The sequence below is a fragment of the Bos grunniens genome, chromosome 2 (assembly GCF_055505025.1).
Source record: "Bos grunniens cultivar Pamir isolate PY7600 chromosome 2, Bosgru_T2T1.0, whole genome shotgun sequence".
Taxonomy (NCBI): Eukaryota; Metazoa; Chordata; class Mammalia; order Artiodactyla; family Bovidae; genus Bos; species Bos grunniens.
Window position 1 is genome coordinate 106440239 of NC_141166.1, and position 121896 is coordinate 106562134.

Below are 121896 nucleotides of genomic sequence, written 5' to 3' on the forward strand. Positions count from 1 at the left end.
AAATTTAACTGTAAAGTAGAAGCAAGACTTTTTACCCTATAAAACTGGCCCTGGAGGCAAACTATGAGGAGTGCCATATTAGTATGGACAGAATATTGGCGGGAATGCTGCATCAAATTGGAGTGCCCGCAGGGTGGATAACCAGGCAGCTGCTGCTAAGTCGCTTCAGTCGTGTCTGACTCTGTGCGACCCCACAGACGGCAGCCCACCAGGCTCCCCCGTCCCTGGGATTCTCCAGGCAAGAACACTGGAGTGGGTTGCCAGTAGGCATCCCCAATTTGCCTGCCTTCTTCTTGACTGGACCTTATTATCCATCGCACATCAAACAGACTTCTGGGTGCGGCCCAGGTGTTCAGTAATGATTGAATGCTGTGTTTGATAAGCTAAGTTCATAACACCTGCTATCAGTGTTTAAACCCTTATCAATGCCAGGTACTTTACATATGTTTTCTTATTTCATTCTGTCAACAATTGTCTTTTCAGTCCCCTTTTAAGTGTTAGGAAATTGGGACTTAAGCAATGAAAGAAACTTTCCCCAAATCACACTGATAAGTGGCAAAACATGCAAAGTCAGGTTGTCTGACCTCAAAGCCTCAAATGCTCTACTGCCTGCCTTTTCTCAGCCATAATTGGAGGCAAGTGAGAATGGGACATTTGCTTTATACATGATTTAACTCTCAGTTATGAAGACTTCACAAAACAATATGGATCTGAATCATAATGTTCTGCTGAATAGCATCAGTAGCCTAGAAAATAAGGTTATGCATGTCCTCAGTTGCTAAGTCATGTCCAACTCTTTGTAAACCCATGGACTGTAGCCCACCTGGCTCCTCTGGCCATGGAATTTCCCAGGCAAGAATACTGCAGTGGGTTGCCATTTCCTTCTTCACGGGATCGTCCCAATCCAGGGATCGAACCCTCATTTCCTGCATTGGCAGGAGGATTCTTTACCACTGAGCCACCTGGGAAGTCCACAAAATATTAGGGAATCACAAATGGTTCAAAAATTGTATGTCAGTGTTGTTACAATGTGGAAATGCATGGATTTCTAGCTGTTATTTTCGCTGTGTATTTTCAGAGTGTCTGAAAAGTCAGCATATCTTATATAGCACTCGTCTCAACGTGGCTCAGCTGTTCACGTTGGCTTTCCTGGCATGTGTCATTGTTCTCCCTTCTCCTATATGCCCTAAGGTAGGACACTTCTGCCACCCACTGAAGTTTACTTCTAAAAAGCTAATAGCTTAGGGAATAGCAGAGGGGTTAGTTATTTTTTCAAGTTAGTGTGGAGAAAAGGGAATAGAGGAGGCTCTTCCCAGATGTCTGATTTCTAGTCAACATGCTGCTTGAGTCCCTGGTTGAACACACTTCAGCCATCCTGTGCCTAAAGGCGGAAAACACTCCCGCCTCACGTCGCTATGGTAACTGATGCTCAGCAGGCAGTTGCAGTTTCATTTAACATAACTGGCTTTTAGAACTTGAGGGGTAAGTATGCTTTCATGTAAGAGAAAGGGGACGACGAGCGATTTAATTAATGTGCTTCAATTTAACATAGGGATACAGGTCACTTTCTCTGTTTGACTGTAGCATGTATAGCTCTGTTTTATATGTGTCAGATCTAAAACATCAAAAGGTGGAATATCTCTCTCATCATGTGTGAAGTGCACAAAGTGAGCCGAAAAGGAGACAGGGGTTGTGTTGGAGCCTTTGCAAAAGGTTTTTCACTTTATAAAAACCATCTCGGCTTGAGAGTGTATAGGAGAATTGCTTCCTCTTCTCACATCCACAAAGGAGGCCTGAGAGATGGGTTGCTAGGCAACCCCACATGGAAGACTGGGGCGCTTTGAAATTAACATAGCTGACCTCCCCATCATCTCTGCAGCTCTGCTATTCGAAACTATTTTGTGAGGCTGTAGGACTCAAGAAAATAGATATAAAATGTAAATACAAAAATAAAGAATAGGGGAAATAAATCTGACTTTTTGAAGAAATGACCACAATCCACTCAATGAAAAAAAGAAAAAAGGCAGCAGTTTGAAAAAGCAGGTTGAGGGGGAAATGGTGTTAGTTGCTATAAACCAGAAACTAGTATTTTGTTTAACAGTCTCAGAAGAAAATTTTCCTGTTTTTAGAGATGTCTATAGCTGTCATGTAAACCATCACAGCAAAGGGTCTGAAAATACCTAAGGGCAAACAAAAAATAAATCTATTTATAGTCATATATATCTACTACATATTTTATTGAGAAACAAAAACACTTCACCTCTCAATCCTCAGCACATGATGTTTTGCTTAAGCTCCAGTCTCATACTCTTTTTCCTGCCAAGGCTTCATTAATATGACACTGGTTGGTGTGGGAAGGTACAGTATTTATTTTGCAAGTAGATGAATATTTGGAAGGAATCTGCAAAGCTGGTCTGTGGAGCAGAACACACTCTCCTGTCATCAATAAATTATTCAGTTTGATTTTTAAAATACTTCATACCACTGGGAAATGCTTATGGTAACATTTTAAAATATGTTGTCAAATTCTGAATTCTTTTCAGTATATTTGTTTTTTGTGAGTCTTAGGGTGAAGCAATTCTGAAATTATTTCCTCGATTGAAGAAATGAACAAATACGATGAAGTTGTTGGGACTCAGGGTCTCACTGTGGAAGAAAGGACATGCAAATGAAAATTTGGGGAACACAGAAAGAATCCTATGGTGATAAATTGGATTTGGAAGAGTTGGTATAATTTTGTGACTTCTAAAATGTTTCAGTATGTGTGTTTTACACCTGTATATGCATGTATATATGTATGCACATATATACGTGCATATGTGCATACATATGCATATATGTGTGCACGTGTGCATACATATGCACATATATGTATGCACATGTATACATGCATATGTTTTCTATTTGCTGAAAGGGTTTAGAAGCACTTCATCCAAAGTGGCAGTGAACACACTTTGCACTAAGATCTTGATTTCTAATACATTGCCCCACTCAAGGGAACCAGGGCTGCTTAGAGAAGTGGCTGATTGCAGGCTGGGACAGGGTAATTAGAAGTTGAAGCTGGGATATTTTGTTGTTAGAAAGTAGGAAAGTTCTTTAAAAAAAAAAAAAAAAGACAAATGATGTGGCTTCTGCTGGCCAAATCTGAAACCATTTGAGCACCAAAATAATTAAAGGCATTAATGAATTATGAACCATTGAAAAAATGGGAACTCATGAACACATATGATAGTAAATACTAGATGAATTAAATAAGTAAAAAATAATAAGGAACGGGCTCTTGCTTATAGTAAATTCTAAGGGCTGACTGGAATATTTAGAGAAGGTAGTGATATTAGAATGTCTTTATTTGTAATCATCGTGGTGAATATCAGATCAAGCAGGAATCATACTAATCTAGTGGAAATTTTTGAAGGAGCAGAATATTTGTATGATCTGAAAATGTCTCCTCAAAAATTGGTTATTAGTTGCAAGGGAAAAAACAACTATATAGTAGAAAAATGTGACTTGTGGAATCAAAATTAATGTCCCCAGTGAGGGCAGATGGACATGTATGTTTCCAGATGTGACACCTTGAGGACATCACTTCACTTATACAATATTATGGCCAGAAATGCTCAATTCAGATTCAATCTCAGGGAAATATCAGACACACCCAAAACACAGGAACACTCAGACTTAAAAGGGGGGCGGTCAGAGAACTGTATTTTCAAAAATGGCTGTTTTATAAAAGGCAGAAAGTGGCTGTGGAAATGCTCTAGATTAAACAAGACTAAAGACATGACATGTAATACCCAATCCCAGAATGTAACTTGAGGGAAAAGATGCTGTAAGGGATTATTACTGGATCAGCTGGCAGTAAAGAGTGGCAGATTAAAAGTTTTGTATTTATCTTGAACTAACTGATGTTCATAACTGTACTGTGATTATATTGGAGAATATTCCTATTCTCAGGAAATATGCAGTGATGTACCTAGGAGTACAGAGGCATGTATGATGTAGGCAACTTACTCTCAAAATGTTCAGGAAAAAAAATCAATGCATAGACATGTATATGTGCGTGTGCAAACATATGTATAAAATTTGTATACACACAGATGACACAAATGATGAAGCAAATGAGGTAAAATATTAACAATATTTTAGTATCTGGATAAATGGCATGTGGGTGCTCTTTGTACTTTTCTTATTCATGGAACTTCTTTAAGTTTGAAATGATTTCCAAATGAAAAGTCTTAAAAAAAATCAAATTTTCTTTCTTTGGAAAAAATCTGATTTTTACTGGAACTAAAATAATGAATATTTACATTTTAAGAAATCTATGGCAACAGCAGTAACAAGGCAAAAAGATATTACACGTCTTAAGTGACAGTAGAGTCCCTTGTTTAGCACAGAGAAGTGACATCAGGACCTAGACACATCTCATTGGTCCCATTTCTTCCCCTAGCATCTATGTGGTCAGTGTTCCATCACTTTAACTTTGCTCTTGGGTACTCTCAATATTCTGGACTTTTCCCAATCCCTGTATCCCCCTCCAACTATCCTTTACAGCATGTGACTTAAGTTAATGTGAAAAATTTGCCAACAGTTTTTCAAGGAAGTATATGTCAGGGAGTTTTCATTCATTGACTAGAGTAACTTCAAGTATTTAAACTGCTTAAAAAGAACATTTATGTAACTGCTTAGCATTTTAGCACATTTTTTTTCCTCCAGTGTTATGCTTAATGTATTTTTCAAAAAGGTTTAATCTCTCTCTGTGAAACAGGACCTATTACCCATTATGAGTGAGGATACTACTGCGTACTTCACAGCCCTGTTCTTAGTGTTTCAAGTGTCTCTTTTTTTTGGAGCGGGGTGGGAAGCTTCTTACATCATTTACCAATTAAAAATAAAACTAGCCTGGCTTTGGAGCAAACAAATAGTAATTACTTTCTCAAAATATACTTGTTTCTTTAAAAACAGAGTTTCTTTTACATTGCCAAAAGAATTTTGTTTGAAGATAAAAATAACATACACACTATTTGAAAACAGCCTGGTTTAAAGATTGCCATAGACTCTAAGGTTATACCACTCGGAAGGAAGACATTTAGAACCTGCTCATTACTCAGCTTTCCTCATTTATGGGATCAAATTGCTTTTATGGGCAGCATGCCAGATTCATTTATGTGCACTGCAAGGCAGATTGTAGAGTCAAGCATTTCTCTGGAAAACATCTGGTTCTTAAGAGTATTAAAAGGTGGGTAACACTTTTTTTGCTCATAACTATGATTTACGATGTTACAGTAACCCCCCCTTTAATCTGGCAGGCAAACTCCCAGCAACCACAAACAGGAACCTGGAAGTAAGTGAAAAATACTTCAGAGCCCAAGGGAAACAGAGGCCCCCAAATTCCATGCATAGGAAGGAATGGTTCTGCCTCTAGGTCGAAGTCCATTTTAATTATTATAAAACTGATGGAGCCAATTAGCATAAGGGCTCCTGGACCACCTTTATATATAATAACTCTTACTACAGTGATTTTGTTCCTTTACTGTGTTTACAAAAATCACACATCCCTCTAAACTCTAATTCTTCTAAACTACCCCCTGGACCCCTTTTCCTACTCAGGCTTCCTCCTCTTTTCTTATACTTTCAGTATCTACTTTCTCCCATAAATATTCCAAGATACTCTAGTATAATAGATCCTGTCTTAAAAAACAGAAAATAAAAATCTTTCATAAACTTCTGTAGCCATCACTCTATTGCTCCCTTACCCTCAGCCCTACAGCCGAACATTTTGCTCTCCTGTCTCTAGTTTCTCCCCTTCCACTCATACTTTGTTCAAATTAGGAAGGGGCCCTCTTCCTGCAAGGGGTGTGGCTGGAGGTGTGTGACCTAGAGTGTTAGCTTCTGCTCTGCTCCCTGGTCAGTTGGGTCACCCTACCCAGGTCTTATACCACACAACCATTGTGGCCATGTGATTTCGCTTATTTCCTCTGGCTTCATACTAACTACGTTTGGTAGGATCATCATTAAAACTGTTACTAGAATCACGGGAAGTGCAGAAAGTGGGTTTTCCTGTCTTTTTTTTTTTTTTTTTTTTACTATTTCGTTTTGGCTGTGCTGGGTCTTCGTTGCTGCCTGTTTTCTCTAGTTGTGGCGAGTGGGGACTACTCTGTAGTTGCGGTGTGCAGGCTTCTCATTGCAGTGGGTTCTCTTGTTGCAGAGCGTGGGTTCTAGGCACACAGACTTCAGTAATTGCGGCACGTGGTCTCAGTTGCAGTTCCTGGGCTCTAGAGCACAGACTCAATAGCCATAGGGCACAGGCTTTGTTGCTCCAAGGCATGTGGAATCTTCCTGGATCAGGAATCGAACCTGTGTTTCCTGCATTGGCAGGCAGATTCTTTACCACTGAGCCACCAGGGAAGCCCTCTCATTTATTTTACCCTGTGGTTGCAAGAGTACGCTCTTCACTCATTTCTATGGGGTACTCTCATCTCCCTTAGTAACTCCTGGGCTCTCCTGTTATCAGCGCTGCTATCAGCACTCTCCTATTTCCATTTTCTGGCAGAGTATTTCTCTAACTGCTACTTCTTGAATCTTCTTTGACAACTGAAATAAACCAGATTAGGTTTTGTTCAAACCATTAGTAGTAAAGTGTGGGTGTTAAGAGTTGAAACAATGTCAGTGTCAGCTTTTGTTTAGTTTTTTTCTATTCATCTTTGAGAAAGCGATCCTTTTTTTAAAAGGAAAAAACATCCTTTTTGGGCGGGGGGATGGGGGGTGGGGGCAGGGTATGTGTTCATTGCAGTTAACTTCAAAAATGGCACATTTCTCATCACTATTCCATCACACAGACATAACTACCATTAAAAACTGCATTAGTTGCAGTAGTTGTGTGTTGTCTATGTGTATATATATCTATGTGTACATCTGTTTGAGCTTCCCTGGTAGCTCAGCTGGTAAAGAATCTGCCTGCAAGGCAGGAGACCCTGGTTTGATTCCTGGGTCGGGAAGATCCCCTGGAGAAAGGAACGGCCACCCACTCCGGTATTCTGCAGAATACTGGAGAATTCCAGTCCATGGAGTTGCAAAGACTTGGACATGACTGACTTTCACTTCACTATACATCTACTTATTATTATTATGCAAATTAATTTTATATGAAGTTATGTTTCCTGAATTTTCACTTATTATTTGTAGGACACCCAGCAGTTAAAAATCTTTGAAAAAAATTTTAAAACATGAATAGTAAAAAAAAAAAAAAAATCTTTGAAAACGGCTTTTGATGACCACATTATCAGGTAAACTAGTATATATTCAAACACTTCAATTATGGTGAATGTTTTGACAATAATCATAAAACCTAAACTTATTGCTTTCATCAGTTTTTAAACCAAAAAACCTTGAGAAAATTTCTGTCTCTTATGATGTATTTCTCTAAGTGAGATTTCCTGGTCAAAGGATGAAGCCTTAATTCATAGCACCAAATTGCCCTTCAGAAAGGGTGCATGACACTTCTACCAACAGAGGATCAATGTGCTGTTCTCCTTGCACTGTTGCCAATCTTTCACTAAAAACAAACAAAAAAAAATAGCATTTTCTACTTTATCAGCACTAGCACAGGTTACACGATCCTGTTAAAAGGCTCTTCACTTATCACCAGGCCCAAACTAGGAGGTTTCCTCGCAGTTTTAACTGGTCTTTTGGTTTCCATAGTGATTCTATTATCTACCCTAGTGCAAAGTTGAACCTAGCTTCCTCAGCTGTCCATGCATAAAACCCTTCTTTCCAGAACTGCTCTAGGTTCTTGACTTCTGGAAAAGAAAGCTATTTCCTTTTGGGATCCAGTTCTTCATACTAGCTGACCTGAGGTCAAAGGACATTGAACTTAAAACCGCTTCCTTATCCTTATCCTGAGGGTGGTGGCATTCAAATCCCAGATTCACAGAAAATTCTTTCATTCGTGTTGTGTCCCTCCTTCTCCATCTCACATGTGGACCCTAAACTCTCATTGAACATGCTATGGGAACTGATTCCTTCAAGTAGCAATTCAGTTCGAGTTCCAGCTTTCCTGGATGTGTGATGTCGGGCATGTGCACAAGAAAAACATCAGAGATTAGCAAGTACTAAATAGAGGGTTTAAATACCGTGACAGAGTACAGACTGACATGATGGCTACCTTATAGAGTGTCACTGGACACGGACAGGGCCTCTGAGCAGGTGATTAATAAACTGATAACTAAGTGAGAGAGTAAGCCTAGAGAGGGAGGCTTGGAGACACTGAGTTGGGGATTAGGGAGAGGAGAGCAGGGAGAGAATTCCAGTAGAGGAGGGAAGGGTAAGTCTGTTCAAAAATTAGATGAAGAGAGATTTATGCATGTAGAGTGCAACACAATTTCCAGTTGGGGTTGGAAGAGTGAGAGACAAAGAGGCAAGAAGGGAAGGGAGACCATGCATGAGAATCCTGACTCCTGTGTGCCTGTGCTTCTGAGGGGCCTGACTGGCCCTGTCAGTCTCTCCGCTGTCCTTGCTCTCTTTTCTCCTGTGAAGGTTCTTCTCAGTTGCAACTACTACTTGACCCTGTTTAGTTTACAATAATAGAGCTGCTATTTATTAAGAGCCTAAGTGAGTAAGATTCATTATAGGTTTTATGTAAGTTCTCTCATTTAATTCTTAACAACAACCCGAGGAAGGTTATTATCCTGATACGCTTTTTTATGGATGAGAAAACCGAGGCTCAGAGAGCCTATGTGACTGGAGAAAGGTAGTAAGTAGCAGAGTCAAACTTTAAACCTAGGACGGTCTGGCTTCAGGTCCACATTCCTCGCCACAGCACTACACTGCTCCTCACTCAGGCTTCTCTTTAGTAGTGTCCACATCTGTAAGAACGTTCATTCCATTCAGGTCTTGTTCCTTATTACCTCGCCATCTCTGTGATAGAACACTCAGTTTCATCTGCTAGCCAGATGCAGATAAGAGAATGTTTCTTACAGACACAGTCTGTCTTAGTTATGGAAAGCATCTCAATTTAGGAAAGGCTGGTGTGAAATCCAGGTTCTGACAATTTTTCTGTGAGCTTGGGCAAATTTTAGATTGAGCTTCATCTCATTATCTGAAAAATATTATTTCTCTAGAGAGTTTATTGAGAAATAAAAGACATACTTTAAAGAAAGTTCCTAGGATAGTATCTAACAAATGGCAGAATAAGTGGCTGCTTAAGAAACAAACACAAACTCCTCATTTTATAGATAGGAAAACAGATTTGGAAACGTCTTGCTGGGAGAACAGATGTTCTACTTTCTCCATCCAATTTCCATGTTTCTAGCATTCTACAATGCAGGCTCATTGGAACTGCTACGGGTATTCTGTTGTATTATGTCCTTAACAATGTCCATTCAGTTTGAAAGTTTTTCCCCCTAAATTACAGAGAAAGATAATGTGTCACAGGGCCAGATTTGTAAAAGAGAGATAATAATATCTGTATCATAGGACTGTGAGGACAAAATGTAATAAGACATGGAAGTGTTTTAACAGACATGAAATATTTCATAAATGCTCTAATTATGAAACATTTCCATGAAACAGCATAACTAAAAATGATTAGAAATCTTATAACACATAATTGGAATTAAAAGGACTCTGGAAATTGGAGAAGTGATTTGAAATAAGAATGTAACTCAAAAGAAATAAACATGAAGTACTTTAGGAAAAGGAAGTGACTTTTAAAAACTATTTATTGAAAATGCAGTTAAAATGGAAGACTGTGTTTATTTTATTTTTAAAACCAAGATGTAGATGTAGATGAAAAAAGATGTAGATACACTAGGAATGATGCTAAGAATTGAGTTTATGAAGATCAGGTTTATGGTGTGCTGCTGTGCTCAGCGGAGAAGGCAATGGCACCCCACTCCAGTACTCTTGCCTGGAAAATCCCGTGGACAGAGTCTGGTGGGCTGCAGTCCATGGGGTCGCAACTGAGAGACTTCACTTTCACTTTTCACTTTCATGCATTGGAGAAGGAAATGGCAACCCACTCCAGTGTTCTTGCCTGGAGAACCCCAGGGACAGCAGAGCCTGGTGGGCTGCCGTCTATGGGGTCGCAAAGAGTCGGACACGACTGAAGCAACTTAGCAGCAGCAGCAGCTGTGCGCAGATGCTCAGTTGTGTGACCCTATTGGACTGTAGCCCACCAGGCTCCTCTGTCCATGGGCTTCTCTAGGCTAGAATACTGGAGTGGGTTGCCATTCCCTCGTCCAGGGTGTCTTCCCGACCCAGAGATCGAACCCGCATCTCTTGAGTCTCCTGCACTGGCAGGCAGGTTCTTTACCACTAGTGCCATCTGGGAAGGCTAAGTTCAATTCAGTGTAAAGAGTAAGTAACTCTCTCAGGTTGGGGGCAGGAATGCTAGGGATAGCGGGGTATGTGGTTGCTTTTTACATGGTGTGCTTTGTGAGTCCCTGCTGACCGAAAATATTCTCTATCAGGTGTCACAGTGTCTAAAGTTACACCAAAAGACCTTGTCTTTGGGCTAAGGTTAAATATTGTTATAAAGGTCTACCTATTTAATTTCCGGTACTGGTTATTTCTTAAAAGAATCTCATTGGCATTAAAAGCAGGAAGAATCAATTCAACAAAGAAGGGAAACTCACAAACGCTCTTTATACTTTTCCAAAATATTCTTCTAAGAAAGTCAGTTTCTGTAATACTATGTGTTAACATGGGTAGTTTACCCTGAATTTGCAAAACTCACCATGTGTTTTGAGTTCATAAATTTCATAAAACGTTTATTAAAAATGTTTTCTTTTTTATAAATATTTACATGGAAACTTACTCAAACCTTTGAAATAACAGAGAATTTCACAAAAATGTTTAACAGAGACCAATAGTATTTTAAACATATTTCCTGAAACAATATCCCTTAGAAAAGATACAGGGTACTTACCTATCTAGATTTTAACAAAATATTCTTTATAGAAATGGGTTATAATCTTTATCACAGAAACACCAAATCTGCACCTAATCAACAGAGTCAATTAAATAAACCAGCTCATTCACTTTCTCCATCAGAAGACATCCATTTAACACAGTGTTTCTCTTTATATGCAACAGCAGCCTCTGCTGGAGAAAGTATGCTTTCTAATACAAAGTATTAGCTTAACCTATTTTGTACTGGAAGAACTCAGATTCTTTCCATTTCTTGCTTTGAAAAGTTAAAATAATTTTCAAGGTCTTAAAGATGTGCGAGCTTTATCAAGTATATCCTTTCTGATTTTGGGGTAAGTTGGATGTGCTTCAAGAACCTGCCAAAACAAACAAAATAAAACAAAAACTTAACTTATAATTCATTATCAAGAACTGGGGAGCCACAAAACTTACTAGCAATGGCATTACAGTTAAGATTACATTATAATAATATTGCAAATACAACAACACTTTTTAAAGGTGGTATCTGAGATATGACATGGTGACATTTCTATTAACAGTAATTAGATGAAAATGGTAAAAATGTACCACTACATGTGGAAAATAAAACAAATATAATTATTTCCTTATTAGATCAGTTATATAAAACAATTATGATCAATGATTTAAGATAACTTTTAAAATTTAGCTATTTATGCATGATATTTAACAAATCCTTAGAGATATTTTTACCCAGGAGTACACATTTGTGTACTGGAATGATTTTGAAACATACAAATTTCCAGGTCTACTGAGTTGAAGAGTAGGGTGGTAGTCATAAAGAAAGAAAAATCAAAACTCCACAAATTAATATATAACCTTAACCTTAATGTGAAATGTTGCCTTACATAGAGACTCAGTAATCAACAGCAATCACTGGAGCCAAGTATTCACTATAATGATGCTGACACAGTTATCTGGGATAAGGTACACTACATAATTCTCTGCTAAGGTGCTTTTCTTGGAGCTCCCAACGATATTTAGTACAATGCCTTGTATGAATATCAATGGGACAATGTATTTATAAAGAAATTGCAAATTCTAAAACTGCAACTCAAAAGTTTGTCATTTAGCAAGGGATCATTTAGTCAGAAACCAGTCGCTCAATCATGTTTGCTGCTTTGCAACCCCATAGACTATAGCCTGCTAGGTTCCTCTGTCCATAGAGTTGTCCAAGCAATAAAATTGGAGTCGGTAATCATTCCCTTCTCCAGCAGTCTTCCCAGCTCAGGGATCGAACTCTGTTCTCCTGCATTGCAGGCATAGTCTTTACTGTCTGAGCCATCAGGGAAGTCGAGAAACCAATTACAGAAGTGTAACTGAATGGCTTCTAAATGACAAAAATACCTCTTTAATTTATAAATCTGAATCCTCTAATAACCAGACTTGGACACAAACATAAGAACTTCTATTCAGAACAATGACCTGGAGAATCTATAAAAATCTTCGGATATTTTCTGACTTAAGGATTAAGTTTGTTTAACATGCTTCTTGTCTAGCCTCCTCCTTTAAATTGGCAAACCTTATTTGAGGCCTAATTAAAAACATGTTTTTGATTTAAGTAAACTTTATTTTCTAAACTTTGAAAACCGGTAATTTCTTCCAGATGTATCCAACGAGGCATTGAACCAAAACAGTACATCCTCTATCTCTATTCATGTACAACTTGATATTAAACAAAAGTAGGAAATAGCACATCTGAAAAATTTTAAGAAATATAAATTTAAGTGTTACCTGGTGACATATGTCAATTGCATCCACATATCTTTTTGCTTTTAAGTAATTAAATGCCAGTTTGTATCCTGTAAAGACAAAACCCCCAGCAATGATATAGTATTATTTATTTATAGAGCACACTATTAGTATTACCTTTCTTGGCTTCCTCCTTTGTTTATGCTAATATTAGAGAACTCTTAGTGCAGGGTGATGACTGTACCATGATAGAAACGATAAGATAACGGAAGGTGGAGTGATACAAAGGAGAACAGGTACCAAAGAAAATGGAGTTGGAACAAGGGGCCACAGCTGGGCTAGAAGATGGCCGGCCATCCCACAAATATGGTTTTGCAACTTACAGAAAAGTCCCATTTGTTCAGATTACAGTAAAAACTGATCACAGAGCAGTAAGTGATAACACGGCTATTCCTTTACACAGTACTGATGTACTTAACACATCAGGCAAACTGGTTCCTGAGGTTTACATTCTGTTAGGAAAGAGCGTATGTTATTTAAGTAATTACGGAAGTACATGGATGATTTCAAAACTGAGATAAATGCTATGAAATAATGGCACAGGCCAACAGCACTGTAATAAGAGATCTGGGGTGGGTGTCAGGCAATGTGTGAAACCTGAAGGAAGAGGCATAATGTAGGCCAAGGGGGTGGGAAGAAAGAATTCCGTTCGGCAAAGAGAACTGCACATGGAGAGGCCAGTGGTAGAGGGAGACACAGCAGCCAAATGGGCCTGGAGTGCAGGGGGAGCAGAGGGCAGTGCAGCAGCGGGGTGACTCAGAAGGCAGAGGGTTAGTCATTAGACGGCCACGTCAGCCACATGTGATAGTGAAATGGCACACTGCAAGGAGTATTTATTTAAAATCTTTATTTATTTTTGGCTGTATTGGGTCTTACGGTGCACGCGCTTTCTCCAGTAACTGCAGTGGGTGGGCTTTCTCTAGGTGTGATGAGCAGGGGCTGCTCTTTAGTTGTGGTGTGTGGGCTTCTCACTGCAGTGGTTTCTCTTGCTGTGGAGTAAGGTTCTAGGTGCGTGGGCTCAGAAGTTGTGGCGCACGGGCTTAGCTGCCCCACAGCATGTGGAATGTTCCCAGACCAGGGGTTGAACCTGTGTCCTCTGCATTGGCAGGCAGATTCTTAAACAGTTGGACCACCAGGGAAGTCCAAATACTGACATTTTGGAAGAAAGTTTTAATACATTCTTAAATAACTGTTGTTCTATAATAAGAATGCCAATTTCATCTTAGTTTCTTTAGTAGTAAGCAAATAAGGAGATGAAAAAGTAGATTCAATAAATAAGATATAACAGAATGTAAATAATATGTAACTAATAATATATTTTGCTTTACCACTTAAAAATATGAAAAGGACATTTGAATGCTGCTCTTGGACTTTAATCAAAGGACCCCTGAAGAAAATTTTTAGAATTTCAAAACAATGTTTTAGAAGAATTATTGGCTTAATGCAATCATGGTAGCAAGAAGGAAGGAACAGAAATTATCTAAAATTCATAGTATTCAATTCACACACACAAACACACACACAATGAGAAATGTCCAAGATGAAAACAGTATCAGAGAGGTAAACTTGATATCATTAGAAAGGAATTATAAAACAGAATAATAAATAGTTTGTGACATTTAAAAAGGAAAACAACTTAAAGATGTCATGCCAAATATGGAAACTAGAGCCAAAAAAACCTGGACATAACTTTCAGTTTCCGGCTTCCTGACTAGCTTTGAGCCCTTAGGCAAGTCACCGGTAGCTGTCAATTTCAAGTTTCTGCATCCAAAAATGGGGAAGATAACCCTGCTAACTCTTAATGTAAATTTAAAGATCAAATTAAATACTTGTGAAATGCTTTAAAAAATTTCAGAGTACCACACAAATACTAATGTTTTGTTTTTTTAACTGTGTAAACACTAAATTAGAAGCACAAAGTTGTCATAATGAAACAAACTTGATCGTTTCCTTCAAAAAAAACTTTAGAGAGGAAATGAAGAGCTACACATGGCAAAGAACATGTGTACCAGTTTCATTACACCTGTCAGGCTTCTAAGAATTCAACTCTTTGTGTAATCAGGGGAAAAAAAAAAAATGGGGGGAGAGAGCCTGAGCTCGTGAAAGCAAGAAAACAAAAACACAGTGTAAACAGCCTAGTGACTGTCACATAACCTGAGAACGACTGTGAAGAGAGAAACACGACTGTGTTCTCCTCGCAGTGGATCTCGGCTCCTTGGTGTCTTTTACAGTGACAGTGCTCAGGCTTGAATTCTATGCAAAGAACACAACTATGATTTTTAGGGTTTCCTGACAAATGAAAAAAAATGCATCACGAACTTGGCCAGAAAGGCTGGGAGTATTGGATGCAATGATAATCTTAAAAAAGAAACTGTAAGAATTAATTGACAGCCTCAGAGAAATGTCTTTACAGAGAAATGATTTTAAAGAGAGGTCAGAGGAGCTGATAAAATCACCTATAAAGTTCAAAGAGAACACAATGAAAGAACGAGTGACCTAGACTCTATTTGCTGGTCTTTGAAGGAACAGAATATTTAAATAACTACACTTCTAATTGCATTCCTTCTGGGGAATAAAGCATCGGAATTACATATATTTTAAAGATTTTAAGGAATTTTCATATTACAAGCTGACTTTATTTGTAACATGAACAAAACCTGAGAAGGAAAAATACTGTCTACAAATTAGTTTCTGTGCTCTGAACAAGTCTAGTAAAGTAACAGACCCGAGAAAAAGTAGGGGAAGTCCTGAACTGACAGCAGTAAGTTTAAAGATGACCTATCTGACTGTAGATTAAATCTGAGTCATTACCGTGACACAGATGCTAAAAAGACAGATGTCATCTTGAGTTGAATTATCAACTACTCAATGCCTCATTAAAAAAAAGCTTCATTATACATACAATTCGTTCGTACATCACACTTAACAGTTTTTTCATTTCTAGTAAAACAGATCAGGAGGGACATAGCCAAATATGGCCTTTTCCAAACTTATTTGGCCATGAAATCTAATCTCTTCACAGTCAACTCTCTTTTTTTTTTTTCCAACTCTCTTTTTTAAAGAAGTAACTATCAGTATCTCACCCAGTATTCCAAAGCAAGTTTGGGAAATGCTATTTGAGAGTTTCCAGGAGACAGCAAGGAGGGCGAAAGACTTGAAAGCAAGTCTTAGGAAGAATGAAAAAGCACCTGAGAACAGTCTGGAGAGAAACTGAGGAGAGACATGACAGAGTTTGCAATTGAGGGCCCTTATGTATAAGCGGGGAAGAGCTCTGCGGGTTGCTCCAGAGAACAGACAGGGCAGTGTCAATGAAGCTGATCTCAGCTCCACACAAAGAGAAGCCTGGGGGTGAGCTCCCTCACAACGTGGCTGTCAGTGGTCACTAAGTATATTCCAGGTGCCGCCCATCTGTTAGGGACCTTGGCGACTAGCCTTCCTCAAACCAAAAGTCTACCACTGGGACAGGATGATGTTTCCAGATGCTCAGGGGAAAAAAAAAGTTCTGTCGTCAACTTATCGTGGGAAACACGTTCTCTACGTGATATCCACCACAATGCATATTAGGGCTTAGAATCTTTGAGAAATTCTGCAGTAAAGCAACCAGCAGAACTTGATTTAATGCAATGTTTTTCTCACTTCTTTCACAATGAACACTTTCTCCCACAGTATTACATTTTTCAATTACAGGGTGAAGGGAGACAAAGGGGCAGAATTAGATTAGATGTCCTCTAAAGCCACTGAGGTCGAGTTTGAATCTCAGCAAACTATACCTAATAAGTTAGTAGCTAATAATCTATTAGGAATGTAAAATTTATTTCTCAGGAATGACAAAGGATGTTGGCTGTTAATGTATATCTTGTCCTTAACAAGAAAATCAAATTTATTTAAATGAAGGTTTACACATAAAATCCACGTTTCCGGTGAAAACCTAGTGTTCAAATGTTAAACTCACCTACTGCTGGGTTTGTCTGGTTGCCATGTTTCCATGCTATCTCATAGTTTAAGGCAGCATCCATGTATGCTTGCTCTTTTTCCATAATGTAGCCCATATATTCATAAGCTTTGCAGCATGACTAAAAATAAATACAAGACGTATCAATAGATTAAGCTTGACATCACTAAGATTTTATGGAGTGCTTATGACTATAGAGGTCAATCATATTAACTTATTTAAATGGCCCATAAAACAATGGTTTTCAATCTTGGCTATGCAATCACATCATTTATGGGACTTAAAAAGATTCTGATGCCAAGCCCCTATCCCAAACCTACAGAATCAGGATTTTTGGGTGAGAGGCAAGGACATGTTTTATACATATACTTAACACTTTTTATTACAAATAATTTTAACAGATATAGAAAAACAGTATCGTGGACCCCATGAATCTGTTTCTTTAACAATTAACGCCTAATACTGTCTCACTTCTATCCCATATTTGTCCCTCTGTATTGTCAGATAAAAAGTCCTCAGATACTATAACATTGCATTCATAAATATTTTAGTATACTCTTTAAGGACTTTCTTTAATCATAATCACAAATTATCATGCCTAAAATATAACAACTCTTTGACATTACCAAATATATAGTCACTATTCAAATTTCAAATAGCCTTAACATAATTTTTTTGTTTGCTTGTCAGGATGAGGAACTAAATAAGGCCCACACACTGTGATTTGAAATGTCCCTAAGCTTCCTTTTGATCTAGAGGTTTCCTCTCTCTCTCTTTCCTTGCAATTAAATGTAGGAAAAATATGAATGTTTATCCTAGAGTTTCTCACAGCCCAGATTTAGCTGAGTGCATCCTTGTGGTAGTTATATAATACATTCCTATGTCATTGATATTTCCTGGAAATTGTATTAGATCTAGAGGTTTGGATCTGATTTTGATTTGAGGGAAAGAGATGAAGCTACTTACTTCATAGATCGCTGCTCTGCCAAGCCACACTGCTCCTCAGGAAAAAGCAAAAATGCACAATGCTGTGTACATGTTTTTAGGTACATGTATAATTGCTATTTTTTCCCAGAATGTTAATTTAAAAAAATTTGAAAAACAGAAAAGTAGGTGTATTAAAACTCATGTTGTTTGTTATTTTTATATGTTATTTTTCTATTTAGTGGAATTTTACTTTCCTTTAATTCAAGAAGATACACCACTAATATTTTCATGAAAACTATTAACCATTAAAAAATATAAACATGTGATCAGGGTACATACACATTTACCCTTTTGCTTAAGGCTTCAATACAGCTCAGCACAGCACTGTAAGATCCTGTTTCACATTTTGATACTTTTTTTTTTTTTTTCTCTAATTTTATTTTATTTTTAAACTTTACATAATTGTATTAGTTTTGCCAAATATCAAAATGAATCCGCCACAGGTATACATGTGTTCCCCATCCCGAACCCTCCTCCCTCCTCCCTCTTCCCTCCCCATACCATCCCTCTGGGCCGTCCCAGTGCACCAGCCCCAAGCATCCAGCATCATGCATCGAACCTGGACTGGCAACTCGTTTCCTACATGATATTTTACATGTTTCATTGCCATTCTCCCAAATCTTCCCACCCTCTCCCTCTCCCACAGAGTCCATAAGACTGTTCTATACATCAGTGTCTCTTTTGCTGTCTCGTACACCGGGTTATTGTTACCATCTTTCTAAATTCCATATATATGCGTTAGTATACTGTATTTATGTTTTTCCTTCTGGCTTACTTCACTCTGTATAATAGGCTCCAGTTTCATCCACCTCATTAGAACTGACTCAAATGTATTCTTTTTAATGGCTGAGTAATACTCCATTGTGTATATGTACCACAGCTTTCTTATCCATTCATCTGCTGAGGGACATCTAGGTTGCTTCCATGTCTTGGCTATTATAAACAGTGCTGCGATGAACATTGGGGTACACGTGTCTCTTTCCCTTCTGGTTTCCTCATTGTGTATGCCCAGCAGTGGGGTTGCTGGATCATAAGGCAGTTCTATTTCCAGTTTTTTAAGGAATCTCCACACTGTTCTCCATAGTGGCTGTACTAGTTTGCATTCCCACCAACAGTGTAAGAGGGTTCCCTTTTCTCCACACCCTCTCCAGCATTTATTATTTGTAGACTTTTGGATCGCAGCCATTCTGACTGGTGTGAAATGGTACCTCATGGTGGTTTTGATTTGCATTTCTCTGACAATGAGTGATGTTGAGCATCTTTTCATGTGTTTGTTAGCCATCTGTATGTCTTTTTTGGAGAAATGTCTATTTAGTTCTTTGGCCCATTTTTTGATTGGGTCGTTTATTTTTCTGGAGTTGAGCTGTAGGAGTTGCTTGTATATTTTTGAGATTAGTTGTTTGTCGGTTGCTTCATTTGCTATTATTTTCTCCCATTCTGAAGGCTGTCTTTTCACCTTGCTAATAGTTTCCTTTGATGTGCAGAAGCTTTTAAGTTTAATTAGGTCCCATTTGTTTATTTTTGCTTTTATTTCCAATATTCTGGGGGGTGGGTCATAGAGGATCCTGCTGTGATGTATGTCGGAGAGTGTTTTGCCTATGTTCTCCTCTAGGAGTTTTATAGTTTCTGGTCTTACGTTTAGATCTTTAATCCATTTTGAGTTTATTTTTGTGTATGGTGTTAGAAAGTGGTCCAGTTTCATTCTTTTACAAGTGGTTGACCAGATTTCCCAGCACCACTTGTTAAAGAGATTGTCTTTAATCCATTGTATATTCTTGCCTCCTTTGTCGAAGATAAGGTGTCCATATGTGCGTGGATTTATCTCTGGGCTTTCTATTTTATTCCATTGATCAATATTTCTGTCTTTGTGCCAGTACCATACTGTCTTGATAACTGTGGCTTTGTAGTAGAGCCTGAAGTCAGGTAGGTTGATTCCTCCAGTTCCATTCTTCTTTCTCAAGATCCTGTTTCACATTTTGATACTTTTTTTTTTACTTAAAAAAAATTGAATTAAATATCATTCATCTTGATTACTGTGATGTACAGAGTGTTTATGTCCCCCTAAATTTATATGCTGAAATCCTAACATCCAATGTGATGGTATTAGGAAGTGAGGCTTTGGGAAGGGTCATTTGGGTGGAGCCCTCCTGAATGGAATTAGTGCCCTTATAAAAGGGAGCCCAGAGAGCTCTCCTACTCTCTTTTCTGCCCTGTGAGGACACAATGAGAACTCAGCAGTCTGCAACAGGCAAGTGGGCCATCACCAGAACCCAATCATGCTGGCACCCTGGTTGTAGACTCCAGCATCTATTAACAAAACTGTGAGAAGAAACTTGTGTTGTTTATAAGCCACCCAGTCTCTGATACTTTGTTAGAGCAGGATCACTTAAGATAATTACATTAAGTGTCCCTTTAAAGTTTGGACCCAGAGTTGAGTGTTTCACTTGTCTCACCCCCAGTCTGACTGTCAGATAGTGTGTTCTTCATTCAGGAGGCACATAATGTCTTGTGATGTTATACCCATTCATTAATTCATAATGGTTGGAAAATAGTGACATTCTATCATTCTTTCCTCATTTCTTCATTATCTGGACAACATCTATAATGAGAAACATCTCCTTTTCCATCATTTCATTTCCCAGCAGTATTATTCACACAGAAAAGGCAGGAGAGATACTTAATTCTTTCCCTTTACTTGCCAGCTTTAGAAATAACATTTTATTAGCATATTTCAATGGTGACCAATTAGGTTTTTTCCCTTTTCTTTTTTATATCTTTGTAAACTCATGGATTTAAACATATTTGGTGTGTTATTCAATGCAGTCATTATTGATGCCTGAAGTGTGTCAACTTTGGCTTGTGGGAGTGTCCTCAAGTTGGCTCTTGAGTCCCTGACATGACTCCAATAATCTCTGATAGTTTCCTTGCCATCTGGTATGACAGGATGGTCTAGTTGCATCTTGTACATTTCCTGCCCCAGATCTGGATGATCTCCATTTTTAAATTACATAATTCAAAGTTTCTAAGCTCCAGTTCCTGAATCTCATGCTTCCCATATGAACATGCCTAAATAACCATCATGTTTAACCTCTAAACCAGCCATCATGTTCAATCATGCAATGTACTGCTGTCTGAGTTCTGGCAAATTGAAATTCTATCTATCAAAATCTTAATTCCCATGAAATCTTACTTACAGAGGTCAGTTATTTGGCACTTTAGATTTTTTAAAGTCTATTAATAAGTATCGTGTTTTCTTAAGGCCAATGTAAATTAAATCACCTGTACAAACCATAAGTTGATAAATGTCTTAAATCTTTCAGTTTTCAAGTCCCTAAAAAAGTAACTTAATAATATTAGGTGATCATGACTTCTCTTTAAAAAACAAATGATCCATTTTGAATTCTAATTGGCTCAAAGAGAATAAAACATAGATTTACTGTGATTAAGATTTTGAAGTAACTGATAAGAATCCATAAAGATAAATACCCTTAAGTCTCTAAGTTGAGCACAATTATTTCTCAGTAAATAGGAAGATTCTTAACTTTACAAAGGTCATAAAAAGACATCCTTTTGGGGGCTATTAAACACCAAAATGCACTGTTAGTAAAGAGCCTTAAATTCTAAGGACGTGAAGATTTTCAATTTTATACCTCATGATAAGGACATTTTATTAAATCAAATTAAATGCTGAAAAGACTCCCTCCCATAAAATATATTATGCAGAGTGTATTCTAATAATGTGAAAACAACATGCAGCTGCAGTAAATTCATCAGGAGTATTTAATAGGAGGGACAGGCGTCTGCAATTAATGTTCTTCTGCAATTTTCATTAGTTCTGGGATGAGATGGATAATCACAGGCAAATGCTTGACATTCCAAAACACTTTTGATAAGTAGGGCAAACCACAGCTGAAACTTGAAACTGCATACATCTTTATTTTATTTTCAAGGGCAAATAGCTTTTTTTATTATTAATGTTTATATCCTGATTGTGGTAGAAATAAACATTTAATTTCCAAAAACAGAGAAATCCCTAGAAATGGACCAATACACTCTGAAGCCTATTATAGAATGTTTATACAACCAAGGCTAACAATCATTCTTTCCTCCTCAGTCTCCCACCCCATGGGCTTCCCTGGTAGCTCAACTGGTAAAAAATTTGCCTGCAATGCAGGAGACTGGTTCGATTTCTGGGTCGGGAAGATCCCCTGGAGAAGGGACAGGCTACCCACTCTAGTATTCTTGGGCTTCCCTGGTGGCTCAGACAGTAAAGAATCTGCCTACAATGCAGGAGACCTGGGTTCGATCCCTGGGTTGGGAAGATCCCCTGGAGAAGGGCATGGTAACCCACTCCAGTATTCTTGTGTGGAGATCCCCATGGACAGAGGAGCCTGGCAGGCTATAGTCCATAGGGTCACAAAGAGTTGAACACAGCTGGCGTGCTACGATTCATGGGGTAGCAGCAAAGAGTCGGACACGACTGAGCGACTGGACTGAAGTGAACTGAAGCACAGTACAGCACCTACCCTGTTATGCCGCAGGCACCGTTTTATCAGTTCCTCAGCCATGTCGTATTTTGCTGACTGAATATAAATATCAGCAAGCAGCAGCCAACTCCTCTCAAAGTCCTCAGCATCAACAGGATTCCAGTTCATTTTTGCAATCCGCTTCAGCTGATTTCGGGCCCGGGGAGTTTGTTTCAAGATCATATGAGCTGTTGCCATTCCCAAAAGTGCTGGAACATGATCCTTCTGTAAGAAAAAAGACATTTAGACCCCCGGATACACAAACATAAAATGTCTCATGTTTCAAAGGGAAACACATGGAAAGTAGCAAGTGCCACATAATATACGGACTGGCCTGTGGATTCTGTCTCTGGCTTCACTTAAATCCTGTGATATGGTCAGTATTTAGCACATCAACTAACCTCAAGCTGCCAGGAAGAACCATCTGGTCAAGGGAATTCAGCAAGAAGGCAAGTGCCATAACCACACAATTCCAGGCAATAAGGACAACTTGATCTTTAATGGGATTGACTGTTTTGGTTTTGAAATAGAAAAAAAATAAAATTCTATCTGAATGTAGTCCTAATTGCACATGTATCATTCTGGTTCCTTAGTTATTTCACCTGTAAATCAGATAACCAACAGAATGACATACCTGCAAATGATATTCCTTATCTAGACTGACTTCTGTTCCTCCTTTCCCTATCCCTTTTCATTTTATTCAAAAGCCTTTTCTTCCAATAAAGTGTGACCAGTGAAATGTTATTAAGGCATGCAATGAATTAATCACTTGGAAATTATATGAAATAAACTCATGCCTTAAAAGATGCCTTTAGATTTGGACTCTGCAGATCCTTAATAGTGACTATAAGAGAGATGTTATCTTTTTAAAGACAGAGTTCAAAGTTAGAAAATGTCACTCTGTGAAATCAACAAGCTAATAAAAACTGGTATAAAATGGAGAGGGGCTTCCCTAGTGGCTCAGTTGGTAAAGAATCTGCCTGCAGTGCAGAAGACCCGGGTTCAGTCCCTGGGTTGGGAAGATCACCTGGAGAAGGAAATGGCAATCCACTCCAGTGCTCTTGCCTGGAGAATTCCAGCACTTGCCATCTATTCAGAAAATTAACATACCAAAGCAATAATGAGTATGTATCTGATAAAGCTAAAGTGCTTCTTAAATTTCAGCAGAGGGATTATGATGATTTTTTTTTGTATGTGTGTGCACAAATTCGCCAGTTCTTTTTTTTTCCCTTTAACTTAAAAAAAAATTCATTATTATTATTTTTTAACACCACAAACATTTTGTATTGGGTATAGCCGACTAACAATGTTGTGATAGTTTTAGGTGAACAGTGAAGGGACTTAGCCATACATATACATATATCCATAGCTCAGCTGCTAAAGAATCCACCTGTAATGCAGGAGACACTGGTTTAATTCCTGGGTTAGGAAGATCTCCTGGAGAAGGGATAGGCTACCCACTCCAGTATTCTTGGGCTTTCCTGGTAGCTCTGATGGTAAAGAATCTGCCTCCAATGTGGGAGACCTGGGTTTGATCCCTGGGTTTGGAACATCCCCTGGAGGAAGGCATGGCAACCTACTCTAATTTTCTGGCCTGGAAAATCCCCATGGACAGAGAAGCCTGGCAGGCTTCAGTCCATGGGGTTGCAAAGAGTCAGACACGACTGAGCAATTAAGTACATTCTTCCCCAAACCCCTTTCCCATCCAGGCTGGCACATAACATTGAGCAGAGTTCCATGAGCTATACAATAGGCTTTTGTTGGTTATCCATTTTAAATATAGCAGAGTGTACATGACCTTCCCAAAGTCCTTAACTATCATTTCCCCCTCCTGCAACCATGAGTTCATTTCTAATCTGTGAGTCTCTGTTTGGTAAGATCATGTATCATTACTTTTTAGATTCCAGATATAATGGACGTCATATGATTCTTCTTTTCTGTCTGATTTACTGTACTCAGTACAACACTCTCTAGGTCCATCCATGTTGTTGTAAATGGCCTTATTTCATTCTTTTTAACTGCTGAGTAATATTCCATTGCATATACGTACCACATCTTTATCCGTTCTTCTCTCAATGGATATTTAGGTTGTTTCCATGTCCTGGCTATTGTAAACAGTGCTGCAAAAAACACTGGGGTGCGTGTATCTTTTTGGGCCATGTTTTTCTCTAGATATATGCTCAGGAATAGGATTGCAGGGTCACATAGTAGCTGTTTTTAGTTTTTTAAGGAACCTCCATAATGTTCTCCATAGTGGGTGTACCAATTTACATTCCCACCAACAGTGCAGGAGGGTTCCCTTCTCTCCACACGCTCTCCAGCATTTGCGAATTTTTTGATGACAGCCATTCTGACCAGTGTGAGGTGATATCTCACTGTAGTTTTGATTTGCATTTCTCTAATAACTAACAATGTTGAACATCTTTTCATGTGCCTATTGGCCAACTGTATATACTCTTTAGAGAAATGTCTATTCAAGTCTTTGGCCCATTCTTTGGGTTGTTTGCTTTGATGCTATTAAGTGTCATAAGCTGTTTATAAATTTGAGACTAATCCCTCATCAGTCACATCATTTGCAAATATTTTCTCCCAATCTGTGGGCTGTCTTCATTTTCTTTAGTGTTTCCTTTGTTACGCAAAAGCTTTCAAGTAGGTCCCACTTATTTTTTCTTTTACTTCCATTATTCTGGGGGATGGACTGAAAAAGAAAATTGCTGTGATTTATGTCAGAGAGTATTCTGCCTATGTTTTCCTCTAATAGATTTAAAATGTCCAGTCCAACATTTAGGTCTTTAATCCATTTTGACTTATTTTTGTGTATGGAGTTAAGGAATAATCTAAGTTCATTTGTTTTTACATGTGGCTGTCCAGTTTTCCTAGCACCGTTTGTGGAAAAGACGATCTTTCCGACATTGTGTAGTTTTGCCTCCTTTGTTACAGATTAATTAACTACAGGTGCACAGGCTTATTTCTGTTTTTTGGTATGCTGTTCCATTGATCTATACTTCTATTTTTGTGCCAGTACCATACTGTTTTGATGACTGTAGCTTTGTATTATAGTCTGAAGTCAGGATGCCTGATTCCTCTAGCTTTATTCTTTCTCAAGATTGCTTTGAATATTTGGGGTCTTTTGTGTCTGCATACAAATTTTGCGACTTTTTTGTTCTATTTCTGTGAAAAATAGCATTGGTAATTTGATAGGGTTTGCACTGACTCTGTTGATTCCCTTGGGTAGCATAGTCATTTTGACAATATTGCTAGTGGAGGTGATAGAATTCCAGTTAAGCTATTCCAAATCCTGAAAGATGATGCTGTGAAAGTGCTGCACTCAATATGCCAGCACATTTGGAAAACTCAGCAGTGGCCACAGGACTGGAAAACGTCAGTTTTCATTCCAATCCCAAAGAAAGGCAATGCCAAAGAATGCTCAAACTACCACACAATTGCACTCATCTCACACGCTAGTAAAGTAATGCTCAAAATTCTCCAAGCCAGGCTTCAGCAATATGTGAACCGTGAACTTCCTGATATTCAAGCTGGTTTTAGAAAAGGCAGAGGAACCAGAGATCAAATTGCCAACATCCACTGGATCATGGAAAAAGCAAAAGAGTCCCAGAAAAACATCTATTTCTGCTTATTGACTATTCCAAAGCCTTTGACTGTGTGGATCAAAATAAACTGTGGCAAATTCTGAAAGAGATGGGAATACCAGACCACCTGATCTGCCTCTTGAGAAATCTGTATGCAGGTCAAGAAGCAACAGTTAAACCTGGACGTGGAACAACAGACTGGTTCCAAATAGGAAAAGGAGTACATCAAGGCTGTATATTGTCACCCTGCTTATTTAACTTATATGCAGAGTACATCATGAGAAATGCTGGGCTGGAGGAAGCACAGCTGGGATCAAGATTGCCAGGAGAAATATCAATAACCTCAGATATGCAGATGACACCACCCTTATGGCAGAAAGTGAAGAAGAACTGAAAGGCCTCTTGATGAAAGTGAAAGTGGAGAGTGAAAAAGTTGGCTTATAGCTCAACATTCAGAAAATGAAGATCATGACACCTGGTCCCATCACTTCATGGGGAAGAGATGGGCAAACAGTGTCAGACTTTATGTTTCTGGGCTCCAAAATCACTGCAGATGGTGACTGCAGCCATGAAATTAAAAGACGCTTACTCCTTGGAAGGAAAGTTATGACCAACCTAAATAGCATATTCAAAACCAGAGACATTACTTTGTCAACAAAGGTTCGTCTAGTCAAGGCTATGGTTTTTCCTGTGTTCATGTATGGATGTGAGAGTTGGACTGTGAAGAAGGCTGAGCACTGAAGAATTGAAGCTTTTGAACTGTGGTGTTGGAGAAGACTCCTGAGAGTCCCTTGGACTGCAAGGAGATCCAACCAGTCCATTCTGAAGGAGATTAGCCCTGGGATTTCTTTGGAAGGAATGATGCTAAAGCTGAAACTCCAGTACTTTGGCCACCTGATGTGAAGAGCTGACTCATTGGAAAAGACTCTGATGCTGGGAGGGACTGGGTGCAAGAGGAGAAGGGGACGACAGAGGATGAGATGGCTGGATGGCATCACTGACTTGATGGACGTGAGTCTCAGTGAACTCCGGGAATCGGTGATGGACAGGAAGGCCTGGCGTGCTGCGATTCATGGGTCGCAAAGAGTCGGACAAGACTGACCAACTGATCTGATTCTTCTAATCCATGAACATGGTATATCTTTCCATCTGTTTATGTCTTTTTTGATTTATTTCATCAGCATCTTCTAGTTTTTAGAGTACAGGTCTTTTGTCTCCTTCATCATCAGTTCAGTCGCTTAGTCATATTCAACTCTGTGACCCCATGAACCGCAGCACGGCAGGCCACCCTGTCTATCACCAACTGCTGGAGTCTACCCAAACCCATGTCCATTGAGTTGGTGATGCCATCCAACCATCTCATCCTTTGTCTCCTTAGGTAGGCTTATTTCTAGATATTTTATTCTTTTTGATCTAATGGTAAATGGAATTGCTTCTTGAATTTCTCTTTCTGCTCTTTCATTGTTAGTGTGTAGAAATGCAACAGATTTCTGTGTATTAATTTTGTAACCTCCAACTTTACCAAATTCATTGATGAGTTCTAGTTGTTTTCTAGTAGCATCTTTAGGGTCTTCTATGTATAGTATCATGTCATCTGCAAATAGTGACAGTTTAACTTCTTCTTTTCCAATCTGGATTACCTTTACTTCTTTTTCTTCTCTGATTGCTGTGGTTAGAACTTCCAAAACTATGTTGAATAAAAATGGTGATGCAGCTCAATACCAGAAAAATGAATCAACCCAAATCAAAAAGTGGGCCAAAGAACTAAACAGACATTTCTCCAAACAAGACATACAGATGGCTAATAAACACATGAAAAGATGCTCAACATTACTCATTATTAGAGAAATGCAAATCAAAACCACAATGAGGCATCATCTCATGCCAGTCAGAATGACTGCCATCAAAAAGTCTACAAACAATAAATAATGGAGAGGGTGTGGAGAAAAGGGAACCCTCTTACACTGTTGGTGGGAATGCAAGCTGGTATGGACTTCCTTGATAGCTCAGTTGGTAAAGAATCTGCCTGCAATGCAGGAGACTTGGGTTCGATTACTGGGTCAGGAAGATCCACTGGAGAAGGGATAGGCTACCCACTCCAGTATTCTTGGGCTTCCCTTGTGGCTCAGCTGGTAAAGAATCTGCCTGCAGTGTGGGAGACTTGGGTTTGCTCCCTGGGTTGGGAAGATCCTCTGAAGAAGGGAAAGGTTACCCCTCCATTATTCTGGCCTGGAGAATTCCATGCACTGTCCATGGGGTCACAGAGTTGGACATGACTGAGCGACTTTCACTTTCACTTCACTTTTCACAGCCACTATGGAGAACAGTGTAGAGATTCCTTAAAAAAACTGGAAATAGAACTGCCATACGACCCAGCAATCCCACTGCTGGGCGTACACATGAGGAAACCAGAATTGAAAGAGACACACGTACCCCAATATTCACTGCAGCACTGTTTACAATAGCTAAGACATGGAAGCAACCTAGATGTCCATTGGCAGATGAATGGATAAGCAAGTTGTGGTACATATACACAATGGAGTATTACTCAGCTATAAAAAGAGTGCATTTGAGTCAGTTCCAGTGAGGTGGATGAAACTGGACCCATTATACAGAGTGAAGTAGGTCAAAAAGAGAAACATCAATACAGTATATTAACACATACATATGGAATTTAGAAAGATGGTAATGATGATTCTATATGCAAGACAGCAAAAGAGAGATGTAAAGAACAGACTTTTGGACTATGTGGGAGAAGGCGAGGGTGGGATGATTTGCGAGAACAGCACTAAGACATGTATATTACTGTATGTAAAATAGATGACCAGTGCAAGTTAGATGCATGAAGGAGGGTACTCAAAGTCAGTGCTCTGGGACAACCCAGAGGGATGGGGTGGGGAGGGGGGTGGTAGGGGGGGTTCAGGATCGGGGGGACACATGTGCACCCGTGGCTGATTCATGTTGATGTATGGCAAAAAAACATCACAATATTGTAAATTAATTATCCTCCAATTAAAATAAGCTAATTAATTTTTTAAAAAGTGGTGAGAGGGGACATCCATGTCTTGTCCTGATCTTGGAATGCTTTCAGCTTTTCATCACTGAGTATGATGCTGGCTGTAGGTTTGTCATATATGGCCTTCTTAATGTTGATGTATGTACCCTCTACGCCCACTTTATGGAGAGTATTTTTTATCATAAATGGGTGCTGAACTTTGTCAAAAGCCTTTTCTGCATCTATTGAGATGATCATATGGTTTTTATTCTTCAATTTGATGATATAGTGTACCACACTGATTGATTTGCAGATATTGAAAAATCCTTGCATCCCTGGGATGAATCCTACTTATCATGGTGTATGATCTTTTAATGTATTGTTGGATATGGACTGCTAGTATTTTGTTGAGAATTTCTACATCTATGTCCATCAGTGATACTGGCTTGTAATTTTCTTTTATTGTGGTATCTTTGGTTTTGCTAACAGGGTGATGGTGGCTTCATAAAATGAGTTGGGAAGTTTTCCTCTGAGACTTTTTGGAACAGTTCAGAAGCATAGGTGTCAACTCTTCTCTAAATTCACCTGTGAAGCTGTCAGGTCCTGGATTTTTGTTTGTTGGGAGGTTTTTAAGCACAGTGTCAATTTCAGGGCTGGTGATTGGTTTGTTCACATTTTCTATTTCTTCCTGGTTCAGTCTAGGGAGACTACCTTTCTAAGAATTTGTCCATTTCTTCCCGGTTATCCATTTTGTTGGCATACAGTTATTCACAGTAGTCTCTTATGATTCTTGGTATTTCTGTGGAGTCAACTGTAACTTCTCCTTTTTCATTTCTAATTTTACTGATTTGAGTCCTCTTCCTGTTTTTCTTGATGAGTCTGGCTAAAGGTTTATCAATCTTGTTTATCTTTCCAAAGAACCAGCTTTTAGTTTAATTGTATTTTGAAATTGTTGTTTTTCTATTTCATTTATTTCTGCTCTCATCTTTATGATTTCCCTCCTTTTATTAACTTTAGGTTTTGTGTTTCTTCTTTCTCTAGTTGTTTTAGGCGAAAGGTTAGGTTGTTTACTTGAGATTTTTCTTGTTTGAGGTTAAGACTGTATTGGTATAAACTTCCCTCTTACAACTGCTTTGCTGCATCCCTTAAGTTTTGGACCACTGTCCTTTCATTTTCACTTGTCTCGTTTTTTTTTTTTTTTTTCATTTCCTCTGATTTCTCCAGTGATCCAGTGGTTGTTTAGTAGCATATTGTTTATCCACCACCTCTTTGTGTTTCTTAAGAGTTTTTTTTTAATTGTAGTTTATTTCTAATCTCATAGCATTGTGATCAGAAAAGATGTTTGTTATGATTTTGATTTTCTTAAATTTACCAAGGCTCGCGTTATAGCCCAATATGTGCTCAATCCTGGAGAATGTTCTGCATACACTTGAGAAAAATGTGTAGTCTGCTGCTTTTGGATAGAATGCTCTATAAATATCAGTTAAGTCCAACTTGTGAAAAGTATCATTTTAAGGCCTGTGTTTCCTTATCGATATTCTTTTTGGATGATCTGTCCATTGGTAAAAGTGGGGTATTAAAGTCCCCCACTATTATTGTGTTACTGTCAATTTCTCCCTGTGTTAGTATTCAGCTTACATATTGAGGTGCTCCTATGCTGGGTGTCAATTGAGTAACTGGCTGATAACCTTATGGGTTTTTCTTTGGATGTTATTTGTCTTTTTTCACTTGTTGCTTTTAATAATTTATCTTTGTCTTTAATTTTTATCAGTTTGATTATCATGTGCCTTGGTGTGTTTGTTCCTTCTTGGGTATATTCTGTCTTGGACTCTCTATTCTTCCTGGACATGGTTGACTCTAAAACACTGGAATTTCAGTTTTAGCATCAGTCCTTCCAATGAATATTCAGGGTTGATTTCCTTTAGGATTGACTGGTTTGATCTCCATGCTCTTCAAGGAACTCTCAGAGAGTCTTCATAAGTCGCACAGTTTGAAAGCATCAATTCTTTGGTGCTCAGCCTTCTTTATGGTCTAATTCTCACATCTGTACATGACCACTGGAAAAACCATAGCTTTGATTATACAGACCTTTGTCAGCAAAGTGATGTCTCTGCTTTTTAATACACTGTTTAGGTTTGTCGTAGCTTTTCTTCCAGAGCAAGCATCTTAATTTCATGACTGCAGTCACGGTTCACAGCGATTTTGGAGCCCAAGAAAATAAACTCTGTCACCGTTTCCATTGTTTCCCCTTCTATTTGCCATAAAGTGATGGGACCAGATGTCATGATGTTAGTTTTCTGCATGTTGAGTTTTAAGCTAGGTTTTTTTTTAAGCCACTGTCCTCTTTCACCTTCATCAAGAGGCTCTTTAGTTCCTCTTCACTTTCTGCCATGAGGGTGGTGTCATCTGCATATCTGAGATTGTTTCTCCAGGCAATCTTGATTCTAGCTTGTGCTTCATCCACCCCAGTATTTCACATGATGTACTCTACATATAAGTTGAATAAACAGGGTGACAATATACAGCCTTGGTGCACTCCTTTCTCAATTTTGAACCAGTCCGTTGTTCCACGTCTGGTTCCATGTGCTGCTTGTGTCTTGTATACAGGATTCTCAGGAGGCAGGTAAAGTAGTGTGGTATTTCTATCTCTTTAAGAATTTTCCACAGTCTGTTGTGATCTGCACAGTCAAAGGCTTTAACATAGTCAAATGAAGCATTTGACTTCATGAAGCAAATGAAGTCAAATGAGAATTTCTGGAATTCTCTTTTTCTATGATCCAGCGGATGCTGGCAATTTGATCTCTGGTTCCTCTGCCTTTTCTAAATCCAGCTTGTATATCTGGAAGTTCTCAGTTCATGTACTGTTGAAGCCTAGCTTGAAGGTTTTTGAGCATTACCTTGCTAGCGTGTGAAATGAGTGCAACTGTGGTAGTTTGAATATTCTTTGGGATTGAAATGAAAACAGACCTTTTCCAGTACCACGGCCACTGCTGAGTTTTCCAAATAGATGGTATATTGATGCAGCACTTTAACAGCATTGTCTTTCAGGATTTTAAACAGCTCTGCTGGAATTCCTTCACCTTCACTAACTTTGTTCACAGTAATGCTTCCTAAGGCCCACTTAGCTTCACACTCTAGGGATGTCTGGCTCTAGGTGAGTAACCACACAATCGTGGTTATCTTAATGACCTTAATTTGGTCATTAAGACCTTTTTCTGTACAATTCTTCTGTGTATTCCTGCCAGCTCTTCTTAATGTCTTCTGCTTCTGTTAGGTCCTTACCATTTCTATTCTTTATTGTGCCCATCTTTGCATGAAATGTTCCCTTGGTATGACTAATCTTTTTGAAGAGGTCTCTAGTCTTTCCCATTCTATTGTTTTCCTCTATTTCTCTGCATTGTTCACTTAAGAACACTCTTTTATCTCTCCCTGCTATTCTTTGGAACTCTGCATTCAGATGGGTGCATATTTTCCTGTCTCCTTTGCCTTTTTTACCTCTTCTTTTCTCAGCTATTTATAAGGCCTCCTCAGGCAACCATTTTGCCTTGTTGCATTTCTTTTTCTTGGGGATGGTTTTGGTTACCACCTCCTGTACAATGTTATGAACCTCCATAGTTCTTCAGACACTCTGTTAAAGTTCCAATGTGTAATTTGTTCTAATTAAGGAGTGACAGAAAGGGTTTTATGTGAATGCCAAATATAACCAATTTGGTAAGGATTTTGAAGACATGTGGGATATTATTAATTACTGAACTGTACCCTTATCCCAGGTGGGCTAGGTAGGAAAGTATAATAAATAAAGACTTAATATGTATTTGTCTGTCAAATCCTAGGATAGCTCACAAAGAGAGGGGTCCTGAAAAAATGCCCAGATCTATTCACATACTAAAAATATCCAACACTATACATTTAAAGTGAGCTCCCTGATTTAAAATTTACATACCTTGAGTTTAATTAGAATTAATCAATTCCTCACAGCTTGATCACTCCTGAGTGAACTGAAGAATGGTTTTTAATACTGCACACCTGCATTCCAACCCCTGCACTGGACCCATGATACCTTTTCTGGTGGAGACATCCTAAGATGTTCTCTCTCAGGATATCTGTACCACCTTCTCTCTCTCTGTCACTCGAAAGTGCAACAACTTTATAGCACAAAAGGCGCTATAGCTCTGTTATAAATGATGTACCTTTATAGTTCAAGATGAGGGAAAGAAAGGAAGTGGACCATTTCAGCTTGGGTTTAATGCATCTTCCACTCTTTCCCCTCATGTCTTCCTGACACATCCCTGTTTTTCAATCAATCTGAATGCCACACAGGGCTGCGGATATACCCTATGCTTCACGGCCTCCCTGCCTTTGTTCACATTTTCCCCTTAACTTAGAATATACTTCTTCCATCTCTGCCTGTGAAAATGCAGTTTATCCTGGTTTTTCTTATATCATAACTTCCTCCACAGAAAAGGTCTCTCAGCTCTCCTTATACTGTCCCCTACAGCACTTTTATTTGCAACTTTAGAACAGAATGTAACAGATTTTGCTTTACATTACAGTCAGTACGCTTGTCTCTTCTTTGGTAGGTTATGAGAAACTTGAAGACAGGAACTATATGTGGCTTCTCTTTGTGAGTCTATGCTTAGCACCCACTGGATACTCAATGAATATTCATTATATTTAATATATAGAGCCTATGAGTTAAAAGGGAAAAATGCCAAGATAAAATTCACTTATGAAACTTCAATTCATACATCAGTCTTTGGACAGTGTGCTCAGCAAGCAGATCTGAGGACAGAATATTACTAATCACACATTTAGAATGACAAAACATGGGGCAGTCTCACCAAAACAAAAAAACTGGCACAGTCTTTCTAGGAAACACCTGTGATGTCACTTAGTGCTTTCAGGGTTCTCTCTTAAGCCTCACAGTTCAAAACCACCTTACACGGCAGAACGTTACTTCACAACATTCGGTAGCTATGACACCTTACTTGAAATGGTGCTTCATCATGTTCTTACAGATTGTCTTAGATATAGGACAGTCCTATTTCTGGATCAGCTGCTGTCATCCATCTGCTCCCGCACAGTCAATTCTACTGAGCACAACCCCTGAGAACACTCTTTGAATGCCAGCAGAAGCTCGGCGTGAGGGTGGAACTGTGTAGCTGCTGCCTTGCTGTTTTGTTCCCAGGAGGACTGAGGGTGGTGGTCAAGTGCCACCAAGGATACCTGCACCCAAGTACCAACAGGAGCTGTAGGTGTTCCAAAGCCCTCCAGGGTCCTGAGAGGCAGGGGAAGGGGTCAGCAAAGGGTTTTGGTTTATTGTTGTTTTGGTTTATTGTTGTCACTGTGATCTTTGAACCAGAAGAAAATATAGCAAAATTCTGTATATCCTCTGAGAGGCCCCAAATTACTAGTCTTTCATGGTGGAAGAACATAACTAGTGTATACTTAGAACTAGCTATGACCAACTGTCGATGGAGCTGTTGTTTAGTCACTAAGTCATGTACGACTCTTTGTGACCCCATGGACTATAGCCCACTAGGCTCCTCTGTCCATGAGGTTTCCCAGGCAAGAATATGGGAGTGGGTTGCCATTTCCTTCTCCAGGGCGTCTTCCTGAACCAGGGATCAAACCCATGTCTTCTGCATTGGCAAGTGGATTATTTACCACTGAGACACCAGGGAACCCCATTGATGGAATGGGTACCTAGGATTCTTTCCTTAATAACAAGTAACTGGAGAGTAGAGCACTGTATGAGAGAAGGGAAAATAGATGGCCCAGAGGGTAGCAAGGGTGGTGGATTTGAATGGGGTGAAAAGAGAGTCTTTGATCTAACAATAAAATTCATTATTGTTAAATATTATTATTACTGCTGCAGGGGGTGATAACAGTCTTGCTAAAGAATAGTAGTATTATTTGCATGACTGAATTACAAGTTGTCAGTACTGATCTCATTTAGTCCTTAGAGCTGGAAAAATTTCAGGTTCACATAAGTGAAAAGGAGATATCAAGGCACTCAGGTATTTATTTTCACTTAGTAGGTTAACCTAGGCTATACCTATAACATAGATGATAAAACCATTCCCTTGGGAATTAATTTTGGCCCTCCTGCAGAATTTGCCTTCTCTAGAACTCACCATTGTAATAGAAATAAATATAACAACACATTTGAATACAGAGTATAACAACACATTTGAATACAGAGTTCCAAAGAATAGCAAGGAGAGATAAGAAAGCCTTTCTTCAGTGATCAATGCAAAGAAATAGTGGAAAACAATAAAATGGGAAAGACTAGAGATCTCTTCAAGAAAATTAGAGATTCCAAGGGAACTTTTCATACAAAGATGAGCACAATAAAGGACAGAAATGGTATGGACCTAACAGAAGCAGAAGATATTAAGAAGAGATGGCAAGAATACACAGAAGAACTATATAAAAAAGATCTTCATGACCCAGATACTCACGATGGTGTGATCACTCACCTAGAGCCAGACATCCTCAATGTGAAGTCAAGTGGGCCTTAGAAACATCACTACGAACAAAGTGAGTGGAGGTGATGGAATTCCAGTAGAGCTATTTCAAACCCTAAAAGATGATGCTGTGAAAGTGCTGCACTCAATATGCTAGCAAATTTGGAAAACTCAGCAGTGGCCACAGGACTGGAGAAGGTCAGTTTTCATTCCAATCCCAAAGAAAGGCAATGCCAAAAAATGCTCAAACTACCACACAATTGCACGCATCTCACACACTAGTAAAGTAATGCTCAAAATTCTCCAAACCAGGCTTTAATAGTATATGAACCATGAACTTCCAGATGTTCAAGCTGGTTTTAGAAAAGGCAGAGGAACCAGAGATCAAATTGCCAACATTGGCTGGATCATCAAAAAAGCAAGAGAGTTGTACTTTTCTAAGAATTTGTCCATTTCTTCCACGTTGGCCATTTTATTGGCATATAATTGTTGATAGTAGTCTCTTATGATCCTTTGTATTTGTGTGTTGTCTGTTGTGATCTCTCCATTTTCATTTCTAATTTTATTGATTTGATTTTTCTCCCTTTGTCTCTTGATGAGTCTGGCTAATGGTTTGTCAATTTTATTTATCCTTTCAAAGAACCAGCTTTTGGCTTTGTTGATTTTTGCTGTGGTCTCTTTTGTTTCTTTTGCATTTATTTCTGCCCTAATTTTTAAGATTTCTTTCCTTCTACTAACCCTGGGGTTCTTCATTTCTTCCTTTTCTAGTTGCTTTAGGTGTAGAGTTAGGTTATTTATTTGACTTTTTTCTTGTTTCTTGAGGTGTGCCTGTATTGCTATGAACTTTCCCCTTAGGACTGCTTTTACCGTGTCCCATTTGGGTTGTTGTGTTTTCATTTTCATTCGTTTCTATGCAAATTTTGATTTCTTTTTTGATTTCTTCTGTGATTTGTTGGTTATTCAGCAGCGTGTTGTTCAGCCTACATATGTTGGAATTTTTAACCAGGAAGAAATAGAAAATCTTAACAGACCCATCACAAGCACGGAAATTGAAACTGTAATAAAAAATCTTCCAGCAAACAAAAGCCCAGGTCCAGACGGCTTCACAGCTGAATTCTACCAAAAATTTAGAGAAGAGCTAACACCTATCCTGCTCAAACTCTTCCAGAAAATTGCAGAGGAAGGTAAACTTCCAAACTCATTCCATGAGGCCACCATCACCCTAATACCAAAACCCGACAAAGATCCCACAAAAAAAGAAAACTACAGGCCAATATCACTGATGAACATAGATGCAAAAATCCTTAACAAAATTCTAGCAATCAGAATCCAACAACACATTAAAAAGATCATACACCATGACCAAGTGGGCTTTATCCCAGGGATGCAAGGATTCTTCAATATCCGCAAATCAATCAATGTAATACACCACATTAACAAATTGAAAAATAAAAACCATATGATTATCTCAATAGATGCAGAGAAAGCCTTTGACAAAATTCAACATCCATTTATGATAAAAACTCTCCAGAAAGCAGGAATAGAAGGAACATACCTCAACATAATAAAAGCTATATATGACAAACCCACAGCAAACATTATCCTCAATGGTGAAAAATTGAAAGCATTTCCTCTAAAGTCAGGAACAAGACAAGGGTGCCCACTTTCACCATTACTATTCAACAGAGTTTTGGCCACAGCAATCAGAGCAGAAAAAGAAATAAAAGGAATCCAAATTGGAAAAGAAGAAGTAAAACTCTCACTATTTGCAGATGACATGATCCTCTACATAGAAAACCCTAAAGACTCCACCAGAAAATTACCACAACTAATCAATGACTATAGTAAAGTTGCAGGATATAAAATCAACACACAGAAATCCCTTGCATTCCTATACACTAATAATGAGAAAACAGAAAGAGAAATTAAGGAAACAATTCCATTCACCATTGCAATGGAAAGAATAAAATACTTAGGAATATATCTACCTAAAGAAACTAAAGACCTATATATAGAAAACTATAAAACACTGGTGAAAGAAATCAAAGAGGACACTAATAGATGGAGAAATATACCATGTTCATGGATTGGAAGAATCAATATAGTGAAAATGAGTATACTACCCAAAGCAATTTATAGATTCAATGCAATCCCTATCAAGCTACCAACAGTATTCTTCACAGAGCTAGAACAAATAATTTCACAATTTGTATGGAAATACAAAAAACCTCGAATAGCCAAAGCGATCTTGAGAAAGAAGAATGGAACTGGAGGAATCAACCTACCTGACTTCAGGCTCTACTACAAAGCCACAGTTATCAAGACAGTATGGTACTGGCACAAAGACAGAAATATAGATCAATGGAACAAAATAGAAAGCCCAGAGATAAATCCATGCACATATGGACACCTTATCTTTGACAAAGGAGGCAAGAATATACAATGGATTAAAGACAATCTCTTTAACAAGTGGTGCTGGGAAATCTGGTCAACCACTTGTAAAAGAATGAAACTAGAACACTTTCTAACACCATACACAAAAATAAACTCAAAATGGATTAAAGATCTAAACAGAAGACCAGAAACTATATAACTCCTAGAGGAGAACATAGGCAAAACACTCTCTGACATACATCACAGCAGGATCCTCTATGACCCACCTCCCAGAATATCGGAAATAAAAGCAAAAATAAACAAATGGGACCTAATTAACCTTAAAAGCTTCTGCACATCAAAGGAAACTATCATCAAGGTGAAAAGACAGCCTTCAGAATGGGAGAAAATAATAGCAAATGAAGCAACTGACAAACAACTAATCTCAAAAATATACAAGCAACTCCTACAGCTCAACTCCAGAAAAATAAATGACCCAATCAAAAAATGGGCCAAAGAACTAAATAGACATTTCTCCAAAGAAGACATACAGATGGCTAACAAACACATGAAAAGATGCTCAACATCACTCATTATCAGAAAAATGCAAATCAAAACCATTATGAGGTACCATTTCACACCAGTCAGAATGGCTGCGATCCAAAAGTCTACAAATAATAAATGTTGGAGAGGGTGTGGAGGAAAGGGAACCCTCTTACACTGTTGGTGGGAATGCAAACTAGTACAGCCACTATGGAGAACAGTGTGGAGATTCCTTAAAAAACTGGAAATAGAACTGCCTTATGATCCAGCAATCCCATTGCTGGGCATACACACTGAGGAAACCAGAAGGGAAAGAGACACGTGTACCCCAATGTTCATCGCAGCACTGTTTATAATAGCCAGGACATGGAAGCAACCTAGATGTCCATCAGCAGATGAATGGATAAGAAAGCTGTGGTACATATACACAATGGAGTATTACTCAGCCATTAAAAAGAATACATTTGAATCAGTTCTAATGAGGTGGATGAAACTGGAGCCTATTATACAGAGTGAAGTAAGCCAGAAGGAAAAACACCAATACAGTATACTAACGCATATATATGGAATTTAGAAAGATGGTAACAATAACCCTGTGTACGAGACAGCAAAAGAGACACTGATGTATGGAACAGTCTTATGGACTCTGTGGGAGAGGGAGAGGGTGGGAAGATTTGGGAGAATGGCATTGAAACATGTAAAATATCATGTATGAAACGAGATGCCAGTCCAGGTTCAATGCACGATACTGGATGCTTGAGGCTAGTGCACTGGGACGACCCAGAGGGATGGTATGGGGAGGGAGGAGGGAGGAGGGTTCAGGATGGGGAGCACATGTATACCTGTGATAGGTTCATTTTGATATTTGGCAAAACTAATACAATTATGTAAAGTTTAAAAATAAAATAAAATTTAAAAAAAAAATAAAAAAAATCAGATAGGAAGAAACATCTTTAATCTGAGAAAAATATCCCCAAAACTTACAGAAAAATTATATTTAATGGTAAAATGATAAAAACTTTTCTTTTGAGTTAGAAAATAAACCTAATATGCTTCACTGAAAAAAAAAAAAAACAAAAAAGCAAGAGAGTTCCAGAAAAACATCTGCTTCATTGACTATGCCAAAGCTTTTGAGTATGTGGATCACAACAAACTGTGGAAAATTCTGAAAGAGATGGGAATACCAGACCACCTGACCTGCCTCCTGAGAAATCTGTATGCAGGTCAAGAAGCAACAGTTAGAACTGGACATGGAACAACAGACTGGTTCCATTCAGGAAAGGAGTACATCAAGGCTGTATATTGTTCACCCTGCTTATTTAACTTCTATGCAGAGTACATCATGAGAAATGCTGGACTGGATGAAGCACAAGCTGGAATCAAGATTGCCAGGAGAAATATCAATAACCTCAGATATGCAGATGACACCACCCTTATGGCAGAAAGTGAAGAACTAAAGAGTCTCTTGATTAAAGTGAAAGAACAGAGTGAAAAAGTTGGTTTAAAACTCAACAGTAAGAAAACTAAGATCATGGCATCCAGTCCCATCACTTCATGGCAAATAGACGGAGAAACAGTGGCTGACTTTACTTTTGGGGGCTCCAAAATCACTTCAGATGGTGACTGCAGCCATGAAATTAAAAGATTCTTGCTCCTTGGAAGAAAAGTTATGACCAACCTAGACAGCATATTACAAAGCAAAGACATTATTTTGTCAACAAAGGTCCGTCTAGTTAAAGCTATGGCTTTTCCAGTAGTCATGTATGGATGTGAGAGTTGGACTAGAAAGAAAGCTGAGCACTGAAGAAATGATGCTTTTGAACTGTGGTGTTGGAGAAGACTCTTGAGAATCCCTTGGATAGCAAGGAGATCCAACCAGTCCATCCTAAAGGAAATCAGTCCTGAATATTCATTGGAAGGACTGATGTTAAAGCTGAAACTCCAATACCCTGGCCACTTGATGTGAAGAACTGACTCATTTGAAAAGACCTGGATGCTGGAAAGACTGAAGGTGGGAGGAAAAGGGGATGACAGAGGATGAGATGGTTGGATGGCATCACTAACTCAATGGACATGAGTTTGAGTGAACTCTGGGAGTTGGTGATGGACAGGGAGGCTTGGCGTGCTGCAGTCCATGGGGTCACAAACAGTTGGACACGACTGAGCGACTGAACTGAACTGATAACAACACGTAAGCATGTAACAATGCCTCTTGTGAAAACAAAGGTGCCTGATGGAAAATCATACCAAACTGTATACCTAATTTTTAATAATTGTAAATAATGAAGTCAATCTTCAGAAAATAAACAACTAATAAAAACACATATTTCTACACTACCAAGGAAAGGTACTGGTGGAGTACATGGTAAAGAATCTGCCTGCAAGGTGGAAGACCTGGGTTTGATCCCTGGGTTGGGAAGGCTCCCCTGGAGGAGGGCATGGCAACCCACTGCAGTATTCTTGACTGGAGAATCCCCACGGACAGAGGAGCCTGGCAGGCTACAGTTCATGGGGTTGCAAAGAGCTGGACACAACTATGCGACTAAACACAGCAAGGAAAGGTAACATGTGAAGTTGAAAAAGAACATCTACTAACCTCAGATGCTGCTATTTCGGTGAAGGTATTCAATGCCTGCTCCACATTAGATTTCTGTTTGGTGGCCATCAGGCAATAGTTTTCCATTATGCGAAGCTGTACTTGACCCTGAACAGTCTGAGGTTTTAGTTCTTTAAGGAGCTTTTCTGCTGTTCTCACTGCTAACTGCACAGACTCTTGCTTCTCAGTTGAATTACTGTATGCAATTAAAAATAAATCTGTTAATATCTACTACTCATGAAACAAAATTCATTGAGATTAGAATGAGCTTGAGGGTACACTGGTTTCTACTTTTCTCACCAATTTAAAACTAATCCTATTGAAGAACATCACTTATTCTTTTCTAATATAAATTAAAGCACAGTTAGTTTAAAAAAAACAAAACTAACATAGCTTCAATCGAACATCATTAGACATTTATTCACTTTAAATTGAAAACAAAAACTGGATACTATCTACCTGTGGTAAGTGTATTCATTTCACTAATACAAAACTGAATTCAGGATAAGTAGAATCATAAAATTATCAAATAGCATATTTTCTCAGAAAATGGAAAAAAAAAAGACTATAAAATACTGTAAATCAACTGTACTTCAATTTAAAAAAATTAAAAAGGAGGGAGCAGAAAGTTATTATGTTAAAGTTCTTACTATGTGCCAAGCACTGTATTACTTCATTCAATCAATGTTGAATCCATTTTATATATGAGAAAACCAAGGCTCCAACAGAGAAAGTATTAATTTTCCAAAGGTCACATATCTATATTAAACCTAGGATTTGAATCTAAGTTTGCAGACATATAAAGTGTACTTAATTTTCCTCTCCCTGTTGCCTATTAGACTTTTAAGAAAAGAAATTCTGTATTTGTCAAAAGGTTGTACATTTTAAGTGCAATAACAATTTGTGCAATAGCAATTTTCTTATATACTGACCCACACCTGAATATAATGTATTAGTAAATCAATTAACAAAAGGAAATTAAATTCTCAAAGCCTAATAATCACTGGGCTTCCCTGGTGGCTCAGAGGTTAAAGCGTCTGCCTGCAATGCGGGAGACCAGGGTTCGATCCCTGGGTCGGGAAGATCCCCTGGAGAAGGAAGTGGCAACCCACTCCAGTATTCTTGCCTGGAGAATCCCATGGAGGGAGGAGTCTGGTAGGCTATACAGTCCACAAGGTCGCAAAGAGTCAGACACAACTGAGCTACTTCACTTTCACTTTCAATAATCACTGAAGCCACTGATCTTCTCAGGCTTTTCTTTTACCTTCTCTAAAAGATTTTACACTGTTGGTAACCTTCTCCCAAGCTCCTCTTCTTTGTTTTTTGTTAAGATTACAGTTTTCCTTCTCTCTCCACCAAAGTCATTGTCCTTTCCTTACCTCTCTTCCTCCTCCAATCTCCTTGAATGTTAGCACACCCCAAATTTAGGTCTTAGACTTCCGTTACTGCATTCTACTTGAAAACAGGTCATTCATGGGGTCCTGACTACCCACTCAGCACTGGTCCCCCAAATCTGTAACTCCAGCTGCGACTTCCCTTTTGAGTTCTATATTCTGAGTTTGGTGTTTTCAACCCATGGCTGAAGATTTCCATGTGGACAGCCTTTAGTTGCATAACAACAGCAGGATACTTTAACCTTTCTAAAACAAACAAAAAATAAAAATGCCTCTCCCTTACTGTAAATCCTTCAGTGGGCCTCTATAATCCAAGCCTTCAAAGTTGTCACTGACACATCTCAGCAACTGGGTCCTGTTTTCTCCCACTCCTCTATGCAGCTTCCCCTGACTGCTATGATTTCTATGAATTCCTCCAACACTTAACATCAATTTAACCCATTTCTGTTTTGTTGGAGAGTGAATGGTTTCAGATACTGTCTTGCCTACCAGGTCAATCGCATGTTCCTGGAGGCAGAAACCGTCTCTTCTATTCCCTTTACATCCTTACGCTGCCCTCCTGCCTTCCACAAACGCCCACTGACAGAAACACAACCCCTGGCCAGGGCTGCACCACAAGGCTCGCAGCAAGTGGCTGAGGCCAGGTAGGACTCAACCTAAAGCTTGCCTCCACTGTATTCTAACTCCATCACACTAGACAGGTTAACTCTGAGCTTTTTCACAATGCTGTAATAGGGAATAAATATTAATAAGACAGTGTGTTAATAAAGTATAGAGCACAGGGTTTGGCAGATAGCTATCATGTTAGGAAGTTACTGTTATGTGGGCAATTTTTTCCTAAGTAATCAAACTCTACAATTCATCCCATTTTTTACAGAGTAATTGGGGGGCTGTCTTTAATAACATCTATTCTGATTTAGGAAACCTATAAGCATTTCATACTTGTTTCAGAGAAGAGTTATTCCAGCTGATTTATTCACTAAACTTTCATTAGTGCTCTCCTGGAATTTAGTTCTCCTTATAAAACACCCTTGCTTATTTGCCCCTAACAAGTGTTTTTTGTTTTTTTTTTAAAGTGTATCTTGTCAACTACTACTCACCCCAGATCTGCATCCAGATTTTCAAATACTTCGCCTCCAACAGTTTCATTATCTGGATTCAAACAGATTTCTATCATATTATAAAGGGCATTTTGGCCCCAGTCACTGTCTTTCCGAGCTTTATTAAAATGTCGAAGGGCATCATTTGGTTCTCCAGTATACCTTGTTACATGTTAAAAAAAAAAAAAAAAAAAGCATTACTTATTTCAATCACTACAAACTTTAAATCATTTATAATTTATTTAAATAAAACTATCACTTTAAAATGCAGAAATTTTGTAATTGAATGAGAAAAACATTATATAGAGTTTATTTGCTAACAAATTTACCAAAGATATAATCCTTTACAGTACTGAAATCCTGGCTCCAGTTTTGCTCTGGAGTTACGTTTCTCAGCCATTAAGAAAAATCGTGGAACATCTTCAAGTTTTCCACATCTTCTTAAGAAATCAATTAAACGAGATAGCGTCATATAATTATCTAGAAACAAAGAACATTTCGGTTATGGAAAACATTTTACAGCTTTTGTTTTGATGGTTGAAATCTTACTTTATTAAAGTATAGTTTGCTTCAAATGAAGTGCAATTTAAATATAAATAAAAGAAGTACCTTAGGGGTTATAAGTCCCTAAAGAGACTGTATGGACAGTGGATGATTTCTCAAACAATAAAGCTGGGGTTGGTCTGGTCACAGTGAGAGAATGTTCATTATAGGCAAATCTATAAAATGCATATTCGTTGTGACTTACTTTTCAGTCATTATTCCTGGGACCAAAACCTTCTAGAAAGAAACAGCCTCTGCACAATCTAAACTCTTAGAAGTACAATTCAGGAGGATCAATTTGATTGCACAGGACAAGTCTGTCTCTGAGATCTGCTTTCTGACTTCTGCTTCCGAGGTGGTACTAGTGGTAAAGAACCTGCCTGCCAATGCAGGAGAAGTAAGAGATGTGGGTTCGATCCTTGGGTCAGGAAGGTACCCTGTCGAAGGGCATGGCAACCTACTTCAGTATTCTTGCTTGGAGAATCCCATGGACAGTGGAGCCTGGTAGGTTATAGTCCATAGGGTTGCACAGAGTCGGAAATGAACGAAGCGACTTAACAGGCAGGCAGCTAGGAAGCAGGTGAGAATATCTTGCTGCTGCTGCTAAGTCGCTTCAGTCGTGTCCGACTCTGTGCGACCCCACAGACGGCAGCCCACCAGGCTCCCCCGTCCCTGAGATTCTCCAGGCAAGAACACTGGAGTGGGTTGCCATTTCCTTCTCCAATGCATGAAAGTGAGAAGTGAAAGTGAAGTCGCTCAGCCGTGTCCGACTCTTAGCGACCCCATGGACTGCAGCCCACCAGGCTCCTCCATCCATGGGATTTTCCAGGCAAGAGTACTGGAGAACATCTTAATGATAACGTTTAGGGTGGGCAATTAGGAATTTTACTCCAGACGTGCCTTAATGTGTATACGTACCTGAAACACTAGATACCCACTTGCCATATTATAACCTTATATTAATCCCAGTATTTTAATCCTATTTTATCTTCTTCTAAGGAAAAAGAGTTAGGTATTTAGTCTTGGGTATAATTTTCTGGCAGGCTCTGCCAGAAATTAAATCTATTCAGGCCTTTCTAATCACTAAAATACTAAATTTTGAGAATCATTTTAATACCTGTTTTTTAAGATTATAAAAACAATGCATGGACACTTGAGAAAATTTGGAAAACTATAGAAAAGTATAAAGGAGAAAAATAATCCCTCATATTCCCACCAACTAGAGATTACCACATTTTGGTACATTTCCTATCTTTATGAGTGGAAATCAATTTATAAATATTTAAATGCAAACAAATATGTTGCTTACATATATAAAAGTTAGAGTCATGTTTGGGATTCTGATTCTGACTCAACATTGTATAGTAAACATTTCCTGTCATAAAATGATCTTCAAAAACATTTTAGTCACTGTACTCTTGTCTATCACACTGATGGCTCACACTTTATTTCTGTATAGTTATATTTTTTAGATATTGGATCTTATAAGTATCTGTTAGCACAGGACGCATGGTAGGGATTTATAAAATTCCTTATTTATATAAGCTTTTCTGATCACTTTGCTGGGGCTTCCCTGATAGCTCAGTTGGTAAAGAATCTACCTGCAATGCAAGAGACCTGTTTTGATTCCTGGGTTGGGGAGATCCGCTGAAGAAGGGATAGGCTACCCACTCCAGTATTCTTGGGCTTCCCTTGTGGTCCAGCTGGTAAAGAATCTGCCCACAATGTGGGAGACTTGGGTTCGATCCCTGGGTTGGGAAGATACCCTGGAGAAGGGAAAGGCTACTCACTCCAGTATTCTAGCCTAGAGAATTCCATGGACTATACCAATGGAGTCACTGAATTCCTAGAATTAAAGCACACACATACAAAGAAAAACTTAAAAGCAATTTATCCTGATTCTATTTTGTAAGGAAAGAGAACATGCCATATAATCCAGCTCTTCCACTTCTGGGTATATACCCACAAGAACTGAAAGCAGGGACCTAATGAAATATTTGTACACCAGTGTTCACAGCAGCCAAAAGGTGGAAACCACCCAAATATCCATCAGTGGATGCATGGATAAACAAAACATGGTATATATATGTAAAGGCATATTATTTCAACTTAAAAAGGAAGGAAATTCTGATGTGCCACACACAACATAGATAACCCTTGAAAACGTTGAATTAAGTGAAATAAGCCAACAAAAAAAGAACAAGTACTGTATGATTCCATTTATAAAAGGTATCTAGAGGAATCAAATTCATAGAGGCAAAAAGTAGATGGTGATTGTCAGGGCCTGCAGGAAATGGGGAGTTAGGGTATAGAATTTCAGTTTGAAATGAAGAAAAAGTTCTCAAGATGGATCATGGTGATGGTTACACAAAAATGTCAATGTACTTAATGCCACTGAACCACATGCTGAAGAATGGCTAACATGGCAAATTTTATGTTATGTATGTTTTAACAAATACAAAAAAAATCATGAAAAAACAGGAACCTCTGTGGGCTTTGCATCTACTCTTTTACATGATGTCAAAACAATCCAGGTTACAATATAACCATTTGTCTTTTTAAAAGTTTTATTGCCATATAGTTGACTTACAATGGTATGTGAATTTCTGCTGTACAGAAAGTGATTCAGTTATACAAATATACACTTTTATTAATATTCTTTTCCATTATGGTTAATCACAGGATACTGAATATACAATTTTGTGCTATACAGTAGGCCCTTGTTGTTTATCCATTCCATTAGCTTACATGTGTTAACTGGACTCTCTTCCCCATGGCAACCACAGCTCTTTGCTACGTCCATGAGTCTGTTTTGTAGATAGGTTCATTTGTCATATTTTAGATTTCACATGTAAGTGATATCATATGCTATCTGTCTTTCTCTTTCTGACTTACTTCACCTATTATGATAATCCCTAATCCATGTTGCTGCGAATGGCATGATTTCATTCTGTTTTTCATGGCTGAGTAATACTCCATTGTATATATGTACTACTACTTCTTTATCCATTCCTCTGTTGATGGATATTTAGGTTGTTTCCACGTCTTGGCTCTTGTGAATAGTGCTGCTGTGAACATAACGGTGCGTGTTTCTTTTTTAGATCAGAGTTTTGTCTGGATATATACACAGGAGCGGGACTGCTGAATCAAACAGTATTTCTATTTTTAGTTTTCTCAGGAACTTCCATTATTGTTTTCCATAGTGGCTGTACCTACTTACATTCCCACCAACAACAGTGTGGGAGGGCCGCTTTTTCTCCATATCTTCTCTGGCATTTGTTACTTGTAGAGTTTTTAGTAATAGCTATTCTGACTGGTGTATGGTGGTATTTCATTGCAGTTTGATTTGCAATTCCCTAATTAACTATGTTGAGTATCTTTTCATGTGCCTATATATTTCTTCGGAGAAATGTCAAATTAGGTCTTCTGCCCATTTTAAAGTTTTATTTTTTTTTTTTAGCTGTTGAGTTGTATGAGCTGTTTGTACAATTTGGAAACTAAGCTCTTGTCGGCTGCATCATTTGTAAATATTTTCTCCCATTCTTTGAATCTTTACATTTTGTTTATGGTTTCCTTTGCTGTGCAGAAGCTTTCCTCTTTAAAGAACTAGCTATTGGTTTTATTGATATTTTCTATTGGTTTAAATCTCTATTACCTATTTGATCTTTATTATTTCCTTCCTTCTGCTGACTTTAGGTTTTATTACTTCTTTTTCTAATTGTTTTAAGTGGCAAATTAGGTTATTCAAGATTTTTCTTGTTACTTTGAGCAAAGTCTGCATTGCTATAAACTTCCCTCTAAGAACTGCTTTTGCTGCATCCCATAGATTTTTGTATGGCTGTGTTTTCATTGTCATTTGCCTCAAGGTATTTTGTAATTTCCTCTTTGTTTTACTGTTTATTCATTAGTTTTTTTAGTGGTATGTTCTTTAGTTTCCATGGAATAATTTTTTCTCATTTCTTTTTCTGTCACTGATGTCTAGTTTCACGCCACTGTGGTCAGAAAAGATGCTTAGGATTATTTCTATACTTTTAAAATTCACTGAGGCCCATTTGTGCCCTAGTATGTGGTCAATCCTAGAGAATGTTCCAGGGGCATGTAAAGAATGTGTACTCTGGTGTTTTTTTGGGGGGATGGGGGATTTAATGACCTGAAAATATCAATTAAGTCTTAACTGTATTATTGTATCACTTGGGATCTCTGTTGCCTTATTCATTTCCTGTCTAGAAGATCTGTCCATTGATTCAAATGAGGTGTAAAAGTCTCCTATTGTTGTATTCTTGTCGATTTCTCCTTTTATGTCTGTTAGTATTGTTTTAGACATTTGGGTGCTCCTATATTAAGTGTATATATGTGGCTGCTGCTGCTGTTCAGTCGCTAAGTTGTGTGTGACTCTCTGCTATCCCACGGACTGCAGCATGCCAGGCTCTTCTGTCCTCCATGATCTCCCAGTTTGCTCACTCATGTCCATTGAGTTGGTGATGCTATTTAACCATCTCATCCTCTGCCAACCCCTTCTCCTTTGCCTTCAATCTTTCCCAGCATCAGGGTCTTTTCCAACGAGTGAGCTCTTCACATCAAGTGGCCAAAGGATTGGAGCTTCAGGATCCGTCCTTCCAATGAATATTCAGAGTTGACTTCCTTTAGTATTGACTGGTTTGATCTCCTTGCTGTCCAAGGGACTCTCAAAGAGTCCTTTCCAGCACCACAGTTCAAAAGGATCAATTCTTTGGTGCTCAGCCTTCTTTATGGTCCACCCCTCACATTCGTACATGACTACCGGAAAAACGATAGCTTTGACTATACGGCCCTTTGTCGGCAAAGTGATGTCTCTTCCTTTTAATACACTGTCTGGGTTTGTCATGGCTTTTCTTCCAAGGAGAAAGTGTCTTTTAATTTCATGGCTGTAGTCCCTGTCTTCAGTGATTTTGGAGTCCAAGAAAAGAGAATCTGTCACTGCTTCCACCTTTTCTGCTTCTATTTGTCATAAAGTGATGGGACTGGATGCCATGGTCTTTTTTTTTTGAATGCCGAGTTTTAAGCCATGTTTTTTTCACTCTCCTCTTTCACCTTCATCAAGAAGCTCTTTAGTTCCTCTTCACTTTCTGCCATTAGGGTAGCACCACATGCATATCTGAGGTTGATATTCTCCCAGCATTCCTGACTCCAGCTTGTGATTCATCTAGCCCACCATTTCACATATGTACTGTGCATAGAAGTTAAATAAGCAGAGTGACAATGTACAGCCTTGAAATACTCCTTTCCACCAATTTTGAACCAGTTTGTTGTTCCATGTCCAGTTCTGTTGCTTCCTGACCCACAAAGAGGTTTCTCTGGAGGCAGGTAAGGTGCTCTGGTATTCCCCTCTCTTTAAGAATTTTCCACAGTTTGTTGTGATTCACACAGTCAAAGGCTTTAGCATAGTCAATGAGTCAGATGTTTTTCTGGAAATCTTGCTTTCTCCATGATCCAATGAATGTTGGCAATTTGATCTCTGGTTCCTCTGCCCTTTCTAAATCCAGCTTGTACATCCGGAAGTTCTCGGTTCACATACTGCTAAAGCCTAGCTTGAAGGATTTTGAGCAAAATCTTGCTAGCATGTGAAATGACTGCAATTGCACGATAGTTTGAACATTCTTTGGCATTACCCTTCTTTGGGAATGGAATGAAAACTGACATTTTCCAGTCCTATGACCACTGCTGAATTTTCCAAATTTGCTGATCCATTGAGTGTAGCACTTTAACAGCTTCATCTTTGGGGATTTGAAATAGCTTAGCTGGAATTCCATCACCTCCACTAGCTTTGGTCATAGTAATGCTTCCTAAGGCCCACTTGGCTTCACACTCTAGGATATCTGGCTCTAGGTGTGAGTGACCACACCATTATGGTTATTTGGTTCATTAAGACCTTCCTTGTATAGTTCTGTGTATTCTTGCCATCTCTTCTTAATTGCTTCTATTTCTGTCAGGTCCTTACTGCTTCTGTCCTTTTTCATTCTCATGCATGAAATATTCCCTTGATATTTCCAATTTTCTTGAAGAGATCTCTAGTCTTTCCCATTCTATTGTTTTCCACGATTTCTTTGCAATGTTTACTTAAGAAAGCCTTCTTGTCTCTCCCTGCTATTCTCTGAACTCTGAATTCAGTTGGATATATCTTTCTCTTTCTTCCTTGCCTTTTGCTTCTCTTCTTTCCTCAGCGATTTGTAAAGCCTCCTCAGACAACCATTTTGCCTTGTTGCACTTCTTTTTCTTTGGGATGGTTTTGGTCACTGCCTCCTCCTCAGTGTTATGAACCTCTGTCCATAGTTCTTCAGGTATTCTGTCTACCAGATCTACTCCCTTGAATCTATTTGTAACTTTCACTGTGTAATCATAAAGAATTTGATTTAGGTCATACCTGCATGGTCTAATGGTGTTCCCTACTGTCTTCAATTTGAACCTAAATTTCACAATAAGGAGCTGATGATCTGAGCCACAGTCAACTCCAGGTCTTATTTTTGCTGACTGTATAGAACTTCTCCATCTTTGGCTACAAAGAATATAATCAATCTGATTTCAGTATTGACCATGTGGTGATGTCCACGTGTAGAGGCATATTTTGGTTTGTTGGAAAATGGCATTTGCTATGACCAGTGTGTTCTCTTGACAAAACTGTTAGCCTTTGCCCTGCTCCGTTTTGTACTCCAAGCCCAAACTTGCCAGTTGTCCAGTTATCTCTTGACTTTCTACTTTTGCATTCCAATCCGTTATGCATATATGTAGACAAGTGTAAAATCTTGTATTGATTCTTTTGTCATTATATAGTGTCCTCCCCTAACTTTCTTTATGGCGTAGGAACTCTGCTCAATATTCCCTAATAACCTAAATGGGAAAATAATTTGAAAAAAGAGTAAATACATGTATAACTGAATCAGTGAATTTCTCCTTTTAAAGTCTGTTTTGTCTGATATGAGCAAAACTACCCCCAATTTCTCATTTCCAGGAAAAATGTTTTCTATCCCTTCACTTTCAATCTTTGTGTGTCCTTTGACCTAAGTGGGTCTCTTGCAGGCAGCATATTGTAGACTCTTGGGGTTTTTTTCTTCCTCCTTAATCCAATTTGCTACTCTGTCTCTTTTGATTGGAACATTTAGTCCATTGACATTTAAGGTAATTATTGATGGATAACTAACTACTGCCATTTTAACTACTTTCCCATTGATTTTATATTTCTGCTTTATCCCTTTTTCTGTTTGTTTTCTTTTGTGGCTTGATGATTTTCTCTTGTATTATACTTATGTTCTCTTCTTCCTGGTTTCTGTGAATCTACTGTTATGTTTTTGATTTGTGGTTATCCTGTTTTTCAAGTATGTTAATCACATCCTATATCTACTTGCCTTAGAGACTGGTAGTCATATAGGCTCAAACACATTTGAAGATATGAAAAAAAAAGATCTACTTTTTCTTACTCTCCTCATATGTATTTTATAATTTTGATGTCCTCTTTTACATCTTTTACTGTTCATTGTGGTTATCATTAGTTGCACTGAAAAAAAAATTTTTTTTTAAGCCGTGTCCTGGCTTATTAGGATGATTTGCTTTGTAATTGTGATTTTCTCTTTCCTATATATTCTTCTTTCTTATTCAGAGAAGAAATTTTTGATATTTCCTCTAGGATTTAGTAATACTGTTTCTTTTAGTTTCTGCTGTCTAAGAAATTCTTTTTTATAGATGAAAATAAAGCTATTCTTTTTTAAAAAATGTTTATTTTATACTGGAGTATAGTTAGGTATACAGTGAAGTGACTCAGTTATACATATGCATGTATTCATTCTTTTTCAAATTCTTCTCCTGGTTAGGCTATTAGAGAATATTGAGCAGAGTTCCCTGTACTACACTGTCGGTCCTTCTCAGTTATCTATTTTAAGTATAGCAGTATATGTATATATCAATCCTAAACTCCCAACTTATCCCTTCTCCTTGACCTTTCCCCTTTGGTAACCATAAGTTTGATTTCTGTGAGTCTGTTTCTTTTGTAAATAAGTTCATTTGTATTTTTTAGATTCAGCACATAAGTGATATGATATTTGTCTTTGACTTACTTCACTTAGTATGATAGTCTCCAGGCCCATCCATGTTCCCGCAAATGGCAGTACTTTTTCAAGTATTATTTCATTATTTTTAATGGCTGTGTCATATTGCATTGTACATATGTACTACATCTTCTTTATCCATTCATCTATCAATGAAGATTTAGGTTGTTTCCATGTTTTCCCTGTTGTAGACAGTGTTACAATGAACATTGGGTGACTTTGTCTGGATATATGCCCAGGAGTGGGATTATTGGCTCACATATGTGGTAGCTCTATTTTTAGCTTTTAAGAACCCTCCATACTGTTCTCCATGGTGGCTGTACCAAGGCACAGTGCCATCAGCAGGGCAGTAGGGTTTCCTTTCTTCCCCATTCTCCCCAGTGTTTACTGTTTGTAGACTTTTTGATGATGCCCATTATGAGTGGTGTGAGGTGATATCTTAATGTAATTTTGGTTTGCATTTCTCTAATAATTAGCAGTACTGAGCATCTTTTCATGAGTCTCTTGGTCATCTGTGTGTCTTCTTTGTAGAAATGTCAACCTAGGTCTTCTGCCTATTTTTTGATTGGGTGATTTATTTTTTTGATAGTGCGCTACATGAGGTGTTTATAGATTTTGGAGATTAATCTCATCAGTCTCATCATTTGCAAATATTTTCTCCCATTCTGTGGGTTATCTTTTTGTTATGGTTTCCTTTGCTGTGCAAAAAGCCTTAGAGTTTATGTAGAGTTTACCCATTTTTATTTGTTTTTATTTCCATGACTCTAGGAGATGGATCCAAAAAGATACGGCTGCAATTTATGTCAAAAATTTATGTTTTTCTCTAAGACTTTTATAGTATCAGGTAGTCTTACATTTAGGTCTTTAATACATTTTAAGTTTATTTTTCAGCCAGTCTATACATTCTGGTTGGAGCATTTAATATATTCACGTTTAAGGTAATTATCAATATGTATATTCTTGGTGCCATTTTGTTAACTGCTTTGAATTTGTTTTTGTAGGTGTTTTTCCTTCCCTCCCCTTTTCTCTTGTGATCTGATGACTAACTTCAGTGTTTGGATTTCTTTTTCTGTATCTATTAGAGATTTTCAATTTGCAGTTACCATGAGGCTCTGATATAACAGTCTGTATATAAACAAGATTGCTTTTAAGTTGCTGATTTTTTCATTTCAAGTGCATTTTCAATATCCTGCATTTGTACTCTCCTCACAACTACTGGTTTTGATATCATATTAGTGTGTGAATGATTTCCTACCTCTGTGCTTCTTGTAGGACCTGGGTGTCTGTTTCTTTCTTTAGGTTTTGCTAAGTTTTTAGCCATAATTTCTTTACATGTGGTGTTGAGCTCTTTCTCTCTTTCATCCCCTTCTGGAACCCCTATTATGCATAGATGGGCATGGTAAATTATCCAAAGGTCTCGTATATTGCTTTCATTTTTTTTTCATTGACCTTCTGTCCTGATTGGGTGTTTTTCATTATTCTATCTTCCAGGTTACATATTCATTCTTCTGCATTATTTACTCTGTTATTCATTGTCATTAGTTCAGTTTTTGTCTTGGTAAATGAGTTTTCTAATTTTCCTTGGTTCTTTTTCTTTCTTTTTACATTTTTCTAGTTCCTTTCTACAGTACTCTGCATTTCTGTTGACAGCCTTTCTTAATTCCTTCAGTATTTTCATTATCTTCTTTTTGAGATTGGTGTCTATTAACTGAAGAGGTCTGTTTCATTGCCTGTTCTTTCAGGGGAGTTCTTTTAATCTTTTAACTGGGAGTGGTTTCTCTGCTTCATTTTACTTCTATTTCTCTTACTCTGAGTTTAGGAGAAATAGTTATGTACTGTGGTCTTGGAGGCCTATTTATATGTGGGAGCATCCCTATGTAGCTCATGTGGGATGAATATTTTTGGCGTGAGGGCTGTTTATTGTATGGATGTTTGTTGCCTCTTTCCTTAGTGTGGGCTAGTCATTATCCCCTTGAAGAGGGTATCCAGATGCAGTTGCTGGTGCCCAGTCATGGGGTTCTCAGCAGTGGTGGCAGCTCATACATGCCCCTAGAACATGCAATGGGAACAGAGGCAGCTTGTGACTGCACAGGGAGTCCAGAAGGACAGAATCATTGGCTGGAGACCTGTCCTGAAGCACAGACGAGGGCAGTGGTGGTAGCTCACAGCCACCTCTGAAGCCCTAGGGGCAGTGGTGGCTTACAACTGCTCCTGGAGCTCATGCAGGCTGCATCTTGACATCTGAGAGCTCACAAAGGAGAAAAGGCTGTAATGGCGAGTTCCATCCCTTCCCTTGCACACCACCCACAGAGTGATACCCAGCCTCTGAAGCAGACCAGGCTGCTTCTGCCTACATCCTCAGGTGCAGACTCTAGCATCTTGAGGTTTCTGCATAGCCCATCCCACTTTACTCCCTGGATCTGATCTCTGAAGCCTGAGCTTCTTTACCAAGCCCCCACCCACATTGGTGGACATGTGTTTCAGGGGGTGAGTGCAGAGTGGTGGCACTGACTGTGCAGGTCTCTCCTCATTCTACCAGAGGCAAAAACAGTTGCTGCATTCTCCAAGGCTCCAAAGCTCCCCCTCTTTTCCAGCTGATCTCCCCGTGAGGGGACTTTCCAGGGTGCAAGAACCTTTCCTCTTTCACAGCTCCCTCCCAGGAAGGCAGGTTCCAATTCCTTTCTTACTTTTTTGCTTTTCTTTTTTCTTTTGTTCTACCAGGTTATGTGGAGATTTTCTTGTCCTTTCAGAGGTCTGAGGTCTTCTGTCAGCATTCAGTAGATATTCTATGACAGTCATTCCACATGTAGATATATTTTTGATGTATTTGTGGAGGAGGTAAACTCATGTCCTAATACTCTGCCATCTTGACCACACCCTCCACCCACATTTGCCTTTCTTAACCCATAATGTTTGGTTTCAAAATTTTATTGCCTTTGCCTTTGGTATCATCAAAAAGAGGATATGATATGAATACAATTTCATAAAGAAGATTCGGATATTTGTATTGTCCTTAGACTATGAAACTCAGCTTCCCTGGTGGCTTAGATGGTAAAGCATCTGCCTGCAATGCAGGAGACCCGGGTTTGATTGCTGGGTAAGGAAAATCCCCTGGAGAAGGAAATGGCAACCCACTCCAGTACTCTTGCTTGGAAAATACTATGGATGGAGGAGCCTGGTAGGCTACAGTCCATGGAGTCACAAAGAGTTGGACACGACTGAGCAATTTCACTTTCTATCTTTCTTTGACTGCAAATTCAAGCAAATTACTCAAATTCTCTGAGTCTGGGATCACTCACTTTCTTAAAATAGGATTATAATATTGACCTTGAGAGTGCCATGGAAACCAAGTAAAATAAAAGCATTAAAGAGCTTAAAACTACAAACATCAATAGTAATATATAAATAATGCCAAATATTGTAATAAAAACTAGGACTATCCTATAAAAAAGCCATAGAATCTAAAAGCTATATTGGATTAAACAAGAAGTAAATTTAGGTTGAAATTTCTGGCCCCCAATTTTTTGTATGACTTTGCTAATGTGTGTGATGTATGATATTGCTGATATAATCTAAAGTCAACCTTAGGAGGCCAGTTTCTTGAATAATTATCACCTTAAAATATTATTGAAGTGCATTTATTATTAGTTGAAGTTATAATTACCACTGATAGGTTAGATTGCATTAACTTGTCTTTTGGTTAACCATAAAATTCGACAGAGGACAAATTTGTACACTTTAGAAATCTGTCAAAAGATGAAATGTATTATATTCTGAAAAGTTAGTTCAAGTAATGATGAATAGTGAGGACTTACTAAAAAAAAAACACACACACACACAGTGTGATGCAATGAGGAATGAAGTGCTATGGAATTTCATTGCGTTTCTTAATATTGCCTGGGGGAGGAAGAAAAGGTTTCACATTGGACAGACCTTCCAGCAGCCTGAAGGGCAGGAGGGGGATCTTGTTATTCAAAGGGCAGACAGCATATGCAAAGACAGGACTGATAATGGAATGGAGAGTGCTGTATACTGAATTAGAGGAAGTGGGATATGAAATACAGATGGAAAGGTAACCCTGGCATATATTATTATCAAAATAATGCTCTATTTTAGACTTTTAGACTTTTTTTAAAGCAGAAGAATAGTTTTAGAATGAATATGATAGTCCTGTAATAGCCTGGAAGAGCAAGAGCCTAGAGACTAGAAGATTAGCTGGGAAACTGCATTAGCCCATGTGAGAGGTACGTGTGAAGTCACTTCAGTCGTGTCCAACTCTTTGAGACCCCATGGACTGTAGCCCACCAGGCACCTCTGTCCATGGAATTTCTCAGGCAAGAATGCTGGACTGGGTTGCCATTTATACTCCAGGGGATCTTCTCAACCCAGAGATTGAACTTGTCTCCTGCTTGGCAAGTGGATTCTTTACCACTAGCGCCAGGTTAATAAAGTCCTTAATTAGAGCAGGGGGCTAGGAGAAGACAGGATGTGATAGTTCACCGTTGAGCAGAAAGAACTAATGGGACTTGCTAACCAATTAGTGTGAGGGAGGGGGAAAGCTCAGGATGATCTGGAAGTTTTGAGAGAGAAAAGGTTTGTAATCTGTTAAAAGTGCAATAATTAGATCTGTAAGGAGAATTTTCTACTAGCTAGGTTAAATCAGATTAGTACATTTCTGAAGTAAGCTCAAACACAACATTAAAGTATAAGATGTTCTGCTGAGAATAACACACAGGAAGTATTGTGCAGGTTTGAGAATAATTCTGAAAAAGCTGACTAGTAGATAAGTTTATAAAGTCCTACTAGGAATAAAGCATAGAATGCAAGATTAAAAGCATAAAATATCACATGGACAATAAAAGTTTACTTAAAATTTTGTATTTTTAAACAACTTGGTATTTCGCAGTCATTCACTGATCCATTTAACCAGTAAACATTTACTTTGCATCATCTATGTACCTAGAAATATATCCGATGCTGGTGGCTGTATAGTAATTCTGGAGTAACAGGTCCTTAGACTGAATTTATAATAATCCACTTTTTAAGTAGGCAGTCCAGAGCACCACTATTATCTATTTGAAAAAAGTGCTGGTGCCAAGAAACCTGGGAGATATGAAATTCCTGTGACAGAGAAGGGCTCCTTCAGATCTTACATAGTGGCAATGTTGCCACCAAAGACTTACAAAAATATTCACAAGGGAAGAGACCTGTTTTTTTTTTTTTTTTAAAATCAGGTTGGATAACTGGCTCAGAGGGAAATGTTGTAATATGGAAAAAGTTTGGGACAGAATGAAAGTATGCGTATTACCTTAAACAGTAGTTCAGAGAAGGAAAGACAAAACAGAGTCTAGAAGCCAAGACAAAAGCCATGGCAGAAAAAAAAAAAAAAAAACAACTTAGGCCTGAAGAGAGTAAGGTTTGGGCAAATGAGGTGAAAGGGTGGCCCATATGGTGGACTTAAGAGTGGGCAGAAGAGGTACGAAGTTAGAGTGATTAGGAGCACTCTCTGAAATACCATTTGAATAGAAGCTGGAGCAGACAGTGGGAGAAACGACACGGCCTGAGGAAGTCAAACAAGATTTTTCCCTTTCAATCTTGGCCCTAACAAGGAATATTTTATTTGTAAGCAGAAAGTATTGTTCTATAAATCCAAACTTTTAGTAACTAAAAGCATTAGTAAGTACAACATGCAGAGTTTATCTGTGCCTGAGGCACAGCCACTTCTATAGCCATGAGCTCTAACCTTCCATGGCATCATCCTGAGACAAGGGGTTGGAAGAACTGAATGACAGCTCAAGGATTTCTCTGAGTTCACATATTCTTTTATCAAGTTCTTTTACACATAAGGAATGTACATTCCCTGATCCCACCTTCCGTTTCCCCTCACCCTCTTCTTTCATTTATTCATTCATTTCATTTCATTCAAAGTTTATACTCAGCCAGATACTGTTCTACATCTTCATAGCAATGAAGGCACAATTCCTGGCCACTTGATGCTTGTAAATAACAGATCACAGTTTTGGTTTTGTTCTACAAATGCAACACAAAACAAAAAAACAAGAACAGGGTAAGAGGATGGAGAATGATGAGGGGTCAGTGGTGTAGGATGGCTGGGGAAGGGTAGGCTCAGGAAGAGGCAGCATGGGAGCAAAGTCCTGAGTGGGAGGAAGCAGAGCATATTCTGTGAAGAGGGAACAGCAAGTGACAAGTCTCAAGGTCATAACCTGCTGGGGCTGTTGCTTACCACGTATCTCCTATCCTTTTCTTCACTACCAGAGTTCTGATTTTAATCTTGTGACACTGTGTTCAGCTACAAGATGACATTTCCCACTCTTCTGCAGTCACAGAGGTGCTTCTAGAAATGTTTTCTTTTTCTTTTTTTAAAAAAGATGATTCACTGGGAGGTAAGCCCTTTGGCTCACCTCCACGTTCCCCATCCAGAAACATCAATGCCCAGAGGTGTGGTGGTCATCTTGGATGAAAAAGTTAGAATGAAAGTTTGGCTAATGATAGCAGAAGAAAAAGGACTCAGACTTCCTGACGATGCTAGGGAATGTATGAATCACTGCTGGAACAATCTACTTTTAAATTTTTTTTATTGATACATAAGAGTAAAATAAAAGCCATAATTATTTAGGTCACTAGGAGTCTAGTGGGGGGATGAGGATACCTCTGCTACTTTGAGCTGAAAGCATTTCTAAACTGTTTGGAGCCAAGGAGTAGAAACAGAAATGAATTACAAGAACGCTGCAGTCTATGTGAGAGATGCTGAGCCAGGGTGGCAGCAGCAGAGGTGGTAACGTGATGGGATTCTAGATTATTCTGAAAGTAGAGCTAACAGGGACTCGCTCACACACTGGATGTGGTGTATGAGGAAAAGAAGAGACAAAGCTAACTAGAAGGCTGGGGACCAGAGCAAATGCATAATGGATAATACCCTTTTTTTTTTTTTTTTTTTTTAATTTTTCAGCACTTTATTTATTTTTTATTTGATAAATTTAATGCCTTTTATTGCCATACCTCATTTTACTGTGCTTTGCTTTAGTGAGCTTTATAGATACATGTTTTTGTTTTTTTTTTTTTCCTTGTTAATTTTCTGTTTAGTTGATCTATCCATAAGTGTGAGTGGGGTATTAAAGTCTCCCACTATTATTGTGTTATTGTTAATTTCTCCTTTCATACTTGTTAGGATTTGTCTTACATACTGCGGTGCTCCCATGTTGGGTGGATATATATTTATAATTGTTATATCTTCTTCTTGGATTGATCCTTTGATCATTATGTAGTGACCTTCTTTGTCTCTTTTCACAGCCTTTGTTTTAAAGTCTATTTTATCTGATACGAGTATTGTGACTCCTGCTTTCTTTTGGTCCCAATTTGCATGGAAAATCTTTTTCCAGCCCTTCACTTTCAGTCTGTATGTGTCCCCTGTTTTGAGGTGGGTCTCTTGTAGACAACATATGTAAGGGTCTTGTTTTTGTATCTATTCAGCCAGTCTTTGTCTTTTGGTTGGGGCATTCAACCCATTTACGTTTAAGGTAATTACTAATAAGTATGATCCCGTTGCCATTTACTTTATTGTTTTGGGTTCGAGTTTATACACCATTTTTGTGTTTCCTGTCTAGAGAATATCCTTTAGTATTTGTTGGAGAGCTGGTTTGGTGGTGCAGAATTCTCTCAGCTTTTGCTTGTCTGAAAAGCTTTTGATTTCTCCTTCATACTTGAATGAGATCCTTGCTGGGTACAATAATCTGGGCTGTAGGTTATTTTCTTTCATCATTTTAAGTATGTCTTGCCATTCCCTCCTGGCTTGAAGAGTTTCTATTGAAAGATCAGCTGTTATCCTTATGGGAATCCCCTTGTGTGTTATTTGTTGTTTTTCCCTTGCTGCTTTTAATATTTGTTCTTTGTGTTTGATCTTTGTTAATTTGATTAATATGTGTCTTGGGGTGTTTCTCCTTGGGTTTATCCTGTTTGGGACTCTCTGGGTTTCTTGGACTTGGGTGATTATTTCCTTCCCCATTTTAGGGAAGTTTTCAACTATTATCTCCTCAAGTATTTTCTCATGGTCTTTCTTTTTGTCTTCTTCTTCTGGAACCCCTATTATTCGAATGTTGTAGCGTTTAATATTGTCCTGGAGGTCTCTGAGATTGTCCTCATTTCTTTTAATTCGTTTTTCTTTTATCCTCTCTGATTCATTTATTTCTACCATTCTATCTTCTAATTCACTAATCCTATCTTCTGCCTCTGTTATTCTACTATTTGTTGGCTCCAGAGTGTTTTTAATTTCATTTATTGCATTATTCATTATATATTGACTCTTTTTTATTTCTTCTAGGTCCTTGTTAAACCTTTCTTGCATCTTCTCAATCCTTGTCTCCAGGCTATTTATCTGTGATTCCATTTTAATTTCAAGATTTTGGATCAATTTCACTATCATTATTTGGAATTCTTTATCAGGTAGATTCCCTATCTCTTCCTCTTTTGTTTGGTTTGGTGGGCATTTATCCTGTTCCTTTATCTGCTGGGTATTCCTCTGTCTCTTCATCTTGTTTAAATTGCTGAGTTTGGGAGTCCTTTCTGTATTCTGGCAGTTTGTGGAGTTCTCTTTACTGTGGCGTTTCCTCGCTGTGTGTGGGTATGTAGAGGTGGCTTGTCAAGGTTTCCTGGTTAGGGAAGCTTGTGTCGGTGTTCTGGTGGGTGGAGCTGTATTTCTTCTCTTTGTTCAGTCGCGCTATGGGGAGGGAGGGAGGGATGCTGCAAACAAATGACACTGGCGTGCGCTCGCAGTGCCTCAGCCACACTGGGTCTGCCCCCGCTCACGGCGCGTGTAGCCTCCCTGCCCACACTGCTCAGGCTCTAGGTTGTTCCGCCGGGAACAATCCGAGGCTGGCCCTGGGTTGCATGCACCTCCCAGGTCCGAGCCGCTCAGGTTCAGGCACTCAGGTAGTCCTCAGAGGCGCAGACTCAGTTGGGGCTGCGTTTTGTGCTCTTCCCAGGTCCGAGCAGCTCAGGTGATGAGGTGTTTGGCGAGCGCCAATGCTGCGACTTATCGCCTCCCCGCCACTTGGTTATCTGGGTGTAAAACCGGCGCACCTTCTCAGGCAGATGTTGACCGTCCAGACCCCCAATAAGTTTTAGTTAGCAAAGAAGCCAGTTTTATAGATAATGTCTCTCTGGGGCTGAGATTGCCCCCTTCTGGCTCTGGCTGCCTGTCACCGGAGGGGGAAGGTTTGTAGCCGGCTACCTCTGTTTAGTCCTTTGTTCCGTGCGCGGGCTGGCGGTGTCTTAGGTTAGGGCTGGCTTTTCGTGTGGTAGATATCCCACAGTCTGGTTTGCTAGCCCAAATTATTTCGCTCAGATAGCGCTCAGGGTATTCGGGCCAGATTCTTACTCTCAGTGATGCAGCCCACGCCGCGCCTCCCTGCCCAGCCCCCGCTTGCTAATGGCGGATGCAGGCGTCTGCGCTGCTTCTCCGCTGGAGGAGTTACCGTAGGGCTCGCAATCTGCGAGTTTTAATTGTTTATTTATTTTTCCCTGTTATGTTGTCCTCTGTGCTTCCAAAGCTCGGCACGGATTCAGCAGTGAGAAGGTTTCCTGGTGTTTGGAAACTTCTCTCTTTTTAAGACTCCCTTCCCGGGACGGAACTCCGTCCCTCCCTCTTTTGTCTCTTTTATTGTCTTTAATATTTTTTCCTACCTCCTTTCGAGGAGTTGGGTTGCTTTTCTGGGTGCCTGATGTCCTCTGCCGGCATTCAGAAGTTGTTTTGTGGAATTTACTCGACGTTTAAATGCTCTTTTGATGAATTTGTGGGGGAGAAAGTGTTTTCCCCGTCCTACTCCTCCGCCATCTTGGCGCCTTCCCTCCAGAACGTCCGATAATACCCTTTACTAAAAGAAAAAGAGAAGGAGCAGGTCTGGAGGGAAGGAAAAGACCTGGTGTTCTACTTTGGACAGGTTAAGCTGAAGAGCCTCCCAGGCACCCAAGTGGGAGTGCAAACAGGCAGTGGTGTAGACGAGTCAAGACTGCACACCGGACATGAAGGACACTGGGTCTGGATGAAGTCATAAGAGTGTGGTGAAGGTATTAAAGACGGGGAAAAAGTTTGAGATCAGATGTCTAAAACATTCTGAAAATTAAAAGTCATAAAGAGAAGATAGATCTAACAAAGGAGAGTGAAATAGAATGATCAGCTGGGAGAAGAAAAACCAGGTAAGCCCAGCATCCCAGAAGTGAAGAAAGTCTTTGATGAAGGAGCGGGGATAAGCTGTGCTAAATACACTGTCAGACCTGGGGAAGCAGAGAACGAGAACTAGACCTGGATCTGGAAACATGGAGGTCACTGGCCGCCCGGCTGACATGGCCTCCCTGGAGTGCAGGAGACAGTGAAGAGCACACGGACAGAAACACCTGAGAGGAAACCGGAGAAATGGAGCAGGAAGTGGACGGGTAGAGTAAATGGAGAGGTGGGAGCTGGTTGTTATGTATTTACTGATGCCTTCAAGGTGGGGAGATGTCACAGCCTATTTACGTGCCAACTGCAAAGAAAATGATGGTGCAGGAGACATGGATGCCAGAAGGCAAACCCTTCGGAAGCAAGGGGAGCGCCCAGTGCCCACAGGGAGCCGTGCTGCAGGTGGGGTGGCAGGCCTGAAGGGGGAAAGGGCTGGGGGCAGGCTGACTTGAGGACAGGAAGCAGGAGACTTTCTCTTCCAGGTATTCATGTCCTCTCAGTGAGCCAGGAGGGAAGGTTCCTAGCTGAGGATGAGGAAAGGGGAAAGGTTATCGGAGGTTTGAAGCGAGAGGAAGAAGAGTAAAACAGAGATGCAGTGAGTGAATTCATCAGAGATGCAGTGAGTGAATTCATCAGAGATGCAGTAGGGTTGCCTGGTAGCATCTGAGGGCACATCTGGGGTTGGTGGTCTTAAAATGAGACCAGTGACTTTAATGACCAGTCATTTTCCTTATAATCATCTGAGCTGCTCAACGGCAGGTGTGGAATAAACAGTGTTGGATTTGACCATGGTTGCGGTTTTTCCAAGAAGTGTAACAGCCAAAAAGAGAAAGGGCGTTAACTGCATTTGAAGATAAAATCAGCAGATATTTACCTGGTTTTCGTTCTAAAAGCTGTTGTAAATGAAACACGGCTTGTTCGTAGTCCTGTTTTCTGAACATGAGATCTGCCATCATCTATAAAGGTAAAAGTTGGTTATAAAAATACAGCCATGTGATTTTACAAAGCATGTTATTCCTATCAAGGTTGACTGCTATGAAGACACATAGGAGAAACACGAGGGCAAAGTTTTATAAAATGGAGCCATTTAAATTCAAGTACACCTTAAGCAGATTAGCACTGAGATCCGTCAAGGATGTGAAACAGATCTCTCTGTTCACAAAAACTATTTTTAGCAGAAAATATGTTTTAAGCAGTTATTTTTAAAACAGAAATTTGAAGGAAACTGCACTCTATGTGTTATCATAGAGAAGAAACCTCACTGGACTTTGTAAAAATAACAAGAAAATCTTTTAAAAACCCAAAATAATATTTCAAAGGAATATAAAATTAGCAAGATTTAGTGAGATTTTCTTATTATGTGTTTTAAAAGGGAGAGTTCTTGTATTTTTCAGTTATAGTGATTCATTTATGAACCTCACAAACTGTCATCTATGAAGCTGTTTGAAAAGCTAACAAAAACCTCAACCCTCATAAAATTGAGAAAGACAAAACTATTTAAAATACAGTGTCTTAAAATGTTATACAAAGAATTTTCTCTGTAATTCAGAAAGTCTGACTGAAACTGTTAAAAACTCCAGCATGTTTAAGTAACTTGACCACAGGAACCATTCCTGACCAGGCATCCTTTTAGTCATACAGAAAAACTAAAAATGTGCTAATAATCTTAAAAATATTAATTTTCCCAAGAGCCGGGCCTCACATCTACTATTAGTTTTATCAGGTAAAATTTGAAACTGCCACACGGAATAAATACAAGACACGACGGCCCTGCTGGCACTGAAGTGTCCCGGACTAACCATGGTGGCGGCCTCATTGTCCTGGTCGCTCTGGAGAAGCAGCGCACAGTGCCGCAGGCAGGCGTCAGGATCATCTTGTAGCAGGTATAATCGGGCCAGCTCCAGCATTATCTGTAGCGAAGGGCGAGGTTAATCAGAAACAGTCTAGAGCAGAAAGTCAGGAAAGTGTCTAGGGCGCAGACGTCACCTGACCAAAGTTAGTACAATAAAAATGCCATCCACGACAGGCAGGTAAAGCTATAGGTTTGCTCATCTCTAGTTTCTCTTATACTGGAAAAATTATGGAAAAACAGGCTGTAACTCACTTGAAAAGTAGAGACAAAGCATTGTGAAAAGAACAGGTCCAAAATAAGCAGCTAAGATTCTAGTCCAAGCATCTCCACGATGGGGCCACGGCCCTTTACCTCTCTAAACCTGTTTCCTCATTCGTAAAATATCAATAAAAGGCTTACAGCAGACATGCTCCAGACTTACAACTATGATTTCAGTCACTTTAGTCATCACTGAACGAGGCACCTGTTTGGTTGTGACTTAATAAACACTTATTTTTGCCTTATGTCTGAAAGAGCTATGTTAATTCAAAATGTTCAATCTTAAACGTCAAATTCTAGAACATGGTTGTCTTGTGTTTTACATCACTTAAATATTTAGCCATTTACTAGACTGAGAGTAGAAAATCCTAGAGATCAGCACTAACAGACGGTTCCTGTGGGGAACTGACTGCCGCCATTTCCTGCTCCCTTCTGGCGGGTAAGTCAAGAGAGAGGCGTGAAGGAAGACACACGCTCGTGAAACTACACGAAACATGTGAAAGAATGAAATTAGAACATTCTCTAACACCACACACAAAAATAAACTCAGTATGGATCAAAGACCTGAATGCAAGACTGGACACTATAAAAGGCTCTGAGGAAAACACAGAACACTCTTTGACATAAACTGCAGCAGTATCTTTTTGGATCCACCTCCTGGTCATGAAAAAAAAAATTTAACAAATGGGACCTAATGAAACTGAAAAGTTCTGCACAGCAAAGGAAACCATAATAACCCATAGAATGAGAGAAAATATTTACAAGCAATGTGATGAGGAAATTAATCTCCCAAATTAACAGCTCACGCAGCTCAATATTAAAAAAGTAAAAAAAAAAAAAAAAACCCAACCAAAAGATGGGCAGAAAATCTAAACAGACATTTCTCCCAAGAAGACATACAGATGGCCAAAAAGCAGGTGAAAAGATGCTCAGTGTCACTACTCATCAGAGAAATGCAAATCAAAATTACAGTGAGGTGTTACCCCACACTGGGTCAAGAATGACCATCATCAAAAAGTCTACATCAGGTCTCCTGCACTGCAGGCAGATTCTTTACCAGCTGAGCCACACACTGAGGTTTGACAAAAAATAAAATTCTGTGAAAAAAATTATCCTTCCCCCCAAAAAAAGTCTACATCAAATGCTGTAGAGGGTGTAGAGAAAGGGAACCCTCCTACACTCTTGGTGGGAATGTAAATTGGTACTGCCGCTATGGAGAACAGTATGGAGGTTTCTTTAAAAAAATAAAAAATAGAACTATCATATGATCCAGCAATCCCATTCCTGGGCATATATCTGGAGAACACATAACTAGAAAAGATACATTCATCCCTACGTTCATAGCAGCACTATGCACCACAGCCAAGACATGGAAGCAAGCTAAATGTCCATCAACAGAGGAATAAAGAAGATGTGGCACATATTAAAACGGAACATTACTCACAAAAAAGCTGAAATACCGCCCCTTGCAGCAACATGGATGGACCTAGAGACTATCATACTAAGTGAACTCAGAATAACTAAAATCATGATATCATTCATATGTGGAATCTAATTTTTAAAAAATGATACAAGTGAACTTATTTACAAAATAGAAACAGATTTATAGATATCAAAAACAAACTTATGGTTACCAAAGGGGAAATGTAGTGGGGGGATAAATCAGGAGCTTGGGATTAGCATATGCACACTACTGTATACAAGATAGGGTTTCCCTGGTAGCTCAGCTGATAAAGTATCCACCTGCAATGTGGGAGACCTGGGTTCGATCCCTGGGTTGGGAAGATCCCCTGGAGAAGGGAAAGGTTACCCACTCCAGTATTCTGGCCTGGAGAATTCCATGGACTGTATCGTCCATGGGGTTGCAGAGAGTTGGACATGACTGAGCGACTTTCACGAACGAGCGCTGTATAACACAGGAACTCTACTCGACATTCTGTGATAACCTATGTGAGAAAAGAATCTGAAAAAGAATGAATCTATGTATAACTGAATCACTTCACTGTATACTTGAAACTAACATTATAAATCAATGATACAGCCAATAAAAACTTTCAAAAAATGCCATGTATATATTTTCTACACTAATATTATCTTTGCATTTATTCTAACATTGTGCCAATTGAGGTTGAGATTCAATCTAGCCACTTTTGTATATCCAGCACTAAACAGCGACTGATACACAATAGGTATTCAGTTAACTGAATTGAATCCTCTAGATTCAGGTATTTGAGATTGAGAAATCGTTTTACAGTAATTATTAAAACATAGATGAACATAAAAGCTTACAGATTTACTTTTTATCACTTGTTCCATAATAATTTTTAGACTCTAACATTATTAATTCAAGCCAGCATGTATTTTACAGTATTTATAAAACCAATATTAATATTTTAACTTGTATTTTTAGTACATTTCTTTTCAAATCTTTATAAATAAGCTGTTAAGAAATTTACATTTGGGGAAATGAGATGACATCTGGATTACAAGGTGCTGAAAATTTTATAAAGGTACTGACCTTATTATCTGTCTCACAATGAACAAGAGCTTCTCTATAAAACTTAATTGCTTTTTCATAGTTTCGCTGAGCAACAGAATGTTTTGCAATCTCTGCACAAATTTCAGCTGCTAAATGTTTCTGTGCAGGAACTGCATCTGGCTGTTCGATCTGAACACGTTTTAGCACCCGAGCTTGTAATTCTCGAGCCTAGTAAAATGTAAGGATAAAAAGCAATTAAAAAAAGAAGTAGAAAAGAAATGAAACAATTCTCAATCATTCACATGTAGCATAATTTTACAGATTTATTTAAACATGATTGGTCTTCAATCTAACAAAGCCTGATCCAAAGATAATGTCTTAATTGAGGTCTTCAAAAGGTACTTGTTTGCAAATGAGCCATGCAATTATCTTTGAAACTATAAAAGTATAATACTATAAAAGTAGAGAGTCTTTTCTCTGAGGAGGAAATGCAACCATGGAACAAATATTTAGAAAAGATGTCTAGATACTATCATTAAAAATTGTAAATGTTTATTACATTAATAGTACCTGAAAGTTATTGAATCAAATATTGACTGGTTTCAGGGAGTAAGTACATCCACATACTGTCAATGGCATATAGATCAGACTAGTCTTTCTGAAGGGAGCACCCCTGTAAAACATGCTAAGTCTCTAAAATCACTGAGGCTATTCAACTTAGCTGTTCCATTCTTGGGAAGGTATTAAGGACATCACTTAGAAGGAAAAAAATTTTTAAATGATGAGTCTGAAATCTAGACATTTTAAATCCATTAATAAAAATCTACCATCAAAAAAGCTTCAAGGTCTCAAAGATGCTAATACTGAATTGTTCCAAACATTAAGAAATAGCATGTCTTCGAGAACAGTCTTTCTCTTGAATGTATGTGCACAAATATTGAACAAAATATTAGGAAATATCTTTAAATTCCAGCAATATCTTTTTAAAAAAATCACAAAGTGTCATTTATTTCAGGAATATAAGGATGGTTTAACATCTGAAAATCAATCAATTTAATATACCACAGGAAAAAAAAATTGGAAAAAAGTCACATGACCATCTTGACAGATGCAGAGAATACATTAGATAAAATTTAAGTCATGTACTAAAAATACTATTAACAAACTAGAAATTAAGAAATCATCAAAACACATCAGACACTTATATTTAGGAATACATCTAAGGAAACATGTACAAAACCTCTACGTTGAAAAACCACAAAGTATTAAGGGAAACTAAAGAAGATATAAATAAATGCAAGAAATAAACAGAAGAAAAGTGAGTTTAACTCCTGCCTATGACACTAATTGAGTGAGTTCTTGCAAGTTATTAAACCAAGCTTCTTTAGTTGTAAAACAGGATTAAAAATATCAACCTTGAAAATATCAACCTTCCCTAATTGTTATATAATAATTAGCAATGATATTTTTAAACAGTACGATCCACTGGCATTCAAATGTTATTTCTATTTGACTTACCTTCCAGAACAGCTGGGCCTAAAGACTGTCTTTTTTTTTTGTATGTGGTATATTTCCTTCTGAGACCGCCACCCACCCTCATTCCTTCATAAACGAAGGTATTTTCCTTACCTGTTGCAATGAAGTGACTGCATCATCAGGTCTGTCCACTTTACTGTAAACTTTTGCTAGAAGAACTTGAAAACGTCCATCCTCCATGAGGGCCGACAGTTCATTTACTATGAAAGAAAATATATTGGGAAAATTATGACTCATTTAAAATGTTTACATTTTCCTACAAGTTCTTAAACTTGATTCTGAAAAATAGTGAATTAAGTTTAATAATATTCAGTAAGTTAAATGAAGAATGGCCAAATTTGGCAGAGGGGGAAGGATTTATGATTAAAAAGTGGCCTAAAGAAAGGTTAAAGAACTGTAGAATAACTGGAGACTCTTCTTAGACATAGAACAATACAACGACACAGTAAGAATTTCAATTTTCATTAAGTGTGTAAGCATTTCCGTTTATCGAAGTTTTTCAGAGACAAGATAGGGTATTTGGTACATGCAATTAAGATAACTGCTATTTTTTAATAGTAGAACTTAAAAAAGTGTGTATATACACACACACACACACAAGCACACACACATACATAATAAACACTGACTTTGATGTCAACCTGTCTGGCTTCAAATCGAGGCTTTATCATTTGCTAGTTAACAAGATACAAATTGAACAGGGTATCTATCCTTTCTGTCCCTCCCTTTCATCTGTAAAGTATGGGAAATAACAGTGCCTATCTCATAGAATTATTGTAAAATTTCAGGTTCATAAATTATTAAATAATAGATGCAAAGCAATTAAAGCCTTGTACAAGGCAAGTGCTCAAGAGTATTAAAAGAACTCTAGGTAATTAACACAAAGTTGTTTCTTCCACCATTTATCAAGTGCGTCATACTATGTTTGAAGTGGTTTACGTACATTGTTTCTTTAAACTTTCAACCTGAGAGGCATGTTTTGTTATTGCTATTTTACAGGTGAGAAAAGGTGGTACAAGGAACCACAAGGAGGCTGTGACAATGGTGAGGGCAGGTTGGAAGCAGAGGTCAGGGGGGTGGCAGCATGCACCTGTGGAGGCCACATAAGCCCCTGTAAGACTCCAGTTAACTCTGAGACAAATGGGAGACGAGGGGGACTGGAGCAGGCGGGACCGGGCTTCCACTGTTTGGAAGGCCCAGTGCTGCTGCTGGGTTAGGAGTGACTGTGCCAGGGCGTGGGGCTGAGGGTGCAAACACGGAGACCAGGTGGAGGCTACTGCTGTAATCCACATAAGCAAGGACAGGCTGACAGTGGGAGAAATAAGGAGACGCGAGAGAATTCTGAATATATCTGCAAGAACCAAGAGGGTTTCCAATGGACAAGGAGAAGGGTGAAGGCCAGGATTTTGGCTATCTGAAACTGCAAAGAAAAGATGAAGTTACTGAGATGAAGCCCGCACACGGAACAGATGTGGGGAGGCAGATAAGGAATTCAGTTTCAGACAAGTTAAATTTAAGATGTTTATCAGAACCCTGGTGCTACTCTTTATCAGCTAGGTGAACCTATAAACTATCAAGAAAACTGAGTATCGATTGTTAATTTAAAAATGGAGATAATTTTATCTGCCTCAAAAACTAATGTAAGCACTAAGGCATCTAAGTACACCACTGGATGTGCTAAGCAAGTAATTATTAAATGAAAGTATTTATACTGAATAAATGTAATATGCTTATGCCCATGGAAGTAGAACATACTCCTTTAATCTCTAAAACCTTTTTAAAAATGCACATCCACATTTAAGGCCATCTGTAGTGTTTCAAGCAAGGTTTGACAAGACTCATGCAAGTATTTCTATGGAATTAAAAAATGCATTCAACTTAGTAGGCTTTAAGCATCAACTTCAAATATACAATGGACCATTACTTAGCCATTACAAATAATGAGATAGTGTTATCTGCAGCCACATGGATGGACCTGGAGATTCACATTACATGAAGTCGGTCAGAAAAAGACAAATATCATATGATTATCACTTATATGTGGAAACTAAAAAAAGATACAAATGAATTTATTTATAAAACAGATTTATAGACTTCAAAAACAAACTTATGGTTACCAAAGGGGAAAGTTGTAGCGAGGGATAAATTAAGAGTTTGAGATTAACAAATACACATCACCATAATCAACAAGGACCTACTATATAGCACAGGGAACTCTACTCAGTCATCTGTAATAATCTATATAGGAGAAGAATCTGAAAAAGAATGGCTATATTGTATGTGTATATATATTATATATATGTATAACTGAATCACTTTGCTGTACACCTAAAATTAATACAACATTGTAAATCAAGTGTACTCTAATAGAAATAAAAATTAAGTTAAAAAAACTTCCTTTATGTCACTTTGGAAAGTAAAGTGTTTCTCTATAACACGAATATCTTATTTTAGTAGATTGACATTCTGACAAATTAAATCAACCTCACACATATTAAGGAGGTAATACATACTAATATAATATCAAAATAAAAAGGATCAGATATATCAGGTATATTAAAATTAGATTTTCATACCAGGTTCATGAGCTAGAGCATGCTGAAGAACTTTTTCTGCTTTATCATACCACTTCAATTTTAATAAGAGCTCAGCCAGGTCATAGCAGAGATAATTTTGTTGTCCACTTTTCAGAGCGGCCTCATAATAAGTGATTGCCTAAACAGAATCCATTTCAGTTAGGAAGAGAAAAGGCAGTGAGAGTGGCATTCAAGCATAGATCCTACACACATTATGACTTAAAGCAACTGGAAGTAACCTAAAAGCAGCTTATACACGGACTTGCACTATTGGTTAAGTATGCCATTTTTCTTACAGAATCAAACTTCACAGAAGGCAACTAGAATTTCTTCTAGCAAATAACAAAAGTACTCAAAATTTTTATTCCAAAAGTTAGTGAAATTTACTGACTGAAAATTCTTTGCTAGGTGTTATATATATGATCAACAGTTACAAGGAGCAGGGCAAGAATGTAACAATTAGAGGAAAATCCATTATCCTGACTAGAAAACAAAAAACAGAAAAAAAAAAAAAATCCTCAAAGCACATGGCTCAAAACTGGTTCAACAGAAAGGATATCTATTATGCTTTGTCACATAATGAAAGAGATGTTAACAGTAAACATATCTTAATTTACTTGATGGCAAAATTGGGTGTAAGGTGAAGCCTGACATAAACTTGAGGGTCTCAACATCCTTTGCAAAACGAAGCAGAGAAGAATCTGAGACACTGAGAAAGTCCTTAACACAAATTCCAGTTTGTAAAAACAAATTTGGGGTTTCCAACCATTAAGATACAAATAGTGCTTGCTGAAGATTTCTCAACGAGCAGGGTTCGCAAATTTGATCCAACAGATATATCTAAAAATGTGAAGTATTTACCTTTGAGTAGTTGTGAGTTTTCACAAGAGCTTTCCCAATTTTGCTTGCCAATGTTCCATCCTTTGGGTTGTGATTTAGTGCTTGCTCATACGCTACTATGGCTTCCTCAGGCTAATGTTGGCAGATACAAAAAATAAGCAATAAAATAACAGCTTAGTTGGCTCCCATTAAATGGCAACACTTCTATAACTAAGCTCTACATCTGGAAAACTTAACAAGACTAATAAAGCACATATTAATTCCAGAAACATTAACAATTTCAGGGAAATGACAGTCACCAATGGCACCCCACTCCAGTACTCTTGCCTGGAAAATCCCATGGATGGAGGAGCCTGGTAGGTAGCAGTCCATGGGGTCGCTAGGAGTCAGACACGACTGAGCAACTTCACTTTCACTTTTCCCTTTCATGCGTTGGAGAAGGAAATGGCAAACCACTCCAGTGTTCTTGCCTGGAGAATCCCAGGGATGGGGGAGCCTGGTGGGCTGCCATCTATGGGGTCGCACAGAGTCGGACACGACTGAAGCGACTTAGCAGCAGCAGTACAGGTATAACTTAGTAGGACAATCCCAACCATATTAAGTAGGCCCAGGTCCTCATAAGTAGTCATATGAGAACTGAGAGATAGCTTCTTGACTTTTCATCTGGCAGTCATTAGAAAAGACAGAATCAGAGGTCAGAGGATTGCTTCCCTTTGAAGAAAACTCCGTCTCAGCCAGTAGCTCTTTTCACCCTTTTAAAGATGACTCTCACTTTACTTCTGGTATCATCTCTATTTCAAACGTCTGTGCTGAATAACTGGATCTTCGTTTGAAAAAAATAACTACAACTTTTTAAATGTCATGGTTGTCTCCTTTTTATTGTGATGACATGATCTTCAACTATTAAGTAAACATTGGTAAAATGAGAGGGGGAACTGGATAAAGGTGATTAAAAGGTACAAGCTTCCAGTTAAAAGTATTACAGATGTAATGTACAACATAATAATTAACAGTGAGGTACATTATATGTACCCGTATATGAAAACTGTGAAAGAGTAGATTTTGACAGGTCTCATCACAGAACAAATATTTTTTTCTATTTTTAAAATTTTGTACCTATATAAGATGATGGATAGTCACTGAACTTACTGTGATGATCACTGCATGATGTATGTAAGTTAAATCATCATGTTGTATCTTAAACTCACAATGCTGCATGTCAATTATATCTCATTAAAAATGGAGGGAAAAAAAACCAAATTCCTTTCCGTAGAATGTTATACTAATCACAAAGAAGAATTTTTGGTTTTTTGTTTTTAAATCTGGGTACAGTAGTATCATAAACTTTACCTCCTGAATATTCATGTATGCATCACCAAGGAGAAGAAAAGACCGAGGACTGGGCATCCTTTCAGCCATTTCTCTGGAAATCAGATGAAGTCTACTTAGCATACTGAATACAAATTTCTTCTTCTAAGCCAATAAAAGAAAAGCTCACTTATTTCAATAAACTAATAGCCTTTGAGTACTCTTTATATCCCACAGTGTAATACATACTATTAAAACCCTACCAATACTCACAACCAGGTTGTTTACTCTAGGGCAACAATTTTTTTCATTAAATTTTCCATTTCCTGAAAAGCAGGTAGAAGTATACTGACAAGACAGTAAATATGTAAGCTCTCATTATCCAGAAATATGTTTTGTTCTCCTTAATTCTAAAATGATGTGGGAATGAAGTTCCAAAATATGACAAATACTTATTGTCATCCTATGTGTTTTGAGCTCTGATATTCATGGTGTAAGTCATATACAGGGATAAAAATACAAAATCTTCTACTTTAGTATTTGCTGCTTCTTTTTATCTACAAAATGTAAACTGCTAAAGGTGAAAATACCAAAGTTGCTCAAGTAATATGGTGCTAAGTCATTAGTGAACATCTCATTTAATTGGTCCAAAAACTAATGAGAAAAGAGAACTAAGACTTTACAGATAATGCTAAGAGTTTACTACATAGCTAATGTGTCAGATCTGCTTAAAAAAATAAAATAAAAAACTATGCTTTTAACTACTCTACTATAGTGGATCCAATACATGTACTCAATTTTAAAACACTGTCATATCATTAGAGATGATAGTGCTGATCTTTTAGAAACATCACAGAAAACATAATTTAGGAAGCTCCCGCCCATTCAACTATACAGGAGGTACTCTTCAGTTTCTTTGCATCACTCAGTAACCACAAAGAATGTGAACAGATTTCTGGGCTTTGATATTTACAAAATATAGATGAATCAACATGACTCAATTCATCAAAATTCTTAAGGATAAAAACATTAATTTTCTTTCACATGGATTATGTGCTTGTATCTTTATCTTTTTGTTTGGGGAGAAGTGTAAGAGCAACCTGTGTGTGCATGTGCACACTCACGTCTGTGTGTTGTGTATCCCACTAAATCCTAAGGGCATCAGCATATGATACTTTAAACCCCTGCCATTTCTGTAATCCATACTTTAGTGCAATGTATACTAAGCCATAATTTTCTTCTGCTATGAGACAGTGCTAAACATGACCATTTAGTCCCTGAATTGTTACATTACATAATGCTTTTAAGCTATTAGAAGACACATAATTGTTGCTCTTTTCCTTCCCACCCAGGAAGATTCAAGGTCCAAAAATAATACCTGAGGAGGGAGACTGAGCTGAGAAGCTGGAGGGAGTCACAGGTTGAAATAAATCCTAATTACTATGATTTAGGTTTTAGGGAGAGTGTAACCTGGTTAGAGTGATTGTGGCTGGTCACAGTAGAAGAAGCAAGAACACATTAAGGAAGGGATCTATTAAAGTATACGAAAAGCAGTTAAAAGGAAGAAAGAAGTTTGGGGATTAATTTTAGGAGATACATGTGTCAAAATATAATGGGCTGAAAGACCCATTTACCTGTAACAAGTGATATATAACATTTTCTCTTTTCTGTGCTTCAGATATATATCTGCCATTTTTTCCTTGGCCTCTATGAAATACGGCTGCTCGGCTGTAACATTCCGAAGCATGCTTAAAGCCCTCTCCACATCTCCCTGGGCCAGAGCTAGGTCTGCGTTAGCGATAGTGACACGCAACTCTTCAGACGTCCCAGAAAATTCATGGATGGCATCTTGTAAAACTTTGGCTGCCTCGTGCTGTAAGGGTGACATCAAAATAACATTCAAAACTGTAACATATCACACTACAAATGAGGGTCTTCTTCTAATACAGAATGAACAATAAGTGCTAGTACAGTTTTGATATTTGTGATATATTGATCGATTTTTGAAAAGCACAAAAATTTAAAACTCAGAGACCAAATTAAGATGACGTATTTGTTAGCTGAAAAGTGTTCTCATAACTATGACAACAGCAGTTGCTACATAAGAGTTGCTGCTACTATAATTTAATTAACATTTACCTTGCATCCAGCATTGTATTAACCCGTTACTTCTTATGACAATCCTCCAAGGTAGTTACTATAATTACCTCCCACCTTGCAATAAGGAAAATAAGACTCAGACAGCTAAGGAGTTAACAAATGGGGAAGCAGCCTGACTCCAAAGCCTAAAGTCTTCGTCATGTTCATTACTGCGTCTTCAGTGGGATCCAGTCCACAGTCGCTCTCTGGACCAGATGGTTCTTCACTATATAGCAGGTATTCCCTACACTAAGACATCATTTTTGTTATATTCCAGGTGAAAATATTTCTTAATTTCCACACTGGTACCTCAATGAACCTAAAGTATCATTTATTTTAATTCATCTCAACTTAGCTGATTTAAGAAATGTTAAACCAAGAAAAAAAAATTGTGCATCATAGAATCAATCTATAATGGAATTGGTTCTCCTTATTAAGTGCATTTTATGTTAATTTGTTAGTGAAGTAGACATTCTTTGAGGTTTGGCAAGTACCTAGACATAGCCTTAATGTCCACTAAAATATGAAATATGAAGTAACTGATTAGCAACCGCTGTAACTTAAAAAACAGATTATAAATGATAAGTTCCTCATTTTTTACAAGATTCTAATTCTTTTCTCAGAATTGCATTCATGTTTGCTTCCATCTGGTGCCAAGTGATGAGAAACAAATTTTCTAAACTTAACCACTTGCTCAAGGGAATAATTTTTGCATTTTCATTTCCTATGACTATATATACTTGGATAACAAAGTTCAGATCTGAGCAATTGAATTAAGTTTGACCTACCTGTTCTCCATTTAAACGGTGAACCTCTACCAACTCAAGAAAGACTGATAAACGATGGCTTGCATCAACTTCAGTTTTTCTGTATTTTGACTTTGAGGAAGATCCAATTCTCCTCATTCCTGGTAAACTCATTGCCATGTGCAGAGTTTTAATTGCTTCTGCTATTTCTCCCATTTTCTTTTGTGACTGTGCTTTTATCAGATGATATAAAGGATATTCTCTCACCTGAAAAAATAATATTCAGAAATCCTTCCTTGGAGTGCTTGCAATATCAACACATAGTTTACAATCCATAAAATGTTGTGATAATAGGAATGCTGAGGACAGTCCACCCTGTGAATGCATGAGGTCCTTTTCTGTCCTCTTATTCATGTTCTGATCATTTACTGAAACATCAGAATTCAGGTAACCTGCCACTACCTAGCATTCCCCTGGTGCTGCTACCATGACAGGAGAGAAACTGCACACAGAGTTTAGAAGGCCAGCAAGTATATTCGAAGAAATTATTTTAGTTTTCAGAAAATGAAATTTCTTTATCTGAGACTTCTTGTACTGAAATATAAGTTATCAGATTTCTACAGTTTCTTTTTATTTTCTAATTTAAAGATTAAACATTTCAGGGCATGTTAACCAAACATGGGTTTTTACCCTTTGATACTACTCTGAAATGTGTACTATTGAAGCTTCTGTCTTTAGTTTGGCTACCAAAAGCATATACAGAAAAAATAAGAGAATGACAGACGATGAGGAAGGAGTCAAGAAAAGAAGATGGTACAGAATGAGGTGATGTGGCAGCCATCTAACCTCTAGGATGGCTATAGTCCTCCTAAGGCTGGGTTTGAGCCAGAGCTAGGCATCAAGTTTACCTGTTGTCCTTGTGTAAACAATCACGTTTATGCTCTGATCTCAGAGATCTTGATTTATTGGGTGGGGTGCTGGCACTGGGGTCATAATGTCTCATTAGTCTTAAGAACTACCATTCTAAGAACCAGGTGTTACTTTCTGCAAACCTTGCCTGCAACTTGAATTCTCCAGTTAACTAAAGGGTTCTCACATCAAAGAGTCAAAGAACTGCCAGACAAACAGAAAGTCTGAGGAGCTCCTAACGTGACTTCAGGAAGCCCCTGAACCTAGGATTTTACGTAATGCTCAGGGATATGGGATATTTACACTGAACGTCTTGGATAGAAATCTAGCATGTTTATGTCCTCAAACTACATACCAACTTTCAAAATGACTAGGCATTCTGTGATGATGTATCCAAAGTTATTAAAAATCAAGGTCCAAGAAAGAGACAAACAATAAAAATCCTAAAACATAAAAATATTTGGCACAATGCTCTATGTTAAAAAGCATAGACATCTCTTTGCTGACAAAGGTCCATGTAGTCAAAGCTATGGTTTTTCCAGGAGTTATGTATGGATGTGAGAGTTGGACCATAAAGAAGGCCGAGTGCCAAAGAATTGATGCTTTCAAACTGTGGTGTTGGAGAAGACTCTCAAGAGCCCTTTGGACTGCAAGGAAATCAAACCAGTCAATCCTAAAGGATATCAATCCTGAATACTGGAAGGACTGATGCTGAAGCTCTAAAGTTTGGCCATCTGATAACAACAACCGACTCATTAGAAAAGACCCTGATGCTGGGAAAGATTGAAGGCAGCAGGAGAAGGGGACGACAGAGGATGAGATGGGTGGATGGCATCATCGACTCAATGGTCATGAGTTTGAGCAAGCTCTGGGAGATGGTGAGGGACAGGGAAGACTAGCGTGCTGCAGTTCATGGGGTTGCAAAAAGTAGGACAGGACTAAATGACTGAACAACAACAATGCTCTATAGTTTACAACTATCTTTATATGTATTCACAGTACATTTAATGTTCATTAAAATTGTAGAGTATTATAAGTTTTATGGAAAAGAAAACTGAGGTTCAGAGAGCAAAAGGTAGGAAGATCAGACGCTAATTCCAGGTCTTTTGTTGCCAAGTCCATATAGTTTTGTTAAACTAAACCACAGGTGCCTCCATTTTTTTCTCCTACTGCTAACGAGTTCAAAACATTTTCCACTAAAAAAATGCATTTATTAGCAAAATGTTACAGGCTAAAATACAAAATAGTTGAACATGTAAACATTTGCTAAAGGTTTAAGGACAGCGATATGACTTATCCATTTGAGTCTGGAACACTTACCTTAAAATCATAGCTCAGGCATAGTTCAAGAGACTGAGAACACAATTTGAATTTTTCCTGAGACAAATAAACCTGAGCCATCAGGAGATGGGCATCGGCATAGGAAGGGCTGTGCTCCAGGCAATGCTGCAGGTTATTATAAGCTGCTTCAATATCACCTGGTGAGGAAACAAAGTTAAAAAAAAAAACGATTAAGAGGAAATCTGAGCGAAGAGGGAGAAGAGCAGTGTATGGATAGTTCCGGTGTTTGACCTGGAGGTCCGCAGCTTAAACTCCCCCTGAACCACCACTACTAAGTCGCTCAGTCGTGTCCGACTCTGCGACCTCGTGGACTGCAGCCCACCAGGCTCCTCTGTCCATGGGATTCTCCAGGCAAGAATACTTGATTGGCTTGCCATGCCCTTCTCCAGAGGATCTTTCCGACCAAGGGATCGAACACCCATCTCTTATGTCTCCTACACTGGCAGGCAGGTTCTTTAACACTAGCGCCACCATCCGCTTCTTTCTAGTTTGCATGAAAGAATATATCCAAAGCCAGGCCATCCCCTTGGTGATAAGGAGCAAATCAGAGGATGTGAAAAAATCAGAATCCATCACCACTGTTACTGACCGTCCTATAAATGTACTTTTACTTTCCTTGTCTAATGTTTTTAAATTTATAACTTCTTTAAAATATGTAAAACATAGAAATTTAAATAACTAGAATTTTATAGTGCCACATTAACAAGAAAGATTTAGTTGTACAATCATTCTTGGCCAGAAATTTTACTACTGCACAAAAGACAACACAAAAAAGCATAGGAATATAGTCTAGAAATTTAGAAATGTGAGTTACAGACTTTAAATGCCTTTTAATACTAACTGAAATATTCAAATATTCTGGAAACACATCTATTGTATATCTAGAAGTCTTTTTTTTTTTTTTTTAATTGTAGCTGATTTACAGCTGATTTACTCTGTTAGTTTCAGGTATAAGTAGTGACTCAGTATTTTTGCAGATTATATTCCATTATAGGATATTAACTACATCTGGGAGTCTTAAAACAGAAGGAAATGATCAAAATGAAAGTGATCAAAATATTGGATTCTACCTTGGGCTGACAGCTAAGGGAGGAAGAGGCTCTTCAGAGAAACACCAGCACAGACTCTAGGTGCTAGAAGTTTCGTGATATAACTCACACTGATTCACATTTAGCCATCTCATAAACTGGCCTTAAGCAGGTACAGCTAGACCAGAGCCCTGCGTAACTCTCCTAAATTATTATCTGTTCAATAACTCTCTGTGACCTTACCTGACACCTCAACAAACAAAATAAGGCTTACAGTCAGGCCTTCGGTCCCAAAGGCTCAACCTTCTTATAACAGAATCCATTTAAACAGAAAATATTCTTCTTAACAACAAGGGCTTAATGAAAAAAATTTGGCTGAGTTAGTACAATAACTTATTAAATGAAGCATCAAAATCTGTCAATTAACCATCAAGCATAATAAATATTAGAGTTTTCATTCTGATGCAATTCAACACTCAGAACTCTACAGGCAAAAAAAGAAAGGATTATTTTAATAATAATAATAATAATAAATAATAATAATAAATAATAAAGCATAATAAATTTGCAAGCAAATTACCACCCCCACATTCTTGTAGGAAAGAGAAGAATCATGGAGATAAGCTGAAAAAAAGTGATTATTACTGGGACTTCCCTGGTGATCCAGTGGTTAAGAATCTGTCTTGCAAGGTAGGGGACACAGGTTTGATTCTTGGTCAGGGAACTACGATCCTGCATGACATGGAGCAACTAAGCCCACACGCCACAATGAAAGATTCTGCATGATTCCGTGAAGATCGCGCATACTGCAACCAAGACCTGACGCAGCCAAATAATAAATATATTTTAAAAAATAGAAAGATTATTTCCCAAAAGAAGGGTTTGCAAATAAGAGCCTGAAAAAAAAAATGAGAACTATGTGAATAACTGAGATCGTTTTTGTTTTTTCTAAAGGTAAAGAGAAGGAATATGGCCAGTTAGCTTTAGAAGGCCACTAATTACTTAAAAATAGAGAAACAGGTCATTGTTGTTGGGAAAAAAGCCCATACAAACAAATATCACATCAATATCACATTCTTATCTGAGATCAGCTCAAATTCTCTTGAGGAAAAAATGAAAGAAATTTCATTTCTGTCCTGCAGTTCTGCCTTTGTCAGGGTCTTCTGTAATAAAGAATTTGGCTGGCCTTGGTTCCCAGGAGACCATCTCTAAATCTTGGAATATCCAGAGCAATAAGAGTATCTTTGTTATTCATGGTAAGCCCTGATAACTTACGCTAATATGACTAAGGGCTGGCCAGGCCAGAGATCCCAACCATGTGGTTAGAGGGGTAGGGACTCTAAGTCACCCATACCAGCCTGACCTGGGGAGAGGGGAGCTGTCTATGTAATAAAACTCTTGGGTACTGAACCCTGGGTGAGCTTCCCTGCTGCTAATGTTCTAGTTCAGTTCAGTTTAGTTGCTCAGTCGTGTCCAACTCTTTGCGACCCCATGAATCGCAGCATGCCAGGCCTCCCTGTCCATCACCAACTCCCAGAGTTCACTCAGACTCACGTCCATCGAGTCAGTGATGCCATCCAGCCATCTCATCCTCTGTCGTCCCCTTCTCCTCCTGCCCCCAATCCCTCCCAGCATCAGAGTTTTTTCCAATGAGTCAACTCTTCGCATGAGGTGGCCAAAGTACTGGAGTTTCAGCTTTAGCATCATTCCTTCCAAAGAAATCCCAGGGCTGATCTCCTTCAGAATGGACTGGTTGGATCTCCTTGCAGTCCAAGGGATTTTTGTCATGTTGATGTGTCAGAAAGTTGATGTGTCCTGACTCCACTAAGAAACGACAATGCAAGCTTCACACGTGGGACCCTCCCAGACCTCAACCTCTGCATCTCTTCCTTTTGCTAGTTCAGATGGATATTTTTTGCTATAAAACTCTAATCCTAGCTATAGTGCTTTCCTGACTTCTGTGAGTCTTTCAAGCAAACTACTGAACCTGATGGGAGTCGTCAGAACCCTTAAATTTGTAGCCAGCAAGTCAGACATGCATATGGCTCTGGGATCCCCTGAGCCTGTGGCTGCTGTCTACAGCTGGGGCATCTGATGGAGACTGTGCCCTTAACCCGTAAGTCTGCTCCAACTCCAGGTAGTTTGCACCAGAAGTCACTGCAGTTGGCAGCTTAGCAAGATACTACTGTTTAGACATGTGCCAGCACTACTTCACAGTATTTCAGGCTGCTCTTTCTAACAGTGGGGTTAATGTACAAGACTTTCATTCCTAGCAAGAGTTAGTCGCTCAGTCGTATCCAACTCTTTGCCACCCCATTGACTGTAGCCCACCAGGCTCCTCTGTCTATGGGATTCTCCAGGCAAGAATACTGGAGTGGGTTGCCATTTCCTATTCCAGGGGATCTTCCTGAAACAGGAGTTGAACCTGGGTCTCCTGCATTGCTGACAGATTCTTTACCATCTGAGCCACCAGGGAAACCCTTCATTCCTAGTGAAAGTGAAAGTTGCTCAGTCATGTCCCACTTTTTGCAACCCATGGACTGTATAGTCCATGGGATTCTCCAGGCCAGAATACTAGAGTAGGTAGCCTTTCCCTTCTACAGGGGATCTTCCCATCTCAGGGATCAAACCCAGGTCTCCTGCATTGCATACAGATTCTTTACCAGCTGAGCCACAAGGGAAGCACTTCATTCCTAGAGACTTTGGCAATGAAATATTACTATTAATATACTGAGACTGATTTATATAAAAATTCAAAATAAATGTTTAATAAATTAATAACAGAACTCAAAGTCCCATTTGAATATCTAGTAGGTGACACCCATTCTAACTGAAAATAAAGTAGAAATATCATGTGGCTCAACAGAACTCACTTAGGAGAAGGTATCAGAGACTCACTTCTTACAACTAGAGTATTTTAGAGGTGAAATAAACTCTTCTGATAATTTGGTTCTTTTTTAAAAATAGTTAAAACCAAGATCCAAAAAATTAGTAAAGACAATCTCTTAACTCTTTCTGTTATATATAGGAAGTAACTGTTCATGAGAATGAATACATTTAAGGTGGTTTCTGCCCTACAGGACTTTACAAACTTAATTTACTCTGCATAGCATGTAGCCAGCAAAGATATATATACATATATATATATATATATATATATATGGCCCATGTGATGGTCTACTTACATATATATTGCCAAACATGTGTATGTCCTAAAACGCTAAAGTAACAACTGAGGTTATTTTTTTAAAGCTATGAATTACCAATCACAGAAACTAGATAGGAATTAATATATTTCCTAAGTATCTGAAACCTGATAAACATCAGATTTGATTATGCCAATGAATCAATAATGATGGATTATGATCTGTTCAAAGGAGAGATTAAAGACTATAATTTTTTACTGCCTGGCTTTAGTACTATCTGATGGACTTTTTTTTTAAGTGGTAGAACTATATTTTTCCAGAAGTTCATTTGAATCACAGAAGTTTATGGTAATCTTTTTTAAAGAACTAAATAGTTAAGAGTTGTACAATTTTATTCTGTTAAAAGTTAATGAACTGTGCATATATAAAATGTGTATTTTGTGCGACTATTCTTCATATATGAGGAGTGCTTAGTTTGTTAATACTTGTTCTTATCAACATCAGAATATAAAGGTTATTTTAAGCTTTTAATGTACACCTTACCTGACAAATACTTCACTTTTGCTATTAGAAAGACAGCCTGCAGAAGACCAGGAACGGTTCTGACTATAGTCTCCAGGATTGAGGTACAACGTCTGAGAAGTGGAGAAAGAGGCTGCCCGGGACTTGCAGGCTAAACAAAACAAATCAGCAAGTCATTTTTATAAGTTTTTAACAGTATTAGGCTAAAAATAAACACATTATTAATTGTAATGTGAAGAGCAAAACCTACATGCTTTTCTAAAACTTCTCTTATTCTATTTATTGTCCAATATCTCACTATGACTAGATTAATACTAGTTTATTTCCCTGAGATCTATGAACAGACTATATAAATGATGGCTTTTGCTCATCAAAATAATTGTGAAATTACTATACAGCTACTAATTTGATAACATATGAAAGGAGCATTTATGTTCAAAAGCTTTATCAAGGAAACACACCTGTTCAAAGGAATAATGAGAGGCAGAGTTTCTTGCTGGAACTGAGAGTCAAGGGAATGTGAGTTCTAATTCTAAACCTGTCTTGGGATTTTATTCAATTCAATAACCTGCACCACCCTCGAGAATACCGCAAAGTCAGTTTTTAGAGAATTCAGATTTTGTCATCGTAGTAAAAATCCAATGGCAGAACACATGCGTGTACACTACACCGAATGTCTCATATCCCCCACTTTTCTGTCTGACGTGTTTAGGCCCTCAATTTCTCTTTTTATTAATAATGAATTTAATAACTAAAGTAGTACTAGACCACTTGTTTATTCTTTTAATGGCTATCTACTCAATCTTTATCCACTCACAACTTAGAAATGTGATATTAGATTTTAGATATTCCACGTTTACTCTACTGCTTTACCTTACTAATGCTCCTTCCTTTATCTGAAGGACGATCCTCCCATCCCCGTAACCTCACGCTCCACACTCACAGATTTGTAACTGAAGCACAGCCTCTTACTGACAACTGACCCTACAAGGAGCCACTGTTACTAACAAGAAAAATGTGGTATCTTCAATGTTGAGGCACCAAAAAATCTGTGCTCAAAAGAATTTTCAGAACACAACTATTGGTGCCTAGAATACTTCAACTTCTTGAAATTTCTAAAGCACTTATCTAGGTAATAAATTTTTTTTTAGCATTCTTTGTCTTATTAGTCCTACAGTAGTTTCATATTTAGTTTTGCGTCTTTTATAGGGCTAAGGGTCCTTATGTGTCTTAAAGATGAGACTTTTAAAACTTTACATGGTAATGGATATAGTGTATATTCTTAAAATATATTTACTTTTTCAGTGCAATTGAAAATAATGAAAGCACAGGTAACAGGGTGAGGTTGTGATGTCATCTGCCCCTTGCTAAAAATTACTAATTGAAAACAACCATCATTTTTCCTCTAATTTCAGAATGAATCATAGTAAAAAATCCAGGGCTTACAAAGACAATCTCTAAGATATCTGCTTGATTTTTTTTAAAAAAAGTATGTACATGTATATGTAAAAGGGCCAAAGTAACAGAAACAGAGCTGGAGAGACAAGTCTGCCTTTCTGATATTTCCCCAGGAAAACAGCATTGTAATGCTAATTAGATTCTATCATGCTGATGAAGGTTACACTATGGAAAAACAGAATGACTGTGCACTCGGAGAAGGCAATGGCACCCTACTCCAGTACTCTTGCCTGGAAAATCCCATGGACAGAGGAGCCTGGTGGGCCTAGTCCATGGGGTCGCTAAGAGTCGGACACAACTGAGCGACTTCCCTTTCACTTTTCACTTTCACGTATTGGAGAAATGGGGTTGCACAGAGTCGGACACGACTGAAGCGACTTAGCAGCAGCAGCAGCAGTGCACTAGGGACCCAACTACAATTTAACAGATTATTTTTTGCTCCTTTTACAGTTTACCCTCAGTCCAGCTGCCAGAAGAAGCCTTTTAAAATGCTGAACTGGATCATGTGGGAAACGCTCTGGTGGCTCCCCACTGTTCTCAGAACTGAAGTCAGAGAAATCACCACCAATTCAGTTTCCTATGCTGAGACCTACAGTGGCCACTCCCTGCCTCCTCACTCGGTCCCAGCCGCCCTCCTCTGTCCCTTTGGGCCACTGCACAATGGCTCCTTTTGCCTGAAACACTCTATACTATATTCCCACGTGACCTTGAAGTTTTTTTCCAAATTTTACCATCATAATGAGGCCTACCTAGACCACCTTATTTAAAATTACTACCCCCTTTCACTCTGTTTTGTTATTTTCTCCTGTAATCTCCTAATATACTGCATAATAGATTGATTGTATTAAGTTTCCTCCTGCTAGTATTCATGTATTAAGAAGGCAAGGAATATTGTTTGCTTTTACACAACTATTTCCCCAACTCTGAACAGTCCACTGGGAACCCTACAAGCATTTGTTGGATGAATTCTAAATACTGCATGGGTACTGAAAAATGCTTTCCAACTCATGAGCAACCGAAAGCAGGTCATGACTGGAGAAACTGAGATCAATCCCAAGTGCAATTCCAGAGTGGTTAGTTGAAAAAAATTGGTCATGAAAGTCTGGAAAAGGATATGATGACCAATAAAAGGCAGTGTGAGCTCCCTAAGGAAAGGTCATTATTCTCATTTCCTTGTTAACACAGTTACTGAAGCTGTAACTTCAGGGAAAAATCAGGGAGAATACTAAAAACTACGCTTTCAGGAATGAAGTATTTGATAGTGCATGCCATGATATCTCTATGTTGAATTGTGAGTTGAGTATAACAAAGTTAAGTCATCTGCTTATTGCTTGTAATAAAAGAGCGCTAATGGATATATGTCAACTTGGAATGAACTCTGTGGTAATACAAGAGGGTTCCATTCTCAGTTCTACTTGGAGCCACATAGGCAGATGATGTTTGACAACAAGTTCAGTTCAGTTCAGTCTCTCAGTCGTGTCTGACTCCTTGCAATCCCATGAATCGTGGCACGCCAGGCCTCCCTGTCCATCACCAACTCCCGGAGTTCACTCAGACTCACATCCATCGAGTCAGTGATGCCATCCAGCCATCTCATCCTCTGTCGTCCCCTTCTCCTCCTGCCCCCAATCCCTCCCAGCATCAGAGTCTTTTCCAATGAGTCAACTCTTCACATGAGGTGGCCAAAGTACTGGAGTTTCAGCTTTAGCATCATTCCTTCCAAAGAAATCCCAGGGCTGATCTCCTTCAGAATGGACTGGTTGGATCTCCTTGCAGTCCAAGGGACTCTCAAGAGTCTTCTCCAACACCACAGTTCAAAAGCATCAATTCTTTGGCGCTCAGCTTTCTTCACAGTCCAACTCTCACATCCATACATGACCACAGGAAAAACATAGCCTTGACTAGACGGACCTTTGTTGGCAAAGTAATGTCTCTGCTTTTGAATATGCTATCTAGGTTGGTCATAACTTTCCTTCCAAGGAGTAAGCGTCTTTTAACTTCAGGCTGCAGGCCACATCTGCAGTGATTTTGGAACCCCAAAAAATAAAGTCTGACACTGTTTCCACTGTTTCCCCATCTATTTCCCATGACGTGATGGGACCGGATGCCATGATCTTCGTTTTCTGAATGTTGAGCTTTAAGCCAGCTTTTTAACTCTCCTCTTTCACTTTCATCAAGAAGCTCTTTAGTTGCTCTTCACTTTCTGCCATAAGGGTGGTGTCATCTGCATATATGAGGTTATTGATATTTCTCCTGGCAATCTTGATTCCAGCTTGTGCTTCCTCCAGCCCAGCATTTCTCATGATGTACTCTGCATAGAAGTTAAATAAGCAGGGTGACAATATACAGCCTTGATGTACTCCTTTTCCTATTTGGAACCAGTCTGTTGTTCCATGTCCAGTTCTAACTGTTGCTTCCTGACCTGCATATAGGTTTCTCAAGAGGCAACAAAGATCCATATAAAACAGATGACAGTTAGGACCCCAAAAGATAGAATAATCTGAAATTATGGGATAAGTATGAGGAGATAAAATTTCATAGGGACAAATGTAGCGAACTGAAATGGACTGGAATGGGTGAATTTAACTCAGATGACCATTATATCTACTACTGCGGGCAGGAATCCCTCAGAAGAAATGGAGTAGCCATCATGGTCAACAAAAGAGTCCGAAATGCAGTACTTAGATGCAATCTCAAAAATGACAGAATGATCTCTGTTCATTTCCAAGGCAAACCATTCAATATCACAGTAATCCAAGTCTATGCCCCAACAAGTAACGCTGAAGAAGCTGAAGTTGAACGGTTCTATGAAGACCTACAAGACCTTTTAGAACTAACACCCAAAAAAAGATGTCCTTTTCATTATGGGGGACTGGAATGCAAAAGTAGGAAGTCAAGAAACACCTGGAGTAACAGGCAAATTTGGCCTTGGAATACGGAATGAAGCAGGGCAAAGACTAATAGAGTTTTGCCAAGAAAATGCACTGGTCATAACAAACACCCTCTTCCAACAACACAAGAGAACACTCTATACATGGACATCACCAGATGGTCAACACCGAAATCAGATTGATTATATTCTTTGCAGCCAAAGATGGAGAAGCTCTATACAGTCAGCAAAAACAAGACCAGGAGATGACTGTGGCTCAGACCATGAACTCCTTATTGCCAAATTCAGACTTAAATTGAAGAAAGTAGGGAAAACCACTAGACCATTCAGGTATGACCTAAATCAAATCCCTTATGATTATACAGTGGAAGTGAAAAATAGATTTAAGGGCCTAGATCTGATAGAGTGCTGATGAACTATGGAATGAGGTTCGTGACATTGTACAGGAGACAGGGATCAAGACCATTCCCATAGAAAAGAAATGCAAAAAAGCAAAATGGCTGTCTGGGGAGGCCTTACAAATAGCTGTGAAAAGAAGAGAAGCAAAAAGCAAAGGAGAAAAGGAAAGATATAAACGTCTGAATGCAGAGTTCCAAAGAATAGCAAGAAGAGATAAGAAAGCCTACTTCAGCGATCAATGCAAAGAAATAGAGGAAAACAACAGAATGGGAAAGACTAGAGATCTCTTCAAGAAAATCAGAGATACCAAAGGAACATTTCATGCAAAGATGGGCTCGATAAAGGACAGAAATGGTATGGACCTAACAGAAGTAGAAGATATTAAGAAGAGATGGCAAGAATACACAGAAGAACTGTACAAAAAAGATCTTCACGATCCAGATAATCACGATGGTGTGATCACTCACCTAGAGCCAGACATCCTCAATGTGACATCAAGTGGGCCTTAGAAAGCATCACTACGAACAAAGTGAGTGGAGGTGATGGAATTCCAGTAGAGCTATTTCAAACCCTAAAAGATGATGCTGTGAAAGTGCTGCACTCAATATGCCAGCAAATTTGGAAAACTCAGCAGTGGCCACAGGACTGGAAAAGGTCAGTTTTCATTCCAATCCCAAAGAAAGGCAATGCCAAAGAATGCTCAAACTACCGCACAATTGCACTCATCTCACACGCTAGTAAAGTAATGCTTAAAATTCTCCAAGCCAGGCTTCAGCAATATGTGAACCATGAACTTCCTGATGTTCAAGCTGGTTTTAGAAAAGGCAGAGGAACCAGAGATCAAATTGCCAACATCTGTGGATCATGGAAAAAGCAAGAGAGTTCCAGAAAAACATCTATTTCTGCTTTCTTGACTATGCCAAAGCCTTTGACTGTGTGGATCACAATAAACTGTGGAAAATTCTTCAAGAGATGGGAAAAGCAGACCACCTGACCTGCCTCTTGAGAAATTTGTATGCAGGTCAGGAAGCAACAGTTAGAACTGGACATGGAACAACAGACTGGTTCCAAATACAAAAAGGAGTACTTCAAGGCTGTATATTGTCACCCTGTTTATTTAACTTATATGCAGAGTACATCATGAGAAACGCTGGACTGGAAGAAACACTAGCTGGAATCAAGATTGCCGGGAGAAATATCAATAACCTCAGATATGCAGATGACACCACCCTTATGGCAGAAAGTGAAGAGGAACTAAAAAGCCTCTTTATGAAAGTGAAAGTAGAGAGTGAAAAAGTTGACTTAAAGCTCAACATTCAGAAAACGAAGATCATGGCATCCGGTCCCATCACGTCATGGGAAATAGATGGGGAAACAGTGTCAGACTTTATTTTTTGGGGCTCCAAAATCACTGCAGATGGTGACTGCAGCCATGAAATTAAAAGATGCTTACTCCTTGGAAGGAAAGTTATGACCAACCTAGATAGCATATTCAAAAGCAGAGACATTACTTTGCCAACAAAGGTTCGTCTAGTCAAGGCTATGGTTTTTCCTGTGGTCATGTATGGATGTGAGAGATGGACTGTGAAGAAGGCTGAGTGCCGAAGAATTGATGCTTTTGAACTGTGGTGTTGGAGAAGACTCTTGAGAGTCCCTTGGATTGCAAGGAGATCCAACCAGTCCATTCTGAAGGAGATCAGTCCTGGGTGTTCTTTGGAAGGAATGATGCTAAAGCTGAAACTCCAGTTCTTTGGCCACCTCATGTGAAGAATTGACTTATTGGAAAAGACTCTGATGCTGGGAAGGATTGGGGGCAGGAGGAGAAGGGGAAGACAGAGGATGAGATGGCTGGATGGCATCACTGACTCGATGGATGTGAGTCTGAGTGAACTCCGGGAGTTGGTGTTGGACAGGGAGGCCTGGCGTGCTGCGATTCATGGGGTCGCAAAGAGTCGTACACGACTGAGCGACTAATCTGATCTGACACTTATGTCCAAAGTTACAGTGATTAACAGGTCTAAGGACTCTGGTTAACTGTTAAATCTACAGGGGTCGATAATGTAATTTGATTCACAAAAAAGAAACTGATGGATATCCAGAATTAGGAAGCAAAGAATCTGATCTAAGTTTTTCAGGCCAAATCCATATTTGGAATAGTGAGCTTAATCAGGCACTGATAAAATCAAGAATATCCTCAGGCTCACAACCACGGATCTCAAACTATGTCATAAAAAAAGAAATGGTTGGAAACCTGGAATTGTTCAGAAACAGGAAAATTAATTTCCAACATCTGCAGGTCTGTTCTATGAATGAGGAATACACTAAGTAACTGGACTTGCTCCATGTCACTGCAGAGAACAAAAGGAGGACCAGTAAATAGCTGAGTTTTTTTAACACAAAGCAAAATCTGACTTAACACAGGAAATACAGTCTAATAATCATAGTTACAAATAAGAACTTTATCTTTGAGTGAATCCAAAGGTGGGATGGACACTTAATGAGGATATTATGGAGTAGATTCTAATATAAGGTGGGTGCCTAAATTAAATGACTTTTAATAGTTTAAATTCAAGATTTTAAGATTTTATGAATTACAAATGAACATTTGTAAACCAAAACATTTATTAGTTGATAGTTATCATTACTGTAAATATTTTCATTAAAAACTATTTCAACTAATATAGATACAAATACTTTCATTTTATAGTCTAACCTGTAGAACATAATTAGTACCTTTTATAAAACATCATGTAAATGCATCTTTGAAAATAAGTCCCAGAAATACACACCTGCATTGGACAGAAATTCAGATATTCTGTAATAATTTCTAGCAAGAAATCAGGATTTAACTTCTCAAAATACTGTATGCCAAGAGGTAAGTCCTCCAACTGTGAAAAATGAGTGTCCAGGACATCATTTAACAAATTAATAACCTCTTCTTGTCGTTTATTTTTCCTCATAGCGAGAACTGCATGTAAATAGGTTAATTCCTGGAAAATAAGTAGTTTTCATAAATTACTCCATACAGTTATAAAGCCATTTATTTCTACTTAGATTTCAAATGTATATGAAGAGATATTTGTAGGCACTATTTGTTCAAACTTAAATATTAGTTTACTTGGATTTTTAACATCATGTGGAAAATTAATAAATGTAACTACATATTAAAATTAGTACATTACTCCTCTAATCCCATTGTTAAATTTTTAAACATTTAAAATTTCATATTTTATAAGTAGTTACAATCTTCCCTGATAAAATAAAATACTATACCGCCGATTTTCCAAAAGACTGCTGAACTTCACTAAGGAATTCTAGATGCTGATCTGCATCCTGTAGTTGCCCTTCTATTAATTGACACTGGATAAATCCTAAAAAGGAAACAGATGAAAATGGGAAAAATCCACATCATTTCAGGCATGTACATCTCAAGTTAACACAAACAATATTAAACAAGGTTTTTTTCTTTTTGGCCATAATACAAAGTTTTAGATTAAAAAAAGAAAAAGAGTAAAAGGAAATGGGTAGCTTTGTACCCACATAAAATCAGTTACTAAGGAATTCTTAATTTATGGGAATTATCTCATAAAAATCTATTACCTGCAGATAGTTTCTAAGAAACAAAAATTCTATTTTTAAAGGTACATGATTTTTTTCTGCTGTAGATAGTAGAGAACTGTTTAATTTTAGAAAACTACAAGATATGTCTTTTCTTCTTTAAAGGCAGGTGTTAAAACCAATCGTTGTTTGCCTCTGTATGAGGAACGCTCATAGATGCAGCTGCCATACCAACGAGAGCAGGGACACTGGTCTCGTCTAGTGTCATGGCGGTCTTGTACCACTTCAAGGCCTCTTTCACTTTCCCGTGTAAAATCATTTGGTATCCAAGCTCTGTAGCAAATTCTGACAGCTGAGGATTTAAATTAAAAGCTCTTTCTAGTAATGTTTGGGTTTTCTGAAGAATGAGTTGACTACGTCCACACTAAAAAGAAAAAAAAATTAAGTTAAACTAAAACAAGTCTACGAAGATGGAAGAATTTGTTTTTTCTAAATGTACATATGAATAATTTGCATTTCACAGATGAAAAATATAGGAAAAAAATTAGAAGAATAATAAATCTACTGTATTTACTATCTAGATAGTGCATCAACAGTTTATATCCTATCAGAACTTAAACATCCTAATGAGTCGTGCTTTTAAAAAACAGCTCTCTTGAAAAATGTATTGCTTCTATGCTACTCCACAAGCATATTTTTTATAACTCGCTTTTTAAACTGTCTCATGACTGTCTTATAATTAGAGAAGAAAATCATTATTTAAGGTTTTATATATATTTACATATGTGTGTGTGTAGATATAGCATAATATAGAGAGATGTATATATTTTATTGAACTTTTATTGCATTGAAAACTAGGATAAGAATATGATTTACCCCTAAAGACAAGTGTGCCACTAGTGAGAACCACGCCTTATAATCTTCTTGAAAAAACGCCTTCAAAAATATTTCAGGAAATGGCAATGTTGTCAGAATTAAGTATATACTTTTTGAACATCATTACTTTGAAGAGTTGTTACTTACTAAATTGTTTGATTTGCTGTAAACTAGTAACAATCATATGTCTGCAGTACGTAAATAAAAAAATGTTAATATTCCCCACTAACTCAAATTTCTGTAATGGGGAGCAGTTCCCCTAAATTTCACATGATCTGACAACCTTTGTTTTTAATTAAGAGAATTCAGTTTATTCATGTCATTTAACAATAATAAACTTAATTATTTTCTTTCAACTTTATTTTAATAATTATTTTACTCAGTCTGCCCTTTTCCTTATTTTTTTCTAGCATAGTTTCAATCCTCTCGTTTCTTGTATTGGTTTTAAGATTCTGCTATATTTATCTATTCCATTTCCAATTACCTCTTTATGGGTGCTTGTCATAAAAATAATTTCTTTACTATTACAAAAAGTAAGACAGAAACCATTTCCTCAACCCTAATATTCCATTACTTATTTTAAAATATTTAAAAAACAGTTTTAAAAACATAAAGGAAAGAACAACCTTAGTCATAAATCCTATGCTCTGGTTAAAATAAATCACTTTCCATTTCCTTCGTCTGGAAGGCACTTCCCTATTCTTAAAGGATTCACAAGTGCCACTTCCTCCATGAACCCTCCATGATGGCCTTTTATAGCTGGAAACTGTATCTCCTCTGAACTACCTCCCTTAAGAATGTATCACATATTCATAGGCACATCTATGAATTTTCAAGTATTTTCACTCTAGGCCATATGCTTTTTGGTGCTTCAACATTTGTGACTAATTTTATATTGCCAGCTACGAATAACAGAGCTTTGCTGTACTCTTACAGTTCTGCTGAAGGCTATTGTGATCGTATAAAAAAGTTGAGCATTCTGTGGTTCCACGGCATCCAACGCATTTCCTAAGTTTTCCAGCTGGGTGGCAGCCTAAAACAAAAGTATTCAGTATAATTTTAAAATACATTAAGAATAAAAATAGCATAATACATGACATGTACATTAGTAAATCAGTATTTATATGTTAAAAAAATCTTTGCTTTTATCAATTCCCCTTCTTCCAATGAAATCATATGGTACAAAAAGGTAAAGGATCCTTCCATAAAAAGTGCAATGATTATAAGTAAAAATTGCATTATAAAATGTGCTTCTTTAATAGTTGTTACTGAATAGAAACCTTTGGGTGATATCCAAATATTCAAAGACACCTATAATATCCAGTTAACTATACATGCCAAGCTCCCTCTCCAATAATTTATGACACATGTGAGATATGAATGATAACTTATTTACAAACATTAATATTATATGAGGTCAGTCCTTGGATTACCTACATAGCCTGGATTATATTTAAAATATTTTTGAGACCAAAAAAATCAGATTATTGAAAAATAATTTCAATGCCTGGAAAATTTACTCCAGATATGCTCCTACTAAGATTCTTCTAGTATTTACTGAAGTACTTACTAAGTACTATCACATTAACCCATTTAACCCTAGGTAAGAGTCTAAATCTATTATCTGTTATAATATTATTGATTTCAGAGTGGATTTTGGCATCCCATAAACCAAAATATATAGTCAATGTGTTCATTACCAGAGAAACGTGTGCCTTATAAGGTTCAATGGGATTTCATCCTAACCCATTTAACTTACGCAAACTCAATAAAATTGTAAAAGTACTATGAATTATATTTTGTATGTTCTCTTCTATAACCAGTACCACTTGTTACATTAATCATATATCATAGGACACATGATTTTTACATAAAAACAGCATCTGCTGTAATTAATAATTTTTAAAGCTTTCAAGGGTAATTTTAACTATATGATACTTTTGCTTTACTAGGTGATTTAAGATACCCACCTTTGTTAAGGTATATTTCTAGGACTCAACTAAAAATTGCCATGATATACACTCTAAAAGCACTTCAAGGCTCTTTAGTATGTGCATGTGTGTGTAACTAAACATATATTTAATACAGGAAAGTCATATAGTACAATACAACTTACCTTCTCTATATCCCCCTCCCTACACAAATAGTAAAGGGCCAGCATTCTCAGTGCTTCCAAATTCTGATTATCTTGCAGCATCAACCTGCAAAAAAAATTTCAGTTAATGTTGAAATAAATTATGTATTATTATTTGATAACTTGCAAGGTTGGTTTGCTGGTCTGATTACTCCACGGTTTAAGTAAGTAATTTTCATTAGCAAAATGACATCTCCTTTATAAAAATTATCAATCTCATTATTTAAAACCAAAAGAATCTCTGGATCTTTATCTTAATGTGTTTATGAAAGCAAAATGGTTGTCTGAAGAGGCCTTATAAATAGCTGAGGAAAGAAAAGTAAAAGGCAAAAGAGAAAAAGGAAAGATATACCCATTTGAATGCAGAGTTCCAAAGAATAGCAAGGAGAGATAAGAAATAAGTGAACAATGCAAAGAAATAGAGGATAACAATAGAATGGGAAAGACTAGAGACCTCGTCAAGAAAATTAGAGATACCAAAGGAACATTTCATGCAAAGATGGGCACAATAAAGGACAGAAACAGTATGGACCGAACAGAAGCAAAAGATATTAGAAGAGGTGGCAAGAATACACAGTAGAGCTATGCAAAAAAACATCTTAATGACACAGATAACCACAATGGTGTGATCACTCACCTAGAGCCAGACATCTTGGAGTGTGAAGTCAAGTGGGCCTTAGGAAGCATTGCTATGAACAAAGCTAGTGGAGGTAATGGAATTCCAGACGAGCTATTTCAAATCCTAAAAAATTATGCTGTGAAAGTGCTGTACTCAACATGCCAGCAAATCTGGAAAACTCAGCAGTGCCCACAGCACTGGAAAAGGTCACTCCAATCCAATTCCAAGTTTTCATTCCAGTCCCAAAGAAGGGCAATGCCGAAGAATGTCCAAACTACCACACAATTTCACATGCTAGCAAGGTAATGCTCAAAATTATACAAGCTAGGCTTCAACAATATGTGAACCAAGAACTTCCAGATTTTCAAGCTGGATTTAGAAAAGGCAGAGGTACCAGAGATCAAATTGCTAACATCCGTTGGATCATAGAAAAAGCAAGAGAATTCCAAAAGAACATCTACTTCTGCTTCACTGACTATGCTAAAGCCTTTAACTGTGTAGATCACAACAAACTGTGGAAAACTCTTCAAATAGATGGGAATACCAGATCACCTTACATGCTCCTGAGAATCCTGTATGCAGGTCAAGAAGCAACAGTTAGAACCAGACATGGAACAACAAACTGGTTCTAAATTAGGAAAGGAATATGTCAAGGCTGTATATTGTCACCCTGCTTATTTAACTTATATGCAGAGTACATCATGCAAAATGCCAGACTGGATGAAGCACAAGCTGGAATCAATATTGCCAGGAGAAATATCAATAACCTCAGATATGCAGATGATACCACCCTTACAGCAGAAAGCAAAGAACTCAAGAGCTCTTGATGAAGGTGAAAGAGAAGAGTGAAAAGCTGGCTTAAAACTCAACATTCACATAACTAAGATCATGGCATCTCGTCCCATCACTTCATGGCAAAGAGATGGGGAAACAATGGAAACAGTGAGACTTTCTTTTCTTGGGCTCCAAAATCACTGCAGATGGTGACTGCAGCCATGAAATTAAAAGACGCTTACTCCTTGGAAGAAAAGCTATGACAAACCTAGATAACATATTAAAAAGGAGAGACATTACTTTGCTGACAAAAGTCCATATAGTCAAAGCTATGGTTTTTCCAGTAGTCATATATGAATGTGAGAGTTGGACCATAAAGAAGGCTGAGCATTGAAGAACTGATGGAACTGAACAAACGGGGTAACACATTAGGTTTCTTATCATGCATGGCATGCTATGTTATTAGCTGCAGCTTTTCACTCTCCCTGATACATGCTTTCTGCCATGTAACTGAGCAGTTCCTCCTACAAATCCTGGCTTGTACTTCACTGCCCCCAACTACAACTTGGAGCTGTTTCTTGGCCAATAGGATCAGGACAGGAATGGCAGTGCGCCATCCCTGTTTCAGAGGCATTGCATATTTCTGCTTGTCCTCTGCATCTCTGCCATCACAAGGAGAAGGGCTTCCTCTAAAAAGCTGGTGCTATTTGGCTGGAGCCCAGAGAAGACCCTTAGAGCTGACCTGAGTCCAAACTGCAGTGAGGTTTCATGCCCTCTCAGCTGGACATGAAACTTGAAGTGGAGCCCCAGCCACATCTGGACTGGGTCAGTGACCCTAGATGATCCACACCAAAGTAAGAAATGAGCACATATTATCACATGCCCTGAGAAGTGTGGTTGTTTGCTGCACATCAGTAGCTGCCTAAAGATACTACTAATTTGGGATTAAAGAAATTCTCCCCAATAATCTATAGGTTTCATGCAATTCAACCCAACATCTTATAAGGTTTTTGCATTTTTTTTTAAACAAGCTATTCTGATAGTCAATTGCAAAAGGCCAAGAAAATCATCAGAAAAGAAACATGATGGAGAACTTCTTAAAAGATGTCAAAGTCCATTAGAAGTATAGGAACGGATAGATTTCATTAATAAGAAAAAAAGTGAATATACAGTGAATATACAGGGGGAAAAAACAGCTTTTAGCATTAAAAAAAAATGCTCAATTGCAACACAAACAAGGAAGTAAAAACAAAAGTAAGGTACCATTCTTATCCTACCAGATTGTTTTTTTAAAAAACAAAACAAAAAACCTCACATTGACAATAGCCAAAATTCCTGAGGATAGGGGAGGGGACATTCAATAGACTAATGATGAGAGTATAAATACTGCTTGCTGTCACACTGGCCACAGCTACCTGCAGAGATGGCTGGGAGACTGGGTAGCCCAGAGCCCAAGCAGATAAGGCGAGAGTGATTTTGAGGAGAGAGTGCAATCCCTGCCTCAAATGTACACATTTGACATTGGATAAATACTACTGAGTTGTGAGAAACTATACTATATAACAAGTCAGTTTATCATTTTTTAAATGCCCCAAGATACATATATATATATTGCACATTATTATATAGATACTTCCAACACCCAGCCCACAAACAGTGCCTAGGAAAAAAATCCGAAAAGTATAAACATCAGAAACTTATTTATGTACAAACTGTGGCCTCCAAATACCACTTCTCAGTAAAAGGAGTTAGATTGCCTTGTACAATGGCCGATACCTATAATGGGTCAGTAAATATATAAAATAACCCTGGTTTATCTTGCCATATGCAACAGTACGGACACTACAAAAGACTTTTGGATCATGTCATAAGGACTTGAAGAAGCTACTAATGACCAAAGACAAGTCAACCTGAGCAACTATAATAACCAAAATGGTTAGAAACACTCAAAGTTTAATCCATATCACATAAACAAACAAACCCAAATCCTTAATCACCACTGGAGAATGCTAGGTATGCAAGGGGCCTTTTTTACTTCTTTCTGAAACCTGGGAATAAGGTCAAAGACTCAAGCATTTATCCAATTTTTCCTATATGAACTGTAACATTAGATAACGAACCAGCAGAAGTTTTTCTTTACAGGAGTATTCTAACTAAGAAACGCAGAAGGAAAGATATAATCTTGCCGCTACTTCTACTGCTAAGTCACTTCAGTTGTGTCCGACTCTGTGCGACCCCATAGACGGGAGCCCACGAGGTTCCCCCATCCCTGGGATTCTCCAGGCAAGAACACTGGAGTGGGTTGCCATTTCCTTCTGCAATGCATGAAAGGGGAAGTTGCTCAGTCGTGTCCGACCCTCAGCAACCCCATGGACTGCAGCCTTCTAGGCTCCTCCATCCATGGGATTTTCCAGGCAAGAGTACTGGAGTGGGGTGCCATTGCCTTCAATAATATAATCCTAAACCAAATACCCAAGTATTAAGCATGAATTGCTACTAGTATCACACAAAAAAGAGGCATGCAGAGATTATGTCTGTTCGATGGAAGAACACATCAATACTTATTCATTAACTGTCAGACAAAAACAAGTATTGAATGTGAATCTAACCAAGCCTCTGGATCCGTCAACAATTTATTGGAAAAACTGAGTATAAGCAACAAGTTATACGCTAATATGGCACACAACCAATACAATTCCTATCATGGAATACCTGCTGGATAAAAATCCTGGTTTCATTAACTTAACAGTAAGAAGAAAAAGAAGAGACTGCGGGAGAGAAAGAAGGAAAAGCAGAGAGGGAAGAAGAGAGAGGGAACCATCCAAGGCCCTCAGACTTCAGAAGAAAAACTAAACTCTTTACAATGATGAACAAGACCCTTCCCAGCCTGGCACACCTTCCCCTTCCCACCCTCTGTTCTGAGGTTACCGCCTAGTCACCTTGCTCCTTCCCACCCTTAACCATATGACACGGACTCTTGCCTCAAGGACTTTGCACCTGCGTTCCCCTCTGTCTGCAACCTTCTCTGGAATGTCTGCATGCTTGCTCCCTCTGTCAATGGCATCTTCTCAGAGGCCTTCACTGATCAGCTGATAAAATAGAAGCCCTTCCCCCAACTCCCTATTTCACTTTCCAGCTTTACTTTTTCTCCACTGAGCTTATAACTTTGTTAGCACCCTACAGAATTTCTTATTTGCTTACTTATTACATGGTTCTTCTCATTTGAATATAAGCTTCATGAGGTCAGCAATTATTGTCCTTCTGAACCTTAAGAGTGTCTTAGAATAGCTACTCAGGTGTTAATATATATTTATGTAAATCAATAAATTCAGTCCTTAAAAAACAATGGAATGTCAAGATTTTCTTCAATTCTACATTATTTGTAAAAAATCAAGTTGAAAATATCTTACAAGAAAAAAATACACATAGATTTTCTTTTTTCTTGAAATTAAAACCAGACCCAAAGATATTTGTGAGATCTTGTTTTACTTAACCTCTGTGCTGTCTCAACCGTCTGGTCCCAGTCCTGCAAAGCTAGCTGTAGTTTCATTTTCTTTACAAAAGCAGGAAGGAAACTTGGAAAATTCATGATTATCTCGTTCACAGTCTCCAGAGCACCTGAATAATTCTGGCGCATCTCAAGGCACTGTGCCTAATGGGAGAAAAAAGTAAAGAGTGATATCAAAACTATGATCATATACACTTAGGTTGTCACAGCAGGTGAGGTAGAATTCTATTACTTAAAATTTTCTATATTTTTGCTTTCTGACCTTTCTGTAAGGAACAGTTTTCACTTTTATAATCAGAAAAGTAAGTTTTAATCAAACAAAATTTTGAAACATCACACAGAATCAAAACATTTTATACAATAAGTGATTTTGTTTTAAAATTCACCTTAAATAACAGAAATATAATTATAGGATAAAAATTTTAAAGAATATATCAAAAAGAATGTATTTATAACAGAAAAAATTACCTTTTAGAATAAAATATTTCCAGGATATCTGTAAGTAGCATCTAAAACTAAGAAATTTTTATCTTTTTAAAAAAATTACTTTCTGCCTCAAGAAAATTTTAGAGATAAACAATATAAATTGCAAAACTATCTCAATATTTTCACTTCTAAGAATTATCTTAAAGACATAACTGGATATTTATGGCAGAATTATTTACAATAGAAAAAGTTAAAGTAACCCAAAATGCCAAAGCCTTTGACTGTGTGGATCACAATAAACTGGAAAATTCTGAAAGAGATGGGAATACCAGACCACCTGACCTGCCTCTTGAGAAACATATATGCAGGTCAGGAAGCAACAGTTAGAACTGGACATGGAACAACAGACTGGTTCCAAATACAAAAAGGAGTACGTCATGGCTGTATATTGTCACCCTGCTTATTTAACTTATATGCAGAGTACATCATGAGAAACGCTGGGCTGGATGAAGCACAAGCTGGAATCAAGATTGCCAGGAGAAATATCAATAACCTAAGATATGCAGATGACACCACCCTTATGGCAGAAAGTGAAGAGGAACTCAAAAGCCTCTTGATGAAAGTGAAAGAGGAGAGTGAAAAAGTTGGCTTAAAGCTCAACATTCAGAAAACCAAGATCATGGCATCCGGTCCCATCACTTCATGGCAAATAGATGGGGAAACAGTGGAAACAGTATAAGACTTTATTTTTCTGGGCTCCAGAATCACTGCAGATGGTGACTGCAGCCATGAAATGAAAAGACGCTTACTCCTTGGAAGGAAAGTTATGACCAATCTAGACAGCATATTCAAAAGCAGAGACATTACTTTGTCAACAAAGGTCTGTCTAGTCAAGGCTATGGTTTTTCAAATGGTCATGTATAGATGCGAAAGTTGGACCATAAAGAAAGCTGAGCACTGAAGAATTGATGCTTTTGAACTGTGGTGTTGGAGAAGACTCTTGAGAGTCCACTGGACTTCAAGGAGATCCAACCAGTCCACCCTAAAGGATATCAGTCCTGGGTGTTCACTGGAAGGACTGATGTTGAAGCTGAAACTCCAATACTTTGGCTACCTGATGCAAAGAGCTGACTCACTTGAAAAGACCCTGATGCTGGGAAAGATTGAGGACAGGAGGAGAAGGGGACGACAGAGGATAAGATGGTTGGATGGCATCACCGACTCAATGGACATGGGTTTGGGTGGACTCCAGGAGTTGGTGATGGACAGGGAGGCCTGACGTGCTGCAGTTCATGGGGTCACAAAGAGTCGGACACGACTGAGCAACTGAACTGAACTGAACCCAAAATGGCCACATAGCATTAAATGACAGCATATTCATTTAATAAGATTTCAGGTGCCATTAAAGGTTATTATGTTAATTTGTAGATCTATACTTATGAAACAGAGATGTAATTTACAATATAATAAATTTACCTGGTTATCTCCAATGCTGATATTTATTTTTAATTCAGATATTACTGTATTCTAAAATTTTTCTACAATGTACATGCAATTACTTTCATGGTCAGAAAATATAAATCTACAAATTAGCATGTGCTTTAAGAACAGATGATGGGGCCTAACACGTTTTTTAAAACGTGTTACTGAATCCCCTTCAGGAGTAAATTTAGTCCTAGAATATCTCAGTTCAAAATGAGCATCTGCCTCGACAGATGCACAGTATAACTGCAATACATTCCTGAAATCAGTTTGAGATTATATTCCCATAGAATTAAAGGAAAAGTGTGAGAACCATCCAATGATGCCACTGACTGCATCAAAATAAATTATTTAAACTTCTCAACGGCAAACAGTAATTGCAAAAAGGAATAAAGATAATTTTAAAAAATATATAGACACCCTTGGAATCTGTCTGAATAGCTGGTAACTTAAAATAACAAAATCATGCCAACAGAGCACATCTAGTACTTCCTTAGACCATTGCCTCCCACGTGAAAGCAACATATCATATTCAGATCAGATCAGATCAGATCAGTCGCTCAGTCGTGTCCGACTCTTTGCGACCCCATGAATCACAGCACGCCAGGCCTCCCTGTCAATCACCAACTCCCGGAGTTCACTCACACTCACGTCCATCGAGTCAGTGATGCCATCCAGCCATCTCATCCTCTGTCGTCCCCTTCTCCTCTTTCCCCCAATCCCTCCCAGCATCAGAGTCTTTTCCAATGAGTCAACTCTTTGCATGAGGTGGCCAAAGTACTGGAGTTTCAGCTTTAGCATCATTCCTTCCAAAGAAATCCCAGGGTTGATCTCCTTCAGAATGGACTGGATGGATCTCCTTGCAGTCCAAGGGACTCTCAGGAGTCTTCTCCAACACCACAGTTCAAAAGCATCAATTCTTCAGCGCTCAGCCTTCTTCACAGTCCAACTCTCACATCCATACATGACCGCAAGAAAAACCATAGCCTTGACTAGACGAACCTTTGTTGGCAAAGTAATGTCTCTGCTTTTGAATATGCTATCTAGGTTGGTCATAACTTTCCTTCCAAGGAGTAAGCATCTTTTAATTTCATGGCTGCAGTCACCATCTGCAGTGATTTTGGAGCCCAGAAAAATAGTCTTATACTATTTCCACTGTTTCCCCATCTATTTCCCATGAAGTGATGGGACCAGATGCCATGATCTTCGTTTTCTTAAAGCTCAACATTCAGAAAACATATCATATTAAATGAAACTAAATTTGCTATATAATTGGTTCATATCATTCCTGGTTGGACTTCAAGTAAGGGAAGCCTCTGCCTGAATGAACTGAAAAATACATACATAATTGGAATGGGTTATATCAGAAAAAGAATTTAAACCAGTCTAAAAAGTATTAGAGGAAAAGGGAAAATCCTCCTAAGCTGCTTATATTAACACTTGAAATAGCCCTACCTGAGAAGATTATCTACTAGCTTTGCTTTAAGGACTAGAGAGGATGAAAAATGAGACAGAAAAACTTAAAAAAAAAAAAGACAACTTGCTATATGTCCATAAGCTCTAGCAGCGCCATTAGGCAAAACCTGAGTCCAATCAGCACGAATTCTAGTTGTCCTGATGACAAGCATCTGAAGAAGCTCACTAGCCCTGGAAATTGACAAGAGCAATGTAGGGATATTGGCAGTAGCCAAGACACTAATAATCCTCTTTTTCTTTTTTATCCCCTCCCCCAAATCGCTAATTTAATAGACTGTTTTCCTAATATAAATTTAGTTTCTTTTTGCTGAAATTAAAAAAAAAAATTTAAGGCATTCAAAGTCATCAGTGGGATTGAAGAAAGAGTCCAAATTAAACATTTCCACCCACCAATGATTTCTAATGACTTTGCCACTTGGTTAGCCCTCCCAACGTATGGCTAAGTGAGTTCATGTTATTTCTCTTTTCATCAGCTGCCAGTCTACCTGGTTCAAAGCAAGAGCCAAGGGCTTTACAGAAGGAGCCAGCCTCTCATCCCCATCCCATCCATACCCACCTGCCCTGACACTCACCTTCCTTCCCTCAATCCTTCACTTCTCTCCACTTCACTCATTGTGCTTTAGTCTCCAGACTAAAGGCATATGCCTTAAGGTATATGAACTCTCTACCCATCTATTTGCAATGCTCTCCCTAGGGGCCCACATGGCTTTAAACCTCACCTCCCATACATCTTTGCTCAAAATCACTTTCTCTGACTACAACATTTAAAACTGCTTTCCTACCCAGTTGTACTTCTCGCTCTGTATTCTTCCACTGTACTTATCACCTTCTCATATACAACATGACTCGCTTCGTTTATTGTCTCTCTCCACTGGTAGAACATAAGCTTCATGAAAGAAAGACATTTTATTTTGCTCAGGGTATCCCTAGTATCTAGAGTGATGCCTCACACATATTAAGACGCATCATAGATGTTTGGTGAGTAAATAATGTAGGAACCATCACAACCAACAACAGCAACAGCAAAAACAAATAAAATTGATCCAGGATTTAAGAATTTGGCAGGGAGTACTTTTCCCTAGTTTACTGTTCATCATCCTATACAAATGCAGTTGAGAGTTGAAAGCAACATTTAAAACCATCATTTTGAGCTACTTAGTTTTGTTGGGTTTCAGATATACTACAAATAAATTTTAAAACATCATTTTATTAATCTAACTCCAACTCACCTTACCCAGTAGAGCAAAAATATCATTCCCATCTTGCAATCCCTCTTCAAAGTATCTTAATGCTTTTTTAGTATAAGGTTCTTTTCTTCTTGTAATATCAAGCCATGCTCTCAAAACCTGTCCCTGTAAAACAAATAATTCTTTTATTTTTTCTTGGAAATGAAAGAAACAAACATGGATGAGTTAAATGCTACATCATTCTTATTTGTAATCAGTCACAAAAATCACTCTATTGAATAATCTTATAAAAAATAAGACTACAATAAAATCACTTTCAAGCCCTTGCCAGCCTAGAGTCTTGAGAACTATTATGAGTTTCAGTCTTTAAGATTACTACTATAGCCAGTATTAATACGAATAAGTTTGTAAAACCATTAATGCTAAATAACCAATATTCTTACGTGGGGCTTTTTAAATAAACTATTAATAATAATTGTTAAACATGTAATTCAGTACATAAATAAGAATTTGTTACTTTTTTGGGGGGAAGCAGACCAAATGAAATAAGATGAGGAAGAAGTTCCTTGTTTCACATTTATTAAATATTAAGATAATTTGGCAACTATCTCATTCTGTTTGACTAGTTCAGTGAGATTCAAATAAAAGGATAAAATGCCCTCAGAAATTTAAAAATGAAGCAGTCATGAACATTTACCTTCAGAAATGTTAGTAAGCCAATGGGCTGTAAGGTTTATAGGATTAGAAATAAAACGGATACTCATATATTATTTTTCTTTTTAATGCCAAATAAAAAATTATGAAATCTGCTCCTTTGTAAAAAAAAATTCTAGGTGAATTACTAAATCTTCTAAATCTTTAACTAAGATCATATTTACTTCCCTGTATTAGACCTGAAAAGACAGGTAAGAATTCTTAAACAATGCTACTTCTACTCACTAGATCACTGTCCTTATTTGAATTGTTTCAAACTTGTGCATGATTCCCAACTTTTATTTCTAGTCCAACACCTCTTCTAATTTTTTCTCTTCTTTCCAAAAGTTCATCTACTGTCTCCATCTCACTGTCCTGCCAGTGCCTGAAATATAGCACGTCTAAAGGCAAACACATCATCTCTCTCCAAGATTACTTTCTCATCCCAGTGTAATTTCTATCCACATTAACTAGTCTCTGAATTGTCCAGGCTTAAAACTTCAGAGAGACATCCTTGATATCTGACACCTCAGTATCTTTCCTGCACTATTTATAATAAGTTGTTAATTCCTGCAGGTATTTGATAATTCTCAAGTTCCTATCCACTGTATAATTTTAGTGTAGATCCTTAAAACCTTTGGCAGAAAGTACTACCTTTGTAAAGGGGCCTGCATTCTGGTTCCTTCCCAGGCCAGTTCATCCTGTAAACCTTTGCTAAATTCATATTCTGAATTTTCACTTTAAAGTAACACTGACATGATTAAAAATCTTCAGTGACCCTTAATGCATATCAAATTAGATACAAATATTTGTACCTACCCATGAAGATCCTTCAATTTGTCCCAATCTACTTTTCCAACCTTTTCTTCCATTCTCTTCCGTTTACCCTAAACTCTGGTCAGATGTGAGGTTCTCACTGTCCAGAACCTACATGTCTCCTTGTTTTCCTTATTTCCGTATTGGGTATATCTAATTCCCTTTTCCATAATCTTTGCTGGTGGAAACTGTATCCCTCTTTCAAATTTTAGCTCAAATACTACTTCCTTCAAGAAATTCTTCTTCATTCTCCTAATGTTTATGTAATGGGTGAATAGTGCCAGGCACAAAGTAAATGAGCAATAAATGCTAACTAATATTTCCCTGCACATTTTAATCACACTTCTCATTCCATTTGTCAATTTTCTCATAATATTAACTGGGTATGTGCTCTACAACACTGCTAGGTGATTCGTTCATGAAAGTCAAGTTTATGCATTTCTTATCTTTCTATTAACAGTGCACATAACGGTGCCCTGTACCTAGAGCAGTTCGATACGGAGAGTGGGAAGGAAGGAAAGAGAAAGGACAGGAAGGAAGGGAGGGAAGGAAGCAGGAAGGATCTCGTCAAGAGCTAATAGACTGCATTAAAAAAAAGCAACCTAAGAAAACCAGAATTTTATAAAATATTAAAATAAAGCTGTTACTTATAAAGTGAGCATAGAGTGGGCAATAACAAAGAACACCACTGAATATATAAACAACATTAAGCTTTCTTTAATGATACTATTTCAAAATAAGAAAATCAGCTACCTCTTTACTCCCATTTGATATCTTGATCATTCGGTCAATATATTCTCTCGCTTTATCATGCCGACCAACGTGCCACAAAAACAAGCCTGCTTGGTACAAAACTTTTGGTCCAGCTCCTTTACGCTGCTCTTTCACTCTGGCATCTGACTCGAGAATAGCTTCTCTATCTAGGAGAGGGAAAAAACACATTAAGTGAAAATTAAATTCTAGATCAAGAGTTTACGATAGATCAGATGATTAACAGCAGAGAATATAGTTCTTCTCTCTATAGCAACACTAGTAGAAATAAATGCAAGAAATATGCAAGCCCCAAAATCACTGCAGGTGGTGACTGCAGCCATGAAATTAAAAGATGCTTGCTCCTTGGGAGAAAAATTATGACCAACCTAGACAGCATATTAAAAAGCAGAGACATTACTTTGCCAACAAAGGTCCGTCTAGTCAAAGCTATGGTTTTTCCAGTAGTCATGTATGGATGTGAGAGGTGGACTATAAAGAAAGCTGAGTGCCAAAGAATTTATGCTTTTGAACTGTGGTGTTGGAGAAGATTCTTGAGAATCCCTTGGACAGCAAGGAGATCCAACCAGTCCATGCTAAAGGAAATCAGTCCTGAATATTCATTGGAAAGACATGCTGAAGCTGAAACTCTAATACTTTGACCACTGGATGCGAAGAACTGACTCATAGGAAAAGACCCTGATGCTGGGAAAGACTGAAGGCGGGAGGAGAAGGGGACGACAGAGGATGAGATGGTTGGATGGCATCACCGACACAAAGGACATGAGTTTGAGTAAACTCCAGGAGTTGGTGATGAACAGGGAGGCCTGGCATGCTGCAGTCCATGGGGTCGCAAAGAGTCGGACACTATTGAGCAACTGAACTGAACTAAGTAATTTAAAATTTCCTAGTAGCTACAAAGAAGTAAAAAGAAGTAAAATTGACTTTAATGATATATTTTATTTAACCCAATATATCCAAATGATCATTTCATATGGATTTGAAAATTAAGAAGATAATTTCCTTTTTTTCCCTTCTTTCTAAATTCTGATATGCACTTTACACAAAGCACATCTCAATTAAGATGCTACATTTTCTTCAGAAAATCTTAATATATGCTTAGATTTCATAAAATTTATTTTGGAAAAAACACAATCATATATTCATCCTAAACATATTTCTAACAACTGAATCAACTACCAGTAAAAGTAAATTAATTAAATTTAAAATTCATATCCTCAAGTAAGACACATTTCAAATGCTCTACGGCCATGTGTAGCTAACAACTACTGTGACCACATTGCCATTCTATACTTTACGTCATTCTCAAGACATAAAAAAAAAAAGTTAGTAATGATTCTAATATAGGACAATTATTAAGGGAAAACCCAGAACTAGTAGTCAAATTACCCTAATTCTTAATCCAATTCTAAAACATGTCAGGCTGCTGTCATTGGCCAATGAAAAGTGGTATAATTACTGCTACTTATATAGTTTAATGGGCTCCCCAGGTGGTGCTAATGGTAAGGAATCTGCCTGCCAATGCAGGAGAAACAAGACACGTGGGTTCAATCCCTGGGGTGGGAAGATGCCCTGGAGAAGAGAATGGTTACCCACTCCAGTACTCTTGCTTGGAGAATCTCATGGACAGAGGAGCCTGAAGGGCTACAGTCCGTGGGGTCACAAAGGAGACCAACATGACTGAGTGACTTCTAGAACTCTAATCACTTCTATTCAATCTGTTACGTATGTGCTTAGGACACAAATGTCAATTAGATCCAAATCCTGGGTCAAATCAGAATGTGGATCAGTCAGGTAATAGGAAAAAGAAATGTGAAAGTTGAGGGTTGAGATTCTAACAGACTACCTTTTGGGAAATGGCTACCAAGGAAAGTACATGATTCTTCCTCTTAACTCTAGTGATACAAACTTAAGTGAAGGATTACCAAGTGAAGAATTTAGGAAACAAAATCGCATTCTGGAGGGCCAGACTGCTTGGCAAGATATCCTTTCTGCCCAACACGCCCATGGAACACCTTCAGAAATTTTCATCAAATAGTCGTGATACAGAAACAGAACTTATCAGGGAGGAAGCAGGCATTGCACCTTCCTGCCTATATTTCCATCAAGCGGAGAATCGGTTAGCTCACAAAGCTGGCTCTTGCTGGATATCAGCTCCAGTTCTTAATGCATCACAGCCTTTTCATAACCAGGGCTTTCATCAATATTCATGAAGAATGTACAAGAACAATCTAGGCCCTTTCTCAGGGAGACTGACAGGCTTCTGGGCCTCTCCTGAGTTCAAGCCCACTCAGCATCATCTATGCAAAGTCGAGTGAGGACTCAGGTGTCTCTAAACAATACTTCTGCCTCCATCTTTTTAGTGTCCTGGAAATCACATTTTCCAACAGAACCAGTACTCTTGGGAATAACCAATTAAATGACAACTTGCTTCCAGGAAGCATATTTTGTTACTTTTTTTTTTTAGGCTTACTGACTACATTAGCTTTCCTATGTAAACTCTCTGCTCCAGCTATACACACTCCTGCTGGAGCACAGAGAAAGGGGATCCAGAGAGGAGCCTAATCCTGAACCATTTTGACATATTTGCCCACCAAGTTCTCCTGTCTGACAAATATGCTTTATACTCAAACCCTAGCTATCCTTTAAAGACAAGATCAATCTCCATTTCCACAAAGCCCTCCCAGCCTACTGTTATGGATAAACAGTACATGCCATTTTCAATTAATTATGGATTCGTCTGTTTTATTTTGTATCATTTTACTTAATAATAACATTAGTATTTAATCTTTGTAGGTTTAACATTTTCTTTCCCAACTAAATTATAAACTGATATTGCAGATCACTTCTTACAATTCTTGTGGCTCCTCTTCAGCAGTCCCCAATGTTTTCAATACCAGGGACCCGTTCCAGGAAGACAGTGTTACCACAAACTTGGAGGGGACTGGTCTGGGAATGATTCAAGTGCATTACATCTATTGTGCATTTTATTCCTCATCTAATACCGCCACTGATCTGACAGGAGGTACTGGTCTACCACCCTAAGGTTGGGAACCCCTTGCTTTATCTGTCCCTTGCAGAAAGTATCTAGTTGTTAGATCTGTTTACAAGCTAAACATATTAAATAACATTTTATTGATTTGTACACGAATATGTGTGGGAAGGATGTAAGTGATACTCTGATTAAGAAAAAACTGTTTTCTATTATTTTAAACAATTCTATGACATTTGGTAAATGTCCAATTACTTGAAACAAGATCTTTTTATGATGCTATTAGCTGTTACTAGATATGTATGGATGAATACAATATTATTTCTTTGTTATTACCTAAAATTTTAATACTGTTCTGCCTCAGCCATTACGATACACTAAATATTAAGACAGTTAACCTAATTTTAATTGCTGGTTTATGTATAAAGTTCCTTATATAATCTAATCATATATCCCAACCTACTACTGGATAAAAATTTACTGAATATCTTAAAAAGAGCTAGCCCCCTTGGGGGGTATAAGAGCTTTTAAGAAGCTTAAGATATAGTAGAAGAGAGGAAGCGCATTTAACTATATATGCACACAAGTTAAAGTTGGCTGCTACAGAGTAATTTAGGTATACGCCTGTTTTGAGCTGTCCTTTTTTGGTTTAACCATTGATAACACATAGTCACCTTTGTATTAATTCAAACAATTCCTACAGGCTAATGAAACTTCTTCCATAGTATATAAGAAATATGAAAGCTAGAGAAGACTCACATTTCTTGTGCTTAATAAACTTAAGGTCTTGTTAGGATGATAAAACAAATATGATATTAATAGTATCCACAGATAATATATAATACAGACTGAAGGTTAAGGTCATTGACAAAAATCAAAATGAACTGAGTAAAAAAACTGTCTAAGCATTATACTTAAATACTATACCTGGATTAGGGCTCATTTTATGAGCGTATATCAGTGCAATTAGAGAACAAAGTGATACATCTTGTTTATTTTTAATAGCCTCAAATTCTCGAAGAGCTTCTTGAATTTTACCTGAAAATCAAAACCACAAAGTGAAAAATTATTCTTGGTGCAAAACAATAATTTAAAACTTGTGGGAGTGCTTAATAATTAGCATGTACCTTCCATTAATGTAGCATAGGCATGATAAAACCTGAAGACTGGGTCACTGCCGTAGCTCTTCATTCCCTCACTGGCAACAAGTAACACATGGTGGAAATATCTCTCCTGACAGTAGTAATTAATCAAAGCCTAAAAGGAAATAAAGATAAAGTTAAGAGAGATTCCAATGTTCTGAAATACTCTAACAAGCAGGCATTAATCTAAGATCTTGAATAATCTAAAACTTACCATATTTTTCTTCTAAGTTCCTTAAATATTGTTAAAGCCTAGCACTTAGTACTAAGGAATGTAGAACACAATCAACATAAGACTACTAAAATAACAATATTTTCTAATAATTTCAATCTTTTTCTCCTAAATGCTTTCTTAACAATATTGAAGTCAGAGTACTTTCAATTACCAAAAAACTTTAAAAAAAGACCAGAGGCTTCTATCGCCAGACTATAGGTTTCTTAAAACAAACAACACTTTGTTTCTACTTTGCTTTTGTAGCATCACAAAGTAATGACCTATTAAACCCAGCAATTTATTGTCAAAGATTATGTTTTCTGAGTTCCACGATAAATAATTGTCAGTAAAACAAAGAATCTATTTTTTAAAGGAAATCACTCTCTTCAGGCTTTTTTTCAAAATTACATTATTCATATACAAGGCAGAAAAGTACTATCAGCTATGCTAAGTCGCTTCAGTCGTGTCCGACTCTTTGAGACTCCATAGACTGCAGCCCCCCAGGCTCCTCTGTCCATGGGATTCTCCAGGCAAGAGTACTGGAGTGGGTAACCATTCTCTTCTCCAGGGGATTTTCCCAACCCAGTGATCAAACCTGTGACTCTAATGTCTCCTGCATTGATAGGCAGGGTCTTCCCCACTGGTGCCACCTGGGAAGCCCACCATCAGCTATGCTTTATACTGTTTTTCTTAGGATCTTATCTAAGGCTTAGTTGCTAACCTAATCAAAGAAGGAAACCATATTCCATACTCCCCATTACTAAGATACACCTGATTCACCTCCACGAACCAATTCAGGCCATTCCATACCTATCTAGTATGACTCTTCAGCTGCTCATCTGTGAGAAACACAAATGAAGCACTCATTGACAGGGTTAAAATGAGTGTCTATACAGCTCCTTTTTTTTTTTTTTTTTTCCCAATCTACTGTTTGTGGAGGGTCTGAGAGCTTTTCTAGAAGAGTCAGGCAAACGTCCTCTGTAACCTTCACTACGCTTCCCTCCTCTGGTTGCAGATCTCTGGTCCCGTCTCAGCCACAGCTTCTTCACAGCATGATTCAGATGCCATTTCCAAGACCCCCACAGCACATCTCAGAAGAGTGCAGGTTTCCTCCAGAGCCGCTTCCCTAAGGTTGCAAGTGACTCCTTGGTTTGCCACAACTAAGGACACTTTTGGGGCTTCCCTGGGGGCTCAGATGGAGACTCAGGTTGGATCCTTGGGTTGGAAAGATCCCCTGGAAGAGGGCATGGCAACCCACTCTAGGATTCTTGCCTGGAGAATTCCACGGACACAGGAGCCTGGCGGGCTACAGTGCACAGGATAGCAAAGAATTGGACCCTTTTAATATCATCTTACTTGATTTTCTGTTCAGCATTTAGTATCGCTAAGCACCTATATAACTCTCCTGAAAGGCAGGGGCAGGGTAACCTACAAAGGACATGGATTTTAAAGTAAAAAGACCTGGTTTCAAATTTCTGGTCTATCCGACAGCACCTCAGTTTGCTCACTGATAAAATGCTGGTAGTCATTTACAGGTCATTGTGAGGATTCATTGAATTATCGTACTCAATTCCTCCTATTCAGGGGGGGAAAAAAGTTCCTCCAAACTCCATATGTTGATGATATTAAAAAAACAAAACAAAACAGAAAAACGTGTCAAGACCTCTTATCGCAGCTCCAGATTTCTATTTTCAGTTTCTCCACCACCCAAGCCAGACACCTAGTCAGAAATTCTCTCTTCCTGTTTGCATAGTCCCCCTAAGTCTAACCAGTCAGTAGGCTCTTCTGTTGCTCGAGTCTACTTCCCACTCCCTACACCAATTTCTACTATCTTCGTTCAGGTTAGGTTGTCCAGTCCAAAAACATTTACTGAGTGCCAGACACTGGACAAAGTACAGTGACTATAAAGATGAATAAGACACGGTTCTTGTCCCAGAAAAGCCCCAGAAATGCTTAAAATTGTCAACAGAGACTAGAATCTAAAGACTATTTGACCACACATCTATAGTCAATTAATCTTCAACAAAGGAGGTTAAGAATATGTTGGAGTTACAGACACAATGGAGAAAAGACCGTCTCTTTCAGCAAGTGGTGCTGGGAAAGCTGAACAGTGGCACGTAAATCAATGAAGTTAAAACACAACCTCACACCAAATATACAAAAAAACCTCAATGACTTAAAAACTAAAAAATAAACACGACACCATAAAACTCCTAGAAGAGAACCTAGGCAAAACATTCTCTGACATAAATAGTACCAATTGTTTTCTTAGGTCAGTTTCCCAAGACAATATAAATAAAAGAAAAAACAAACAAATGGGACCAAATCAAACTTAAAAGTTTTGGCATAGCAAAGGAAATCATAAACAAAACGAAAAGGCAACCCATGGACTGCGAGAAGATATTTGCAAAATATTTGCTTAATGTCCAAAATATACAAACAGCTCATACAATTCAGAAAAAACAACAACAAAAAAACCCAAACAACCCAATGGAAAAACGGGCATAAGACCTAAACAGATATTTCTCCAAAGACATACAGATGGCCAACAGACACATTAAAAGATGCTCAACATCGTTAATTATTACAGAAATGCAAATCAAAACTACAATGAAATATCACCTCACACAGGCCATCATTAAAAAAATCTACAAATAATAATTGCTGCAGAGAGTGTGGAGAAAAGGGAACCCTCCTGCACTGTTGGTGGGACTGTAAGTTGGTGCAGTCACTATGGACAACAATATGGAGGCTACTCAAAAAATTAAAAATAGAGTTGCCATATGATCCTGCAATCTCACTCCTGGGCATATATCTGGAGGAAACTGCAATTCAAAAAGGTACATATACCCCAATGTTCACAGCAGTACTATTTACAATAGCCAGGACATGGAAGTAACCTAAATGTCCATTGACAGAAGACTGGATAAAGAAGATGTAGTGTATATATATATATACACACATACACATAATGGAATATTAATAATAAAAATGCCATTTTGCGGCAACATAAATAAACCTAGAGATTATCATACTAAGTGAAGTCAGAAAGACTAATAACATATGATATCACTTAAATGTGGAATTAACATATAACACAAATGAACTTATTTATGACACAGAAACAGATTCACAGACAGAAAGAAGAGACTGGTGGTAGCCAGGGAGGAAGGGAGATATTGGGAATTTGGAGTTAGCAGAAACTGTTATACAGAGAATGGATTAACAACAAGGTCCCTACTATACACTGCTACTGCTAAGTCACTTCAGTCGTGTCCGACTCTGTGCGACCCCATAGACGTCAGTCCACCAGGCTCCCCCGTCCCTGGGATTCTCCAGGCAAGAACACTGGAGTGGGTTGCCATTTCCTTCTCCAATGCATGAAAGTGAAAAGTGAAAGTGAAGTCGCTCACTTGTGTCCGACTCTGAGCGGACCCATGGACCTCAGCCTACCAGACACCTCCATCCATGGGATTTTCCAGGCAAGAGTACTGGAGTGGGGTGCCATTGCCTTCTCCCTACTATAGCACAGGGAGCTACATTCAATATCCTGTGATAAACCACAATGGAAAAGAATATGAAAAAGAATTAACTCATTTAACTATAAAGAATTAACTCAGTTAATTATAACTGAGTCACTTTGCTGTACACTAGAAATACAACATTGTTAATCAACTATACTTCAATAAAACAAAGTTTTTAAAAGACTGAAATGTAGTGTAGCAAATGCAAGAAAAGAGCTTATAAACTGCTTTGGGAATGCAGGAGAGTGAGGTTGGGGTATGGGAGGATAGGAGAGTAAAATTCTTGGGGAGGACTTAGAAACTGACTCTATTCACAAACTCCTACTTCCTACATACATACTCTTACCTATCCCTCTTCATGATTCATAAGGAAGTCGGCCAAAAGAGGACCTCAAACAACACAGAAGGCAGAATTAAGCCATGATTCACCGGGATCGGGTGAGGATGGAGAGGACTAAAACCATCCTTGTATGCGGGAGCGGGGACTGGCCCACTGTGGCGTATGGGCCATGTCTGGCCTGCTGCCTGCTTTCAAACAGCCAGCAAGTCAACATGTTCAAATGGTTGAGGAAAAAGAAGAAAAATATAACATATGAAACTTACATGAAATTCAACTTTCAGTGTCCGTAAGTAAAGTTTTATTGGAACAAAGCCAGGCTCATTTGCTTAAGTATTGTCTGTCTATGGCTGTTTTCATGCTATGACGGCAGACTCGATACCACGGAGACCCTATGGTCGATAATGCCTGAATATGTACCACCTGGCCCATTATAGAGAAAGTTGGCCATTTCTAGACGCTTAAGTAGAACAGGGATAATTGGAAGAGGTGGTTGGAGAAAAAGCTGGAGTCAAGGACCTCCTATTGAGTTGATTTAGACTAGAACATGCTAAAAACAACACTTTTTAGCATGAGAAGTGTTTTTATTGAAAAGTTCATTTAGGTGGCAATATGAAGAACAAATTTAAGGGGACGGGGAAAGCTCCACAGGAAAATTAAGTTTCAGACAAAAAAGCAAAAGACACTATCATTGGCTAAGTGTTCTCCATCCACTCATCACCAGCAAACAATACACACTGCTTTCACCTGTATAGGGACTAACTCCTCCCCCCATCAAATGTAGAAAAATTTGGGAGGGTTTTTCTTAGCTTTATTATTGCGGGGCTTATTATCCTCAGGGCTTAGAACAATGCTAGACACATGGGACACATTCAATAAACATTTGTTGAATTGATTTAATTAAGGTTTTCGCCAGCAATAGACTATAAAATCGGTGAAGGCGGGGACTGTTCTATTCATTACTATCCCCAGTTCCAGTGGACAGACAGTGAGCCCTCCTTCAACATGTGTTGAACAAGGGAATCAGTGAACAAATGAATGGAGATCATGATCCTAAAAAGTAACTTATTTTATTTCCAAGCCTCATATCTTTGTTTTCGTATCATCATTTCGTAAGTGGATCGTCATTAAATATTTGCCGAAGAGATGCATCAGTGGTAAACAGAGAAGTTGTTGTTCAGTCGCTTAGTCGTGTCCGACCATCACCCTAAAATACTCCATTTTCAAGCCTATGTCTTTAATTGATTTCATAAAATCTTTTTGCCCCTTTTACCGTCGCAGGGGGATTGCTGACACTAGTTTGCTGGAGTCCTTAAAAATCGCATCTCGGAGTCGCACTCAGTGTCATAAAATGACTAAAAACCTTATGAGCAAACAGGGTACAAAAGTAAAAGTGAAGACGACCAACAGGATGGGCCCGCACACTAACGGCAATTCGGAACGCAGCGCGTGGGGAAGGCTGCCCGGCATGAAGCTTCCTAAGCAGGGTCGGCGGAGGGAGAGCAGGTGATGTAAATCACAGGCCGGCGCTCCAAACGGGGACACCCAGCCAGGCTGGGCAGCGGGCACCGCAAGTAACAACGGCCTCGCCCGGTCGGCCCGCGCGCTTCCCCACGCCCCGCGGCCCCTCGCCATCCCCCCACTGCAACACGCAGCACGTCTTGCCCGCTCACCTTCAGCCCCTGCGAGTCCATGGCTTCCCAAAGGCCAGGCCGCAGGCCTCCTGATTGTGCGCCTACCGAAGCCTAATAGCAGAGCCAGGGGCTCAAGCCCTGCCGCCCAGGCCCAAACTCGCTCGGGACGCGGCAGGAGGGGCGGGGCGGATCCGAGCCGCCATTGGCTGCCAGTGTGAGGGGGCGGGCCCTCGCGGCTGGGATTGCAGGTCAGGCGCCGGCGGGGACCTGGAGGGAGGGCTGCGCATGGGGAAGGGGGCCGTACCCACCGGATGCCCCGGGAGGTGGAGAGGTCAAACGCAGAAACGACCCTAGGAGGGCGGTGGGAGGGCGGTCCCCAGGATAAGGAATTAAAGAATGAAGGAAATGGAAGAGAACGGAGGGATAAGGGCAAGTCTGTTTCCCATCACTGACTACAAAGAAAGATACCATTTTCTGCATGTTTGAGTTCCCGCAGTGCGGCTGTTTAGAAGGCCTCAGCAGCTCAGGAAAAAGCCTTTAACTTTCACGTGTAGTAGTTGCATTATGGCCACAAGGTGGCGCAGAAAAATCACACTTGGGCCCATCTTTGCAAGCATTGCTGGAAATCTCGCGTTTACTGTTAGAATGCACTTTAAATTAGTCCTTAAAAAAAAAGAAAAAAAGCTCTTTTTTACTCCCTGATAACGAGAGAAACTAATAAAGTAACCTGCTGCTGCTAAGTCGCTTCAGTCGTGTCCGACTCTCTGCGACCCCATAGACGGCAGCCCACCAGGCTCCCTCATCCCTGGGATTCTCCAGGCAAGAACACTGGAGTGGGTTGACATTTCCTTTTTTAGTTAAAAATAATATTGCCGATTTTAAACTGAAAATAGATTTAATCCCTACGCAAACATTTATGTTTGTACCAGTTAGGCAACTGTCAGTTGCTGATAGATTTCTTAAGTTATTTAGTGAACTAAATTGAAATATAATGAAATAAGAGATTTCGTATTTCTGCTTAAAGATATTTTCAAAGTAAGATTTGAGGTTTAGGTAATCTTTGTAGAATCTTTTACACGGATTCCAAATTTCAATCCTAATTATTTTAATTTAGTTGATATAATTCAGAGTTGCCTTAATCAGATCTTAAGTTTGTTAAGCAGTCAAAAAACATTAACCTTTTTATATGCCAGGAGTTTAGGTAATGTCAATTTTGTGGGAAAGAATGACTAAGATAACAGGCTCCAATGCTAGACAGTATTTCTCACTGGTTTTCCTTAAGAGTGCATTCTCTTCAAAGAGGCACATATTATTTCATAAAGACTAGTTCTTATTTGTTTGTTTCCATCATTTATAGTCAAGCTAAATGTTTGTGCTGATGGACAGCTGGTATTACCTGCTGGTCTGATTTTCAGAGTCTGCGGATTAATCCATAGTTGGTATGCAGCAGAGAATACCAGAAACCAAGGTCCTCATCAAATAATGCTGAAGCTGAAGCTCCAATACTTTGGCCACCTGATGCGAAGAACTGAGTCATTAGAAAAGACCCTGGTGCTTGGAAAGATTGAAGGCAGGAGGAGAAGGAGAAGATGGAGGGAGAGATGGTTGGATGGCATCACCGACTCAATGGACATGAGTCTGAGCAAGCTCCGGGAGATGGTCAGGGACATGGAAGCCTGGCGTGCTGCAGTCTGTGGGGTAACAGAGTCAGACGTGACTGAGTGACTGAACAACAAGGTCCTGGTCAGCATATATAATCTTAAACTGTACGCTTTTAGTTTCAAGTAAAGAGTCCATCTGGAAGAAAATTTCTGAAGATTACAGTTAAAGGAGCAGATGATCAAGGTATCTTTCTGAGATCTTTAATGTCTAAACTTGGACTGTCAGACCATTGGAAGGCTGCACACTTAGACCACTTTAATTTATAAAATTCCCTTCATTCAATTCTGTTCTAAGGTTAAAGTATTTAGCACAAATCACCATATCTGGCGCTCCATGAGTGTTTTTTGGATTAAAACTACTTTGGAAATTTGCTTTGATACGCCTGGTAACTTGGTCCTTGCATAAGGTCACATGATCTTTTGTTCACATGGGCTTCCCTGGTGGCTTAGATGGTAAAGAATCTGCCTGCAAAATGGGAGACCTGGGTTCATTCCCTGAGTCGGAAAGATTCCCTGGAGAAGGGAATGGCCACCCACTCCAGTATTCTTGCCTGGAGGATCCCATGGACAGAGGAACCTGGTGGGCTACAGTCCATGGGGTCACAGAGAGTGGGACATGACTGAGTGACTAACACTTTATTCCAGGCAGATGGGACAACCATTCCTTCTGAGAATACTTTCCCTTACTTTGCTCTGAGCCATTTCTCCATATGAAAAAAGCCTACTCTTTTTTTAGAATTCATCTCAACTCTTACTCTCTGCTGCTGCTAAGTTGCTTCAGTCGTGTCCGACTCTGTGTGATCCCATAGACGGCAGCCCACCAGGCTCCCCCGTCCCTGGGATTCTCCAGGCAAGAACACTGGAGTGGGTTGCCATTTCCTTCTCCAATGCATAAAAGTGAAAAGTGAAAGTGAAGTCGCTCAGTTGTGTCCGACTCCTAGCGACCCCATGGACTGCAGCCTACCAGGTTCCTCCGTCCATGGGATTTTCCAGGCAAGAGTACTGAAGTGGGGTGCCATTGCCTTCTCCGTCTTACTCTCTGTGAAGCCTTTAATGATTGCCATAACTGACTGAATGTGTGAGACTGCATGGTACAGTAGCAAGAACATGGTCTCCTAGACCTGAGATGAAACCCCCTGGTGTGCTGTTATTTTTCATGACTTGGGAAGGTTAATTTCCTGAGCTTAATTTTCCATATTTACTAAAGAAAATAAATACCTAATAATAGACAAAAAGTTCCTGACACATAATACATTCTATAACCATTCATAAAACACATAGTGTTCTGTAAGACTTAACACACTTTTATATATATATTTGTATTATAGTTATGGTGCATTTTTTGTTCATGTAATCTTTTCTACTGAATGGGGAGTACCTTAAAGCCACACAGTATAGTGAAGTGGGGATCAGCCTGGTCGCTGGAGTAGGCCATGTGTGCGTGCTAAGTCGCTTCAGACGTGTGTGACTCTTTGCAACCCTATGGACTATAGCCCGCCAGACTCCTCTGTCCTTGGGATTCTCTGGACAAGAATCTTCTTTGGTACTGGAGTGGGTTGCCATGCCCTCTCCAGCGGATCTTCCCAACCCAGGGATCGAACCTGCGCCCCCTACACTGTAGGTGGATTCTTTACTACTGAGCCACCAGGGAACCCCTGCAATCAAATTTTGATACCACCATTCCCTAGCTGTTTACTTGGACAAATTAGTTAACTTTCCTGTGCTTGTGCTGTAAAGTGAGACTAATACCTCAGAATGCTGTTAAGGTTAAATGAGTTAATATTTAATGAACACAGCAGTGTTAGGTATATAGTAGTCACTGAATAACTTTAACTTCTAATTAATTATACTCTCAACTTCTCCAAACACAGAGCACAGTATTGATTCCATAAGCATTTAGCACATCTTATAGGACTGTTAAAGCCCTTCAGTTGTGCCTCTGTTTGGCTTTCTTCTCCCCAATTCCTACATCAATACACTGGTATCTATATTATTTTATGATATATTTGAGAAATTAAAGGAAAACGCTTAAGAAAAATAGGTGGTTCTGGTGAAGACAAAAGTAAAGGTAAGTATGCAAAAAATAAAAAAGATAAACATATAACATTATTAAACTTGGGAGCTGGAAAGAACTTTAGAATCAATTATCCAATCTCTGTATTTTACAGATGAAGCCCCCAAATATGAAATAATCTACCCAAAGGCCCCCAGTTTTCTACTCCCAACCTAGCCTTCAAAGCAGTTATGAATAATAAAAAGATAATGTGTTTGTTCTTAAGGCTATTTTACTATAAAGTTGAGCAAGAAAAATAGAGGGCAAATATGTACTATCCAAATAAACTGGCACATAGTTAGTCTCAGAGGTGACACTATGGAAAAGTTAGAAGTTAACTGAAGTCAGAACTGCTGAATCTGAGTTAAGGCTCTATTCCTTAAAGTTAATAACTTTGCAATTTTGGGCAAAGTTGTTTACTTTTCTCTGCTTTGGTTTATACCTTTGCAATGGATAATTGGGAATGGGACCGTAATATTTGTTTTGTTAGTATGTAGACTAAATGAGATTATGTGAAAATGTTTCAAAAATTGAAAAGCACCTTGTGAAAGTTCATAGCACACTTATAAGAAAACTTCATAGCACAGTTACAGGAAGGCTCCTTACCTCACTATGGGGCAAGCCATCTTAGCTCTCTGAGATTAGGATCTGGTTGTATGCTCTCTAGTCCTCTTTTCTTCTCCAAATAGCACAGTACACACAGTACCATTCTTTTGCATTGTGTATGAAGCATGGCAATGCAAAAAAAAAGTCTGCCGATGCAAAAAACAACTCGTAACTCATCCCTTTAAATTTGTCATAACTCATCCCTTTAAAATTTTCCAATTTTATTCATTTAAGTAAATTAGGGAGATGATGTTAATGATCAGGCACTTACCTTTCATATTTCCTTTGCAAAGGTTCATCTAGTCAAGGCTATGGTTTTTCCTGTGGTCATGTATGGATGTGAGAGTTGGACTGTGAAGAAGGCTGCGCGCCCAAGAATTGATGTTTTTGAACTGTGGTGTTGGAGAAGACTCATGAGAGTCCCTTGGACTGCAAGGAGATACAACCAGTCCATTCTGAAGGAGATCAGCCCTGGGATTTTTTTTGGAAGGAATGATAATAAAGCTGAAGCTCCAGTACTTTGGCCACCTCATGCAAAGAGTTGACTCATTGGAAAAGATCTGATGCTGGGAGGGATTGGGGGCAGGAGGAGAAAGGGACAACAGAGGATGAGATGGCTGGATGGCATCACTGACTCGATGGACGTGAGTCTGAGTGAACTCCGGGAGTTGGTGTTGGACAGGGAGGCCTGGCGTGCTGCGATTCATGGGGTCGCAAAGAGTCGGACAGGATTGAGCGACTGATCTGGTCTGATCTGATCTGATTATGGAGAAAATTGAGGAAGTGATCTGAGTTATAACAATGTGTTGCTTAATCATTCGTTCATTCATTCACCAAATGTTAAATGAATACCAGTGACAGAGAATAATAAAGTCTAATAAAGGTAGACAGACATTGAATAAATATTCACAAAAGGAAATGGAAATATTATAAGCAGTGACAGCTTTAATAGCTATTTTAGTAAGTGCAATAAACAGACTAAACTGTGCAGTTACAGGGATTAATATACCAAGAATGAAGTGAAACATCACTTGTAGTCCAAGGAATCCTTCCACTCAACTCCTTCAATTAACTTCTTTTAGTAGTTAATTAACTACTAAAGAAGTAGTTAACTTCTTTTAGTAGTTAATGGTAACTTTGTTTTTCTTTTAAAATACCTGAGAAGCTCAGATAACTGATGGATAAGAAATTTGTTTCTGGCTCACCTGATGTAACAAATGTTTCTACGCAAATACCATGACAGAGATTTACCAGGGGTTATTTTTTTTTCTTGATTTCTTGACTATATGTTGACATTTCATCTATGCAAAAGTAAGAGAGAGAAAACAGAAAAACACATTTCAGAAGAGTTTGGTATTTTGAAATAGAAACAATGAATTATTTAAATGTTTAAAACTGTGATATACTGAATATCTTGACAAGATGCCATCTGTCTTCTACTCCTTTAAAGAATCTTTTTCTGATTGATAGAATAAGAACAAAGAATAGCAATCATTCTCCCTCTGCCTGGTGTGACATTAGGTAGACAGTACATTGCTTTAGATTTTATTCCCATAGGTCCAAGCTCACTTCTGAAAAATCTTCCTCAACATCAAATTCACACTGCACATCTTCCTAGACACTCTGTTATTTCTGAATGTGAGATAACCAGACCTCTGTTCTAATTTTTATCTTAAGGTTGAGAAGAATCAGCCTTAGCTTTCTAAGAATCTGATTCTGGAGGACTTTGTTTATGGCAGTGTTTCCAAGCAGTCCCAATGCTCCTTAGAGGCAAAATATGCTAAAGGTCGAGTGCTGAGTTTGCAAAAATAAAGGAGCGAATAGCAACTTTGTGCCTGCCCAGTCGACTCGGTTATGCAGGATGGTATGCTCTAGCATGATCTTCTTTGGGTACATCAAACCCAATTCTCAC

At 38.4% G+C, this 121896-nt stretch overlaps 1 protein-coding gene and 1 long non-coding RNA gene across 7 annotated transcripts; one reads left to right on the top strand and one right to left on the bottom strand.

The window, feature by feature from the left end:
- Positions 1 to 10738: 10738 nt before the first annotated feature.
- Positions 10739 to 115832, bottom strand: TTC21B (tetratricopeptide repeat domain 21B). 6 transcript variants are annotated; one of them, XR_015152719.1, is made up of 30 exons: positions 115704 to 115832; positions 109941 to 110070; positions 109741 to 109851; positions 105804 to 105970; positions 103584 to 103706; positions 98957 to 99114; positions 94052 to 94136; positions 92870 to 92968; positions 91291 to 91483; positions 90775 to 90872; positions 90291 to 90491; positions 82776 to 82905; positions 78038 to 78195; positions 75851 to 76075; positions 74558 to 74796; positions 72966 to 73038; positions 71637 to 71747; positions 70776 to 70914; positions 68293 to 68399; positions 66703 to 66891; positions 63874 to 63984; positions 62949 to 63030; positions 43552 to 43702; positions 43223 to 43384; positions 40729 to 40924; positions 22162 to 22386; positions 16649 to 16769; positions 13573 to 13845; positions 12679 to 12746; positions 10739 to 11282 (listed from the first exon to the last, which is right to left on the bottom strand). XR_015152719.1 is itself a non-coding variant. In XM_086370689.1 (29 exons), the coding sequence occupies exons 1-29, from the start codon at positions 115722 to 115724 to the stop codon at positions 11205 to 11207; spliced, it is 3951 nt and encodes a 1316-aa protein (XP_086226815.1). In that variant the 5' UTR covers positions 115725 to 115832; the 3' UTR covers positions 10739 to 11204. The 6 variants fall into 6 exon arrangements, 4 of the variants coding, with proteins under 4 accessions (XP_086226815.1, XP_086226839.1, XP_086226830.1 ...); XM_086370689.1 differs by lacking the exon at positions 13573 to 13845; XR_015152743.1 differs by lacking the exons at positions 13573 to 13845; positions 72966 to 73038.
- A 101-nt stretch (positions 115833 to 115933) lies between these two features.
- On the top strand, positions 115934 to 120909 carry LOC147378462 (uncharacterized). The gene is made up of 2 exons (XR_015152747.1): positions 115934 to 117509; positions 120278 to 120909. It is a non-coding gene; the product is annotated as an uncharacterized LOC147378462 (long non-coding RNA).
- The last annotated feature ends 987 nt before the right edge of the window (positions 120910 to 121896 follow it).

What these genes read in the sequence shown, in the direction of transcription:
- TTC21B (XM_086370689.1), bottom strand. Translation starts at nt 115,724, where the DNA reads ATGGACTCGCAGGGGCTGAAG. An exon ending in AATCTGGATGCAGATCTGGG is followed by an intron (nt 40,925 to 43,222) that starts GTGAGTAGTAGT and finishes AATTGCATACAG; the next exon opens with TAATTCAACTGAGAAGCAAG. An exon ending in CCGAAATAGCAGCATCTGAG is followed by an intron (nt 22,387 to 40,728) that starts GTTAGTAGATGT and finishes TTTTTCTTACAG; the next exon opens with AAGGATCATGTTCCAGCACT.